At 40.1% G+C, this 112,310-nt stretch overlaps 1 protein-coding gene across 2 annotated transcripts; it reads left to right on the forward strand.

Annotated features, from left to right (window-relative positions):
- Positions 1-2,331: 2,331 nt before the first annotated feature.
- Positions 2,332-107,104, forward strand: SMPD3 (sphingomyelin phosphodiesterase 3). Of its 2 annotated transcripts, none has more exons than XM_058033975.1 (8): positions 2,332-2,489; positions 70,912-72,535; positions 84,310-84,385; positions 90,642-90,797; positions 95,173-95,262; positions 96,211-96,274; positions 101,574-101,736; positions 102,551-107,104. In XM_058033975.1, exons 2-8 carry the CDS (start codon positions 71,204-71,206, stop codon positions 102,650-102,652), a joined length of 1,983 nt encoding a protein of 660 aa, XP_057889958.1. In that variant the 5' UTR covers positions 2,332-2,489; positions 70,912-71,203; the 3' UTR covers positions 102,653-107,104. The 2 variants fall into 2 exon arrangements, with proteins under 2 accessions (XP_057889958.1, XP_057889959.1); XM_058033976.1 differs by lacking the exon at positions 2,332-2,489 and adding an exon at positions 44,885-44,917.
- The last annotated feature ends 5,206 nt before the right edge of the window (positions 107,105-112,310 follow it).

Below are 112,310 nucleotides of genomic sequence, written 5' to 3' on the forward strand. Positions count from 1 at the left end.
CTCCTCCAAGCACTGACTCTTTCTTCTTCACAAAGCAGCCACTGACTCCCATTCCCTTCTCACCCAGCCACCCCACTCTTTTATGGCACTCTTCTTCTCATTAGTTACAGCTGTGGCCTGGTAAAGTCAGGCCTGTTCCTAATCTTTGATAGCTGGCCCAGCTGTAACTCCTTAGGGGTGAGATTACTTTCTGCACTATCTTTATTTTCTTATATTCTATCCCCCTACACTTTCTAATGCTGAAAAGTTCAGCAAGGTAGGGAACAGCATACATAATTCTGAGCTGAGTGAGTCTTGTGGAAACACTGGGGAAGGTACTTCAGGAAGCAATTTAGCAGTCAGCATGTAGCAAAGATGAGAATAATTATCATACAGCTGTATATATTCCAAAGACTTATGCTGTGATCAAGTTAGCATGCTGGTGGCATAGAATGTTGTATCATATCAGGCATCCATTACAACAAATCTGGCAGTACTTTAAATCCATGAACCACTGTGCAAAATGTAACATCAGTGTCAACTTCTCACCCTTTCAGGATGGCTGCACAAGAGACCTTGCTCAGTAGGGTGTGACTGTGTGGTCCAGTTGCTGTCTGGGAAACCTACTACATTTAAGAACTGCCCAAAAAAGCATCCAAACGTGGGCAAGAAATCATTATAATATCTACCCATTGAATAAAAAGAAGCTGTAAACCGAACTCCTACATCACTGATTTAGAAAAAAAACACATAGGAATGAAGACGACCCAAAGGGAGGTTTTGCTAACACAGTGCAAATAAAACATATTTCTCAGTTTATTTGGCTGCCCCAGATTTCTGTCATATTTCTTGCAAGTTGGCAGTACAGTAGCTAAAACCTTCTCCTAGATGAGGGCAATGCTTGGAAAACAGGATTTCACAGCATCAAAAGCAGGGACCTTCATGCAGCTCAAACATACTGGATCCTCCACACAAGCCTTCAGGATCTTTCAGCACCACATTATTCAGGGTGAGGTGGGAGCTCAAACATCTAAATTTACTTGTTAACTAATTTTTTAAAATAATACTTGAAAGATTCTTCTATTGTAGTCATTAGCAAAGGAATAAATGAACTTCTAATTTAAAACTACACTAAATAATGATTTTTCTTTTGATGTCCAAGTAAATAGAAAATGCTTGGAAGTACTGTACCATTTCATTTGTAGTTAACTAATAAAACATCCTGCTTCAGAAAATTCTTCATAACTACATGAAAAGCCCTGTATAAACAAAGATATCAGAGATAGCTTTCTAAAAACCATCTGCAATTGGATTACAGGCTTTTTTGCTACATTTTCTGCAGTGTTTTGCTTTTGATGACACAGGCACTGTTTAGCTGCTCTGAACAGCTACACATGTATCATACAACACACAATACGTATCTTCTATCTTCTGAATCTTGGTGGGAGGAAGGGAGGCAGTACAGCTTTCAGGACTCTCTCAAAGACCATAAGAACTATACTATCACTTCTTTTTCTCCCCCCAAAAAACTGACAAAAATGGACGTTATGGAAATGCTCCCCATATTAAACCAGAAAGGCAATAGCTGGGAGCAGTAAAGCAAGTTTAAAATCAAGTTAATGTGACTTGCAGCAATTCTGATGTTATTAGAGCTTCTCCACTCCGAACAGAAAGATTGTACTTCTTATATTCAGCAACTTGGCTTTTATTATTATTTTTTTTTTAACTTCTGCTTCAGGTTCAGATACGTGATTTATTTTTAAGATAGCATACATTCAATTTGTCTCATATAGGCTGCAGATAGCAGATTATGTGCTTTCCTGTACTAAAAAGAAGTTTTTTCTGCCCCCACCAAAAAAGGGCAGAATCAAACATTTTGGAAAATCTCCATACAAAGCGCAGCGCCGCAGTGCCAACACCCCGGCGCGGGGCAGCCGCGGGCTCCGGGCGGGCGGAGCTCGCCGCTCGGGGGGCGGCGGCCCCAGGCGTTCTCCCGGGGGGGCTCCCGCCCGGGCAGCGGCGCTGCGGCCCCCGGCACCGCCCGAGCGAGCCGGCGCTCTCGGCGCTCCGCAAGCCAGGACTACACCTCCCGGCTGTCCCCGGAGCGAAGCCGCCTCCTCTCCGCGGGGCGGCTGGGAAGCGCGGTCACCGCCGCCCGTTCCGCTCGGGCGCCGCCCGGGCCGGGGCCCCGCGGAGCGCAGCGGGGCGGGGCGGGGCGGCCGCAGCGCGGCGGGCGGCGGGCGGAGCGCGGCCCCCCCGCGCCCAGGGGCGGGAGCGCGGCGCCGGCCCCGCCCGTGGCGCTCCGTGGAGCTGTTCAGCGCCCAGGTGCTGAGTCTCCCCGCGGCTTACGGAGGCTCCGGCGGCGCTCCCTTCTCACCGCTCCCCAGCGCGGCCATGGCCCCGGCGCTCAGCCGCCTCCGCCAGGCGTTCTGAGCGCCCGCCCGCCCGCCGCGCCCCGGCGTGGATGCAGCAGCTCCAGGCGCCCCTGGCTCCGCGGGGGAAGGCGGCAGGTAAAGATTTCCCTCCCCGCCCATCCGCATTGCATCTCCGCCCGCCCTCCGCTCGGAGCTGCCGGCTCGGGGGGCTCTTGCCGAGCCGAGAGCCGGAGGCTGCCGGAGGCGCGAGTTGTGTGCAGGGAGCGAGCTCCGCGAGGCGGACCGCGGGGAACAAAGCGGTGCGGTCCAGATGCCTTTTGAGTAGTTTGGCTATTTTAGTTTCCGGGGAGTGGGGAAGGGAAGAGCGGGATGGCTGGTTAACTGCAAATATCTGTACTTAGATGTAGGGGGAAAATACCCCTACGTATATTAATGGAATCATGGAATCACATTGCTATTCTCATGCTTCTGCAGGGGAAAAGATGTGTTTGTCATACAGGTAAGATAGTGCTACAGTCAAGCCTGCAAAATGGTTTCCTTGAGTACCCTCCTTAACTGTAATGCTTGAATAGATTTTGCACTGCAATGATTTCTTACTTCTTTTCGTGTGGATTACCAGCCCCACTGAAGAGCTAGGACAAGCAGCAGAAGGTCAGAGTGGCAGCCACTGTGTTTCTGTGACAAGGTGTCAGAAGAAGAGAGGAAAAAAATCCACTGTATTTAAGGCCAAATGGCAAGTTGCATCCTACATGAAGTCATTTAGAGCCAAGCATTGTGCTGTTATGCCTGATGCTTCAGGCTTCCTCTTAGTGCTGGCTGATGAATAGGGAATTGAGCAAGCGTATTAACCATGCATAATCAAGCAGCAAGTGTTCTTCAGTGCTTGTATGTGTAGCACCTTCTGTCACAGGATCAGTGAGTATTCCTGAGCTATCAAAAGACTGTTTCACCCTAAATTGAGTAGGATGCAACTGCACCCTTTTTGTGTTGTGGGTAAGACAGGTTACCTTACCCTTCTGAGAGTGGCAGGGGAAGGGGAAGCCTGGCAAAACAGAAACTCAGCACTTTTCTCAGGTGTACATGGTGAGAAAAGTTTAACCCAGGAGACTGCATGGAGTCAGAGCAGGAACTTGTACAGTTTATGTGCTGATTTTCAAAAGAAACTGAAGAACCAAACTAAGATTAAAAAATTGCTTCCTTTAGAAAATCAAATGCAATCTAATTGGGATACTCTTAGCATTTTGTCTTAGCTTACTTCTGCCCTGTATCTAGAATTTCTTTGTGAATTAAGTATCTCCTCTCCCTATGTTACTGTATCATGGTCAGAAGAAAAGAGCCAGAAAAAAAATTGCAGGCAGCAGTAAGGTAAGTGTTAAAAGGCAAAATCGTGAGACTCACATAAATTCCTATAATATTAAAGATTCTCCAGTCTGGACAGAAACATAGTCCTTCTCATTTTCATTATTTTCATTGACTTGGCTTTCTTTTTTTTTTTTTTTTTTTGTACTAATTATTATGGTTCAGGTATGTAATTAATTTTTAAGATAGTGTGCATTCAGTTTGTTTTACAGAAGCTGCAGATTAACAGATTTTCTTCTTTACTGTAATAAAAAGAAGTTGAATAGATTGAATGCAGTCTAACAGTCATCTCACATCCAAAAGCTCTCCTTCCAATATGCACCTTGGAAATGCAGGGGCATAACATCTGGCTTTTAACAGTAGCCTTTTAGGGATCAATTGAGTTAATAATTAAAATAGTGCTTTACTGTAAAATTAAAAATCAATTTGTGCACATGACTGTGTGCAAGGCAAGCTTCCCCTCACAGCAGCAGAATTAGATTTCCTGACACAGCTCCTCCCCACCTCTGCCTTTCAGTCTAAGAACCATCGAAGCCTCGGAGCACGTGACCACTATGTGTGATTTAAGCGATGCTATTGAATTTTTTCCACAGGGAACAATTACTATGGAGTGACAAGTCAACCATTTTGATCTTAACAGATCTAGCTCTGTTTAGTGATGGTAACCACAGCATACTCTGCCTAACCCAGGCTGAATGTCTCACTGTAGCAGTTTGCTTCTCATTTAAAAGGACACTGTTAAACCTTAACATAGGTTCTCATTTTTGGGTAGGATTAGGAGGCTTTATAACAGAAGGATGTTGTAGATGTTTCAGCTCTATGTTTGCAGTTGCTGCTGCCTGCAAGAGCCCTCAAGAAGCTACTAAAATATGAGAAAAGCTAAGCAGCATGCTCTGACCACACCCCTACAATGCCATAATTCATAAACCCAGACTCTGTGCTTGCTGCCACATTCTTATTTCTACCTGGTCAGTTAGGACAAAGACAAAGCTGCTTTGTCCTAACGAAGCCACTGCAGCATGCTTTCAATAGAGCCAACAATCTGGGCTTCCCAAAATATATTAAAAAGGACTCTTGTGTTTCCCAACATTGTTTATGCTAAAGGCTATTGCAAATAGAATATTTCTGCTAATTACTTGTATGTCAGTTTGAGCAATGAACAATCAATATTTTACTGATGTAGCATTCATTGCAACTTTCTGTGTCCAGTTATCATGCCTTCAGCACAGTAAATTAAATCTCAAGTTGCAATTTCTTTGTGGAAACGTTTATTTTAACTTCCAAAGGAGACTGCTGAAGTCATGGAAATGTTTCCATTACAGTTCAGTAAAAGTCTATTTTTCAAAAAGACTTGCCCAGAAACCTGACCTGGATATATTTTAATGTCAGAGCCACTGTTGTGATCACACTATACAGCAACACATTAAGGGTAGGGGCTTTTTAAGGATTAAAAAATTTTTATAAGGACAATCTGTACAAAAATGCTATAGTTAATAATCAACATGTGCTCTAGAAAAGCAGAGACTTTTAAACTGCTGTCTGTATGAGGAAGAATGACAGGACACACACCTTCATATGGTATGGGGAATTAAAGTACTCTGTATTACCAAACCATCTTTTTAATATTGTCCCCTAGGTATGGCTGAGATGGCTTATGTAATTTCTACAATTCTAAAAACAGAAAAAATAATTTCATGTATTGTGTAGTGCCAATTTTCTACTTGAATTCTAGCAATTCTTGGCATTAAACATAACTAGATTTTACTTATCCCCATAAATGCCTGTAAATTGTTATAAGATACTCCCAAGTCTACTCTTTAAAAAAGGCATTTAAATGCACACTGCAATCAGCAATAATGTACTGCTTCCTTTTAGAGGAAAGGGCCTGCTAACTAAAAAGGAACAATCCCAGTGACTTGCTTCAAGTATTAAGTAATGTTTTCAATGACTTTTGAAGGTATAGCTTCTAAGTATTTGACTGTAATGTTTAAGCATTTGTTTTAAGTTCTCCACAGCACTCCCTAACAGAAGAAAATTGTAGCTGCACTCTAGGCATATTGCTATAATCATGTACTTTCATGTCTCATAGGTCAAAGCCACTCTAAAATCTGGGAAAATGTTAGACTATGATTGAATTGTGACATTGTTGTAAAAGGGACAATCCATAATTTGAGGTGACAGCATAATGCTGACAAGATTTGCAGAAATATCCACTTCCATTTTATTTTGTCTTGAACAAGTAGTTTCTGAGAAATGGGCAGTTTGGAGACAGTATTTATGTAGATCACAGTGAATACAAGATTTTCCTCCTTGTGTAAGTTCTGCTCAGCTTTGTTTTTAGTGCTTGGGATGGGGGCAAGAAGAGGAAAACTATGGGACAGAGGGCAAGCCCTGCACATACACTTGTACTTATCCACTGGGAAGTCACCAGATTTTGGTGATTCCTGACTTGGTCATGCACATACTGCCCTTTGAGGGCTCTGCTGTCAGCACTCAGCTTTTACTCTAAAGGAGACAGAACACTGTCACACCTTAAAGAGGTGACCAGCAAACACCCTCTTGAGTTAAAGCAGGAGCAAGCAATTTCATGATTATAGAAAATGTGACTGAATGTGAGGGAGACTGAGAAATCTCTCAGTCTTGAATCTTGTGCTGCAAGTTTGAGGTTTAACAAGCATATTTAAAGAACAGCTCAGTGTGAGCTGACCCCAGTCTCCTCAGTGGGAGTAAGTGCCTGGGCAGAATGCCTGCTTCTCTGTCAGGGATGATTATTCTCTCTGGCCTAATACTTGATAGTTTGCATTCTTCACTCACCTGCTATTTTACAGAGCAGAGGTGATAGGCCTGGACTAGCACCTGTTTGCAAGAAGTGCACAAAACAATTTGTTCTGTTATTTTTCAGATTTCTTGTTTTGCTTTTTTTTGAGATGTGTCTGAGGCTGTGTCTGCTATCAAAAAATTACACTTGGGTTTTTTTAGATCTCTTGCTGCTTGTTCTCAAAAATACAACTTGACAAAATTTGCAAATACAGACATTTGAGGTATTCCACATGAGGCACACAGGACCAAATTATTGAAAATTTCTGAAATAAACAGAATTTCCATTAGTTTCCATTTAAGATGGTTATACAGTCTTCTTTAAATTTGGAACCAAGATGTCTCAGAAATTATAAAAGAATAATCTATATACAACCAATATTCCACTCACAAGAAGTTTAACCTCTGCCTGTCCACTTATCTTTGTGCCAGCATAAAAGGATTATTCTTGCTACATTTGCAGTAGAGAGTTGCTCTGGTGACATGGTTTGCTATTTTTGCTTTGGAAGTGCATTAAAACTTCAGCATCACTAACAAAAAGCAGAAAAACTGGCGTCCTAAAAGTATGGGAAATTAATTTTAAAGCTGCCCTTTGTTAACATGATTCACACAGCATCTGTTGAAACTTGCACTTTGGAAAGTTGTGTGTGACCTATGACACAGCTCAACTACAGAATAAAAACAAGATTTAACAATTCAATTCAGTTTTGAGATAATTAAAAATGCATATTCTTCAAATAATAAGAGGCTGTTTACTCTAGAAATATGTTACCAGGGAACAGGTAACAATTAAACAACATAGGCTGAGAAATTCTGATTTAGAAAATTAATTACATCCATGCTTAGACATATATCACTGTCTTATGGGGAAAAAACCCACAAGATGTACTCTGAGTTCAGAGCAAACTGCAGAGAGCACGTTCTGGGCTCTGTTCTGGGTAGCTGATTGCTGTCTCAAGGAGCACAGTTAAGGAAAAACGTTTAACGTGGGTTTACTGTACAATCACATCCCCACCCCCACTCCCTTGACTTCTAAAAGGCATCAACTTGAACAGCATTCTATTACTGTTACATAATTGCAAAGTTTAACCACATATAGCTGCTTAAATCTGAAAGCTGAGATAATAAATGCAAGACAAGTATTTTCTCTGAGGTACTTAAGACTTCTGTTAACTGCTGTTCCTCAATCTATTTCAGTATTAACAATAGCAAAAATACCCTTTAAAGTGACAAGCCATATCTGCCACTCAAAAGTACACAAGCTTCAATATATTTTAAAACTGACTCAAGTAAAAGAGAGATAATAACTGGATTCCATCTGTCCCTCTTGACTATTTCTAAACGAGTTAACATTGATTAACAGTTTTGCTTTAAGAACAGGGGTTTGGTGATTTTTTTAGCTCTTTCCCACCTATACTGTGCTTCAAGCACAGTGGAAGCTTTTCACTTTTAAGCAGGATGTCTTGCTTCAATCTTTTCTCTGCCAAAAGAAGAGTTAAGTGGTCATTTTATTCCTTTCACTTACTCCAAACATTGATACAGCCATGTTGGAAAAAAGGGTAAAATTCCATCGATTTCTTTTGGGTAACTGCATTGCAAAGAGGCTATCAGGAAAATTCATGATCAGCAAGCTGTGAAACTTTGTTTTCCTACTTTACCAAGAAATTACTGTCTGTAGAAAAAGTAGAGTTTAACCCTTTCTGAGAGGAGATAATATCTAAGGAATGTAAGCAGCTATCTGTTGAGGGGCCATAGTTTTCTGTACAGGCTACTCCATCCTTCCCATATGGCTAAGCAGAACTGCCTGTCATTGAAAACAATGAGAAATTCTGTCTCAGTGAGAAATGACAAGTGAAAATACATCAGAATTATAAGTGTGCCCTGAAACACTTCAAATATCACAGACTAGAAGAAAAAATACTCAGTTCCTGACTCCTTCATCACAGTTAATTCTGTGGAATCAGCACTGCCATACAGATGAGAGATCAGAAATTTATAGCTTTTCCTCTAGGAGTCCTTCACTGAGCTCTAAGCTGAACTCCATGCATGACCCTACCTGCAGAAAGAAAAGACAGGGAGAGTAGAAAACCCTTCATGGACAGGAGTCTCTTATCCAAGCTAAGGAACTGGCAGTGAAAAATGAAGAAAGATAAGAATCTTGTTAAGTTTATTATTTCTCTGTGAATTAATATGTGTTAGTAGATCTAGTCAGAGGATGGAGAGCAGTTGGTGTTCTCTTGTTGCCATGAGTGAGGGAAAAGGATAAAACCTCTTGGAATTCCTTAGTGCCTCTTTGAGAGAGGAAGAGAGGGAAGAAGAGACCCTGACAATATGAAATCCTGTGCAGGTGGATACAGACACTGCTGGCACAGGCTGGAGATGGGGATCCCTGCTAGTCCCAGGGGATGCACATACCACCCCTTTTTCATGATAGACCTTTAAGCTGTTGTTACTCTGCAAGCATGGCAAGACAGAGCAAGTAAAAATGACTCTATAGTAGAAAACCAGCCCTTCATTGATTCTAGTCCTGGGGAAACTTTCCTTACTCCCTCAGCAAAGCTGGAAAAATTACTGAAAGAATCTAGTCCTGATAAGGTGCAATTATGTAAATTACTCTGTTTACTGCCAGGGTATCAGCTATATCATAAACATTCCTTGGAAAGGACAATGTACAATGGAAATGAAGCACAGGAAGTTGGCTACCACAGTCTGGCAAACTTAATATGTTGCTGTAAACAAATGGGAATATCTTGGCTATAAAAGGATTTTTATTCACTGTGAATTTGCCATTTCACCTTTCATATTAAACTATTAGCTTTCAGATAACATGAGTGACAGAAGAAGGTATTTGCAACTTTTTAAAAAACAGTTTCCTGATAATTTCTTAGAACCTCAGCTGTAGCCCAATATCCTCTTCTTTATGTCTTCCAAAGCCAAACATAATGTAGCCTGTGGACATAGGGTGAAAAAGTACAGGCACAGCTAAATCTTTATTGAACATAGACACATTTGTTGAAAGTTTCTCTGATGCATAGCACAAACACTGCTGCTGCACATAGCTAATTGCAATAGTCCTGCAAGAAAAGGCTATGGAACACAGAAGAATCAATGTATAGATACAGAACCCTACCCTACCAGACCACTAGGTCAGCACAGAGTAAGTGTTTCTAATTTTGGCTCTTTGGACTTTCCAAGACAGCCTTCACAAGTAATTTACAGCAAATAAGTGATGTTCATCTCAGCCAGCTGATACAATGCTTGCTTTCATTATTTCCCAATGGCAAGGTCCTTCAAGTGTAGCTTATACATTAACCTTGCAGATTTTACACATTAAATTTTAGTCAGTTAAGCCCAGTCCTAAAGGAAAGAACAAAACAAAAAAATTCCCCAATGTCAGTGTCTCATTCTCCTCATGACTTAATGCTTTTGACTATTACTTCTCACACTGCTTTTTCTTGCACAAGCAAGTTTCAAATGTCACACCCAAGAGGAGGAAAAGGAAATTGTGTTTTGTTTAGTTACTGTAAATAAATACATCCATTATGCTCATTCACTCCTTCCCCTGGTGGTGTGCCAGCAGCTACCTACAATTCCTCAAAAGGGCTCCCTAACACACCACAAAGAAAGTTTTCCTCCATGCAATCTCAGTTCCACATGAATGTATTTCCTTCCCATAGAAGGTAGTAAAATCCTGACAGATGGAAGAACCAGTAAACAGCTTCAGTCCTGGAATGGCTTCATATTAACTCTATGTCAGGCAGAGATTACAGCTCTAATTTCATAATCTGCCTCTGAAGAGCTTCTGACAACACTGCAAGGCCCAGCTCCAGATTTCTCCATTCAGAACTTACCTCTAGAGCCTTCAGATCTGTGCCACAGCTGCTTTTACAGAATATGTAAAGTCACTTAATTTAGCTTCTTACTGAACACATTATAGGTGAATGGAACAGCATGCCATGCCCTGTTTTAAAAAGTATGAAAAAGCATAGTAAACTCTACACAGTGATGCTCCTATTACTTTAGGATGTTACAATGAGCATTTCTGGCCAGCTGGGTGTGGCTTGCTCACATAGTTTTGATAAAATGTAAATCTATTTAACTATAATACAATGTAAAAACTATGATGAAACTAAAACCACGATGGAAAGATTTTATTAGTCTAATATAAAAATTGAGGTTTTTATTCACTTCACACTTCCTTAACTATATTGGTGGGAATTCCAGCTGGTGTGTTAGGAATTCTCTTTGGTAACTGAGATTATTTAAAGCATGAAATCCTGAAGTCTTGTGAGGCCTAACTTTTTTTTTTTTAAGAGGGAATTAATTGAGATTCCTTTTAGTTAATAGCGTGCTAAGTAGTAGCTAGCTCCTTCTAGCCTAGCGTGTAAGTAGATTTTGTTTGCTCTTAAAATACCCTTCCAATCACATTCTGGTGAATAGTTTTATTCTTCTGAAACCAGTTTACAAGTTATTTCAAGCAGAGTAAATTATCACAGGCAGTGTGTTCACCTAACAACAACGACATTCCTTAATGTTCATGGGGTAATGCTGGGCTTGAGCCCAGACCACAGAGCATATCCTGCTAACAAGAAGGGAAGATTTTGTAGCTCACCAGTTTCATCTGCAGCTTCCTTGGGTTTGGATGCTTGCTCTTCTTAGCATAAGACATCTGTAGCTTCACCTAATGAGAGAAAAATATATTAGTAACCAGTTCAGTGTTGAAGATTTCTGGACAGTTGCAAATTTCTTTGCTTCTGCTGATTATATTTAATCATATGACTTGCCATGATCACACCTGAGTACCTCACTTAATAGAGTTTTGGAGACAATCTCTGCTGTCACCTTCCTTCTGGAAGTCACACTCTGGAGTTAGGGAGTTGATTTACCTGGGACAATGCCAGAAAAGAAATGAATTTACTCTCACTGTTGTCTACTGCTGTTTTGAATGTTTTCACTTTCTGTGCACAAAGGAAAAAAAGGCCTGAGCAATGGCAGAAAAACACTGTGTAACTTAGTAAAACTTTTCTGTACCACTGGAATTACTCATTACACTGGCATAAATTCTGCTACCAATATAATAATACAGATTTAACTTTCTAGCCCAGAAGGGATGAATGTGTTATGAACACACTTCTACCAGCATGAGAGGACCTGTTTCAGTGGCAATGTTTAGTTTGGAAGCAAACCTTTCTCAGATGGACAGCCCCTCATAAGAGGCATTAAATGACAGGTCTAAATTTATCCTGGAGGTCATAAGTACAGTGGGGAAATAAAATCCATCTCACTAATTGTTAGTTATTACTGTAAGCACACTCAGATTTCTTTATCATTAAGAAACATTAAGTGTGGAAGAACTCCAGAAGATTACAAACAATGACATCTAACATGCAAATCAGCTGGGAGTTTTAATCTTCTGGGGCTTCCTCATTGTGGACAGCTGCCAGCTGCAGATGCTTGGCTGACTAATTGGCACTAGCAATAAACAATATTTGAGTTTGTCCAGGAAAGGAGCAGAAGGTCTGAGAAAGGATTACCAACATACATTAAAAAGAAGAAAAGCTGCTGTGTCTCTATTGAAATTATTATCTGTGTGGTTCATTTCTACAACTGAAAATTGCACTAAACCCAAGCAGTTGTTTATAAAGCTCTCAACACTATCTAACTGAATCTTAGCTATTGGAAGATTATAAAGCAAGTACAGTGTACAAAAATAAAGCAAACTGCTACTATAATAAGGAATACTGTACTCTCAGGGCTTCATAAAGTAATTTTGCATCCAGACCTGACTGGCTTACAAGCAAATAGAACTTTTCATCAAAAAGATTGCTAGATTGTTTAGCAATATGCCAGCCCCTGAGCTACAAGACAATCTATCCTATCTGTAACATTGATACCAGCACAGAGAAGTTATTATCTAACTTATTGACAAAAGGTAACAATCTTACACTTCTCAGGGGCTGTTACCTGACTCATATCTGAAACTGCTTAGATGCTTCTTGCAGTGATGGTGGAGTTACTGTGCCACAACAAACAGAACTGGATTAGGCCTTCCTTGCACTCAGACATGCAATCCCCCAGACAGAATTCAGGGACAAGCTGTCAAATTGAACAAAATTACTCTAAAATTTTCAGGAAAAAAGACTGAAGTGATAGACAAACAACTTGCAAAGGAACCTGTAAAAAGGAGGATGCAGAAGAAAGCAACAATTAAGAGCCAAGGATGGGAACGAGAGGATTGAAATGTAGGATATTCATGTGCAGCAACAATTGTTTTAAAAGCTTCTGAATAAAAAATTAACAGCTGATGGCATACTCACTAGGACTTACATCTAGTCTGAGAAAGAGAGCTGTTAAGATAGTGAGTGAGCCAGCAAGACAGATGGCTGGTGAAGGAACTGACACTGCAAGAGCTGGAACATTCAGTAGGGAGGAAAAACAACAGCTCTACCCATGAAGGGACTGCTGCCAAGCACGTAAGTGAAGTGAGCAGAATCTCACAATTTCTATAAAAATGTCCATGATGTGCTGAACTGCAGGCAGTGGATAGGGCCCCAAGCTGACAGTTCTGCATCAGCACAGAAGCAAATAGACAAAGGAAGAATTAAAAGGTCATTACCTGAAAAACCAGCAGCAAATAGCTGAGATGTGAAACTACACAAGTGAGTTAAAGGAGATTTTACAAGTGAGGAAATGCTCAATAGGCATAAGCACTTAAAAGATAAGCGTTCATTTGCAAAGACTACCTCTTGTATTCAACATGAAAAACAGTGTCAGAAGCAAAGGTTTATGACATCACCTCACCCTTCCTCCCCAGTTTAAATCTGTCTACTAGGAATAAAATAGTTTCCAAAAAGCTTGCATTTCTCACAGCTACAGATTTACTATCAGTAACATTTCAGACATTCGTAACAGTCAACTTCAACAGCTGCATCTTGAAACCCACTAAATATTTGCAGTCAGGTCTCCACATAATTTCAAATATTTTATAGTACAATCCACTTCTCTTTACACTGACAAAAGAACCCTTGAACAATCTGGCCATAACATATTGTTGAAAATTGAGTGAATTTGAGGCACAAGGTTTAGGGGTTGCAGGAAGAACAAGTTTGAGAACTGAACAGCTTTGTATGCACAAGGAGGTGTTGTGAGATCTCATGAAAACTGGTCTTGAATTTTGATACCAACACGAGGAGAGATAGTTCTTACAAAAAAGGAGGTTTAGAATAGGACCCCAAATGAGCACCTTATTTAAAAAAGTTTCTGCATTAGCTTCCAGTTACCAAGTTGCCCTTTCCTATTATTTTTCCTTATTACTTTTCCTGCCCATTACTCCTGCCAGTCATTGAAAACAAGAGGAGAAGTGCATCCTTCTTTTGAGTTCTGTGATGGTGTTTCTGTATTTAGCATTACCACACAGACATGCACTGAAATACACATTGTTTTCGTTAATTGTGCACTGTATAGTCAGTGTTTAAGCTGTACAGTTCAAGAAAAACAGCTCATTGCTGAGGACAGATCTCCCAAAATTCTTTAAGCACTGATGAATTTATTACCATTAGTGTAGTAGAAAAATGACTATAGCATGGACAAGTAGAATATTAAAAATCATTCCAAAATTCATCCAGAATATGATTATCTTTCTGGTATTTGGGAAATTGGATTACTTTTCAAGATGCAGAAAGATTTTAATACAGAGGCCAGGCAAACTAATTAAATAAACAGTATGGGACGGCTCCAAAACATTATAGATCACACATTAATGCAGAAAGCCAATATAATTATGAAGAACTCAAGTCAGCCATCAATAAAGGTAGTAGGGCTTATTCATTATTATCAGTAAAGGCATCTTTCCCTGGTTTAAGAACGGTGTTGTTGAAAGTTTGTGGCATAGCATTAGCAAGATACAGGTAAGGCAAAGCGAGGCTATTCCTCAAGAGGGCACTGACACTGTATTCTGAGGCCAACATTATCTTTGAACAAATACAACATTGAGATGAATACCATACAGATCCCACTTCATCTAGAGGAGAACACCAGCAAACGTTTCACATTTCACCCTTCACCAGAGCACCTGGCTCCCGGGAACAGCAGAATCTCTGACCAAAGCCCCTGAACCACCGCTGCCTCAGGGCCCTGAGCAACCCCACCTTCACACTGTGGCTCTTGCCTTCACCGTGAGGCCCCACCTTCACACTGTGGCCCATTCCCTCACCATGAGGCCCCACCTGCACACTGTGGCCCCTGCCTTCAGTGTGAGGCCCCACCTTCACACTGCGGCCTGTGCCCTCACCGTGAGGCCCCGCCTTCACATTGTGGCCCCTGCCTTCAGTGTGAGGCCGCACCTTCACACTGTGGCCCATGCCCTCACCCTGAGGCCCCACCTTCACACTGTGGCCCGTGCCCTCACCCTGAGGCCCCACCTTCACACTGTGGCCCCCGCCCTCACACCGCGTCCCTCACACCGCGTCCCTCACCCTCACACTGCGCTCCCCCGCCTCACACCGCGAGGCCCCACCCTCACACCATGGCCCCACCCTTACCATGAAGCCCCTCCCTCACATCCTGCATCCCGCCCTCACCGTGAGGCCCCGCCCTCACACCATGCTCCCCACCCTTACCATGAGGCCCCGCCCTCACACCATGGCCCCACCCTTACCATGAAGCCCCTCCCTCACCCTGAGGCCCCGCCCTCACACCATGGCCCCACCCTTACCATGAGGCCCCGCCCTCACACCATGCTCCCCGCCCTTACCATGAGGCCCCACCCTCTCACCTCAGCCCCCGCCTTCATACTGTGGCCCCGCCCTCACCATAAGGCCCCGCCCTCACACCATGAGGCCCCACCCCTACCGCGAGCAGCCAATCAGAGTGCCCTCATCTCCGCCCCCACTGTCGGGCAGCCAATGAGAGCGCACGCGGCGGGAAAGCAGGATCCGCATGGCAGCACATGCGGGTGGGAGGACGAGCGCGCTGCCCGCGGATCCCTCAGCGCGGGCGATGCCCCTCAGGAGCCCATGGCGGCCGCTGCTCCGCTCGGGCATGTCAAGCAGCCTTGCAGAAGGAGGAGGAATGAGGGAAAAGCCTGGAGGAGCACAGGAACAGCAGCAGCTGAGAGAGGCTGGTTAGCAAGAGGCGCGGCTGCCCTGTCCAGATGTCGGGGGTCATCTCCTCGGAGTGGGACTTCTGCTTCTCTTGGTTCACTTCTTCAGTGAAAGAGAAAGCTCTTGGTTGGCTTTCTTCTTAGTGTTGTGGAAATAAACCCTGCTAGGCAATATGAAGCAAAAAGGTGTTTCGATGGCAGTACTTTTGTTAAGTAATTAAATGTTTTAGTAAGTAATTTGTTATTAATAGATATGAAGCATTGTTATAGAATAGATTATTAAGCATTGTTTTAATAGATAATTTTTTTCCTGTCGGTGTGCAGATCCTTCCCCAGGCTGTACCGAGCTGAAATCAAAGCCTGGTTACAGTTTCTCTTGAAGGAGGTGAGGCTCAGGGCAGATGTGCCCATTTTCAGGGCGTCTCATGAGGGACCAGCCCAGCCCTCAAAATGGGGAGTTAGCCAAAACCAGCACCAAATGATAAATAAGTGTTGCAGGCTCTGTAATTACTGAGAAATGATGGAGGCACAGGAAGCACATGAATCTGCCATCCTCTCCCTCTTAAGTGAGTGAACCTGTAAATTGGGTAAGCACTCTTAATCCTCGAGGGTAGCCTGGGGTGGCTCTTCTGTAAGCCTCCATCAGCTTTTATTGAGGCTTTAGGATCTTGGGATCAAATTGATTAGCTATTCTGTGTTGTGTTTGCTCAAGGGACAGGAAGGAAGCATTAAATTATGCCCACCTGAGGTTACTTGCTAATGAATAATGTAATTATACCCCAGGGTATTAGAAGGGTTTTATATTTAATCCCATATGTTTTTGTTTTCTCTTAAGAGTCATCTACGTTTAGATAAGCTAGAATTAACATTGCCTCTTTGAGAAGTCTGTATTTGTGACCACAGTAAAAATAGTTTTGGTTAGAAAATAAGATGTTTAAATTATCAGGGCAGATGGCAGAAGTAAAAAGCAAGCACTTCATGCATATGTTTTAAAGGCAAGAGTTCCTTAACAGATGCACGGAGGCTTCTCCTTATAGCTCTGATCACAGCAGAAAAATGATGGTTCTTTTTCTATGTGGCAGTTCAGAGAACTAATGGAAAGTGACTTTCTAGAGAAACAACTATATGATGTGGACAAAACTGTCATTTCAGTTTTAAATTTGAACACAGAAACACAAACAACTACTATACTGCTAAATTCTGATATCCTCAAATAAACTCCAGTAGCAGAACAACTTTTATTGTGTCTTTGGGACAAAGCATTGTGTTGAAGGCAGAATTTTGGCCTTGGTATTTCACATTTTATATTAAAGTTCAAAGCTGTGAAAGCTTTAAAATATGTATTTCAATCTCATTTTGCACAACACTTTAGGAAGTGAATTCTGGGGTATGTGTTAAAGCTAAGTGATACCATTCTAGCCCACGTAAATAGCAAATGGTTACATTCTCCTTCACACCTGTATAAATTTACAGTTGGATGAATATTCTGGTTCTGTCTTTTTTTTCCCATGGTGTGTAAACTGGGATAATTTACAGACATTGAACCTGATTTGGTTGCAGGAAAGGTAAGGTGTGGGGGATTGCTATATTTTCCTTCAGGCCAGCTCATTGTTCTGGCTCTTTTTTACTCTGTAGCAACACCTCAGGCTGATATCAGTGAGGAATTGGCAAAAGGAAGATGTGCTCAGTGCTGGCGCAGAAAGACTAATATAGAAATAAAAACAAAGCTAAACCCAAAAGTGGATGGTGCCAGTAAATGTAGTAGTAAGCTTTGTGATTCCAAATAGACTTATTCAGTAGATTTACTCTGTATGTCCTAGGTTGCCTCTTACTTTGTTCCTCCCCTGACAGAAAAACATTGTCAGGACTCCCTTTAGTGACTGCAGTGTAGGTTTGGAACATATGAAAATTGATTTTTAAGAGCTTGGAGCCAGGTTTTCAAGTACTTGGCATCTATAATTGGGGCAGATTTTCTAAAGAGGTTAGCACTGACTGTTCTGAGCTCTTGTGAAGATTTGTCCATTTTGATTTTGTGCCTAACTGAACTGATTTGTTGAAAATCTGGTCTCTGTAGCAAAGCGTGACATTCTTAGAGTGCTGTCAGGGCAGTAATAACACTTCCAATGAGAAAAAAAAGCTGTACAGCACCCCCCCCTCAGTTCAGTACCCCAAAACTGCCACCCAGAACTCAGAGTATGAGTAAGGCAGGGTTGTAAGCTGGTATGTGTTGCCAAACAGTTTTCTAGGATTTCACAGTGTACAAGTATGGTTTTGCTACTTCTGTTCTGGATGTGTTTATTTAAAGTAAAAGCTGCTGTGAAAGGAAGCTATAAATGCTGGTTATAAGAGGGCAAAAATGTACTTGGGAAGCCACAAGAGGAAAATGCTTTAATTAAAATGAACTGTAGCTGTTGTTAATAATTTTGTGAGGTCTGAGATAACAGCACTGCTTCTAGAGTTGTGCTGCCTTCTGACCTGGGGCCTAGGATGAATATTTTGATTGTCCATTGCTGTAATCAATGGTATGAATCCTACTGAATTTGATTTAGCAGTGTTGAGTCCTATGTTAAAATAGTAGCAGTATGAACAAAATGAATGTTTTGTGTTGGAGAAAAAAATTTAAATCAGCCATGGGCCATCTTTTTTACTGGCAGAGCTGTAACAGGGTGATAATATTGATTTATGTGGTCTTTCTGGCTAGTTATGTCACTTACTGTTGCAGATTACTGCAGAAGATTTCTATTTCTGTTTTCAAATAATTCCTTTTATTTGAAATTAATTTAGTGTCAATTTCTACAATGTTTTGGCCTTGTTTTTGTCTCTTAATCACTGTCTGAAGAATGAATTATTAATTGTTGCAGCTGAAGAAACAAACCAATAATTTTCTGTGGCCTTTTGAGGGGAAAGACAAACCAAACCAAACCAGAGCTTTATTTTTGCACACATTGTACTACTTTTCCTACGGTGCTTGCATGGTTGAAATAAGGATCTTCAATAATCCAGGATAAGCAAACAATAATACTGTAATTTCCATGTAGGAAGTATGGGATACATGTCTACATGCTAGGGTTGCATTTATAGAACAGCTGAGTGAACCTCTGATAAACAAATGGAAATAAATTGGAAATTACTACATTTATGTTGATACCTCTTAGAGCAGTAAGATTCATTCACACAGAGGTGATAAGGGAAAAGAGATGAGCTATTCGTGAGATAGCTGCTTTCCAGACCTTTCATAAAACTGGAGATTAAGGCATCATGCTATTTCTAGCTTGCCAGTGCTAGCTGGAGTGAATTCTAGGCTTTAAAAACATTCATAAATTAAAATAAGATGGTGATTATAGAGATGGAAAAAACTTGCATGAAGGAGCTGCCCATAAACATCACTGCTCTGTGAGTTCCAGGTACAGTCCCATTTTTCTTCCATTTTGTCTGGGTGGTTGAATGGAGGTTGTATTTTACTTTTTACTTAACTGTCCTGTTGTGCCATTTTTCTGCTCTGTTGGTGTCAATTACAAGTAAGTTTTTTGTTAAAGGTTTTGACTTTTGGCTTTGGGAAGTGTTCTTGTGTTCCTTGTTAGCCATGGCCACAAAGTTCTGGATTTTGCTGTCCTTGTACTGTTGCATATGTACACACTAATAAACACATGTAATGGGTCTTCTGAAATCAGTGTGCCATACAGATTCTATATTTACTGATTTCAATTCCACATAGCAGTTGCTAATATTTCATCTCGTGGTTGGTTTATTTTTTAGAAGTAGAACTTGTACACTGAAATGGCAAAGCAGAGCCTGTCCTACTCTGCAGTTCCCAAAGCTATTTTCCCAGGCACAACTTGGTCACTGTGCTTTTTCTTGGTCCTTTATGGCATGTCACAGTGGTAAATAAACAGCTTGGGAAAGGGTATGTTTTAATTTTTTTTTCATTAATTATTTAGTGTGGTTAGTCTGTGTTGAAAAAATCTCAAGGCTAAAGAAGTCAAACAACAGTCACAAGCCTCATTTTAGACAAAGACTATTAGATAAGACTGAGCATCCTTTTGTCACACTTTTTGGAGTGGGTGGGTAACTTAGGTCTGTTTTACATCTGTATCCTTTGAATGACCTTCTGCAAATGAAAATTTCATTTGGGGAGGTTAGTACACTGAATTTGATTCAGCTTGCTCCTCACTGACTTTGTGAGCCCATTATGGCATCATTACTCTCCAATTACAGGCATGAAGGTGAGAAGTGACCTGTAATGAAGGGTACACACCCAGGATGGTGTAGTGAGAATTTTGCATGAGGCAAAAGGGGAAAAAAATCTGCTACACAGATACCTGCCAAAAGGCTGTTTGTCATAAATGACTGCTTTGAAGGAGACCCCAAGAAGGGCTTGTGCTGAGCATTGCTGTGCTGTTGCTGGGATGTGTCTGGGGTGCAGATATCTACAATTTCTATAGTTTTATGTACTGCATAAAGTTATTGCTACTTGTACAGAAACAAGGTCAAGCAGTTTGGTATATTTATATTTATTTAACTTGTGAGAGCAATGTCTAAGCTACAGTTTAAAATAATCCAATATGGACTGAAGCCTTCTGCTTTAGAGCTTAGTGTTCTTTCAGTTTTGAAAAAAATAGTTAGTGTCAAGTGTACTCTAGAAAACACAGATATTTAGTTTCATTGTAATTTAATCAATTTATTGTATTCTGTCATTTAAGATATTAAAAACCAACTTTGTCTGCCTTTCCAAAATGTCCTTTCTCTTGTGTGAGTAGAATTTTGTGACAGTAACTGTTATGAGATCCTACAGGATGCATTTTTAGAGAAACTGCACCTGCTGTAGGATGGCTTTATTGAGAGTGCTCTGAATATGCTGCAGTGAACTGAAGGCTTGAGAGGAAGCAGCAGGATAGCGAATGTCAATAGCAGGCAGAGTCCATGTAAGTTACATTGTATTGAATGGTTTAATGCTGCTTCACAGGGATGTGTATTTTCATTCTCAAGGAAGAACAGACCCACAGAGGACTTGTGGCCAGAGAAAATGGAATAAACCTGAGCAGCAGGGAAACAGCTTCTAGTACAGCAAAAAGTGAAATCTAAGAAAACTGATAAAAGCAGAGGCAAAAGCTGCACATTCTTTTCACAGGATATATTTGAAAGTTGAGGTCTCCTGACAGGAAATGATCAAGTGAAATATAAATAGTAAAGCTGTCAACTGGCAGAGCAGCAAGGAATAGTGATTTAGATTCTCTTTTTTTCCCTTTTACCAATTTATCTACAAGTAATCACATAAAGATACCAAAGTAGTCAGCTGCAGTGTGGTGTGCTGTGATGCTGTGTAGTACTTTGGGATTGCAGACCCATGCTCATGATGATGAAAATCAGTGCTGCTACACAGTTTTTAGCTGCATCAATGCCTTGGTTTAGTTAACTGCAGGGCTGCATGAGGTGCCAGTGACAAGTGCACAAAATACCATAAAAATACATACAGCAGACAGGAAAAAGTGCAAACCAATCCTTTCTGGTAAAGGTTCACAGTGGCCAAGTCAAAAGTTCTGTGAACATATGAAAAATGGTCTTGCACATAGTTTAGTTATTTCTTGCCATTTAGAATATTATTAAATTATGAAATGTCATCTTGCATTTAAATTTGTCCAGCTTTCTGCTCTGGTTTGCTTTCTGGAAAAAATCACTGAAGTTTTCTAGGTGCTATGGAGACAGTGCTGATGTCAGAAATGTTTTCAGTGGGGGCCTGGAGCAGGGAGCCAGATGGCTGCAGTTACTGGTGAGTGTGGCTGGCTGCTGGTGCATAAGTGAGCAGGGGAGTGCAGTGCAGAATTGCTGAGCTGGCTGTGGCTGGTGACTCACACTGGCAGCAAGGTGGGAGAGCCTGCAGGGCCTGGGAGCTTTCCCCTGGTGCTGCAGTCACACTGTGCCCCATGGTGTCCCCACCAGCACAGCCACACCACATGGCTGCCCTGGCTTCAATTCAGGCCAGCTCAGGTGCATCTCATTTGCAGCTCTGGGCCAGTTAACACTGCAGGTTTCTGTCCCAGGAAATGAAGTGTATTTCTGGTACTTATGTTGTCCTGACCTTTATAGACCTTTATTTTCTAGTTGACTTCACAACTTATGGGGCTTTTATAAGACCTGATGACCCAGGGGTGAAGAGAAGGTGTAGCATGAAGTGCCTCTGTTAATTAAATAAATTCTTGGGTTTTTAAAAGTATTGAGCTTTTGGGTAATGTTAAATGCTGTTGCCTTAAAAAACTTATCATCTTGCGTTTAACTGGAGCAAAACCAAGAACAGTAGCACCAAAATATCTTTCCAAATTCCAGACTTCTCCCACACTCTGAGAAGAGCCTCCTCCTCTGTGAACCTTGAATCCCATTTTGTGCAGTTGCCATCAGTGCAGAGCTGTGCTGCTGAGCTCACTGGCTTGGCTCTGGAGTCAGCCACGCTGTGTGCTTCTCCTGCTTGTGTCTCCAGCACACGAGTGAGGGGACCTTGCCAGCTGATTAACTCTGCTCTGCTCTGGCTTATCTATTGTGTCACTTGCTTTTAGTTTTTATTCTGAAGTACAGGTCAGCAAAGAGTTTTGGTGGTTTACTTATCCAGCTTTCTAACAAGCCTCTTTTGTTTGACCTTTCCTTGTGTTTAGAAGAGGCTGCTTCTAAATATTTCTTGGGGTCACCTTTCTTCCTTTGAAGTCCTTTGAAACTCTTATTTGCTGTGATACCTGGAAAGACTTTACGGTGGGTAAACAGTGCTTATCGTGATGTTCACTTGTATTTTCCAGTGCCTCTGTTCAGTTGTCTAAAAAGAAAATGAAATATTCTGTAAGCTCTTCAGAACAGAGACTGGCTATTTGTACAAGTGTTTAACACAGCAGGGCCTAGAAGTCCAGGCAATGGCCTATAATACCACCTCAAGAGAGAAGGAAAAAAATGTTTCTAGGTATAAATTTTTTTTCATAGGAAGGTAAGTGTGGGGTGCCTTCAGGAATCATTCCTTCATAAGGAAATATGCATTAATTCTAAGAATATGCAATGATTTCTAATCAGGCTGACATATCTACAATGAAGATCAAGATTTTTTTATCAATGGTATTTAAGGCACCAGTAGCATTTCTGTGAGCTCGAATGGTCTATGTGCCAAAAGTATTCTGCTGGAAACCTACAATTATTCTGTAAACTTCAAAATCTAGAATTCAAGATGAGAAAAGGCTGAGAATTTCTGCACTTGATGGGCTCAGGCTGAAAGCTGGAGAAAAAGCATTTTGCCTTTTATGCATTCTGTCAGCTACAACAATGCTAACCAAAGAAAGTGTCACCTCCCTAGAGTCTCTTTTCAGACAAATGTGCTACAGGGCAATAATGAATCTTAAAAGAAATTCATGATGGGAAAAAGCAGTGTTTTGCATATAAATGTTTCTAATGGAGCTATGAACATCAGTCTTTTGCTCTATTACTTTGAAAAATACCATGCGAATCCTTGTAGTTTTTAGTAATTCAAGACATGAAAGCTGCCATTTATTTTTATTTGTGTTATGTTCCCTATAAAATATTAAATACTCCTTTGGCCAAAATTACTACTAACTCTTTGAGATTGTACAAAAATATTATTCATAACTTCAAAAGCTTAAGTTGCTGATGGGTGACTTGGATAAACTGTGATTAGCAGAGAGCAATTCCTACTGATCTCCTAGACAGGAGTACTACAGGTAAGTAGATTAAAATTTGTAGGGAAATATATTTCTCCAGCATTGTTGACCTAATGAATTTTTTAAGAACATAGTTATACTTTAAAGCCCCAAATAAATCACTTGGATTTTGAACATTTTTCTTAGTTTTTCTCTTTGTATCATCTGTGCTTTTTTTAGGGCCTACACAGCACAGATTTCCAGCTCATCTCTTCAGCCATGGGGAGAAAACTCCCTCACTATATTTTATTTTAAGAGAATTAAGATCCCTGTAATTTACTGGAACCTTACAAGAAAAAAAAAAAAACAAAACTCCAACTATGTTAGGAGTTGTAAATCAAAAGAAAATTAGATCATCACTAAATTAAAAAGAATGTTAGAACTTTTTTTCTGTATTGCATGGGGAAATTGATCACTGTTTTAATTGTCCATCTTCATGCCACATCCATCCCAAACTCTGCCCACAGAATGTGTCATCAGGAAAATGCAACTGTGCTGAGATTCCACTGCCACACGTGATTGAAACAAATTTTGACAGTTCTTGGAAATTTCACAAGCACATATACAAGCTGAATTCCGCATAGATTTTTTTTGGACCAAGAAAATATTTTACTGTTTGTACAAGTTTTTCCCAATTCAGCTGTTGCAAAATGCTATTCTTAACACTTCTTTTTAGTAAAGCAGGAATAACTGGTTGGCTGCACATGGGTGTTCTTGTTTGTTGTTGTTCCTCCTCCTTGCAAAGCACATCTCCAGGGAATGACTATTACAGAATGATCTGACTGGAAAAATCTATGTTCCATTAAGACTTTGGTAGAAGCAGCAATCCAGCCTGTTTAGCAAATAAAGACTTCATCCCATTGTCTTGTCATTGTGTGCCAGTGGTGTTGCCTGAGTGAGTGATGATAAAATAAAGAGGATTTGAGTCCTAATAAGTGGACATAATGTTAATTCTGTAGTTCTGGAAAATATTGACAAGAAGTAGTTTCCTTTCTTCTTGGGTGTAACTGTGACCTGGTTGCATTGTGCATAATAGGTATTTTCACCAGTTACAGTTTTTCACTGGAAATAAAGTTGTAAAATTTAAGTAATTCATGAATCCCTGGAACTTCTTGCAACTTTGAAACTTAAATGATAAGCACTAATTGCTCGCAGTGTTATTTTTTCTTTGCCATTAGGAAGTAGTGTAGTGATGGCTGCATATTTTTAAGACTTGTATGCAGTGATTCTCTTTTCCTGACATAGCTGGGCTCCAGTGGGGACTGCAAATATTTTTGCCTGAAGACAGAGCCAATTATGATGTGGTTTGTGCTGATCAGTGCTTATTTTGCTTGTTTTGGCAGTAAACAGTGTTTGGTTACTGGCTACAAAAATAGTTTGGAATCCTTTGGGATGATAGTACTGATTAGAACTAAGAAGACTCTGATTTCAAGGTTTAATGCATGTCTGAAACTGGAGGAAGTGCACCTGGTGGATAACATGAGCAGCTGGTTCTGAGCTACTTGAGTGTGAAGGCATTATTTGCTTTGCCTTATGCAACTTGTTTATTACAGATCTGGATTCTAAAATAGTTTCTTTTAACTAGGTTTTTCTGTCTTAGACTATTTTGATGATTTTTTAATAAAAAGTTTTAAATAAAGGAAACAATAAATTAATGTCTGACCTAAATCTGCCTTTTGCTTTTGAAGTCAAATAGTTAGCCAGTAAAAACCTGCGGATAAGCTGGTATTGCACTCCAACTTTCAGAACCAGAGGAATTTCCAAAAAGTTAAAGGTTGCAAATACTTACACAAGTGTTTGTTGCTAGACTGTATATGTGGACTCTAAAGATTTTAGTGTTCTTTGAAATATCTGTGGAACTGCTCTTTGTAGGACAAATATTTTATGTTTTCTTTTAGAAATATTGTAAGAGAACAGCAAACACCCTAGAGAGGGGGAAGAGCATACATGGGAAAATAAGACATGTTCAGTTTGTAGTTGAGATTTTTTTATTCCTGAGTATTAGAAAACCACTTGTAATTGTATCAAAATCTACCAATATTTCACATTCTTAAATTTTTGCCTATTAAAAGTCACCAATTTATTCTTCATTCTTTACTGCTGGACACTGAAAAAATATAGACAACATTACAACAGTCCTTATTGATTCTAATATCTTCAGTGTTTTGTTTTAGAGGCAGAAATTCAAGGGTTTTCATGTGTCACATCACCAGAGAAACATTTTTCCTTAACATGTTATACCTTTTCTCACTTTAATAGAGACATCTCATAGAACTGACAGATTTATAGTTACTATTCAATCTCTACAGAAAAGTAGAATTTACATGAGTTTCCTATTTCTAATCCCTATTTGAGATAGCATTCTGTGTAGCATGCTTTCTTTTCCTTAGTAAATCCTGTTTAAAAGATTTGGCTGGTTTCAGAAATTATTCTGCTCCATTGTTAACTTCACAATTCTTCATTTTCTTTTGCTGTAAATCTGACTTCAGGAAAAATCTGTTGTTTTTTAGACAAAGGCAAAATTATTATTTATTTTTCTTTTTGTGCAGGGAACTCCATTCATACTATTACTCCTTCTTATAAAAATGGTGAAATTTGATTTTAATTAAGTTTTACGGGAGTGAAATGCATTTAATTTAGACTGCTTTTATGTTAAACTGTGGTTCTTCAAAAGCCCTGAAGTGGTTTAATGTACTGATTGTAAGATTTAGGGACTGGGAGATCTGGCTTCTTTCCCTGATGTTCCTTCATGTTTTCTCTGTGTGTCAAGTTGAAATCTTGCTTCCTTCTGCCTTTAGAAATGCTTACAAATTATTCCTGAAAAATGTGCTTATTTATAGATGATAGACAGTGCACACAATGTTTAGCTTTGGGTTTAGGTGTTTGAGTTTTGTGAGGCCTTGTGCTGTCCCCCTACAGGAAAACTGTTGTCTTTGAATATTCTTAACTGCCAGTACTTTATGAAAATATCAACATATTCTTTAGATAGCTACCCAGGTGTTTTTTTGTTATTGATTGTGTTTTTCTACAGTTTAATTAGAGCTGAATTTTTAAGTTGGCATGGATTTATCAGTATAAGTGACCTTTTCTGCTGATATCTTCAAGGGAACAAGGACGGAGAAACAGGTGTTCTGGCAGAAAGTTCAAAATAGCATAATTCAAAGTAGTTTCAAAGGCCAAGGGAAACACTGAGGTTACACTTCTGTGAGGAGTAATCAGCTTGTGTAGCAGCTTTGTGCAACTACAGCATAAGTGTTGTGTGCACTGCATCTCAGCTAATCCTCTGCCCTTTTTGGGTGGTTTGTTTTTTTTTTTTCCATTTTCAGTGGAAAGACATGAGCACTTCTGTGAGAAGTGCATTTCAACTTTGTAAGTATGAGTAAAAATAGTTGCTTTACAGAGGTCAGAGCAGTCTGCCCTGCTATGCCCAGAACCTTTCTTGGATATATTTGAAAGCAAAGAAGAGCACAACACTTGGGCTGTGTCTTTTATCACTTCAGATAATGTTTAAATGTAGTATGATAAAATGTGGAACAGTTTTGTTTGGAATAGGTTTTGTCCACACCTAATTGCTTATAAGAGATGCAGTTGCTAATTCACAGCACAGCTAAATGACAGCCAGCTCCTCACAGGGCCTTGTGGCACCAGAAAGACATGCTGAATTTATCACATGCATTTATATTACTTTCCTTTGAAAAGTGGAGCAGTCTATATTTACTGTCTATATTTACTCCTTCTTGATGTCAGGTGGATGTTGATGTGTTGTTACCTCTGATGCTTGTGCTAAAGGCAACAATTAATTTAAATAATCACAACTCAAAATAGGAAGAAACAACATATCTAGGGAAAGAGAGCATTGTAGTGTTACTTAAAAACTAAGAGCACGTCTGATAAAAATAAAAGTTGCAGTTTACAAAAGGTTCCTCCTGCCTTCTGCCTTGTTTGCTTAGGTGAACTGTAATAGAAGGTGTGAAATATTATAGAAATCAGTGTTTGTTCAATCCTTAAAGACCATTAGAATTATGAATACCAAGCTTTTGTGGAATTATGGTAAGGAATAATTAGTTTGCCATTCCTGTGTCCCGCTCATTAGTCTATGGTAAATGTCTTACCATGTCTTTCTTTAGCCTTAATCCAAGAGAAAGGAAACCAACTTCATAAATAACCAGTCTGGATAAGCACTGAAAATGTTACATACTTAGAAATTCCAATACTTAAAAAAAATTTAACTAATATTACTGTTGCTCTATAACAGAAGACACACTGAAGGGTAAGTGAAACTCAACATTTCACATTGGATAGGATGAAGAGAAAATAAACTGTAAAGGGTATTCGTTAGGGTATAATCTAGTTACATAGACTGGCAAAGCAGCACCATCCCATTGATACTAATGTGGTGTTGATGTGACTGTTTTGATGTAAAACTGGGGATTTCCCTTTGTAAACCTTCCTTTTTATAAGAATCAATAAGTAAGATGCTATGATTTCACAATTTGTTTTCTCTTTTCAGAGTTGTGAGAGATTTGCACATTCTGTCACAGTGTGTGTGAAAGACTGATTTATGTAGAGTTAGATGGATTTGGCATATGTAATTAAGTACATAACATAGATTTTAGATTTTTTGTTTGTTTGGGTTTTTATTTTAATTTTTCTGTTTTAATCTAAAACCAGTTTTAAGTAGCTCTTGTCAATAGGTAAATGTAACTTCCAGATGTGTTGGTAGACTGTGCTATCCAGTGCAACAAAACATGAAAAAGAAGTAAAAATCCACATTAGAAATTTGTATTTTAACACCATCTGAACATAGGTGACAATTTTTTTTCAGCAGGCCTGCAGCTGAAATGAACTGCATTGAAAAATTTTCAGAGTAGTTTACTAATTTCTGTTATTATTGCAATGCAAAGCAAGTACTGTCATATCAACTGCAATGAAGTAGTATCTCTCCAGTCTTTTTTGTTTAAATCTGCATAGTATTTATTCCCATGTCTTGTACTACTGTTCCTGGATATAATAAATTTTGCCTTTAGCATTGTTAGGAAGGCACATTTCAGAAGACAGTAGCTGTATCTATGCAGAATTACTCAATTAGGTATGACTAAGCCTAAACAAAGTATCAGCTATTTCTGTCAATGATATGGCTCAGAAGCTACTTCAGTGTAGGTTAAAAACAAACAAAAATGTGTAGTCTAGCTAAGGGTTTGGACTTGTGCTTTCATATTCCAAATGATGACTCAGTGATATTTTGTACTGTGGAAATGGGCTCTGACACATGGTCATCCATCACTATGAGTATGTGATCCCATAATGAGAAGTACAGAGATGAATGTTTTATTACTGCAGGGTAGCTTTTACAAGTACATATGTAATGAGAGAGGGAGCAGGGGGATTGCAAAGTCTCCATCTTTCTAGAATTAATATGGAACTCAAATGGCCTAAAAATGAAGAACATTATGATCCAGGAAAAATTAGCTGGCTTAAGTTTCATTCTTCCCCCCATCATGGCTCGTTACTGAGGAAAATCCTTTCCATTGCTATTTTGTACAAAATGATATTCAGCAAGAACAGAGAGTGCTCATATCTCCTAGATGACACTGAGCCCTCCCAACAGCCATACAGAATAATTTTATCTCTGCAGTGAAATCTCTGTAGTTCACACTATGGTTCTTTCACTATGGTTTGAAGTAGTGAGATAGCTCCTTTCAATAGTTGGTTCTTTGTGTTCTTCACCTTAGAAATTACTGATAAGATAGGAAGAACAGCACTATGTCTGCTTGATTCTGCTTTCTGTCCTGCTGTTGAGCTTTCTAAAATTCACAAGCATGATCTGGTATAGAAGGTAATTACTCCACAAGTCAATACTGTTTTCCTTAGTAATTTACAGTTATGAATGCTGGGAAAGTTTTTGATGTCATCTGTTCATTCTCTCAAATGGACTTGTACTGAGTAGTAAAACCAGCTTTGACTTGAATATGGGGAAAGAGCAAGGTAAGGAAATCTACCCACAGTGACCAGGGTCATTCTATTTTGTTGTTTTCTTCTAATTCAACACCAGTTCTGGATATGACACACAGAACAACTGCTGTGTAGCCTTTGAAATCTGGTAATGGTCACTGAAAGCTACAAGATGAGAATTTTATACCTGATTAGCCTCAATTTAGTCGGTAATAGACTCATCAATTTCTCAAGATGCAACAAGACAACTAACAGCCTGCTACACATTCTACTGCTGTCTCCTGAAATGTGAAGAGATCAATATGCCTGTAAAGGGTCAGGGAGTGGGGCAGTGTAAAAAAACCAGTCAAACCCAGGAACAACTCATAGTGAAGAAGGGTCATGGAAAGGAGAGAGAAGATGATTATCCAGCCAGCATCACAGCTTAGCAGGGACACAACATTAATGCAGCTAATCTGTATAAACCCATTATAGACAGCAACTAAAAATGGGGGGGAAGGCATGCTCCTGAAACCTGGGAGCAAGGAGAAATCCACCTCGAGTTTGATTAGCTATGCATGGTACTTGCCAGTGCCAGCATGTCACAGTCTCTGGGTAACTCAGCAGGTACCTTGCTGATTTTATAGCTGACATCTGGGAGCTGGCCACAGTGGCAGTAATGCTTCTCATATCTGTTGTGTGTCACTCTGTTGTCACTGTGCAGTGTAACAGGAATGTGATATAGGGAACAGCCTCAAACTTATTGAAATTGATGGATATTTTGTTTATCTGCAACTGTGCTCTCATGTTGAGTCCTTCAATGTCCCATTTTATAGAACATTCTTGAGCTGTCTTCAAGCTTGTTGCTTTCCCCCACTGATCTGCTGTCAGGAGAAAATCAAACATAGCATCTGTTTCTCATTGACAGAATTAATAAAATGGAAGCAGACAGGATACAGAGCAAGTACAATTTCAGATCTGCTGTTATGCATTATTCTTCCCCAGCAATGGAAGGGACAAGTTCAACTTGATATCCTGCAAGAGCTCTTGAGGTGAATTCCTTTAAGTAAAGCTGTCAATTTCATCATTACATCTCGAGTTTACATCAGAAGTTCTAATGGAAATATATGTAGCTTCTGTTATCTTTTCTCTCACTTTAAGGAGAAGGAAAGGAAAAAGAGTCTGATGGCAGAGTTGTTAGACTGATGTCAGAACTACCTGTTCCACCTCAGGGACTTGCATACTTGGTTGCCTGCCTGCTGTTAAACGTAACTGGGAACTTTAAAGGGCTGTTAAATTCTGTGGAGGTGCTTGCAGGGTTATATCCTCATTTTTCTTCTGCTCGCTGCTTTGCTCTATGGTGGTTAAAACATTTAAAACCCTAGTTTGAACCATCTGTTAGATAGATCTAATATTAAATTTTGGAACTGACTGGATGCTCAAATCAGCAGATAATGTTTTGAATGATATAGCAGCATGTTCAGACCAAGAAGGAAGAAGTACAGTAGAAAGTTAGAAGATTTTGAGAGTCTTTTAATTAAAAAAAACCCCTCCCAAAAACCATAATAGGGAGAGTGGAAAATTAAATCAGCTCACATTAGTTAGTGCCTTACCTCTAAATCAGTTTTTTTTGGCACCAGAATCAAGCACTGTGGGAGATGGATCTGAAGCAATTTACACTTGGAATTTTATTTGGGCAAAGAGTTTGAGATAATTATTACAAAATTACTGTGGATCTATAGGGGAATAAGTCCATAAAAACTTTGGATTTACTGTTTTTTTAATAATGTAATTACTGTTTTGCTATAATAAAACATATTAAAATATTGCTTAAAGTATATCTTGTTAACCTCTCAGCAATCCCAGACATTTTTAAGCAGTGAAATTAACATTTGTTTAGAGCAAATAAAATTTTCAAGTTAGAAAGAGCTTATAAAGAGTTCCAAGCTGTGCAGGATCATTTTTCATCCATTTTTCTTTTTTACCACAGTAATTAGGCAAGATGCCAGACAGCACAATGGAAAAGACATTTTCTTTAATAGAATATTTTTTTACAGGCACTGCTGGACACATGCAGACATCTCCTGTATTTTTGTTCCTGGTGATGCTTTCTCCCTGGTTGTACTTTCCATGGAAAAGACTTTAGGTCATTAATTAATTTTTTCTAAGTTATCTACAGGCTCTTTGGAGTTTGAGCCATGTCAGCTAATAAGACAATTGCTCACAATGGCCAGAGTGTTTCTGGGGTTTTTTTGTCTTTGAGGTACCATGAGGACACTTGATAGGGAGCAATGTTAACTAGGGTGCTGCACAAAGAATCTTCTGGAATAGCACATCAAGAACTGCCTTGCAGGTTTTACAGCAAAGCAAGAATTTGGATGAGTGTAGGAGCCCTCCTGCAGCTCAGCCACTCGCCTCTGTAGCCCCTCTGATCTCCAGCATGAGTCTGTGTCAAGAAAAAAGTACTTTACTACAGTAGCTCCCTAGTTCTTTGTTTTACATTGATTTTCTATTGTTGAACGACTGGCTGTGCTTTCAAGAATATTTTCTTTGGCTGAAATGCTGAGTGCTTTTTGCAGACAACCAAGCTGCAGAGAAGGCTTTTTGTATTCTATCTCATTTAAAAAAGGCTGTAACACCACTTAACTCCTGTTATTGACCCATGGTACCTGAGATTTCTAGAACCTTCAGTGTGATTTTATGGTATTTTTGATTTTATTGAAATCTAGTCTAAATTTTTTGTGGATTTGGTAGTGTCTGTTTTTCTTTCTGCTACTGTAGTTCAACTACTAGTGTATGGATAATCAAATCTGGAGTTGATTTTAAGAAAATCAGACTCTCAGCATTAGCAGTTCACTTAGTAGTTGGAGGTACATTTATTTTCCTTTAAATATTTTTGAAGCCTAAGTTTGAGCTTTCAGATAGAAAATTTGAGTTATTTGGAATTAAGCTGGTAGTAAACAGATAATTTGAGTTTAACCAGTTTTCATGGGTTTGAAATGCATGACCTTGAAAAGGTTTTGTATTGTAGGCTTTCATCAGCATTAATAGTCTATTTAGCAGAAACCAACCTCTTCTCTTCCAAAATCTATTGTGAATTCAAAAATCCTCTTCCCAGTGCTGTAAATCTTTTTATTTTACTATAGTTCAGTGAGTTACTTAGCAAAAATATACCTCTTCTATTGCAGAGGCAGCTGTCTTTTAATGTTTATTGTGCCTTTTAATTGAGACTCCAGTCCCAGTTTGTGTTAATGTAGCGTTTTCAGGAGGATAAAATACAGAATACAAAAATTTGTGTTAGGTTTTAAAACTTTAAAGGCTTTTTGTGGCTTGAGCAGATTTTGCATTAGTTTTTAAGACTTTACAGGCTTGTTTTGAATGGAGCAACTTCTGCAACTAATTGCATCCAAAGGATCTGTGATGCTGATTCCTGAGAGAGCTCCTTCTTTACTTCCCATTTCTAAAAGTGAAATGCAAACATTTTGTGTGATTGCTGCCACCTTCCAGAAAATCTGTGCTTCTTTTTGTTTGTGGGATGAGTGGCTTTGACCGTTTTATATAAACTTACAGCACTTGAAATCTTTTAGTCATAGTACAATAACAATGCCTGTGGTAGACTTGATTTCTGTACAGGGTCTGAATAATTGGAGTCTGAACAATGGATGTTGTGTGCATATGTGATTTGATGTACTAATACATAAAAAGTAATAATAATAATTATATGCAAGCTGGTGCAGAACTTGGTGCTGAACTAAAGGGAATTAACCTGAGGATATAGAGGAGCCATTTTCCTGTGACTTTTAATTGCATATTCAGTTGATACTTCAATTAATACACTTCCATTGCTTGACTGTGGGAGGGGCATGGCCTCATAAAGGATCCACAAAATTACAGTGACAAAATGGAGCCCCAGGGACAGGAATGCCTCCATTACAAAGGTTGTGCTTCTTCTTCTGCCCTGTGCCTGCAACATGACCTCAACCCTTCTGTGAGCTGCCCCTGAAAATGCTGCTGGGAGAGGATGGGGTCTGCAGTTCCAGACTGTTTTCACTCTCCATTTCTAGTTACAGGCCAATTTCACCTGGTACACTTAGAACTGGGAGACTACAGTTAAATACAGGTTTTGTCCAAAATTACTTTATTTCAAAATTTGCATTCTAGACATGGGGTTTTTTTTCATTTTTTAAAATATATATTATAATTCAAAGAAACTGAGTGGGGAATTGAGGACATTTTTCTATGCTAAAGAAAGTGATTTTAGTATTAATATTTCTAAGAGTAGGAAAAAATATCTACAGCTAAATTAATTGCATATAGAAAACTACGTTTGAAGTTGCAAGTAAGGATATTTAAGATTTTGTTCATGGAAAATATAGCACATCTTCCACTACTTAGCTTCATGTGTATAATATACTGTTTTACGTGAAGATCTCTGTTGGGGTGGAACAATTTCTCCTAGAATATACAAAGCTTAATATTATTGTCTGGCACACATCCTGCTGAGGGACCTGGGAAGTGTCAGAAGTTTGGTTACTCAAACTGAATTTTTTTAGTTTCTTGCTTAGTTTGTAAGATCATATAGCATGTCTGTGTATATATACCTGCTATATACCTGCTGACAATATTTTATTGCAGAGTCTCTACCTTCTTGATATAAAGTGATCATATTGACCACAGAAAAGTAAATAAATAGTTGTGAGTCATGTTACTGTATTGAAAGTATTGCTGTTGTGCAATCTAATCACAAAGGCTTTTCCTTACAAAAAATAGGACTAATACTTGGATATTTGTTCCATCTTCATTCCTCCATATCATTTTCCCATGTTTATAAATGTGTTGCAGACCAAGTGCTGATTTTTTTAATCAACTTATGTGACCCTTTAATGGGTGACCTTCTATTCCCTTAAACTGCAGCTGGCTACATGGGGAAAATGGGTCACCACCACAGAAAACTGTTCATAGGCCCCAGATATCTAACTTGTGTTTGTCTGGCTGGTAATTGGTTAGAAGCCAGTGTGGTACTAAATCTGAGCAGGACCTGCATCATTTTCTTCTGAAGGTTCCTTCTGAGGAGCAGTCTGAGAGCTGAGATACAACAGCAGCAGCAGCTGCTGTCCTTGTGGCCCTCAACACTGCTGGAAGGTGTTCGCTGCTCCCTTCAATCTAAAACAGATCAACTGATACACTCTGGTAACAACTTTTGAGCTGTAGTGACAGCATGTGTAGAGATATTTCATCTAAAAATTAATCCAAAATTGAAGTCCCTGTTAGGCAGCTGATGCTCTAAATCTTTGCTGTTTCTTCCCTCTTCTGCCCCTGGCTTTAAAGTGCTGCAGGGAAGCTCAGAAGCTTGGTAGTTTTCCAGCCAGCAGGATGAAGCTGTAGCTGCACTGGAGCAGCTCCTTAGCTGTAGTTTCTGAGCCCAGGGTTGGTGTATTCTCTTATTTTTCTGGAAGCTTTGTTCAGACTTAATACAAGCAGGAAGGACCTTCTCTATATAGAGAAGCTGTTTCATTATGTAACTTATAAAATAATTCTTCTATCTATGTGAAATGTAATCATTTCTCAAAATTGGCAGTCACCTTAAAAATAATATACAAAGGCATTTTTTAATTTAAACTACGAAGTACACAATTGGATTATTTCAAACACATGTGAACCAATTTAAAATAGAAAACTAATAAGTACTTTTCATTAAATCTGTTGATATTTATTGACTGATAGCTATGTGTGAATACTTACATTTTTAAGGGGAAAAAATTTCTTTCCCGCTTTCATTTATTAAAAAAAAAGTTTAATAATCTTCATTTGTTTGACTCAGAGGTGGTTCTTTTTATTAAAGATTTGCTGTCTCATTTTTGAAAAGTCCATTGTTTGCTTCTGAAAGGTCCTTAATAGAGCTTTAACAGGAGACTAAATTTGAACAGCCAGGAATATTTGAATAAAAAGTTTGCTCATTTTCACTCTAGATTGTTTAAATTTTGATCTTTAGAAATGCAGAAAGAAACTTGAAGACATCTTCACTCTGCCTCTGCTGCAACTTTAGCCTTTGAATTTTTTCTCTACCAGCAAAATCTTGTATGTGCTACTGATTATCCACATAATTGTTATTTGTTACTCTACACATCAGAATTTTACTTCTGAAATGAGATATTAAGAAATCTAATTTCTTTTGACTTGTGGGGAGAAAAAAGTTATATACTTAAATATTTTACACACAGACTATTCTAAAAATGTTGGAAGTACTGGATTGTTGTAATTCTTGTAATAATTTCGACTTGATCAAAGTGATGTTGAGTTATGCCTCAGTAACTTTGAGTTATATAAATCTAATTTCTGGTTAAGAAACAATAGTCTTATGCAGAAACAAGAGAAAAGTGAAAGACAGCACCAATCTTACATCTTGTTTAGTCAAGGGTTTTTTCACTCCTTTTCAAGGTCTTGTGTAACAATGCATGAAGAACCAGGCCCAAGAAATAGGCTGAGTTAACTGGATATTTTTTCCTGAGGAAACTGTAAAAATGGATTAGCACACCAGCCCTAGCTGATAGTTAAAGGAAGAGTTGCAAACACCCAAGTTCTACCCACGTGTTCTAGTTGGGGACCAGAAGTTTGTCACTGCTTAGTAAATTTAAGGGATGATATGAGGGAACTCATATGCAGTAAAACAAACTGTATGATTACATGTATAAATGTTACTAATTCCATGTACTAGAAGAATGGAATTGTGTGCCTGACTGGACATGGGAAGTATAAATTAAAACAAAGTCTACTGGTCCAAGTGTTTGATTGTTCACAGCTGATGCTGAGCAGGTGCTTTATAGGCAAATGTTCCCAGCCTCTGCACAGCTGAGAAAAGCAGCAGTTTCCATTTCCCACCTAGTCCAGTTCCTGCTGAAGATGTAGAAAAGGAAATAGACCTTCAAGATTTTTTACTTACATGGGTTATGTAGAAAATATGGGCTAACTGAAAGCAAAATAATTTGCTGAATAGAATTTTTTTCTGTTTATCTCCTGCCTTAAGAAAAACCAATTTTGAACCAAAATTATTGAATCATTATACTTTTTTATTTTCAAAATTAAATATTTAGAGCTTTCATTAAAAATTCCTTTTTTTCAGTTCTTTTCTGAAGAAAAGTTCTAAAATCAAAACACAATTATTCAAAATTACTGACTTTGAAATCAAATTGGGACAGAAGGGACACAGAGTCGAAAATTTTCTACTTCTGAGGAAATATTTCAGTATTTTAGACCTTTGGCTGTCCTGAGAAAACAATTCCATAGAGAGATTTTCCCAGGAGCTCACAGAATAGACACTTGCATATTTTGGACTTCTTTTAAAACCTAGACCCAAAAGAATTTTCAGATGACCGTGTAGACATGACAAAGGTGAGATCATGAGATCTTTTGAAATCTACAGTGGGGTGGGTTTTTTGGGGGGGAAGGATATGTGTGTTTGTTTTCTTTGGGAAATGCTGTCTTTTTACAAATTTTTAATCACTTCTTTGCATTTAATTTCTCCTACAGCTTTCTTCATTATGTATTGAGTACTTGTTTGTTTTGGGTTTTTTGTTATTGTTGTTGTTATATTTTGGCCTAATTAGTTTTCTTCCTGTTTGTTTTGCTCATAATTTTGCTGTTAAAGTTTTCCAAAGTTCTTTACAATAGGCTCCCAATTTTAAAGTATTTGGAAACCATAATGTTTGTGTATAGGGGATCTTTTAATCTCTCAAAAGCTCACAGACATTGTGGGCCTGGGTTATCAGTAATCAGCTCAGCCATACTCACAGTAAAATATTAAAATTGCATTTGCAGGTGTTGCTTGCATAAAGCCAAATGTAATTACTAGGGAAGTCAGCAGGAAATGGAATTCACTTGCACATGTACCAAGTTCTCAGCTGACTGCAGTGATGAGCAGCAGGACTCCTCTATGTCCAAGTGCTCCCCTGCAGAAAGTCTTAGAATGGTTCTAGAACCTGTCATCAAAAGTTTGTCCTGTTATTGCAAAGGCTGAACTTGTCCCATGTAGAAAAGTCTTTAAATCACAGCTGGTAGTCCCAAGCTTCCTACTTTCTTTAAAGTCAGATTTGACCAAAATGTTAGCAACCAGCATGGTTTTTTCCTTTGCCTAACCACAGGGTACAAATCTCAGGTTTTAACTGCTGCTAATCTGTTGCTGAATCCCACTGAAGAGAAAAGGTTGCTGCATAACGATTTCCTAATAGGTCTTTAAAATTAGAAAGCAATATTTTTATTGGGAAATTATACAAAGTTCTTCTCGTTGAATATTTGAAAGGTTTGCATTAAAAATATTTTGTGGAGCATTAGTTTGTCATGCTGTTGTAGTCTTCAGGCAGAAATTATGTTCAGGGACCATTAGCTTGCTCATGGTTTTGTGAGGAAACACTAAACTGTTGGGGGTGGGAAAGTCACTTAGTTTTGTTTTATTTTACAAATCTTCTCAAGAATTTAGTAATGGAATGCATTCTGGAATGTTTACACCAAGTAGCTGTGTAATCTTGATAGAAGTATTTTGCTGGGAGGATGTTTTTTCTTTTCAAGAAAGCTGTTTATAGCTCTTGAGTCTAGAAAGATTGGAAGATTGGTGCATAAAAATTGACTTGTGGAAGCAGAGATGGTTATTTATAGGACAAAATGTGTGCTAGTAGCATTGCAGAAGCTTTTCCTTCCTTAAAGTCTTATATAGTCACATTACTATTATGTGTTCATAATAATTTCTATTTAATCTTTCTTCCATTAATAGCTGAGTATAGAGCTATTCTCACCTCTGGTGTGCTAAAATCAGAAACCTGTGTGCTAGGACCTGCTGTGAATATTCACCTGTGTGATTCCTGTTGATGTTAACAGAATAACAGCAAACTTTTGTAGGACCCAGATCTTCAGTCCAGGGAGGTGAGGAATGTGTGTTCCTGACTGCAGGTCTAGGAAGGTGCTGTCCTCTGATGTGGCCAGCCCTGGTGGAGCCACAGGGGCTCTCTCCATGAGCACAGCAGGATGGGGCTGCAGTCAGGGTCTCTGCAAAGCTGCAGTAATTATCTGTCACTGGATGAGGGGATGTGCTGAAGTTTGCTGCTGAGAGAGGAGGGTGCTGAGCACAGTGCTGGAAATATCCACAGTTGGCGGCTGAATGGGGGAAAGAGAAATGGGTGGGGTTTTTTATATAAAAAAAAAGAGTCCCGAAAGTTCTGACATTAAAATTGTTTAGGAATATACATATTGAATAGCCTTTGTTTATTGGTGAGATACAAATATTGCAAAAAATAAAGATTTTAAGCCTTTGGAAAGTCAATGTGTTTAGATACCTGTGGATTTAAAACACACCTGCATGCCTGCCATTAACTTTTCTCTGTGTTGTACAAAATGTTGAATCAGTCAATGCCTCTGAAAACTGATATGGAGAACATGTCTTTCTTTCTGGCTAATTCAGAATGAGGTAGTTCAGAAGCACAATGAAATGCAGTCACTGTTTTGTCTTATCTCTTTTGTGCCATATGTTCCTTTGCTTAGCTGAAATGGTGACTGTATAAGACTCTCCATCTTCTCTCCAGGATTGTCTGAACTGTGTAAAGGGTTTCTGACAGGTGTTTGTAGTAACTGTTCAACTCAGAACTTGGCTGTGCATTTCATGTTGCTTTTGCCACTTTTTTGCAAGAAATTTCCAAAGTGATTGGAGCATGTTTTGCTTCAGAAATGTTGATTGTAAAGCCTTGATTACTGCAGGCAGTGCATGAGGTGCTCAGTAATTCCAAATGGGTTTTGTGGAACCTGATGGTAGAACAAAACCATAGAGCTAAATGTCAGGAATGAGGCACTGATATAAAGTAAAACCTTTCATTACCTGATTACCAAAACCAGCTCTAACAGCCATGTTTTGGCACATACCTTTCTCATGCTTTAATTAGCAGAGGTAAATATATACAACTCTGAAAATGCCATTGTTGCACAATATTTTTTCAAGAGAAATTTGCTGTGTATTCTTTGAAGTTTTCTCTGCAACAGGCATTGCTAAAATTTATGAGAGAATAATAAATATGCCTCTTGGGAATGATAGCAAGGCAAGCATACCGGTGGTAAAAATGTATTTTTTGGATGAGGTTTTTTATTTTTGTTATTTTGTGTGCTAGTTTTAAGTCTATTGTAACTGGAAAATGCTGAAGTGTGGAACATCTCAGTTGTGGCAGAAATTAGTGGCAAGGCTGAGTGAGGCAGTTGGAAGTACAAAACAAATGCAATGCAATTTATTTGTCTTTGGTGACTTGCACTTCTCAGGAAAATCTGAGGTGTCTATTATGTGTGACAAATGTGCTGGTGAATCCAGGCTTGGAAACATAACTTTTGATTACTACAGGGAATACTGTACTTGATTTGTTGGGCAAGATTTGCCAAGAGCATAATGAAAATTGCTTTGTCATTTAATAGATGCTTAAAAGATGCAGTGAGCTTGGATGAGATGTGAGGGATCTCCATTAAGGAAGTGGTTACTGTAAACCCCAGTGATGCTAGGCTGCTAATACCATCTGCTCCTTTGTCTTCTGATTTTCTTGTTTGCAAGATTTCTGTTTTGTGGAAGGGGCTAGCAGCGGGCCTGTTAGCTAAAGGAGCGAGAAGTAAGAAGAAGAAGAAGCTGATAAGGAGCTTTCTCCAAGGCCGTAACCAAGGAGATCGAGAGAAGGAAGATAAGAACATTCTTCAGCTGGATGAAGCATTTTTAGAAAGTTAGGTGGAGTTAGAGTAACTTTTCACCAATGGCATGGTATTGAATTATTGTGGCCAATAGCTAAGGTAGAGGAAGGGTAAACAACTGGAAAGTGTATAAAAGATCAGCCATTTTCATTAATAAACTGTTGCCAAGTGTTACTAACTGAGACTGCTTGTGGTCTCTGCTTTGTGTCGTGACCGCCTCGACTGCGACACTGTTTGTGCAGTTTTTATGCTTCAATGTGCAGGATCTTGTAGCTCTAACAGTGTTTTACAATATGGGTGGGGAAATTATTCATGTACCATTTGTCACCTGACTGTAAAGCATGATAAAAAGTGATTATTATATTTTTTTAGTGCAGATAGTAGTAGAACTGTCTTGTGGAACATTTGATATATATTTACCAACTGGTATGCTTAAATCAATGACAGAATTTCTGTTTATATGCATCCCTTCTGAAGGTTGTACAATTACAAAGCATTTGATGTTTGACCAGCTGGTGAGACGTATATGCAGAGGATATTTATTAACTTTTGTATGGAAAATTCTGAGGCTTGGTACAAGATTTTTTCAAACATTGTTGCTTGTTCTTATTTACAGCACACTCTATTGTGTGTGTGGCAGTTACCTGCATTTTTCCTAATAGCATCTGATACACTCTTGTGAAGATACTGCTGCTCAGGAGCCCAAATATTAACAGCCACTCCTAAAAGGTCACCTCTTATTCTTTTCTTTAACCTATGTAATTTTTGTTGGTTTCCTAGGAGGAAATTCTCTCATTGCAATTCCTAAATATATTAAGGTTTGGATATTGGTTTCAGTCTAAAAGGGAAGGGCAATAATAGAAGGGAGGAGGGAATTTTTCAAGTCTAAATAACTGTTTGTAAAAAGACTGTTGAATTTCCAAAAGAATGGCATGTAGAGAGGTCAAAAATAATAAATGACAGACCTAATAAAGGATGTAATTAAGCAACATTAAAGCAATAAAATATCTAATGCAAAGGACTAGTGATTTCTTTCAGTCATGTTGGCAGTAATAACAAATTTCTCATGGGAAGTTTTGGTCAGTTTTACACATTGACTAATGCCGCTGTTCTTTAGGCAGAATTTGCTGCGTACAGAGAACAAATTAGATTATTTCTGTAAGCTTAGAGGTTTACTAATATGTAAATCACTATACATATTCTGAGTGATTTCACATCTAAGGTTCTGTGAAGTGTTAGAATTCTCCAGTGTGAAGAATGAACAAATAAAGTCAGCACTTGTTCCTAAGTGAAAATCACTCTCTGTTCTCCAGGTGGCTAAGGGGCTGATTAAACTGGCATGGCCTATCTGCTCTCACAACAAATATTCTTCTTGGAGCAGAAAGGGGAAGACACCAGGAGCAGGAGAAAATAGGGCTTCTCTTCTTGCTGTGACCATTAAGTAATGAATGATGACAGACACAGAAACTCAGATACAGAACTGCCATTGCCCCTGTTGCTCTCCTGCTGTGGTATTTCGATGGTGGAAACACTTTCTGAAAAGTGTTTGAGAATAATTTTGGAACCATGTGTTTACCTTGCTATCTCAGGATCCCACTGTATTTATTGTGGCACTTTGTTGTCCATTTTCAGGGATGGACTTCCTGGGAATTCTATTTCAGTCAGTGAAGTAAATTCTGGAAAAGAGCAGCCCTTTGCAGCATCTTGCACCTGACCTTTCAGAAGCTGAGATTCCAATTTCCTGATCCAGATGGTTGAGGAAATAGAATAAGTCTCTACAGAATCTTTACAGATGCAAACAGTTCATTAATAATTCAAATTGCCTGAATTAAGACAGTCATTCCATTCTTTATTTGGTGTCTGAATTAGTGTAATCTTATTTCCTTTATTTCCTGTACTGCCTTTACCAAATCTTATTTTGATATAGCATATGATTAGGCCATGCTATGAAATAACATGCTGTAAAGGGTTCTATTGAATGACTTTGGTCATAATAATATGAACAGTGATGACTGGAATGTATTTGAAAAGAAATTTTTACATATAAGACCCAGAACAAATAGCCTGTAGCATTATATAATTATGTGCACTCATTTGCAGTTACATCTCAGGGTGACAATCTGGTCCAACAGTAATTTGGATAAGAACTTCCAGACATAACTGGGTCTTCTATTCAGTATAATCTACATATCTGGTTTTCTGTAATTTGGTGCTGTTTATATATTAGCTCTCTTAGCATTCAGTTTTAAAATTGTTCATAGTTGTTTTGTCTTAAAAATGGGGTAAAGTTGTTATTGTTGCAAATGAGCAGCTCTATCACTATTAGGTGTTTTGAAACTAATCTTGCACTTCTATTTTGGGCACTAAAGGTGTCTTCTCTCTCTCACACACAGAGGGGTGTGAGAATCCTTAAAAATGCTGAGTTACAAAAGGAAAGAGGTGCTCCTATGAACTTATTTTAAATAAAATTTAATAAAATAAAATTCAAAGGTGTTTCTGACCAAGGGGAACAATATGGAAATGAGTGGTAACAATTAAACTTTATGGGAAAAAAATTCTAATTTTTTAAATTGTCACTGTCCATATAAGAAATGTTATGTTTAGATGGCAAGTTCATTCCAAAGCTGGTGTACAGAACTTTGTCAGTCAGCCAGAAATGCTGGTTAGCCCATGCTGCCCAGCCTGGATTCTCACACTACAAGAAGCAGCAGAGCCCTGCAGAGTGAGGCTTATGGAGCTGAACTGAGCTCAAGTGGAGGTGAGATGCTCAATCAAGAGCAAAAGCTCTTAAATACTTATTTCAATTCCTGATTGGGTTTTGGCCCTACCTGCTTAAATTTTTTGTTGCCAATAACCTTTACTAGTGAAAACTGGACTCTCCAGAAAAGTAGGGATTGTAGGTACTAATCAGACCAGGTTTGCATTTTTTCCACCAATAGTAAAATTGTAAATGCACCAAGCTGCATCAGTTCTTCACCTTGTAAACATTTCTTTGGAACATACATAATTCCTCTCTCTTCTAGCTTTTTTTAATAAAGGGATTTTCTTTGAAAGAGAAAGAGTTGCCTGATTTAAATATTTACCTTTCTAATAGACAGGATCTGTAATGCTCAGCTGTAGAATTCACTTGCAGTGGGTTGCACGTTGGATTCTACAAAATGGAATGGTAAAGTAACAGCATGACATGAAAGGCCCAGATCCCCCCTTCTGACACCTGCAGCCATTAGAAATGCCATTTCTGCAAGCATCAGGCACAGCTCTGTGAGTGACAGGGCTTTGTGGCTCCTTTTGTCAGGTAGCAATTGTTAGGTTATGTGAACATGAACACAGAAGGATTCCCCATCCTGTAGTCCCACTGATGATGGCCAAAGCATTTTGAATGCTTTTGTGAAAGGTCAGCTTTGTTGGTGGGAAACAAGAAAGGGCAGTGGTTTTAGAGATCTAATGTTAGGGGAGGTGAAGTGGAAGAACTGAGACGTGGGAGGGATCTAACAAGCAGCCAAGACACTTCTGTTAATTATATTGCTTTTTAATTTTTTTTCTTCTAAAAGCTCTAAGGAACTGGAAAAGAATGAAGCTGAGATTTGATTAATGGTTGCCTAGACTGCAGCTTAAAAGAAATGGATGGAGTGCTTTTGAAATAGATTTGACTTTTAAAAAAGAAAGATAATCTGTTATTGCTCTATTTCTTACATCATTGTCTGGCAAATGAGATACACTTTGAAAGAACAAAACATAGCTGAGATGCCAGTGTGACAGCACAACTAATTCACAATCACAGAAACTTCCAGAAGGCATCAGAATCATGTTCTCTGTTGGTTTCTGCAAGAAGAGATCACACTACTCCTACATGTGTAGAGAGGCATCGTGTACTATAGGTGCCTGCAGTGCTTGGAGTGTTGTTCTGGTCAAAAATAAACATTTCCTAAGCACTGAGTAAACTCCTGCATATATAAGAGAAAGTTACATAAACCTTTAGATTAACCTTAGATTAATTCACTCAGGATTTGTCATGGGATATATCACAGTCCCTTAGCATGTCCACTACAAGCAGTGTCTAATAAATTCATAATTTATTTGTTATCTACGACGTGCCTTTGACTGGATCATGTCAGTCTGTGTTGTGCAATGGAATATAGAAAAGGAATATAGAAAAGGTCTGCACTAATAGGATATCATTCATTTGGTCATTGAGGCAATCCTGGGGACACTTACAGACAAGGTTAATCTGCATGCATTGGGATTTTGACTTTTTTCCTGATAGTCTTCTAATATCTAGTGTTTTGTTGCTCTGCAAGTTATTCTGCTGAGATAAAAGTAATGGAAGTATGAGGTGCTCTTTTCTTTGTTTTAAAATTTAAACTGCCATTTTTCCTGTATATAAAATTGGCTCTACAAAGATAATTACTGTTATTATGATGACTTATTTAAAGGCTTTTTCCAGTTCTGACCATTCTTCTGCTTTTCCACAGGAAATTATAATGAAGATATCAGAGTGAAAATTAAATTTAGCCTGTTCTGTCCTTAACATGACTCTAGTCTGATTGAAAAAGTTGTTGATATATATTTTTTCGTGACACTGTTTTGAGGAGTATAGACATGTATAACTTTTCTTTATGAGGCTTTTGGGTTTCTTTTTTGTTTGTTTGGTTGGTTTTTGCTGCTGTTGTTTTTGTTGGGTTTTGTTGTTGTTTGTTTGTTTGTTTTTTCAATCTAAGTTGTGCTTCTGCTCTTTCCCCATGTAGGATTGGTTGTATTTTCAGACAAACTCCCTCCTCTTTTTTTTCCCCCAAATCACTAGTGCTATCAGTCTAAATTTACCTGATCCTGAAGCTAACAAAAAACTCATATGACTGCTAATAGGAAAAAAAAGAAAGACATAGAGCCTGCAGTTACCATGCCAACACTGTTCCCTGGGGTGCAGCAACAGAGAGATGGATGCTGTGAAATTAAGATCTGTGTGATAGGTAGGAGGTACCTGTGCATGTGACTGTGCTGCACTTGGAGCTTTCATGTACATTTTATTTTATCATTTGTGTTTTTAATTTTATGTATTAATCTGGTCTTTATGTTGTTCCCTTCACTCTCTGTGTGCACATTGCAGTTTGCTATTTTTGTGGAATGAGAGAATTTGGTGTTTCAAAACATACAGTGTATATAGTAAGTTTCATGAAAAATGAATAAAAAATGGGTAAGATTTGATGAAGAAAGAATGGCTTCTGGCTTGAATTCTATCTAGGATTTAATTGTCTCTGTAAAGCAGTTGGAGTGCTACTCTACTCTCACCTCACAGGTGCACAGTCTGTTTGAGGGGGCAATATGGGGATAAGTAAAATGTTTCACAAGAGAACCACTAACAAAACTCACACATGAGACTGGTGCAGGACAAATTTTACTTTGTATTGCTCTGCTTATATGTGATTTTTCCATGTTTGCTTACAGCTGATCTTTAGGTATTTGTTAAATATCGAAGACAAACCTCCTTTTTCTTAATGCACTTGATGTGTTTACTTAAGGCTGCACGATTCTAGGAAGTTACAGCTTGTTCCTCACTGCATAAGTACTCCTTGCTTAGACTCAAGAAAAGGGCTCTGTTCCATATTCTCTCCCACTCTGTGCTTCGTAGGTTGATGGAATGACAAGGGATTAGGGAATATAATTCTTAGTCAATACTTAAGATGGTCATAAATCAATAGGACTTTAATTAGAATTGTATGTTACAATTCTACAAAATTGTCCCATTTGAATGTTTTGATCTAGTGACTGCTTTGAAAAGGTCTTTTTAAATACCTTCACACACTTACTTCCTGAAGCAAAACCTTTCTGAGTTAAACACCTCCATTTGTTTTCTTTTTTTTTCCTGCTGCTTTATTTGTTTCTCCATCCTCCAATCACAAACACATGCAAAGCAGAGGCAGAGCTGTTTATAACATGGTGAGCTTGCCAGGTTGGTTTACTTAAACTTTTTTTGAAGACTGTGGATTGGTTATGTAAGTAGAAATTCTGTGGGATATTTTACTGACACTTTTTCAAGTCTCTCAGAGGTTAGTTTGTGCACTAGAAATGCCAGTCTTGAAGACTGGGACTGAGAGCAGCAGAAATCTCATCAGCTCCTAAATTTAAAATCTGTTTAGATTTTTTTGTGGGTCATATTAAAGATAACAGTCTTTAACTCAATAGAAGCTAATTAAAAATATTTAAATTGCAATGTTTTTGCATACTGATTTTTGCTGAGGTCACAAAGCAGCAAAATGATATTCATGGTAACTGCACTTATATAATTTCCCAATGAGGTTTCCTTCATTCCAGGCCACAGCTACACCAGAAATGTTCAGCACAGCTGCAAGTGCACTTTGTCAGTGTTAATAATTAACATTCAAAAAGCAGCTAAAACAAGAACTCAGCCAGAAAGGTAACTAAATCTATTGCTGTTAGTTATGTGGAAGTATAAAAGGAATTAATATATGTTGCAGTGACATTTTAAAAGCTGGTCTGCTACTGGATAGAAACTTAGCAAACCAAAATATGTGGTTTGTGGTTTAGATCTTCTGGGTGCAGCTATGTATACTGGGGACTTAGAAATTAAAATTTGAAAGTAACTGAGAGAGTAACTAATGCATCTGAGTCTTGTCAAGCAGTGGTTTCTTCTGGGAGGGTTTTTTTGAGGTGGCAGCTAAAGCCATTTACCACTTACTGAAACCTTTCTATTGAACCAGGCTCAATGAAGCTGTTCTTGACATCTGCAAGCATCATGTTAATGAGGCTAAAGTGTAGAAAGGTGGATGAGAGCAGAAAATGTAATTAGGAGCTGCTGCATAACAGCTGTTACATCAAAACATAGCACAGATACAGGAAAAATACGCAGATGAGGGGCACTAGTTTTTTATGATAAATGTATATTTTGTGTGTGATGCATGTAATAGCCTGGCTTGGATATATGTCTGATACAGTCTGTCTTGGACTGCCTCATTTGCACAGTAAACTGCTTCCCTGTTACTATGAAGAAGGAATTCCTTGAGCAGTTGAGGCTAACTCCTTATTTGTCTATAAAATCTGACTGTGAAAGCCATGGGAACTGTAATTCTGACTTAACAAAGATTTTCATAGCATCAATCCTTTCCTGTAAAACCTTATGAGTTAATTAAGCTGAGGAGAAGGGTCTGGAATTATAAGTTACTAAAACTTACTCTTTTTCATGCTTTTAAAAAATTCTCTTGAACAGATTATATTTTTCAGGTTGTAGCCTGTAAGGGGTGATTATTAATCAATGTATAAAAGTGATGAACTTTTCCCTTGAAAATATCTATAATCATGTACCAACTTAGCAGAATTTTTCTTGTAAGCAAAAAAGCCTTTATCTCTAGTCTTACATCCTCAGTTTTGGATTTCTGTTGGTCTTTTAGCAACTGAATTGCATAATGCCAAATTCTCCAGTTGGAACTGGAGTGAGACTCCTGTTGCCACACAGAATGACCACTTGACACTATTCTTGAATGCCTGCTGATACTATATTAAAAAGAACTCTGTTATATTTGTGATCCAGCTGGAGGAAAACTGTTTTTTCAGAAAAACATTCACTTGCTCATATTAGCAAATGAACGAAGTAGGCCTCAAATGTAACACACTCGTAAAACAATATGTATAAATTAACTTTCTGTAGAGAGTAATGCCACTTTTGCAGCTATGCTAATGGGAAGAGCCAGGAAACAATGAGGCATGGCAGCTACATGAATCCTGAAATTAAACTGAAATTTTCAGCCCTAACTAGTGGTTAAAGCAAAGGGTTTTGATTGTAAATCACAGAAAATCAGCTCATAGAGGATACTTTAATCATGCATTGTCAGGCATAGCACCTGGGAGCATGATTTCAGTGGTGACTCTAAGTATGGCATCTCCCTACCTTGCACTGCACAGGAAATGAGTTTGGTTTGCTGATGCATAAGTGAGGCCATGCCTCTGCATTAACCCCACCAGCCTGTCTGAATGAGGAAGTTCCCCACCTGATTGAAAGTGTGCCTCATGAATATTAACTCACTGCATTGGGAAAACACAGATTACAACATCTGGTTAATAAACAGATGCCTTCTCTTTAGCTTGTGTTGCCCCTTATTCACTCCCTGTTTTTCAGGAACGTTTTCACAAGATTGGCACTTGACTTCTCCTGTGGTGGATTAGTTTGTCAAACAAAGAGCAGAAGCCTGGGGTTTGCAGCTTGGTGGAGGCTGTGCTCCTGTGCTGCTCTTCATCTGCAGCTTCAGTCCTGAAAGGTGCACTTCAAATGGAGCCTGCACATTCCCAAATGAGCCCTGATTTGCAGTGTGAAAGGGAAAATCACAGTCAGAGTTTGGGCTAAAAAGGAGCTGGGCACAGTTGATCCTAACCCAGGGCTGGCAGCAGGGATTATAGTAAAACTATTACCAGTTGTATGGCACTGGCAGTGAGGGTCTCTCCCAGGAATCTCTTTGAGTATTTAGTCAGTGCAGCAGAGTTGTGTGATTAGGACTTCCCAGGATGATATTGAAGTCTGTTGATTATCCCCATGCAATTCTAAAATCTGAGAATAAAATTGGCCTTGCTTAATTACTGCCCAAGCAAAAAAAAAAAGCTAGAGTTGAACTGTACAGCTGAGGAAAAAAATACTAATTAAGACCTCTATAATATGCTTGCAATTCTGATATCATGGGAAAGTGATTCTGAGTTTTGCTCTGATGCTGCCTGCCAGGGCTCAGTGCTGCTTCCTTCCTTGCTTTTGCTTTTAGGAAAGCTGTTTGGGTCATCCCTCCTAGCAGATCTTGACAAAAATTAAAAATCCCCAAACTGAATATCTTATGTTGGTGTTGGTACTGGTAAGGAGGTAACTGTACTTAATGAAGCACCAAAGTCTTTAATTATTTATTATTTCCTTTTGAGAAGCATTGTCTTAATGCCAGTGCTTAAGATTTCACTTTGTTAATGTTGGTTGTCAGAGTATTTGGAAATTTTATATAATTGTCACTCTGTAATGCTGTTGAATGTGTTTAGCTGTGAAGGGTGTAGCAACTGCATTAAAAAATTAAAATCATAGTAATGCAGCTCATCCTGTAAAAAGTAATATACAATAGTCTCAAAAGACTCTCTTTTACATTGACACGCTGAGTAGGCTTGTTCCCAACACACAAATATTTCAGCGTGTTTGATAGTGATAAAATTGTTTATAACATAAATTTATTAATCTGGAGCTTTATATAGCAACCTATCAAAATAGACATTGATAGCTAAATTAAATATTAATTATTGTAGTGGAGAAAGAGAGAAGAGAATAAATAATGAAAAAGTGACTGGAAAAGCAATGTTAAAGCAATGTTTGGATGGGAGAGCTGATTAGTTAAGAGGATGCACAACACAAAGTGATCAAGGTAAGGAGAGGAGCAGTTCAAGTGCAATCACATACAGTGTCTCTGCCATAAAAAGAATGACAAATAAATGTTTTCAGACATTCTCTGCTTTTTTTAGGGATTTTCTAAAACACTTTGGCATGAACGCACAGAAAGTGGAAGTGACCTTTGCAAAAAAAAAAAAAAAAAAAAGACCAACAGCATTTAATCTGGAAATTCTCAGAAGGTTTTTGTCAGTGTCTGTTATGGTGTGAACTACCAACGAGAGCTTCTGCTGAGGGGTTTTTCTCCTTTATGTTGCAGTTTTTTTCTTATATTCTTGTTTTCTTTTCCTTGAAGCTTGTGCTGTGCAAGTTTTTGCAGGCACAGATGGGCAGGAGGCATGCAGGGTTCAGTAATAACAAATAATAATAGCATTTGACCTCTTTTGTTTGTACTGTGATAGCAACTTGTATTCCATTAGCACTCTGATTGCAGTGCTCTTGTCAAGATTTCTGGTTTTTGCTGCTGGATTCTAAAAGCACTTGATCAATTGATCTTGGAAAGTGCTCAGCTTTTTCCCAAAGTCTTTCACACTTAGCTATCATCAGGTGAAATTTTCAGCAGTTTGATTCTGTCTGTAAGTAGAGGTGAATGAATCGATAAATTTTTAATGATGTTCATTGAACTAGAGAATCAGGAATACATATGTAAGAGAAATTTCCTCTTTCTGCAGTATTTTTTTGTAAAATTAGATTAATAATACAAGGATCTCAATAGGACACTGGGAGCTTTCCTTGCAGTCAGTAACTAAAACTATATTTTTTTACTTTCTGAAGAACTTCCTGTACTGCATGCCCTGCACTTACTCAATTTTTAAACTTATATGGATAGAAGGCTTGTACTATGTGAGTCACAGGTTGTTTATTTCTTTGTATTTTAACAGTGTGTATTTTAAATCTGTTTGTAATAGCACATTTTTTCATATATAACCATGTGCCTAATTCTACTTATAGCATTACCATAATATAAAATATTGAAAATATGATAGGAAAAGACAGTGAATTTTTGAAATTTCCAAAATGTGAAAGGCTATTAGTACATGGTGTGAGTTCCTAGTTCAAATCTAGAGTTGCAATGTGACAGTTCCAAACCTTGCAGCTGGTGCTTATCTGTGTGTCTGACAGAGCAAAGCCTGGACTTCAGCAACACACCCCCTGACAATTCCAGTGTTATTTAGTTTATAAATGCATTAACAAAGACCCTCTGCAGTTGGAGTCATTACTTTGCGATCCTTTTAAGGAGAACTGTGAGCTTGCTGGTTCTCTGATCTTTATCCTATCTCAGCCTAATAGGGTAAGAGTAGTTGGGTAAATGACAGCAAAATCCTGCTAGCGGCCTTAAATAAGAATCAGCCCAGATATGAACAAAGAAAAAAATTAGAGAAAAGCTGTGACGTGTATTTTGGAGAACCCTGTTGTTCCACCTTTGTTCAGTTTTCTATACTTTGGGGATAGGAAGCAGGGACCTCCCATCTCTCTCAGTGCCACTGTTTTAGGAAACTCCCCTATCCAAAATGGGGGATTTTGCTTCCTCCTTACCTATTTTTCTGAGTGTTTTTACTGTCTTCTGCTGCATTTTGGAATTGTTTAGACTAATATTCTCTGGGCAGTGCTGTATGCTGGAGAGGTTTTTGGGTTAAAATTTCCTTGATCCTCTAAAGGACAAAAAGCAAGCAGACCATGTTGATAGATCCGTGGGGAGAGTAGGGAAAGCAAACAAATCATTAAATAAATTACTGTTGTGGGCTGATACAAGAGGATTTAAATAAGAGATGCTTAGAAGAGATTGTTTGAAAAGACAATTATGGAAGCACTGTGAACCCTTCAAACCAAAGATGGAGATTTATTTAAACTACTGACTTCTAAGAAGATGAGAAAATCCCACCTTCAATGCTTTGTGTGGGGGGAATTCTTAATTACAAGAAACTTGTTGCTCTTTCTGTAGAGGAGAAACAAAGGACTGACTTGTGGTGTTGGAAAAGCCAGAGCTGTAACACTAACTCACTTCCCTGGTGGCTTTCTATCAAAGACATTTTTAAAGGCATTTGAGCACCAAACTGTTCTTTGTGCCTTTGAAAAATCCCTTGTGTGAAAGCAAGGGTAATTTAGAAAGGCTTATCATTTGGAAAACCTTTGATAACACCTCATACTGGTTTCACAAGTTCAGAACAAACAATCTTAATTAATTCTTAATAGGAACCTGCTTACAAACTCAATCCTGCTTTCTCAAATGCATTTTTAGCAAAGAGAAGGCCATAGTGGATGTTTGGATACCTGATGTGGATCCCTGAAAAGGATGAGTTGTGAGCAGTGGACCCTGAAAGAGGTGCCTGGCACAGATCAGTGCTTCAGATCCTTCTTGACTGTTACACAAATGTGTATTAAATGTTCCAGACTGCATCTCCGTATTTATTCCAAACCGGATTTGCTGGTGGTGCTTTCCTTTGTGTTTCCTTCCAAGCTTATTCCTGGCTTCTAAACCATGCTGCCCTGGATCCTTGCTGAAGTCATTTATTTCCTTGGCATCACATCTTAGGGTGGTTTGGTGTAGTCAAAGTTGTCTGTCAGGTTGAAAGTTCTTATCAGTCTTGGGTTGCACATCACCACAAAACTTCCATGAAGGTTATTCCATGGAATATGCACAGGAGCAAATGCTGCTCCTGGGCTACAAACTGGGTTTCCTAGTACAAAATCAGCTGTGGATCCATGAGGGGGTCCCTGTGAGGCCAGTCCCTGGCTGCCACCCTGGTGGGGCAGTAAAAGAGTTTCTGCAAAAAAAAGCTGTAAAGCCTTTGAAGACAAGACATTGATCATAACAGCAGTGATGGGAACTGCTCTTCATGTTCTTGTCAAATACCTATCTCCACAAAAAATTACATCTTGGTGACTATTTTTAGGATCATCATGTCCAATAAAATGCTAGGTTTTTCTGTATTTCATTTCTTTTCAATAATCATACTTCTGCTGCCACAGATCTGGGGGAGAGATGCTGTATTTATACCTTTGTTTAATGGTAAAAGTAGCTTAATCTTCTGATTTCAGAGCTTGTTAACACAAACTGCATTTGAAAATGGTAATTTTCCTTTAGTGAAATGGCATTAATGGGGCTAAAACTTGCTTGGTAGCTGCATGACATTTTAAAGAATTTTGTGATTTTTGTGTGCCATGTGGCATCAGTTTACAGTACTCAGTGTCCTTTTTAAGGAATGCAAGACTAGAAGGGACCATCTGGGTTATCAAATACAGAGCCTCACAATTTCAGGCAGAGAGAAACAGACCTGGTGCCGAAAGGCCCACAGAGTAGTTTTCTTTCAAGTATCCTCCCTTGCCAAATACAATAAAGTAATCCCCACAACCTTACAACAAAGTAAAAAATATTTTTAATTAAGGAGAAAGAAAACTACTGTGTCAGGTTTCATCAAGGCCAAGAAGAAAAGCTGAAGAGTAATGAATTGCATACAAGTTGGGAGAAAAGAAATAGCACTTACAATTAACTGAGGACAAGATTCAGAAGAGTTGCAAATTTTTCCAGTTTACTTATTGCCAAGTGCATTTCTAAAAGCAAAAATGAGCCCTGCTTGGCACACAGGTTGTGTATAAACCTCTTACCAATTTGGAAGGAACACCAAAGCTATTGAAGAATGTTTGTCCAAAGCACAAAGAACTATGAGTCTGAGATGCAAGGAACATTTCATTTTATTGTATAAATTATCTTTATCTTTGAGAGAAATATAAACTAACAATTATGAATAGATAGTCTAGTAATGCAGCTATTCATTGTAAGCAATTTTTAGTGGGTTGATTTGAAGTTAATTTTGAAAAACAGCATCTTTTGTTCAGAGAAAGGAACTGCATGTTACCATAACATTATGCAGATCAGCTGCCATTACAGGAGCATTTATTTTAATAGGAGGAGGTTTTCCTGCTGTGAGGGGGACAGGCAGTTGTTTAGTTCCTCTTGTGGGCAATTCTTTTTTCTGTCTTAGTGTCTCTTGGAAGAAATATCCTTTTTTCCATATCTGTGAGACAGTGAACAGGTGTATGTATACTTAATGTATCTGGAGTTTCTTAATCCACAGGGGCATGTACTATATTGAATTAATCTCCAGAAGAGAATTACACAAGGGAAATTCCTCTTCCCTTGCCCTTTCTCCTTCTCTGTACGAAGAAGAGAGAGATATTCCTACTGAGGATTGATTAAGTATTTTTTATGCTTTGCATATTATCTGTGATTACTTTAAATTCTTTTTTTGTTGCTTTTAGGAAGGTTTTGTACCATAAAATAACAATAATTTAATACTGTGAAGAAGCATGAACTGGCAATGTTGAACATATACCACAGTGATTCCACCAGTTCTTTCCTACAGCTTTAAAAAGGAGTGATTATAAAATAGCTTAACAGCTCTGCTTATCGATATTAATATATGCAAATACATCCAGGAGTGTTGCTGCAGACCTACATGCTCATCAGTTCTTAGAGAAGAAGTCTTGGGTGAGTAAAGTCAGGAGAGTGGTCAGCATGGTACAGAGTAATTTCCCTCTTGAGGATCAATTTTCCAGTGTTCCTGATTGGTTTTTGACAGGTGTCCCAGCTCCTGCCTGTGACCAGCTCCTCTAGCTCTTATTTAGATCTAGTTTAGGTAAAACTTTACTGATTTGATTAGAAATTTTGCCTGGCAGAGATTGAAAGATTTGTTTCTATATGTCGTGTTTAATTTATATAGTACCAATACTTATTCAATGTACAATATTAACAAATTACCTAAAGGCCTTAAAAATGCCTTTTTAAACATACTAATATAGAATTAGCGCAGTAGGAAGGAAAATTATTAAATAACTTTGTAGATGGCAACAGAAATTTTAATTAAAATAATTAGGGTTACTTCATGTTTCCATAAAGCAAGTGCACAATATAGGAAGTGCAGAACACTAAATAATACATTCCAGAATGCTAAGAGGTAGAAATGAAAAAATAAAGCAGAATAAATAACAAAAAAGCCAAAAAAAAAAAAAAATCCCTGTGTATTTCTCAAGTGTTTGTGCAGCTCTGATTTTTTTCTTAGTAATACAAAAGTTTTCTGTCAAAGCAGGTTCTTTCTAAAAGCATGTGAAGAAATAGATTCAGATTCTGTTTCATCTCTCATGCACTGTGTAACTTCAATACTGGTAGGGGGTTTTTGCCTGTTACTATCAATATCTGGTTTAAAAACTGTCCTGTTGGAGAAAAAGTTCTCGTTAGCATTTCCAGTGCAAACACATAAAACAAAAAATCTGACAAACAATGCACACTACTGAACATTTTAAAAATGCTGAAAAGAATTTAACACAGAATTTCTGAGTGATATTGTAACAGCCTTGTTCCTGTGAAAGGCAGCAATATCCTGCTGGTTAAATAAGCAGCATTACTGCTTTGTGGGGAGCTTCTTGCATTATTTGTATGAGTATAATATGGCTTGGGGTTTTTTTTCTTGTTTATCATTGTTTCATGTTGCTTTGCTATTTGCATGCAAAGGGTTATCTCTTGCTAAGTTCCCCTCTTCTGTCTGCAGGAGACAAGGAGCAGCTTTCAAGAATCTCTTTGACATCATTTAGTAGATTGTACTGAGTGCTAATGGTGCTTTAAATTTTATCTTCAGTGTCTCAGGGTGTGATACTAAATATGAGCTGAAGAGTTTCAGCACACTCAGACTGAACAAACCTTCTCTGGTTAAAAATGAAAACCCCAGAAGGGACTGAGAAGCACCTTTGAGCAGACAGAGCCCTCTGCCTAGCAGATAACAAGGATGGGATGAGTTGACTCTAACATTTATGTTTTCCCTCAGTAAGATAGAGAAAGAATTTGGAAGAATTAATTTCTTTTAATTCCTTCTTCTATTTACTATATTCCCACATGCAATTAGATAGAATTAATTTTGGAAGAGTCATTCTGGATCTCTGCTTTTGCACAATGGTCTGTGCTCTTTTGGTAGCTGAGCTGTCAGCTGCTGCCTTTGCTGGTGAATGAGGCTTCATTTTCCAGGGCCATTATCAATCAAGGGATGATGCAGTTCTGCCTCAAGGCTCTGATCTTTCTGGGAATGCATTTCTAAGAAGGCCTCAAAATTTTCAGGCTGAAAGGTGAAGATTGCCCTACAAGAGACAAAGCCTAGCTGAAGGAATATGAGAAATAATTGTAGCCCTTACACGGCAGCAGGTAGTGCTGCATGAATCTTTCTTTCCCTCAGCCCTTAGGTCATGGCAAGTGAATCTCTTCAATCTATTTCTAATGACAATTCACTGGAGGATTCCTGTGTGGGTCTTTGTAGTGAAAAATATGAATATGCTGAACGGTTCCAAGTGGTTCTTTGGGGTATGTGTATTTATTTGCTTTGTCAGAATTTATTTTGGGGGTTGGGAGTGGGAAGCTGAAATGAATGCAAAATAAAGTAGGTAACAGTGTATGTCTTTAATGTGAAACAGATATGGCTGCTGTGAGCTGCTGCTCTTGGTATGAGCCTTCTCTATGATCCAAGCATAGCATCTGTCTTCCCTGCATTCTGCATTTGCACTGACATAATGATTCTGAACTTAGGATCAATAAGCTGAGAGTATTAGTCATTATGTATGAGCACTGTGGTTTTTTCCCAGGGAATTTAATCAGTAACACCATACACAATTAATTTGGCCAAATCTCAGCAGGATACAATGGGATCAGGAGCAGGAATATATTCTTAACAGTCAGGCAACACCTACAATAACCGCTCAGATTAAAATTAGAATTTGAATTAAAATTCAAGTGATAGCCATTTGCCTTTAACGAATTTCTTGGAAATAATCACTGCTGAAGTACATATTAAGCCCTTTCATTAACCTCTAAAAGAATGCCTCTAAGTGTTGCTCCTTGGCTGAGATGTTAATATGCTAGTCATGCTGATGACCTGTTCACAAAAGCTGAATTACCAGCTGCATTTGCATTGATCTTCAGATGAAGAGTGCTATTTCAGAGCTGTGGTGTTCTCCAGCTACAACTGTACGCAATTATTTTAGTGATAATACAACCAACATTAATTATGTTGATGAAAATGCATCCATTTTTATTATCATAAGTATGAAATATATGATTTTATATATATAATGGGAAATCTTATACAATGAATAATAATTTTTTCATCAAAGGCACCAAAATAGACAGTTACTGCACTCATCAAAGGTTATAGTGAAGGGGTGAGACACAGGGCAAGAAACTGACTGATCTCAGTGGGGAGAGTGGCTTGAGTGGCACTGCACAGCTGATTGTTGCCTCAGAAAATAAAATTGCCAATTTTCAGAGGACAGCTTCTCTTCTGATATGCTGACTAGCTGGGGTTCAGAGCTCAAGGGGTCCTGACCAGGGAAGTGCCTCCCCAGCAAAGTGTGCCTAAACCTGAGATCTGCCACAGCAGGACTGGCAGAGGGGACAGTGACCGTGCAGGGGCACACAGAGGCTCACAAGCTCCTCTAGGGGCAGGTGGCAGATGCAGGAGCAGAACTTCCCTCTGCTCTGAGCCTTTCCCCAGCTCCTGCTGCTGGCTGGGAAGGTTCTGGATCACTGTGTGTGTTTGTGGTGTGCAGTGGGCAAGGGGGCAAGGGCAGGGTCAGAGCTGGGACCGTGGGTGCCACACATGTCACAAATGGTGAAGCACATCTCAAGGTCCCTGAATCAGTGCTTTGTCCTGTGCTGGCTGCCATAACCTGGTCATTACTCTGGTCATGACGTTTATCCTCCTGATACAATAGAAGAAAATAATACAAATTATGTAAAGTTACAGTGTTGGGTTACTGTGGAGAGGTCACCCTTTGTTCTGGCCTGGCAGTCCAATTAATTGCAATCATGGAATTAACTGTCTCTGAGAGATCAAAGCTAGTGATGAGACACATCTCTGGTTCCTTCCTGTAATATTCCTCTTTAATTTAGCATATTTTGAAGGTAGTTTGAAGCCTAAAAGCAGGTAGAAGTGCTGTGTTGAAAGCAGACATATGCAGTATAAAGACAAATAAGTAGAAACAAGGTGTATTAGCAGTACTCACGTTTATGTCCATTAAAAGAAAACCATGAAAGAAAATGCTAGGTAGAATTAAAAAGAAAGGCATGTTGTAAGATTTGGGCTTTCTTCTGCATGAATGGCAAAGTATTTGTTGGTGATTAGTTTTTCCTTGTGTAGTTATGCCTAATCTGTTTGGGGAATTTCCCTATAGTAATAGTAATAATAATAATTCACTTATATTCCCCAGATATGAAGAAATAGAAATAATTCAAAGAATTTTTATAATGAAGAAAAGATGTGGTCACAGCCCATAGGGAAAAAAAATGGGGGCAAATATGTTTAATATCTAGTAAATCACTAAAAACTAGGACCAATAGGTTTGCATCATAAAGCAAAACAGTAGAGCCACACATCTTGTGTCATGATTACTTTTGGTATTTGATAGGAAAGTTTCCTAGATTATCTATTTATAAATAAGATTTTTTTTTCCCATTGAATTACAGTGTAAAGTCTGTCCTAGCCTCACCATGAAACTGAAATGGCAGAAGTTAACCCTCATCAACTTCCATCCCCCTTGTATAAGGCACAGTATCAAATAATCCTCAACTGTTCCTCATTCAGTATTACTTTACTCCTTTACTCTGTGATTTATCTTAAAATACAGCACTGCTACTGATGAGTGTTAATCTGCTTTTTCAAACATGTTTCAAAACATATCCCAGGGTTACAGAAGAAGATTTCTCTGAGCCCCAGTGTGGAGGTTGCTCAGAAGGTCCATGCATGGGTAGAAAAAAATTTAGAAAAACTTAAAATTACTTTTATTAACTTCCCCTCAGAAAGCCAATAAACCTTTAGTTATTTCAACTTTTCAAATATTATACTTACTACAACATAGTAGAGAAAAGGTTCGGGCTGAGCTCTGTCCTATAAAATAATCACTGTCTGTGCTGCCTGGAGTATTTTGGAGTTTGAGGTTCCTGATCTTTTTTCCTATACCAAGTCACGTTTTCCTTTGAAGTACTTCTTTCACATGGCTGTTGCCACAAATAGATAGTTTGTGTTTCTTCAAAGACTGACACTGATTGTAGCTGATTTTGGCATTCTTCTACAATCTGAGGAAGGGTTAGGCCTGGCTGAATTGCTTGTGGCAAATCTGTTGTGTGGATTTGTGGGTATGAGCCATTGTAGGTGGACTTGGTGAAGAACTTTCAAAATAGGCTCCTAACTTAAATACACTGGGAACTGTGAAGTATTTTACATAAAAAGTCATGCATAAATATGTGTTACATAACCACAGCAAGCAGCTGCAATGGAGCAGGACAGGCAGCAGCCCCCAGCCTGCCTGGAGAGAGCAGTGTAAATTACAAAAGCAGTTGGTTCCTCAAAACTTGTTTGCCAGAGTTCTTGCAGTTGAAAAGAGGGATGAATGTGATAAAACAAGGCAGCTATTTGGTTTCCAGGAAATATTCACAAACATAGAATTAGTGCTTTTATTTGTTGTTGCTCTGCTTTGTTTTCAGATAATGCTGCAGCACGGAAAATACTGGGTTGTAGAAAATGGAAAATCATTTAAGATTTTATTTTATGTAGAAAATGGAAAATCATTTAAACCTGCATTTAAGTTACAGTTGACTTCAAAGAACACCTCTGATTCTGGAGGAGTAGGTTTGGAACTGAATTTGTTTTGAATTTACTTCTATTCATGCCTTCCTTTCTTCTGTTAGTTGCTTATAATTTCATTGATGTATCTACCAGTGGTGTACATAAAAACATGGTATGCTAATGGCATAATTAATATGCCAAGCAGCACATGAAGGCACCTTGACAGGTTTGTGGTTTACCAACACTGTTTTACAAGATTAGGCTGGAGCTCTGCAGCTGCCTGATGTGAGTTGTTTGCTCAGTCTCTCATAAAGCTGAAAATCAAGTTGTCATCAGCTGAGTGAGCAGCAAAGTGTTACCATCTTCTGTGCTTACCAGTTGGGCTTCTTTGCCTTAGCGAGCCAGCCATAATTTTCAATTAGTTTAAGGATAATAAATTCAGAGAGCAATTTTGATCTCAGCAACAAAATTACTTGTGTAAATGCTTAAGAGAGTTGGAGATACAAAGGAAAAATTATTCATATATAGGAAAAAAAAGAAAACGGAACACAAACTTTTAAAAATTTAGTAGAAGAGCTTTTTGTCTTTGGAAGACTGAAATGACTAGACCTTGCATGTAATGGCCTTACAGCTTTTGGCCAGCAGTCCAGTCCGTCCCAGCAGATCAATAATCCTTTGAAGCAGAGTGAGCAGAATAACCAGCTGGTGGTACCTGTGCTCAGTGTTCTGTGCCAGCTCAATGAGCTCAGCCCTGACCAGCCTGATAACCCTTCCTACAAAAGCAGCAGCAATATTTAGGGACTTTGTGGTGGTTTTGCTGTAGGGCCCGAGGGTGAATGAGTGTGGTTAGTAAATGAAAGCCCCTTGTTCCCTAGGAGAAGGAGATTCATGTCAGGGTGGATTGTGCTGCTCCCCAGGAGTCTCTGGGACAGCACAATCCCCTTCTCACAGCCAAGGCATTTCTGGCTGCTGATCACATTGCAACTTATTGTCCTTTGGTGTGAATGGTTTGCTGTTTAATTGCACAGACGTAAGTGATTTCTTGTCACCTGTAGCCAAGACACAGTGGAATTGGAAGTTCTGCTGTGTTTGCTGTATGATATAATTTTATGTCACTTACACAAGGTCTCAAGTCCCCTGATTTAGAAGCTTAACACCTGTCAGATTCATAGAACAAAGTCAGAATAAAAATCAATGTTCTCTTTTGTGAATTCTCCTCACTAGAGGTAATCCAAAGGCTTTATTTCTTCAGTTTTGCTGGTGCATTTACTGCACATAACAATAATTATCTGAGATAAAATTCTACTGTACTTTGACTCCCATTGATAGTGAAGCTCATTACACCCCCATTATAATTATTACCCTCTTTATGTATACCTTGTTAAACACTTCAAAAGCTGGCATCCAGGGGATGCTGTTTTAAGAATCTATTTAAGTGATCAGGATGAATTATGTAAGATATTAACAGTATGTTCCTTCTACATGACTTCAAATCTTACAAAATTTGGGGTGCATAATAATCAGAGTTATACCAATAATATTATTCTGTCCAACAGTTCTCTGAAACTTTCCCAATATTCATTTGGGAATTGCAAAAATGCAAATTTATCTCTGGGAGCAGTCCTACTAAAGACAATATAGGAGTAAAAGCCATGGCTAATAAACAAAGGGTATCTCTGCCTGCAATACTCAAGTAAATGTACGTCCTGAAAAGTGTAGCACAGGCTAGGAGCAGCCAGCAGAAATAGAAATGCAACTTATAGCTATTGAAGATAATTACAAAAACCCAAATCCTCAAACATTTGTGTTTTATCAGAACCATTCAAGACATGGACTCTTTGCTCTGGGTATGTGACAACTTCAGCTGAGTAGTGGGGATCATTTAACCCAAAGCCACAGAGATTACCACTATCAGAAATGTTGCTTTACAGAATTTGCACCTTTTTCCTTGGCATTTCTTTGACAACTGTTCTGTGACATGCAGGAGATAATGCAAACTTAGACTGAAATATGATTTTCATTTCAGTGCTGAAGAGCTTCACTTCCAAGAACACAGCATTCAATATATGAAAGCCTGCTTTTCTATTAAAGACAATTGAATTTTTAGAAATGTATTTCTGCTCTGCAAAATGACTCTTAAAAATTGAATTCTGAAGTGAATCATAGGGCAAAATGAGTTTATTTAATAGCAGGACAAGACTATGCTGGTTTGGAAAATCTAGCAAAAGTCTCTACAGTTTAGGCATTGCTATTGACAGTTCTGTGTGGATGCTGTATTGTTTAGCAGTTGCATTAACCTAATACTTTACACAGGTATTTAACATGCCTGAGGATGCTCTTTGTAAATAATGGACTGCACAGTAAGTCCAAAGAATGAAACAAACTTCACGAATACATCAATGCGGGTCTTGTAGAACCAAATCCCTATTTAACTCACTGTAATTACTTGTGCAGAGTTTACTAAAACTAACCTTTTAAAAATAGATTTTTTTGTACTGTGAATATGCATCAGAGGTACGGTTTAAAAAAAAGGCAATTTAAATTTTTTTCTGACCATATTTGGACCAAATTTTAATGTACTTCATTTTTTATGCCCTGGAATAGCTGTATATATCCTCAGTATATTTTTGCTGAACGATTGTGACAGTAAAGCTTACCTGAGTGAGTAAAAGCCGCAGTAAGATCCAGGATGTTTGCTTTGCATCCTAAAACTAATACTGAGATCAAGCTGTTTATACTGGAGGTAGGCCCAGATCTATTTTGGAATCATCACTTCTGATTCTCTACAGTTTTGTTACTTGGACTGAGATCTTATTTAACTTGTCATATATTCAAGTGTATGAAAAGATCATGCCTGGAATGCCATGCATGAAAATCTAATCTGCAAATGCCACACGTTCGTGCTCTCAGCTTCTGGTTATTTATTAAGGAGCAGCTGCTTCAATTAAACATTTTACTTTTGGTCACAATAAAAAACTAGTAATAGTTTGACTCAGTACTGACATTTTTAAAAGCATATTAAATATTTAAACAATTTTTTTTCTGCTGATGGCTAAGAGAAGCCTCTAGTTACTTCATTTGTTGGTGACCACGTAAGAACACTGCAGAAGGTATTTTTAGATGGAAGCAAACAGTGTCCCTCTTGCTTCTTCTGGATATAGGAAACTTTCTGATTTCATTCTAGTTCCAAGAGTAAATAAAAAATGGGGTGCAAAATGAAATATCTGTATATTGTCATGATCTTCAAAAATGCATTTAATAGCAGAAAAAACTACAAACATTTGCTGTATTTTTAAGGAAATAAAATTCCACAGAATAGTGAGGTGAACTTTGTATCCATATATGCATACCCCTCTAAAGTAGCTGCTCATTTGCACACATTCCTCGTTTTAGTTCTTTTAGATTTTTGCCAGATCTTACTGGGTTATGCTATTCTCTTGGTTTAGAAGTGGTAGAATGTGGGGTATTTAGCATAGCTTCTTCTGTTTCTTTTCTAAATATGGACCGCTTTGATTAACAGCAGTACAATTTTGATATTTCAGGTGTGTTATGGATTAAACCTACATTTTGTATAACACAAAAAATGAGATTAACCTTTATTCTTGTTTTTCCATAGAGATGCAAAAGCTTCTGGCTCAAAAATAGGATCTTCCTCTCCCTATCCCACCTCAAATTTTGTGTTCACTTTTCTCTACCAAGTCCTTTCCCAACTCATGCTAAAAAGCAGCGATGTCTGAAGAGTAGCAATCTCTGAAACCTGGAACCTGAAATGCTGAAAGTGTTGAGGCATGAGCCAGGATCTGTTCTGCCAGCAAAAAATATGGGAGACTCTTGGGCAATTTAATGTACAATGCCAGAAACCTGGTTCTTATCAGGCAATGTCACAAGACTTCAAAGGTTGCTTTGTGGCTGAACATTGCTTCCTGTGCTGTAACAGTGAGGCATCCAGAACAGACTGAGCATGTTCTCAGTTTGTCAGATGTCTTAGAAGGTGAAGAGGAAGGATCAGCCTTTTCTGTGTAATGCAATGGTTAATAAAAAGTGAAGGGAGTTTTAGGACAAGTGGGAAACATATTGCAGTCCTTCTGTTTTGCATTCTTGCGAGAGTCAAGAAGATTTTTTTTCAAGAATGCCATTTTGGTGGCAAACATATTTCCAAAAGACATTGCAGGGTTGTGGAAGGGAAGGGAAGCACCCCAGATTTGTATGTGCCCGTGGTTGAGAAGGAACCGCAAATGTCAGAGGCTTTCAAAAAGGCAGTTTTATTGGTAAATTATACACTTGGCATGGAAATTGGTATGTTAGTCCCTTATCTTCCCATGTAAACACAGGGGTGGATTTTGAATAAAGGGTAGAGTGAAAGAGAGAGGGAGAGACAGAAAGATCAGCAGTGCTGGCTCCAGCACTGATCCAGCAGCCTGGGATGTGCACACCGGGGCTTTGTGGAGGTAGGTTTTTATGGATGAGTTTTCCCTACTCTCAAGGTAACTTTCTCTCTTTCTATGAAAGCTGTTACAGTGTGCAGTTCATTCTTCTTGGCATGTCTGGAAAAGAGTCAGAGCCCTTTGGGGGTCAGAGCTGGTCTTGTTTTCCCCTTGCTGAGCTGGCCTTCCGTCCATGTCTGCTTCCTGACCTCAACCCCATGGCTGTGTTATGCTGTGCTTATTCCCAGGACCCAGAACAAGGACATTTGTCCCAGAAAAGTCCTGCCCTAGCTCCCCTGTGGCCCCTTCTCCAGCCCCATCCCACTGTTTCTCCCAGCATGTCCTTGCCAATGACCCTTGTTGGCTCCATGGCCGTCGGTGTTTGAGACCTGCAGTCAGCCCCTTGTCCCCAGCCCTCTGCAGGGGTGTCTGTACAGATGTGCAGCAGCAGAGTGTGAAGTGAGCCACAAGATTCCTTACATGGGTCATTTTAGATATCCCTGTTCCCCAGAGCTGCCCAGCCTAGCAAGGATGAGGGTGTTACTGCGGAGGAGCCAGTGAAGAACAAGCCGTGAGGCTCCCTGGAATAAACCTGCTCAGCAAATTCTCTCTGCTTTCTTAGGGGTGGTTTTAAGACAAGTCACCACACGGATCTTGTGGTTTTAAATAATTCATTCTTGAGTATTCGAGAGATTAGTAGCTTTGTAATATCTGAGCTAAATTTAGCTATGCTTTATGTGAAGATGGCAACAAGTGTTCTTTTAGAGTGTTAAGTGATTGGATGGGATAACTTAAAAAATCACATGTTGTTTTCTGTCTTCTTTTATGTGTTACTCTGTAAGAAGAAAATATGAGAGGATTGGCACACTTTAGTCTACCAGTGTATTGCAGTGACATGAATTTACAAATAAGTAAATGTAATATTTTTGCTTGAATTTCCTATAACTTTTGAAAAGCAGAAAGTGTCAAGTGCTCTGGGTTGGTTTTTATGCTGGTGGGTCTTTTTTTGGTTTTTTTGTAATGAGAGTTGAGAGTTTTAATAGATGTCTGTTTGGGTGTTTGAAAATATGCAACAAAAGTACTCAGCCTATCTTGGAGCAATTTGTAAAAAGCTTGAGCTTGAATTCTTGCATTTTTGTCAGAGTGGCTTGACATGGAAGCAAGTTTTGGGGGAAGGACTTGGTATTTATGTGTTGAGTTTTGAGCAATGTTGGGTTTTTTATGATTACCACCATACAATTAGATCTCAGGGTCCTGGGGAAATATGCCTTTGTCAGCAGAGCTAGAAACTGGGAGTTAAGGAGTCTAGTTTTGGGGTTTGCATGAAAACTTGTCCAAGTTAAAAAGGCTCTGTTTTCCAATTTTCTATAAGTAGAAAATGAATAAATGTACTTTAATTTTCTTTATAAGGGCAGCTGTGTTTTAATTCAGTAACATTGTATTTTAATTTCCTTTATAAAGTATTTTAAGAATTGTAGGTAAGCATTTTTTTTATAGAGGAACAGATATTTATTGGTAGGAATTTGTCTTGGATTTACTGTAGGTTAAGGTAACTTTTCTTTGGCACCTTTAAGAACAATTTCAACAGTATAAAAATATCCACTCTGGGGAAAAATGATTACTTTATACTTCTATTGAGCTGTCATGGAGTAACCAGAAGCCTGGGGGCTCAAAGTGCTGCTTGAGAAAGAACAGCTTTTCATTTTACAGGGAGCCTGTGCCCCTGCTAATTTATGGGCAAGGCATGGCTGTAGTCAGACCTCTGTAGGATTTAGATGGTGAAAGATGAGTAGGGAAAATTTTATCTCCACTTCTGTCTTGTGCACCTAAAGCCAATATTGTTCCATCTCACTGGGTTTTGTTAAACAAACCATCTACAAGGATCAGATTTATTTAGCCATTATTGAATTACTCCAGCTCCTGTAAAATACGAGGCTCAAGCACACTAAAAGGTGATTTTGTAAATAAAGCCCATTCTGTTTCTATTGTATAAACAGAGCTTAGTGTCACAGATTCATACTTTTGTGGGCTGCAGTTGTCTCACTACTGAAGTTCACCAAATAAGGTCTCAAAACAGAGAGTGTTTAGCTTTCCAGGTGCTGAGTGAGATCACCAAGTGGTCAGATTAACTTTTTTTTGTCTAAATCTTGCCTGATAGCAAAGCTTTTCTGAAAACCCATAGCTCTCTGTATTTGCAGATATTTTCATCTATCAATCTGCTATTGATCCTACTTCTTACCAGTTCCCAAGGCCATAAATAGGAATTGATAATTTGGAAATATGTAATTGTCCCCTGTACCAGAAGAGACAGTTCTGCTGATTAGGATTTTTTTGGTATTAATTCTGAAGTAGCTACTTTAACAATGCAGTCAAATTTGTGTTTTAAAGTAATGTCCTTGCAGATCAGAACTGACATTGGTTGCTGTTACTTAGTTTGCATAACCATGATATTTTTAGAGGCATTCATGGCATTGGCCCCTCTAAAATACAACAGAAACTGTCAGTCTGCTTCTATTTCCACTGAAATAAAAATAATTGAAGAAACTTTGTAGAGTCCAGATTTTCAGATGAGTCTTCATGCCCTCCAGTGAAGTAGAACTAAATGCCCTTGTAAAAAGTTCCCACATGGCTTGTATTTGATTATTTATCTGATGTTCACAGGCTGGTACTGGTGCACTCACAGAGTGCACAAGGCTTTGGAGGTGTATTTCAGAATTTGGAGCTGCACTGGTGAAGTTTTCTGGGTTTGGGTCAGGTCTCCAGGGAGCAATTAGTGAAGCTGGTGTGTAAACACAGCATTCATTGTTGGAGTGCAGTTTGTATGTGTGGAGTAAAGAATAAACCTGTCCTAGGCTTGAGAGATGTGATGTGTCCCTTCTGCATTTATAACTCTGCATGTAGGGTTTGAGCAAGTATAATCTCTTGTGTCAGGGTAGACTCAGCGTTGCTTGCCGGAATATGAAAGATGATTGTTTTGTGCAATAATGCATTCAGCTTCAATTTTTCATCCATTTTGAAAGAAAAAAGGGACCAAACTGACATTTTTTTAATGCTTTTCAATGGGTTATAATTGTAAAGATCTTTTTATAACCTGTGTTTCCATACATTAACATAATTGAATTTATATTTTTTAAATTAAGTTTAAACCCAATTTATTTAGGTAGCAGAAGGTGTGTGGGTATGGGTTTTGGCCTAGGAATATGATCTGGGACTACCAAACTCAGACGATTTGCTTTCGGAAATGAGAATCTGCTGCCATGGCCCACGTAACTGTAAAGCTCAGAGCAAGTTTTACAGTGTGATCACAAACAACTTTCCAGCACTTTGAGAGAAAAGCTCCCATTTGGGGTGAGGAGGTACACAGGGCACCAGGCCAGCCCAGTTTCTCTGCAGCTGCAGCCAATCTTTTGTCAGATGAAGGGGATGACTCCCACTCACACTGGTGCCCGCGGGTGCCTTGGGCACTGCTGATCCAGCTCCAGCACTGAGTGCCCAATGGGCTCCAGCCCTGGTCCACCTCCCTTCACCTGTGGTTAACAACAGCACCAAATCTCCTTCAGAGTACAGCTTTGGAGACATTCAGAGGCATCGCTGAGAGTCCAAGGACTCCTTAAGAAAATTTAGCACCTCCTTGCTTCAAATACAGATTGCATCACCACAAATCTACTCCCTGAGGCTTGAGCAGCTCCCTGGACTTGTGGGGGTGCTTTGGGGTTTTTAGACATGTGCTTAGCTGCTGACATCTCTTCTATTCAGGGAGACTTGTAAATTCACACTTCTTAGTATTTTATTTTTTACAGGTTAGCTCAATTGAGTTAGACATCTTGTTTATGCTGATTCTTGCCTGTTGGCTGCCTATGGACAAAGAGACAGCAGAGCAGCCTGGCAGTGTTTGAGGACCTTTTCTAGAGAGGAGGGAGAGAGTTTAGGCAGAAACTGGTAAATGAATGTTGCAATGGCAAGTCTGCAAAAACATTGTCCTCCTTCCCTCCTCCTCCTGCCAAATCCTTAGTTTAAATGGGTTCTGCTTTATTCATCAGTAGCAGTGATTCACCAAATTCAGCTTCTCATACCAAAGAGGATCCATGTTTTCCCTAAGTTTTTACAAAGATTTTCCTAAGCTGTAAATTGTTACTGATTTAAGTGGAAGTTAAGGTGAGCCAGTAAGTTCTACTTAAATTCCCTTAGCCTGCATGGTGAACTCCTTCATGGAATGAGTCCCAGCCAGGATGAAAGGATTTCAGTTAGAACATCAGGCTGTGAAGTGATCACAGGGGAACAAGGAAACATCTTCATTAGAGCCACTGACCCCTCAAGATGGCTGCATCTCTGTAATTACAGCCACGTAATCAAGCATGCAAAGCAGTTCACGTGGTTTTGGCCTTTTGGAGTGGGTTTCTTTTCCAGAAGGTTAGTTAGCTGTTGAACTAGACTCTAATTAAAAGCATGTATAAGAATAATCAGGGGAACAACACTGAATAAAGGAAGGAAGATTTTATGAATTGTGTCTGGGAGGAAAACCAGATGAGAACAATGAGGAAAGCAAAAATTAAGTTGTGGTTTGTCTAATAAGCCTGAATGATGTGAGAGCCTGAGTGAGAATTCCCTCAGTTACCTCAGATCTTCATTTCACCTGTGCTCAGTTACAAACACTAATTTTTGTGGTTTCACATGGTGTAGTGGGATCAATTTTGTAAAACTGTTTTCTTTGATTGAAATTACAATGACAATAAGTAAATCAAGGTAAAACCACAGCCTAAATAAACTGCTTTTCTAGAATTAATTTTTAGATATATATTGCTACAATCTTCCCTGGAAACCAACTGTCAGGATTCAAGAAACACTAGTTTTAATGAACATATGTAAATTATGATGTGAAATTACCCATAGGGTAATTTTCCAAATCAGTTAGCCACTTCAGTAGTTTTATTCTGTTTTTAAATAAATAACTGTTGTGCCAGTGATTTACTTATAGTTTTAAAAATACAGTTTACTGTATTTTTACTGTATATAGGTGATATTACTATCACTTTTGAAGAAAGTTTAGTTGTCTGAATTTGAAAGTGTATTTTAGTTTCTAAGCAAAAGGAAGTTAAAACTTTTCTGACCATTTCTAGACTGTTCTCATAACATGATTATTGTAAGATTTGTTGTTTTTCTTCTGTTTCTCCTATCACTTGTTGACTTGTATTGTCCTTTATTTAGTTTGCAAGCAATGCTGGAGCTAGAAACATCTCTTTTGATCTATGATGCCTCCATCATACTTCTGGGCATAATTATGATCATAAAAATCTTTGAAACCTTCCTGCCTGATGTCTTGTTATCACTAAAGTTGAGATGTTCCATACTGCCACCATAAAAAAAATTAAATAAAGTCTATTTTTAGCCTTCAAACACTCACAGAGTAATAAAAACCACCAAACAAGGCTGCCGTTTACGTCTTTGTAGCATACAAAAATATCTGTTTCATTGCAATATCTTAAATTCTCCCTTAATCTCCCAAACCCCTATGAATAAAGCATTGGATTACCAAGTAATACCCTTCATCACAAGGAATTAGGCACTTTAGCTTTAGGCTCCATCTAAAGCGCTGCATTAGGAGAGATGTGACTGACGTCATGTTTCCCAAGTTCCTGTTGACTCACATGGTGCCTTCCCTCACCCCTTAAGATCTTGTTGAGATAAAATCTGTCTCCCATGACCCTCTTAATTCTCTTTTTTGGGGTGGCTTTGAGGCACTAGAGTGCACAGGATTTTCTAGCAAGGAGTAGGAAACTTAGTTCCTGTTTGTGTGTATGCCAGTCTGTGACAGAACTTTGGCAAGTTTTGTGATTGCTTTCATCTGGAAGTTTAGTAAGTCAGGATAATAATTTCCTTGCTAGAAGAGGGTTTTTAATTAGGACCTTGACATGTCTATGTCTTCTGTCTGCAATATGCAAAAATTTAAAGGACATCCAGCTATTCTGTCCTTTATACCCTCTTCCCTTTTCCCCAGCTATTATATTTTAAAGCTTGCTGTGGTACCAGGGTTTTTGTGCTTCTGTGTCATGAGTTGTGGGAATTCTATTAGAATGCATGGAATAAAATGCATGGAATACAAGTGTGCACTCAAACCCCTATTGCCTCACTTCAGCACGCTGCTAGTGGGAAATGCAGCTGGCACCTGGTCAAAAACCCTCCTGATTTTGGAAGATACTCTCCCTTTTTAAGGCAGAGGAAGTGTAGGAGTCATAAATGTGGCCTTGAACCATCATACAGCCTTTAGTGTTTACAGAAAATCACGTTCTTGCTAGAAGTTGTTAAAACGAACCTCAGTCCAAACCAATCTGCTTCATGACTTGGGCTGTGCGATCTTATCCCATGGAAGGATTTGTGATTGCAATTATTTTTCTTCCATTTTTACAAATACCCAATAGTGTGTTGGATCTGCAGCAAGCATGAATTCCTTTTACACAGTGTGTCTCCACAATCTGGATAATGGCTTTTGTAAAGCTGTTTAGTTGGGTGTTTCATGGTTTGCTTGACAGCTTTATCTTGTAGATTTATCTTGTAGATTATCGATACTGCAGTCTGCAATAGAACTGGCAAGAGTTGTATTGAATTGATTCCTTTTTTTTTTTTTCCACTTCAGCACATCCCCAAGCAGGCATTGACTGCTCTATCTACAAAACTGTCCCTTGGTTTCATGTTCCCCAGGGAGTTGTAACATCCTGTCATCATATGCTCAAGGAAACACCTATTGGAGACCTAATTAGGCAATTTTTTTATGGATCTGTTGAGCTTTTGCACTTTCTTCTGGTCTGTTATTTTAACATAGTAAAAGTCAAATTGACCTGTATTCTGCAGCACTGCTGCACCTTTCACCAGGAAGGCTGTCAGCCTGAAAGTTGGAATATAGGGCTTGCAGTCTGTCCTCACTTCACAGATCCCAAACACAACGTTCTGTTTATCCTTGGCACTGCTGTAAACAGGAATCTTTCTGGTCTGCTGAGTGATTATGTAAATAGGGCTTTTATAAAGCATTTTAAGCACCCAGTAGAACAGAATAACTTCTTTAGAGATTTTTCTTTTCTAACGATAATTACATAATTGGATAGGTTTTAGGTTAATTTTTTCCTATCTGATGTGTGGATGCCAGAGTCGCTTTTGAGAATTTTTACTCAAGGATCCTAAAAATCATCCAGAAAAACAAATCTGCCAGGCTCCCCCCTATTATCAACATCCCAAAATGCCTTTGGCACTGTGTAAATGCCAAGCATTTGTTATTTGGCACTTGACTTGTCCCTTATTTCTTTGAACTCAAACATGTTGCATAAGATTGGTGAAGTTATGCTGAGCTAATAATTGAAACAAAACAAAAAACTCCCAAATTCTCCCTTGATCCAACCTTTCCAATTTCCATCTAAATACAATAAATATAGTAAGTCTTTAATTGTTGTGAGAAAAACTCGATCTGCTTTAAACTTCTAGTAAGTGTTACCTAAACTTCCAATATGTTTTGTCTTTTGTTTCTGCAGGTTTCTGTTTTGCCTCTGGAGAGTTTCATTATGGCAGCCCCCAGTGAACAATGACATCCTTCGACAAATACAGATGCCAAAAAGCCAGACAAAAACAGTGGCCTTGTTTCATTTTTACCCCAACACAGTGAAATGGTGCTCTTAAAGTTTTGTTATTGACTCTCACTGGAAAGAAACCCAACAATCTCCTGACCAGACCTTTTTTCCCCATCCCTCTCCCAGTGTTTTTATGGATGCTTGACACAGTGACATCATGTAGTAGGCCCTGAAGTGTTGTCATAACTGAGTTGCAATGGTTTTATACACTTCTCCATTTCCCAACAGCTTTCTGTCAGTTCTGCATTCTTTTTCCTGGGGCCTGATTTTCCCATGTTACTGGCTAGCAGACAGGCTCGTGGGCTCTTTTGTTCCAACCACCTATGAAAAACGTCAAAGAGCAGATGACCCATGCTATTTCCACGCACTCTGCATCATTATCACCACTCCCATCTATCTGGCACTCCTGGTGGCCTCTCTTCCTTTTGCTCTGATTGGCTTCTTGCTCTGGTCCCCTCTGCAGTCAGCCAGAAGGCCCTACATCTACTCCAGGCTGAAAGACAAGAACCACGCCAATGGAGCCACACTGCTCACTGAATGGAAGGCAGCAGGGAGTGGGAAAAGCTTCTGCTTTGGCAGCGCCAACGTTTGCCTGCTGCCCGATTCTCTGGCAAGATTTAATAACGTTTTCAATACACAGGCCAGGGCTAAGGAGATCGGCAGGAGGATCCGAAATGGGGCGAGCAGGCCACAGATTAAAATATACATAGATTCTCCTACCAACACATCCATCAGTGCAGCGAGTTTCAGCAGCCTGGTCTCCCCCCAGGCTGGAGATAACCGCACTGTGAATGCTGGCATCAAAAGGACAACATCAATGGAGTACAAAGGAGACAACTGTGGCTCAAACAACGGCGAGGAGAACAGAGAAGATAAAGGTGGGAGCGGAGAGCCACACGAGGGAGAAGAAAACACTTGCATTGTCCGTATCAACGGAGAGGAGAACGGCCACATGTCAGACACAGAAGCAGACACCGTCAACGGCCAGGCTCACGCCAGTGGCCCAGCTGAGCCCTCACTGGAAGGTGATGCAGAGGTGTCAAAAACACCAAACCACAAACAGAAGGAAGGAGATTCTGGGAGTCTAGACAGCTGCTCTGCCTCACGAGAGTCCCTAGTCAAAGTCCGTGTTGGAGACGGCACAGTGGACCAAAGCACTGTCAACAACAAGCTCCTCTACAAAGCTTCAATCATGAAGAAGACTTCAGTGCGGAAAAAGAAACACACAGATGAGACCTTTGATCATGAGATCTCTGCTTTCTTCCCTGCCAACCTGGACTTTCTGTGCTTGCAGGAAGTGTTTGACAAAAGAGCTGCGGAGAAATTGAAAGAGCAGCTCCATCACTATTTTGAATACATCGTCTATGATGTTGGGGTCTACAGCTGCCACAGCTGCTGTAGCTTTAAGTTTGTGAACAGTGGTCTACTTTTTGCCAGCCGCTATCCTGTTATGGATGCTGCCTATCACTGTTACCCCAATGGAAGAGGAATGGACTCCTTGGCTTCCAAGGGAGCCTTGTTTCTCAAGGTAAGAGCCTTTTTGAAGCTGTAAGTATTGACTCTGTGTAAGCGGCAAGTTATAAAATTACATTATTTTCGTATTTCTTTAGACAGCAACAGAGGCAATATTCAGATTTAGCTTTCCTGATATAACCTAATGGGCCATAGATGTAATCTTTATAGGATTTGTAGCCTGAATATTGTGTTAAATTGATGGATGTGTCTGAAACAATGAGGGACTTTTGGAGGTAGAACTCAAGTATAATTTCAAGACTCAAAATTTGAAGCGATTTTCATGATATTTTAATTTCTTTCTTTACGGAAATCTCTGTAAGATCTCTGCATAAATTGTATGCCTCATAACACGAGTACAGTACAGTGAGCATCACTGTTGGAAACCAGCTTGTGCTCGTTGTGTGTTTGTCTGGCAATCAAAAGACAACCAAATGTCTAAATGCCAGTATAATAAAACTGAAAGAATTGCAGTGAAAGGTATGGCTACTCTGCTCTCTTGCTTGCAAAAGAATTAATAAGGAGAGATATGAAGAGGAATAAACAAGACAAACATGCCTGGGACACTGGGGAGCGCAAAGCTTTTTTGTGTTATTAACACAGTTTACATAAATTAACTGATGGTAGAGAGAACAGGAAGCCTGGGGTTGTATGTCTATAAATCATGAAAAGCAGAAAGTCTGCATTTGCTTTTCCAAGACCTAGTGGCTGTTCATGCTTAACTCTTGAGAGTATCTGGCTGTGCTCTTTCTAAACTGGAAAGTGAGATTTTCTAATTTGTGAATTATCAAGAACCAAAAATTTCTGCCAGAGATCCAAGTCTGTAGACCCAAACATAGAAAGATCTGAAAATGTCCAAAATACTGAATTTCAGATTTTGTGATTTAGTCACAGTTTGGAATGAGTTTCACTAACTAAATCCTGAACTTCTTTTCTAACATTGACAAAGTACATCAGATGCTCAAATTATATGTACCTTCTAGTCACAAGTCTTCAACAAAAGACATTAATAGCCATTAAGAATATGGATTGTCAATAAGGATCAGTGAGAGGCTTTGTACTCCATTTGTGGTTTTTAACCAAATCAAAAACTTTTGGTACCATGGCTTGTGTAAGAAAACCCCCAAATATTAGAATTTTGGTTCTGATAATAGTTCAGTATTTCATGTACATTGACACAAACAAAAACCAATCCCTATTTGAATACAGGTTTCCAAAAACTGGGTCTAAGCTCTCTATGTTGCACTCTTATGTGTTTATAAACAGCAACAATTTATTTTTTCATCACAAATTGCTGCAAGAAAAAAATAAACATGGATCTTGGGCAGTATAAATATTTCTGGGGTCACAAAGACTACCCTTGAACATATGCATATATTGGGGATTAAGAGATTAAAACCAATCTGTTTGTAACTGCCCATTGCTGAGTCATTGATTTGCCACCCTGCTAGGCAGGCTGCAATGTCTCCATTTCTCTTGCAGAAAATTAAGCCTCTTTTCAAGATTCCACTGGGAAGATGAACTTAATTATGGAACCAAGTTGTTAAATAATGTTACAGTTGAGCAGGGAATAGAGCCAATTATTATAAAGTTCCAAAGATGACTCCATTCTTTTGAACATAACAGAGTTCTGCCCAGCCATAAGACTGTTTTTCCTCCTGTCTATGTCATTCTGATGTACTTTTTTCATACCTGAAATACTTTTCATTCTAAGTCTATTTTAACATGAATTTACTTTCTCTCTTAATTGTACATTAAATGACCAGTTGTACATATTTCATTTCTTTGATGACAGCAACGACATAGAGTAGGAATAATTGTTTAATTTTGTCTTTGAAATAAAGTAGGTTTAGAGGCTGTCTTTCTTGATGTGGTGCTTAGCGAGCAGCTGGATGGGTGCGGACTCCAGAGACAAAATCTACATGCAGGAAGTGAAAGCCTGGTTTGTTTTTGAAGTCAGCAGGAATCAGTGCAGTGAGTTCAGAAGCCTGGGGCTGTTCTGCTGGGCAGCAGAAGCTGGCAGAGGGTACCAGAGCTCTGGGTGCAGGCGCTGTTGTGGCCAGCACTCTGCCATCCCCAGGGACAGCTCATCTTCCATTCCAGGTGGGACCTTTACTGGCCCTTACAGATTTCTGAATGTCCATAATACCAGCCAGTCCTACACAGAGTTTCTCTGGTTTTAAAGAAAGAAAGAGAGCCTTGCAGAACAGGGGTGTCCTGACTGCTTCCCCCTCCACAGGGGCATGGAGCTGAGCCTCTGTCCTGTGCAAACCCTGCTTTTTAAATTCCTGACTCCTGTGGAATGCAGTGTCCCCATTTCTGATGTAGAAAAGGCATCAATTGAGTTTTGTTTTGGAAAGATATTTGTGAAGACTGTTCCCCTTGCACAGCTTCCATCTCTGAGTAAGGGAGCAGTTGCTCTCTGTGTTGATCAGAAGCCAAAAGTTGTGCAAAGCAATTGAAGGGAGAAGGCTCATATGTTTGAAAATATGGATAAAACCAGTTAATACTTCCATTCATGAGGAGGATGAAGCCTTTATTCCAATTATTTGGAACCTTAAGAAACACCCAATATCTTAATTCAGAAGAATGTTCAGAGAAAGAATCTGATTGGTTTTTAGTATGATTGTCTCCTTATTACAAATAGGACTGTTAGAGAGATAAATTAAAGGTCTCAGAACTAAATATTTAAAGAAAGTTGAAATAATTTGAAAATGACAAAACTGCTTTGAGGGACTCTGACACAAAACAGATCCCTACTGCCCTGGTTCAAGTGTTTTGCACATTTTTTCATTTTAGAATGGGTTCTGTTTCCCATGAATAAGAAATTATTTTCCATTGCCCTTGTCTTCCCTGCCCTGTCTTCACTATCTAGATTGTAAAGTTCAGGTGGAGATTTGGAAGGATTTGAGAGATTTGCTTAGTCATACGAAATTATTTTACCTGAGAGACTTACAGAGCTCAAGGATTATTATTAGTAGCTGTAATAACAATCAGCTCTTACCCACTGCTTTTCATTCCTATGTCTCAGGGTGCACAATGAAGAAAGGTCAATATCTGCTTAACAGAAGGAGAAACTAAAGTACAGGAAGGTAAAGTGATTTGATTGTGGCTTAACACCCAGGGTAGCACAACCAAGGAGCCAAGTTGGAAGTAAATTACAGAGGCTTTTAGCGCAGTTTCATGCTACCCAACAGCTACCTGGAGACCAGTGCGAAGGAAGTCTGCCTCTGCTCTCCTCCTAAGGAGTCTGCCACAAAAGGTGCTGCTGCTGGCATTTTCCCGACAGAGACCAGACTGGTTTTTCCATCTGCAGAGGCTTTCCAGGGCAGGATGAAGACACGAGGATGATGTGGTTGTGAGGAGCCATTGCGTGAAGTCCATTTTCTGCAAAGAGGACTGATTTGCATTTGGCACTTGGAGCTCTTCAAACTCTACCAGTGCTTTTGTGCTCCAATCTGAGGGTCTCATTGGCATGTAAGAAAAACACAAAAAAATAGCATATATGAAGGGGGGAAATGTCACAGCCAAATGACAGTTTCATGTCTGAAGTGTTAAACCATTGTTCCTAGTTGCCATAAAGACTCAGAGGAGAAGTTAGCAAATACATAAATCAGCCAATCCATTTTCATACTTTGACAGCCTGGACCCTTGGGAGACTCTGCTGAGACTCTCTGTTCCAGCCTGGCATTTCACATTCATTTAAAATGCTGAAGAGAAGAGCCCTGCAGTCACTTTGTAGTTTTATAACTTCCATTGTCTCTGCTGCTGCTCAGCTGCAGACAGAGGTGGGAAGGGGGCCTGGCACAGCCCCTGTGCTGGTGACTGGCACTGAAAAGCTGGCTTGGACAGGTCTGTCTGGAGCATGGTGCACATTTCAGCAGCCTCAGCTCCTCTGCAGCTGCAGCTTTGGCTCACACATGGTGGTAATGCACTGTAGTTTTGATGGATTTAAAAGGCAGTTATAAAATATACATAATTTTCAGAAACTGGATGTTGATTTTACAAATCAGCATTGTCAAATCAAGTTTAAAAGGTGTCAATGAGTGCTGAGCAGAAATTGTGTAATGCCTCACCTGTCTGCAATTTACTAGATGGTTTCAAAATGTCAACATCCCTCTTTAGACAGAGGATTTAGTGTGGAGCTTTGGTTACCCTGTGCCAGGGATGCTGTGTGAGTTTTGGACAGTAGTGGAACAAAACTGGAAAGCATCCTTAACTTGACCTGGTGAGCTTGTCCACATTTTTCCAGTGTAGCAATCTAATAAAAACTCACTTTTGGGGGCAAATTTCACCTCTCTTATCCTTAAATTGTAATATTTGTAACAATAATGTAAATCTAAGCTAACCAAGAGATGTAGATGCACAGCCTCAGTGAAAGAGGCAGCATTCTCAAAATGGCTGTTGACTGAGAGAGAGGTTTTGGAGCCTTCTTGCTCCCAATGGGACTGGGGGATACAGATGGTGTGTAGAAGGCTGTGCTTCCTACTGTTCCTAGCAGGAAACTATTCTGGGGTTTGGCATCTGCCAAAAGAGTCAATTTTAGCAAAAATAAGAATTCTAAGTTAAAACAGAGTATGTGAGCATAATGTAAAGACTCCTTTCTGATGTGGGAAGTTAGAACAGTTAATAGTATTCTTCAAAATCAAAAGGAAAAAGAATGTCTTGTGGATTTTGCTAGATTTCTGGAAGAAGTTGTGCTTAATTCATATTAATTCCTAAGGTTATTAACAGATTTACTTTTCAAATTCTCTGAAAATGAAGGCTGTTCTCAGGGAGTACAGTAATTGTGCAGAGAACATGTCATTATTCATTGCTTAAAGGAAACCTAGCAACCTTTGCTCTGTGTGCAAAACTCAACTTGTTTTCCAAAGAGCTGATATGGTGGTAACAGATGGTAGAAGGAGCAGCAGCTCTGATTGCAAAACTGTTTTGAAGCACAATTTTTACTGTTTTCTCCTCTCAAGGAGCCTGATTTGGGTGAGAAAATGAGAGTTCCCTGAATTCACCTCTGTGATTCTCCTTTTTGATATTTCTGATGCAGATGCATTTCACCTGGGTGATTTAAGCTGCCTTTGCATGTGAGCTGTGCCTGGAGTGTAGGGGCAGCTGCTGCAGTTCCACATGGAGTTGAGGGGAAGATTCTGGACCTCAGGATTCCCCAGGAAAGGGGAATGGCTCCTTTCTGCCCCCAGAGCTTCCAGTTGTTAGATTTCCTTGTCCTTGATCAGTTGGCCAGCACCTACAGTTATCCCAAGATGTATAAAAGAAACGTCTAGTGCTGCTCATGAATTTGTTTAGATGACTCTAAAGCTGTGCCATTTAAGGCAGGAGGGTAACCTAAACATTTTCCACATGCTGAGTTTCTGCTGTAAAATGTCAATGCAGGAATTGGATGGAGTCCAATAAACTGAGACTTTCTTAAAAAAAGAACAAAAAAAAGATTCTACCATGGCACTGTACCATGTTCCTTCACTTTGATGTAATTAATGTTATTAATCATGGTCCTTTCCCCCTTCATTAATGGGGATAAATAAAAACTGTTATGCAGAATGAAATACAGATTTGAGAAAATGTGAGTCGTGGGCTTTCTCCTCTTCAGAAGAGGACGAGCCCTTCATTAGTGGCACCAATTTACAGCCACTTTCCCTCATATATATGTTTAATGAAGCTTTGCCAAATAAATTCTCTGAGTTCATGGAACAGTAATTGTTGCACATGGCAGGTGGGAAAGAATAGGAAATAATCAAGTGAAAATGTAGCTAGAAAGAATTGCAGAGCACTAAACAATTTTGAGTTGACTCCTATAACATTTTAAACTTCTTTAATATACTTTAAAAAATGTTTAATATAATAATTAGGGATTTAACTAATGTGTCTTCTTTAGAAGCTGCTACATATTTCTGAAGGCAAAAGGCAGAGCTGCTAAAGGACAGAAAATAAGATAGATGTTTTTGCACCATGTCTCAGCTAACCAAAAATACACCTTTCTTGGGAGTTATGACTAATCTAAGTCATCTCTGTGGGACAGGAATGTTTGAAGTGGGAATGGGAGTAGCTGCAAGTTTTCTTTGGCATCTTCTCTTAACAGAAACAGGAATGAGGACTGGGACAGTTTGGCTGTCCCAGTTAAGCTCTTAATGCTGCCTCTCCTGCTTGTTTTGGAAATCTGCTGAAATGGGAAAAAAAGTCCAGGAGAGGTTGATACAATTTGGAAGATTACAGAAATGTTGTACTGGAAAGAAAACAAATTGTGTTTTCCATTTCTTTCTTTTCCCTTGCCCACTGCTAACTCATTATAATTGCACTGGGTTACATAATGGCATCCCCAGTGCAGGGGAAGAGGAGGCACAGAGCACAGGGCACCAGCCCGCAGTGGGTGTGGAAATGCCTCTCCTTGTGCACTGCACCTGCTGTATCCACAGCAATTCTCTGAATCTCAGCCTCTTTTTAAGGGAGCTTCCCTTGAACTTAAACAATATTGGCCACATATGGTAGGATGAATATTTCTGTGGGAGTCAGTCACTGTCACATCGACTGTAAATTCTGTTTCTGTGCCCTGCACTTACTCTCTCTCTGAGGTGTTTTATTTCCAACACAAAGAGTTACTCAAGGCCCCTGTTCAGACGATGTTCTTTACAAATGCCATGTTCATCCTTCTGTTTTTAGGGAGAGATGGTTTTGTTTTCCTTCCCCAGAGCATGCAGAGTTTCTTTCAGCCTGGTTAGTTTTTCTCCATGGCATGACCATCATTAGTGTGGCTCCTGCCATGACTGTGAATTCCTTTCCTGGAGAGTTCTGTGCTTTGGTGACTTATCCTCCTCAGAAGAGCAATGCAGGGAGCAGCACTATGGTTACATTTATTTCACTGGCAAAATTGACACCTCCATGGTCACCTGAGTGGATGAAATGGAAGGTTTTGCTCATTTACAGCCCTACATGAGATTAAGCTACACTGGTTGAGGCTGGAGCTGAGCTGTGCAGATCCAAATTCACCTGAAGGAGTCTCAGTGCTACAAACAGGTTATTTACCTTTCCCAGCTCTGGCTTTATTTGCCACATGGAGATTCTGGGGTAACAGACTTTGTGAAGAACTTTTGCCATGAGTATGCCAAAATTTTAGCTCTCATCTGGTTTGCATACCAGGATTTGCTTCCCCTGAAGGGAGAGGCAATCACATCTGCTTGGACTTTTATGTTAATAACTCCTTTGTTTTGGAGGGTAAACGTTTAAGAAACTATTTTATTTTGGATATTTTTTGAATGGCTCCCTCCTGGCAATGTGAAGCTTCTAGAAAATGTCACTAAAGATTAAGTTCTCCTCATAACAAATGTTTTGGGTTTTGTATATATTCTTGGTCAATATTTGGGACTCTAGATTGGTTCTTTAATCAAGTGAGATTTCTCATGCACAGTTCAAATTTTTAATCATTAAAGAGCATTTCCTTCAGAGCACCCGATGATTTGCTGACACAGCCATGTCCTGTCTGAAGCTGTTTTCCAAGGTGGTAGAGAAATGCCCCAGTACTGAAGTAGCATTCTCATGGGTTTTGTTCAAGAGTCTGTTGATGCTTTTCTTGACATCTATCATCCAGATGCGATAGAATTGTTTTGCACTGCTGGAACAGATGTGTGTAAATATAAACTCTTAAGAGACAAGGTATTTGTCAAGTTTGCAGCTTTGTATACTTACTGTGCCAGCATATGGGAAACATGAGATGTGCAAGATTTTCCAGTTAGCCTAGGAAATTCCCATGATGGCAAGCAGTGTGATTAAATTTCAAGTTATTTTCCCTTGCTGTAGCTCTAAAATTTCAGTTCTTGCTACTCATTAGGTTTTATTCCTGTGAACAAGAATCTTTCTGCCATAACCTTGCTGCCTTGATTTCTTCCACGAGCCATTTATTACCTGATCCCAGTCTCAGTGGAGGACAGAGCACTCCTCAGCCATGTAGGACAAGCTTTTGCAAAACAATTCTAGGAATATTCCCAGCCTTGCACAGCACAGCACAGTCCCAGCGTGGTGTCTCCAACAGATTGAACTAATGTGCTGTGGCATTGAGATGAAATCTTTTAATAAAATCTACTTGATGTCAAGTACTTTGGTGTGCTTGACACAGCCAGTACTTGGAAAACAAAAATTCAGAGAGGTCAGTTTTGCACTTTCTTATTTTGTTTGCAGGTAAGAGACAAATGTAAATATGCAGCAGCAGAAAATGGCATTTTGGAATCCAAACACACCCTTAGCAGGATTTCCCCCTTAAGGGAAAAAGTCTCTTTCCCATTAGTAATGAGATTTTTATAGCCCCCTCCCAAGAGCAAACAAAATGTAATGGTAAGAGGTGTAACAGGGATCTGAATCCACTCTTAGCTTCTCAATGTTTGACTAATTTGATTATTGCAAATCTAGTGAGAATTGGAATGAATAAATTTTATATATTTCAGCATAATTGTTAAAAAGGCTAATTTTTAATGTGAAAATTATATAACTGGATACTTTATTAAACCACAAATAGGTTCAGTCAGTTTTAATTTTACCTCTAGAGTTTAACAGGCTATCACATATCTTTTTCCTCCTGTGATCATTTAAAAATAAATATTTTAAAACATTGGGGCCTTATATAGAGATATTTTCTTCCTGTACATTTCCATACACAAAGAGGAATGGTTCATGGCACAATCAAGACTGTATGGGGATTTTTAGAAAGCAGTGCCTGAAGAAGGATGGTTCAGTAAATGTGTTATTGACATACAGCTACCAATGCAGAGCAGCTGAGGTGAGCTTAAGTCAGGCTTGTGGTGACAGAGCCACTCTGGCTTATTTGTTTACATCTATTTCCTTTGCAAATGTGGCTGTAGATGTCTCTTCTGTGTTAAGCAGCTAAAATTGTATTTGTGAAGTGCTGACTTGGTGTGGTGGAAGCAGAACCTCCTGCCAAGGTCCACGTTGGAGCCTCAGCCTGGTCCTCCTGCCACGTCAGCAGCATCCAGCACAGCCTGGAAAATGCAACATCTGAAATTGCTCCTTGGCCACACAAAAGAATGCTTTCATGTAGAATTACAGGGCTTGTAGTATTTCAGAGGTCAAGTAGGTTTCCTGTCTGCACAACCCACAGTCCTTGTCCATCTGTGAAATACCAAATTAGACTGAATAAACAGAGTTTTCTTGCTGTTTTACTTCAGATTGTATTTAATACAGTAATGTCTCTACTGTAGCTGGGAACTGACTAGGAGGATGCAAAGGTATTTATTTACTCTCCTAGTAGCTGTCACAAATATTTGCCTCCATTATGATTACACACCAAATATACTCAGTTTAGTGGTTGCCATCAGCACTGCCTCTCAAAAGAAACTACAAGCCCCTAAAAGTCAAAAAAGCTGGAGGAAATATGAAATCTGGGAGACAAGCTGCTTTGGATTCACTTCCACGCTGGCATTTTCCAAGGAAATTCTAATTATGCTAATGTCTTCAGCTCTTGCTTTTGAGCTTTATTTTTTAATCAGAGAGTGTTTATGAAAGCCCCTCTCCTCTCCTCATGGGACTGTGTGTTCCAGCAGAGCCCTGGGGCACCTTCCCCATGGGCATTTGCTGTGCTCAGCCCCTCCACAGAGCACAGCCAGGCTTCATCCTGGACTGTTTCTTATAATCCTTTGAGAGCAAAAGGTCCCGAGTCCATCTCAGCACAGATGAGCACACAGGCTCACTGAACAACACACATTTATTCCTGATCAATGGAAATCAGAATGATCCTGTGCGCAAGCTGGGTGAGGAGTACAGGGCCTTGTCAGGCACCCCATTAAGGCTGCACAGGAAATTCTAAAGCCAGTTTGAGCTGACTCTTTTTCTCAATCGGACTATAATTTATGTCTGGACGTTCAGCTTTTACAATTAAATCTTTTCTGCTTTTTGAATAGAAACACTGGGATGATTCCATCTGCTTTGGTCAATAAGGGGATTACAGGGAGCACATTCCTGCTCTAAGGCAGAACACTATGTGCAGTGTTCTCCTTCCAGAGTGGGGACATTGGAAGGTGTGTGACACCCACACCTCTGCTGCAGGAAACACAGCACATTTGCAAACAAGGGCAGTTTATAATTTAGGGGGTTTTGTTTTTTGATAGCATTGAAGAGAAACCCTGATTTTGAATCGCTAAGTTTGGAAGAGATGGTTCATTCACATGCCTGTCCTAGACAGCAGAGGAAATAAACTGTTTTCCACTTTTCTACTGGAATGGCTTATGCTGCATTAAAAAGTTGGAGAGGAAGCTCCTAATGGTTGAGCAGTGCCTCTGCTGAGGTGTCCAGGCAGGAGGGAGAGGTGTGAGCATTTTCCACCCTCTGAGGCTGCTGCAGCCCTGGGAGCTCAGGAGAATCCCCAGCTTTAGGGGTGGAAGCTCCAGTGATTGCCTGAGCTTGCCTTGGCTCCCTCTGCCTCCCTGGAGCAGGTGAGCTGAGAGGGAACAGCACTCAGAACACCATCAATATCCATTTGTAAAACTGTCTGGAAAAGGACTGAACAGGCTGAGGACAGAATAATGCCAGTTGTTTATTACCTACTCCCCTGGCTGGCACAAACCCTCAAAGTTAACAAGGCATTGTTAAGTACAAATGACTTCTAAATTCACTTACTGCAAAGCTGCCTTTTCAGTTATAAAATATATCAGCTGGTTCTTGAATAGCTGGAAAACAAGAAAACCAACCAAGCTGACAAAATTGTGGCCATATGAAATGGAGCTCTGCTTGTTATTTAGAGGTGTCAGATAAAATTTGAGCCCAGCCTTGTGAAGTAGAGTCATCTGTGCTGGTGTTTTCTGAGCCCTGGGTACAACTTTCCTCTGTGGGCATTTTCTTTAATTCATGCAGCGTTGCCACATAAACTGTCAACAGGAAAACCATAGACTCAAACTAGTTTCTTGCCACAATACAAAACTTATCCATTTTACATTTGGAATTTTGAATTGCAGCCAAATCCTGAACTGCCAAAATTACCAATAGAGTTGAAAACCTAGACCAGAACTTGATTTTAAAAAAATCAGAAATTTATTCTAAACCAGAAATTTATTTTAATTTGCTTGTGTGTCTATTTGCAAGTACATTTTTAAAGGATTGTAACTTAAGATATAGATGAGGAATTACATTCCATCTTCCTTGGAAGCCCTTCCTCTTCTGTGTGTAAGAACAGGATTCCAGAAAATGTTTTTTTTTGTCTGCTTGACAGGCATGGGGGCTGCTGCTGTGAGCTGAAGGATGCAAACACTGCTGAGGCGCACCAAGGCCCCCAACACCTTTGCAGAAGAATGTAAAAAATCCATCAAAATCCAAAACTTACTGTGGAATAGAGAAAACATGATCAAACCCAATATCTATTTAATATTTCATCCTTTTTCCTGGCATTTTTCCTTTTTCATTCTAGTCATACACAGGCAGCAAGAACCATGGTAATGCTGGTAATAATGGTTTATGAGGCTCTTGAGTGGTGGGCCTGAATTGTACATGGGAATGAGAGCAGGGCCAGGGAGCCTGTGGGACTGCAAAAACAGGATAAAGGAACATTTTTTAATGTGTGCAGATCAGAATCAAAATCCTGAACATGGTGATGAGCAAAGGGTCAATGTGCTGGCCACAAGCCCCAGTAAGATCAGGAAGCCTCAGTGTGTGTCTCTGGCAGCCTTTTCTGGTTTCAAAATGGAGTTGACTGGAAAGAATGGTAAAAAAGGCTGCACAGATGAGCTTGGAGGTGGAGTTGTATGAGCTCTTCCATTAATCACCTTTTTATTTCTTCCCTTCCAGGTGCAAGTGGGAAGTACACCTCAGGACCAAAGAATTGTGGGATACATTTCCTGCACTCACTTGCAAGCTATTGCAGGTACTGTCCTAAGATTCAAATCTTTGTTTGTCACTATTCCAGGCCTGGGGTGGTAATTTTGTGCACAAGAGCAATAGTGCAAAGAAGGGTAGACAGAAGGGTAGACAGGTATCCCCAACACTTCACATCTTCAGTCTCAGAGTAATTATTATGGGGCAAAACAAAAACTATCCCTTAGTAACTTCTCTTTGCTCCCTCTTAAGCAAATACTGGTATTTTAGAAATACATTACTATCACTGTTACTCAACAGCATTTAACAACCCATACTGTGAGTATCAGCATATAAACAAAAATTTATTTGTACATAACTGGGGTTAATCAGAAGTTACATGTTGGGACATTATATATATATATTGGGTAATTATAGCTGCTGATTTCTGGTGGGAAAAGCCACAATTTTCTGGCTTTTGACATGCAAATTTCATCCATAAATGACCAGCAAGTTAATATACTCACTGCAAAATTCTCTCGGTCGTATGTTTTAAAGCAGTTCTGTTCATGAGTAGATGTAGTTATAAAAACCAAATCTACAGATCTTTACTTGGAGTATGATCAGAGGGCTGGACACCCTTCCCTCATTAACCATGGCTGTGACCTGGTGCTGCTGGGAGCAGGACAGCCCTGGCAGGGTGGCTGCTGCCAGCCCATGTGCTGGGACCTGGGTGGGCCAGAGCTGCCAACCCGCGTGTGAGCATCTGGGGCTGCTCTGCTGCTCCCTCCTGCCTCAGCCACACACGGACCTGCCAGCAAAACCAACAGTCCCTCAAGTCCATTAGAGACACTGCATGGCTCTAAAAAAGATTAATGAATTTTTCAGCTCCTTTTTAACAATGTAACATCCTTCTCTGCTTTTCTATTTTTAACTTACGGTAATGTACTGTGAGATTGCTGAGATTTATTGCTGTTCCAGTTTGGTTTAGTTTTTTTGGGTTTTGTTTCTAGTTTTCAGTCCTGTTCCTTTTTACTACCTAGCCCTGTATTCTTAGTTAATCCTTCATAACCACATTGTAAAATTCCTAAGATATTAAAGAGGAAGAGAGGGGAGGGAAGAAGAAAGAGGCAGTAATGTTCTATTTTCAAAGTCAACCTAAAGTTTGTTCAAGGGTAAAACACAACCTTTTATTTTCCTGCTTTGTATTTTTAGACTTAGCTGGTTCAAACTACATTCAACTAGAGCAGACAATGATTTAAGAGTCTGTCTCTAGATATATTGTATTTGTTTATGAAATGAAATGGAAAACTAAAGTTCGTAAGTTCGGCAGAGCTGTATTTTCTGATTTGCATCATTTGATTCATAACATTCATGCATTAAACAAATTATCCAAAAACCCCAGTTTAATGATGTAAAGATGTTTATCTATAAAAACAAGCAGTGTTTAAAAGGTCAGCCATTTATATCATCTTGTCACACATGGCTGAGTGCAACTGGGTTTCCCTTCTAGGACATGTAAACTTACACTTGACAGTTCTGATACTTACACAAGTATAAAGTGAAATGATCCAACTGGCCATGATCAGGGTCCAGCTGCTAATCCTTTTCTCAAGGTATGTGCTGGCTCAGCTCTGTTCTGAGCAATTAGCATTTGTTCAGACCTGACCCTCAACTTTTTCAAGAAACATTAGAATTAGATGTAGCTTTTCCTCTCAGGTCTCTGCCTGGTACTGGTTGCTGCTCTGAAGAAGCTCTTTATTTCCATTGTGGAAATAGCTGCATTTCAGTGACAAATGAAGGGATCCTTTAATGAGATTTGATGTAATTATTTTGCAGGGCTGTTAATTTTACACAGTTCTTTTATGTCTGTTGATTAGTCAGTGATTAATGCTCTGGCCAGGTTTTGCTGCCTTGAATCCACCCCCATCCCGAGTGCTGTTGAGTCACGGCTCAGACACCCCTCCAAGGCATCAGTCCAGAGTTAACCTCAAGCTACTGCAGCCCCAGCTGAAGGGATGTGGCCTGCTGGATGCTCTCCTCACCTGCTCACATCCCTGTTCTGCATTTAGTGTGAATGCAGCCATTGGTAGCCCAGCTGATGGAACCCACCCTTCTCCAGCCCCAGTTTTATCTCCCAAGCCTGCACAGAGCTGGAGCAGAGCTGAGAAAGCTCTCTCACTGTTGGAAGCTGTGGTGGTGCAGTCAGGAGCAGCTCCAGTGCTGAGCAGTGATTGCACAGGTGTTCTGAAGGAGCAGAGCTGTGTGTCCAGCAGGGCAGTCTGTCCTTGCCCTCCTCTCTGCTGTGCCGCCCCAGCTGTGCTGCACCTGGCTGGGGACCTGACCCAGCTGAGCAGGAGCCCAGCAGAGTAAAAGGGGATTCTGCTCCTTTGGGGTTTAGGTGGTTTGTTCTTACTTTGGTTTATTTTATTTCCTCAGTCTACCCTGGATTAAGTGTTACAAGTGCAGCCTGTCTCACAGCTGAACCGAAGCCTTTGGTTTGTGACTTGGAAGGAATTTTTCCTTGTGATTAGGCTTCACATCCTACACTCTGCAAGGTTTTTTTGCTCTTCTTCCCCAGGTTCCCTGCCAATACATCCCATACTGCACTGCCTCCAGTAGATTTTTAAATTTCCTGTGACTAGGCCTGTCTGTGCTTTGTCCTACAACCACAGTGCTTCTTCCAGCATAATTCTTGCCTGAGTTCTGACTGAAGCCAGGGTTTCACTCAGGCGTTTTCAAAGTGAATGGAAAGGGCAAGTATGATTACTCCACAATGAACAGAGGTGAAGTATTTATTTATGCTGGCTGAAGTTTCCCATATTACCCTTTCATCCTTCTACAGAATTTGAAGCTGAAAGGAACTTTCACAGAATTCAGAAATGCTGACTGCAGGAATCCGTCAGGACACAATTATGTGCATTTTTCCAGGCCAGTTACTGAAGAAAAGAGTGCAGAGCAATTAGCACAAATCTATATTCTTTGGCTAATCCCTGGTGGCAGTCAGATCACTGATTCTATCTGAATGTTTAAGAAGTTGAGCCTTTGCTGGGAGTTACTACCCAGTTCTCTTCTGTCAGTATTTACTGAACTGTTTCCCTGACTGGGCTGGATGCAACTTTGGCTTCTCTTCTACTTGGGTGTCTGATGAGTTTTCTTATCTTCATCTCCAAAGTTATTGATCACTGGGAGCTGCTGAGACTGGGGTCTGGGTTGTAACTCTTGTATGTGGATATGTGCAGTACCTGCTGAGAGCTGCAGTGAGCTGGATAATATTAATCTTAGAAAACAATTACATTCAAGTCATTCATTAGAGGGATTCATTAGAGAGATCCCATCTTGTGTGCTGGAAATGGAGCTGTCTGTGTGCCCCTGCTCCCAGCAGTGCCCTGAAGAGCAATTACTGCTGTGACCTCTAGTGGGGACAGCCAGGGCTGCTGGGCTGTCACAAGTGCACATTGGCTAAAGACAGATGGAAGTCGTGTTCCCAGAGCTCCAAGGTTTACCTGTCAAGCCCTGAGGTTAAAAGCTGTGCAGGGCTGTTACCAAGGCTCAGCATCCTCAGAGAGAGGTGGATGTCACAATGCAGTTAATGCTTTCCTAGTAACAGCAATGCATCTTATCAGACCAACAGCATTTTTCCTCTGTGTCTCTCATTATTCTCAAGATTTTTCTGCTGGAGAATTTTACCTTTTTGTGCTTCAATTAAGTGGGTCTGCTGTATTTTTCATGCTGATGTGGGACAGGTTGCTGCCTGAGTTTTATGCCCATGTGGTAATGGGCCTGTTATTTTATTTCTCATTTGGTGAAGCCATGCCAGATGGATAATTCACAGAAAATGAGTGAAACATCCTTGGCCATTCAGGAATGGAAAAGCACTTCTTAGAAAATGAAGCAATTTATGAAATTGGGACTTTGTGGGGAATGAGATTTTACTGCTTTCTTGTCAACAAGCACCATGCCTAAAAGTTCCTTATGAGGAAAAAATGGCAGGTCAGAAAAAGTACAGCCTAAGGAGAGGAGACAGGAGAGGAAGATTCAGATGCTGCAAAAGGAGGACAGTCCATGAATTTGAATGAGCTTCAGCAGGAAAGAGAAAGCTGAGACAGCTGCAGGAGGAGAAAGCTCTTGGCCAAGTGTGAATATCTGATGGGAGGGTACAGGGAAGGTGGAGGCAGCCTCTCCTCACTGGGGTCCTGTAATGGGACAAGAGGCACTGGGCACAAACTGAAACACCATTTACACACAGGAAAATGGGTTTTATTGCAAGGAGGACAAAGTCCCAGAACAGGCTACCCAGAGGTTATGGAGTCTCCAACTACAGAGATTTTCAAGACCTGACTGGACATGGCCCTGACCAACCTGCTGTAGGTGATCCCTGCTTGGGCAGAAGGGCTGGGCTGGATGATCTGCAGAGGTCCCTTTCACATTCCCAGCTCACACATTCCATGGATCTGTGATTTCTGCCCTATCTTTAGCTCAGCAGGAAGGATCTGTTAGTCACGCACACCTTTTGTAGTGAGTGTCACCTGCTCCAGGCTCCATTTGTTCCATCTGACCTATTTCCTGTGCTTTTGTTTGGCTCCATCTTCACTGTGGGGCTTCCTTGTGCTGTCATTACAGGGGCTTTCCCAAGCTGTGTGAGCAGGGTACAATGGGAACCTGAGGGACAAGAAACTGTAGGTTAGGGAATAGATCTGGGAAACACATCTGCTTTTATATTACAGCCCAGCTGGTAAAGGTTTGTTAGGAGTAACACAAGCAGAAGAAAAAATCAGGTTTTTTGCTGTTGGAATTACCAGCCTGAAGAGATGAGTCAGTGTCAGAACCTACTTTAAACCTTCTTTCCCTAGTCATAGTTTTTTCAATATATCTTTTAATTATTTAGCACCGTATCAAATAATCATTGGTTGAACATTTCTGATTCTGTTTGTATTTAACTGTTGATTTAACGCCTTCCTGCTCACCCCTGCCCCGAGATGATGCTGAAATTCCAACCTCTCACAGGGCAGCAGTGGTAGGAGGGTGAAGCCCTAGTGGCTGGAGCCTGTGTGTGCTAATGCAGTGACAGTGCTAATGTTGCACAGCTCACTTTTTAAGAGTCTCTAAAGAGTGCTGGTGACAGCTGCAGTTGAGATGAGTGATTAATAGACTGTAAGGATGCAGAATTAAACATTCACCATCTCCACAGTGGCCTCTGAAAGAAGCTCTGGACATACATAACTAAGTAGGTTTTACAAAGTAGATTATGTCAAAGTAAAATTCTGCTCAGACTAAATAATTTTGGGCTTGCTGATTTTCCTTCTGATTCTGGCATTTGAAAACAAATTTTTTTTATTTTGAAGAAAAGAAATGTTGTCCTGACTTCAAATATCTATAAAAGTTTGAAACAAGCAAAATTATAGCTGTTAACTCTGGGGACTGAGAACAAAATAAAAGGAAAGACAATATGGTAAATAATTGTTTCTAGAATGCATCTTTCTGCTCCTTTGACCACATCAAAATGATTTGCTGTATCATTGTAAAAGAGAGACAGGAATAATTTTTTGTTAGACTTCATGTCACCTGATGTGCTTGAAGTTGAGTGTGGTTAGTTGCTGTAATTAAAGAGCTGGTTTGTGTGTCAGATGGTTCCATTGGCAACCAATCAATCTCAACCCTTCCATGCAGAGCAGGGCACACCCTGGTGTGCACCCCAGAAGTGGTGAAAAAGAATCCTGTTCTCTGTTTTTGGATTTCTGCCTACCTAAACCTGTTTCCAACACGTACCTTTGAAAATATGAAAAAATACTTCCAGTTTAGGCATCCTCTTCTTGACCATAAAGAGAATCCTTCCTCAGATGGACTACTGCAGTATAAGCTGAATGTACCACCGATGTATATTTACAATTTACACTTGAAAGCTAAACTTTTCCTTTTTAAAAATTAGAAAGCAAAGCAAGGTAAGTGATTTGCCCCAGAGCATACTGTCTAGTTCTGTCTGAAGTAGGATTTTAACTCTGAATTCCTGATTATAAACATGGTGCATCAGATTCTCCTATGACAAGAAACATCATTGTTTTGGGAGTTGTCTGCAGCACAGGGAACTCATCCTCTCATTTCTTCAGCTGTGCCTGCCTCCAGAAGGAGACACCTCAAATCACCAAAAAGTGAGTCCTGATGGAGCTCCCAACAGGCTCAGCACTGTGAGTGCCCTTCTGGCCACACCATTTCTTATCTTGCAGCCTTTATCTCAGGATGTCTCCAACAGCTCAGCAACTCATATCTGGCTGAGTAACATTCTAACAGGAGGTCTTACTCCTTGATTTGTTGTTTGTTTGCTACAGGAGACACAACTGTTCGATGTGAGCAACTGGATATGCTTCAAGATTGGCTGTCTGAATTCAGAAAATCTACCTCCTCCTCCAGTACAGCCAATCCAGAGGAGCTGGTGGCGTTTGATGTACTCTGTGGAGATCTCAACTTTGATAACTGCTCCTCTGGTAAGACAAGGTTTGCCTTTTCCTGGTGTCTGCCAGTCCTGAAAATGAATAGGAATGTTCTTGATCCCTGTGGGTTACACAGTATATGACTATATACTGCATTATGACTGCCTTTTGCTAGGAGAAACTTAATTGCTGCAGACACTTCTAAAATAGGTATGAGCTTTGAGTGTGAGCTACTCCCTTGGCTTGTGCCATGAGGTCTGTGGAATTATTAACCATGATGGGTTTTAAGGCACAAAGCAATAATTTGTGACTTGTGGTAGCAATAATGAGGACAGATCCAGTGGTTTAGCTTTATTTGAATTAGGTAGACATTTACTGTTCAACAGTTTTAGTTACTGGGAGAGACATGTATGGGATTTTTGTGGGGAAAAAGTAGTAAATTCATGCAGTTAAAAATAATTTGGTAGTACATATATACAGACATAGGAGACTAATGCTGCAGAGAGAATTCAACTTTGCTGAATCAGTCTTGGAAAAAAATTAACTGATGCTAGGTACTTTTGAGGGTTTTTTTTTTAAGAAATTTTTTTTTTTCTTTTAATTGGATACTGAGGGTACTAGAAAAAGAAATCCACAAAACCATAATTAATGGGTGGTGAGCTCACAGATATGGAAGCTTTTCCCAAACATGAATATCATACTGTGTAACCAATGTGGAGTGCAGAGTGTTGGGTCTGCATCCTCTGTGCCTCCCTGCTCTGACCAGCTCAGGGATCCAGCAGAGCTCCCTGCTGGGCTGGAGCTGGCCCATGGATCAGAGGCTGGGGCTGAAATGCTGCACAGGGTCAGGCTCAGCACAGGGACAGGCTCAGCACAGGGACAGGCTCAGCACAGGGACAGGATCAGCACTGGGACAGGCTCAGCACAGGGACAGGCTCAGCACTGGGACAGGATCAGCACTGGGACAGGCTCAGCACAGGGACAGGCTCAGCACAGGGACAGGATCAGCACTGGGACAGGATCAGCACAGGGACAGGATCAGCACTGGGACAGACTCAGCACAGGGACAGGCTCAGCACAGGGACAGGCTCAGCAGTGGGACAGAATCAGCACAGGGACAGGATCAGCACAGGGACAGGATCATCAGCACAGGGACAGGATCAGCACTGGGACAGGCTCAGCAAAGGGACAGGATCAGCAAAGGGACAGGCTCAGCACAGGGCACTGCCCAGGCACATCAGACTGCAGCACCCACAGGGATTCAGCAGCTCAGAGCAGGGTTTGTGGATGAACAGGATGAACAGACCAACAGCACCCAGTGGATTCTGTGGTTTTTATAAGTAACATGTAACTGAGATAGAGAGCAACACCTATACCAGAAGCAATTTTAACAAAAAGCATTGTCTGAGCTAAAAACCTTCAGAGTGTAGTCTCTAATCTCATTACTTGTATCAGACACATGAAATGGTGGATTTTAGCAAAGTTTGGTAGAAAAGACCACCAGCCCAAACCCCAGCCCTCCTCTCACTCGTTTCTAGCACATATGTACAAACAGGGAATGCACAACTTTGGCTCCAAAGTGAACTCAGAATGGTCACTGCTGAGGGGAGCAGCGGGTGGCAGTGGCTGCACAAGGCTGCAGCCAGACAAACACATCTTAGGGGGAAGAACAGTGCAGCAGAGGTGGTGAGGTTTTGGGGGAATCCAGGAAGGAAATGGTCAATAGCAGCTCTCCATGTGCCCAAGGCTGAGGAGCTGCAGCAGGGCTGGGCAGGGCAGGCAGGGGCTGGGACACAGACAGACAGACAGACAGACAGACAGATCTGCTGTGGTCTGAACATTTCAGTTCATTTTCACTGTTGTCTGCATGGAGTGGCCTGGAGGCAAAGGTGTCCATCAAGGAAATGAACAAGCTGCTGCAAACCAAATGGGAGCCTGCCCAGTCCCATCACAAATGGAGAGTGAATGGGCTCTGCAGCACGAGGAGGGAGAGATTGGAGCGAGCTGTGAGGTAGAACATATGGTCAGGAGTCTCCACCTGAGAAGTGTTGGCACTCTACCCAAGATCTTTCACAAGATGCACAGAGCATAATTAATGCAATTCTGAGCTGTCTTTTTACTGACAAAGCAAAAATAACAATTTGCTTTTGCAAATAATAGCTGTAAACATTGCAACTCCTGCTACAGAGGATTGAAAAATGGGTTATAAAAATTAATTTTATCTTTGCTATCTCTGATGCTGATTTACATCACCCTCCCCATTAAAATGCACCCAGCCTGGAAACTGGAATTAAGCTGGCTATTCATTTGTTTTATTTTCAAATTGCTTTCTTGTCATATGTACTAAGCAAGATTAATGCAATGTTTTAAAGTTCTCTCCTCCTTTTTTACATTACTCATTGTTTTAGGGACATTTGCTAGCATTATAGGTTAATTGAGTATCTTAAGTTTTTTTTAAGCAATAATTAGCTTCCTGTAATTCTCTTTGTGATTTTCTGCATCTTTCCCCAATCCACAGACTGATACAACAGCTAATTAATGTTTCAGTGAATACCAAGCTTCTATTCTTAGTTATATTGACAGTACAATTTTCAAAGATCTTTAGGTCCATGAGTGACCTTATGCTTATGACAAATTTTCTGCAACTCAGTTTTACAGAACATTATGGCAACATTTGTATAGGGAATTCACACTTAGTGGGAATGTTATCAGAAAGTTCCTTACTGTTATCAGAAAGTTCCTTAAGTTGCTTTCAACTGACTTGTGTAAAGGTCTATGATGTTTTTAAACCTTTTAGAATAAGAAAAAAAGCCTTCCAATCAGATGGGCAAAGTTTTGTGTCACCAGCTGTGACTTGCCATGGTCAGTCCCACCGTTGTAAATTATTATTTTTTAATCTATCTTGGTTTTGAGGAAGATTCTGTAGACATATGATACAACAAGGGAAAACCTGGAGAAATTAAAATTGGCAAAGACTTCATCTTCTACTTTTTCATAAACATTAAACAAACCAATTGGCTGCTCAGACAGAAAGAACAATTCTCTGTGTTGCCCACGCGGCAGAACTTAGGGAAGGTCAATCTTCCAATCATCTGCTACAAATCCAGGATTCACTGAAAAATTAGTTTTCATCTCCTTGCAGTTCTGAGGTTGTTGTCAAGACTGAGAGCTGGCTGGGAAGATGTAACAAGCCAGATGAACTGTCAGTCAGCTGAACTAAAGACTGAATAACAAAATGGCAAACGAGCCAACAGCTGTGAGCACAGCACTGCTTCACTCCAGCTTTTTGTTCAGCAAGAGATCAGCAGCTCCTTCCTTGGCAAGAGCAGCATTTTACACAAGGAGATTTCATGTGATCCTTGGTGTGTGAGCTGGGCTCTGTCTAAGAGACACAGCTCACATTCAGAGTTTTGTTTTGGACTTTATTTCCCATTTTCACAACAGCAGCAGCAGCAGCTCCAAATTTAGGTGAATATTCTCCCAAGAGAGAGCCTTCAAGTGTTGCTAAGATGTTTTAGCCTTGTAAAAGCTGTAAGTGCTGTGAGAAGTTTTCAGGAGCTGGTTGCAGTTTCTTTGCCATTTAAGAGTGGGATTGTAGCCATTGGCACTTTCAGGTTCCAGTTTCTTGCCCAGATATGGTGATTGTGTTGATAAGCAGCACTCACAGAACTGGAACGTGCTGGTTTGCTCCGGCTCTGAAATGCTGGTGTGTGCAGTTTTGTGGGATTTCTTACCAAGTGATCCCAGGAGCTTGATGTGCTTTCAATGCTTTCAAAGGAGCACAGTAGCAGCTAGGAAGAATTTAATTTAAAGTTTGATAGTCATGCTGATTATGTTTAGAATGGCTTTAATGCTGCAGATAACATCCCAAGCAAATTATCAATTGCCTGTCCTTTCTCTGATCTGCTACAGTTTGGAAAACATTCAGTCAGTGAATTCTTCTGGAGCAAAGAAAAAATAAGGTTTTATCTTCAAACGTTCTGAGATGTGTGAATATGCCCCCAAACAGGCATTTCCTTTGCCATTGGGAAGCCAGCCCAGCTCTCCTCTGGGTGTTCCATCTCAACAAGAGTTTTGTACTGTGTAAGCAAACAATGGCAGTGGCACAGGGGGGAGAATCACTGAAAAACTCTCACTTCAGCTTAGAGCTGAAAACTCCAAAAATACCTTCCACTGAAAAGACTTTGTAAGAAAGCACAGGAAAGCACTGTTAATGGCAAGCATTTGCTGGAATTTCTGACAGAGGCAAGACCCTGCTGTGCAGCAAAGCTGCGGCTGAAGTGACTCAAATCAAACCTTTGTATTTAGGATTCTCCTACTGAGGAAAAACGAGGGCTTGGTGCTGCTCTTGTGTCAGAACACAGAGCTGCGCACAGGTTCACAACCAGGAGCTGATGTGCCTTTTCCTGAGCTTGTTCTTTCCCTGCAGAGGACAAGCTGGAGCAACAGCACTCTCTGTTTACACACTACAAAGACCCGTGTCGAGTTGGTCCTGGGGAGGACAAGCCTTGGGCAATCGGTAAGAGTTCTCCAGCTCTCAGTGTGGGAATGAATGCCTCCCTTCTGCCACCCACAGCCTGCCCCGAGCAGCTGCTGCTGCTTCAGCTGACCAGCAGCAAGGGTTTGGTGGAGGACAAATACTTATAACAATATAATATGATATGATATGATATACAATATAATACATATAATACAATATAATATAATACATAATATATATAACAATACAATATCTATTTATAATATTTATATTTATTATGGTATTTCTATACCATAAATTTTACAGACTTTAACAATATCTCGTGGAATGATAATTAAGCACCAAACAGAGGTCTGGAACTGCATTCCACATTCTACAGGTGCATCAAGCCACTGAATGCATCAAGCTAGCTGAATGCCTTCCCCAAATATTCTACCCTTAAAATATTCTCTAGATTACTTGGAGGGGAAGGTCGCCAATTTATTGTTTCTGTGCTTTGTACATGCAGTGAAAGCCTGCAGGTTCTGCTCAGTGTTCCATTTGGTGCTCAATAAATAGTGAGGATGTAACAAAGCAAACCAACTCCATGAATTTGTAAGGTTTGCATTACAAAAGATTTCCTGGAACTCTGAGTTATTAATACCTGGTGAGACTCAGTTGAACTCACTGAAGTTTTAGAGCAGGAATTATTACTTTCCCCAGAGGAGCTTTAATAACTGTGAAGGTACTAAAGTTAAGTAGAACTTTTTAATAATGGGGTTTTACTCTGTGGTAGGAGAAAAACAAATTAGAGTCATGGGGGCTGAGAAAGTGGGAGTGTGGAGACATCTGCAAGGTGTCAGGCAGTAGGGAGGTCTGGAGGGAGAAGTGAACACACTGCTCTCAGAGCAGTCCCCTCTGTCCCACACACCTGTGCCTCTGCAAGCTGCCCAAGAGGCACATCCAGGAGCTGTGCTGGGACACTCACATCTCCCTTTCTGTTCACAGGTACCCTGCTGGATCCTGAAGGATTATATGATGAAGAAGTGTGCACCCCAGATAACCTACAGAAGTATGCAATTCCTAACCTTTCCACATGTTTTAGACAGTTCTGAAAAAAAGCAAGTTCATTGCTTGCTGTTTAACATTTCAGATGTTCAGACTGAGAGGTATTTTATGGACTGAAAACAAAACAAATAATCCAATTTTTACCCAGGGGTGTTTGGGGAAGAGGATAAATGGGGCAGGGAAAGGGGCTGATGCTCTAACTCAAATGGGCTTGGCTTCAGTGGGTGGAAAGATGAGAGAACTGCAGGCAGTGTCTGTTTGTCTCCAGAGCTGGTCCTACCTGGGCAGGCCCATGGCACAAGGAACTCCAAGCACTCCCAAAAAGAGAGCATGAACAGCTTGTCTGAAAGTGTCTGCAGGCAGCCAGTTCTGAGGTCACAGCACTGCAAAGGGCAGCAAAAAGGAAATGTGGTTTTCCTCAAATAAAAACCCCACAAAGTTTAAAACACCACCCCCAGTTCAACAACTACTGAGTTCCCATTCACTGCAGAGTTCAATACACCTGAAACACCAGCTCACAAGTACAGACAGGAATCAAACTGCACAGCAGACAGAGCTACAAATGTGGCTCAGGATCTTCCAGTGATACTAGTGCAGCATCACCTCTAAGGAATGTTTGATATTGAGAAACAGGTGTCTGTAGTTTGAGCTTGGGGAGTTATGAGAAATACAAAAAAATATTAATTAACAGAAGTCTTAAAATAAAAATCTTGAATACTTGTTTGTTAAATAATATGCCAGTGGAGAGAAATTAATAAGCTTTGTACATTTTAGAGCAGCACTTAATTAATGTGGCAATCCTTTTATCACCTCTACCATGAAGGCAAATTTACTGTGCTAAATAAATACCTCAGCATCATGACTAACTATAAAAGATGTTCTAACTATGCATTACCAAAATATGCTACAGAGGTAAAGTTATTTAAATTAATAAGTCAGTCCAGATGTTTCTGTTGACACACATAATGGAAAAGATAGATTATAGGAGGTTGATGTAATTACTCACCAAGCACAGTACACTTCAGGGCATAGATGGACACTTCATTGAATGCATTAAGTGAAGCCACACCCTGAAGTTTTCTTTCAGTTTTGAACAAAGAAATTGAATTCTAGGCATCAAGTCTGGCTTTAGTTTACATCCAAAATAAATTTTTTGTACAGTGAATCCTGCTTCGCACATTTGAGACATTACAAATTTTCCAGAAATTTCTATTCACACATTAAAAACATAACTTTAGTACATGTGAAAGAGATTTCTGGAAAGCAAAAATAAGGTAATTTGGCTCTACAATCAAGTTTGCTAATGTAAATATATATGGATATAATATTATATCTTATGCCTCCAAGAGCAGGTTTGGAGCATTTAAAAACACCAAAACACCAAAACAAAACCTAACCCACTTCATCTCCTAAGAAAACCAAACCAAACCAAAGCCCAAACAAACCCTGTGTTTCAAAGTGGCCTTTTCAGACAATGTGTCACAAAACTCCTTTTGAGTTATTATGTTTTATTCCCTGAAGAGTTCTGGTGTTCAGCAGTTCTGTTCCACTGACAAATACATGACTGATTAAACAGGGAGCCATCAAATAATCAATAACAAATTAAGAATATTACTTCTGCTGCCTCTGGGCATGCACAGCACCTCTGGCTGTGACAACTGAAAAATAGCCTTGAGTGCTGGGAGCAGAATACACATAAGGCTTCCTGCCTGCTAAGTTGGCTTTCAATTTCCTGCAATGTGTTATGGTTCTCTTGCACTGATGGAATAACCTCTGTGAGACTGTAAATCCCCCTGGCTCTTTCTGCAGCTCTGCAGGGACACAGGGCTCTGCATGGGTGCAATCTGTGGAGGGTTCATCTATTGCAAAGCCATGGTTTCCATGAGAGGCTGAGGGAGCCTGTCCTGCTGCCTCTGCAATGGATTGGCAAACAGGGAATTTGCAAGGAAATTCCAGGAAATGTAAAGCAATTCATGGAATCTGGGCTTTAAAGACATTTAAATGTTAAATAGCACAGTGGCTGGGGTGCACTATCTAGCTAACAAATATTGTTCATATACACAGCAAAGCAGGGTACTGCCTAGAATTGATCCATTCTCAAATTTTTCCATAATAAACCTTGATAAAGCTTTACAGACATTTAAATTGGCAATGTCAGCTACCCAGAGAATAATTTCTTCATCAGCACTCTTCTCTGGTTTATAAATAAAATTAGCTATTTCACATTACTAAAATAAATAGGCCATAAAAGCAGCAGAACTCATTCTTAACTATGTCTTTTGAGTTAAGCACAGTGTATGTAAAACATCAAACTAGAACAAAAGACTTGGTACAAGTAATAAGCAAGTAGTTTATAATTATCAAACAATTAATTAGTTAGATATAATAATAACGGGGCCCTGCCACAGTCCTGGATGCCACACAAGCTTCTGCTCAGAAAGGCTTCAAGAAATGCACACAAATAATCCCATCTCACAGAGATGATTGTCATCTTTAAGTCCTGGAATAAAGCCAGTTTTATCTCTGAATCCTGACCAGAGGCAGATCTAAGAGAACACATTCCAGCACAGCTGAGGAAAAATTTAAATGCAATTTTTCCCAGTCTCCTCTGCTGGTCAGGGGCTCCCTGGGCTAAAGGCTTCAATACCAGTGAGAAAATTCTTCCTTAGCTCAGGTGCCTCTGGCCAGAATGGGAGCTGGTCCCTCGAGGTCTGGGATGGGGAGTTTTGCTTGTGGCTCCCTTGCAGTCGCTGCTCCTGGTGCTCCTTGGCTGCAGCTGGACCAGCACCACACAAGGAACCAACAGAGGGATGGGGCTTTCTCTCTCCAGCTCTGGGGTACCTGGGACTGAAACCCTGCCAGGGGAAAACAAAGTTACAATTATTTCATTCTGCCTTGCTTTGTATCCTATGAATCAAGACAGTTATTCTGGTAAAATTGAGGTTTAGGTGTGCTCAGTCATGATTAGAAATGTTCCCTCAGATTGTCAGGGTTTAAGTGCCAGCATGGCTGAGCCAGCTGTCCTAGAGAGACAAACAGCAAACCCCTGTGCACAGAGAGGAGCAAGTTCTCAGCAGCAGCACATGCATGCACATTCACAATTTGCCTCCCTCGTGTATTTGAAATTAATATTTCCCTTCAACCAGCACATGTGCAGTTAAGTGAATACCCAGCACTCAGAGACTTTTCAAATTCATGTCTTAAACTAATGCAAATAAGATTTTTTTTTTGCAGTAGTGCTGCAGAGCTAATCAGCAGTTTCTTCTAGTTTGTTACTTAATTATCTTTGCCAAATATAAATACAATTTTTGAAACAGGTCAGTACCATCAAAGAACTTGCTTCCTTGAACCTAGAAAAACAACCTAAGGAAGTGAATCATTTGCAAGAGCTCTTTGGAGAATCAAAATGGGGTGCAGACAATAAGCTAATTTAATGTGAGTTATTATTAAAACAAAGCAACACACAAAAGAAAGTTTACTTTCATAAACTGATTACCATAGGCTCTAAGAACCTTCAATGCCTCCCTAAGTCCGAAGAGGAGTTAAGAAAAGTTCTGAGCAGATGACTATATGATCAGTTTTGTCATTGTTATCTGCTGCAGCACAAAAAAATGCACCTTTAAATGTACCAATTCACCCAGACTTAGAGATTATAACACTACTGAGACCTGATCAGCTGTAGCCAGTGCTGGGTCCCCTCTGCCGCCATTCAGGTCCTTCCAATATCCCAAAATCTGACAAACCAACCATCTGAATCTCACACATTAAAACATACCACAAGTGCTTGTCCCTTGTTTTTCCTCCATTCTGTACTCCCACGTGTCTGCATTAGAAAAATTCCTGAACCCAGCCCCACAGAACCCATCCAAATCAAGTCTTAAGAACTGGGTGATCAAAAAGATCTTATTTTTCTCCAAGGTGAAATTAGAGGCTTTGTGCCTGCAAGGAGCCAAGCTCATGGCTCAGTGTTTCTCCTGCAGCAGGTGATGATGCTGTTTAATGGCCAAATCAACCCTTGCAAGGGAAAGCACAGAGCTCTGAGCTCAGGTCTGGGCAGGTGAGTAAAGAAGGAGATTTTTGAGGAGTTGCTTTTGAAAGTTTATGTTTTAAGGCAGATACAGCAAAACCAGAGCAGCCCTGTCTGTGTGGGCTGTGCACTCACCTGTGCTGGACTTGATGTCACACTTGATGTCACCTGGGCACAATCCCCAGCATTGGTGGGTCCCATTCCAGCTTGGCTCACATGGTTGGGGCTGTTCCTCTCAGTGCTCCTTTGGCAGAGCTCTGAAATAGAACACAGGAGGGTGAAACAAGTTTCCCTCAAAGTCCAACACAACAGCAAAACAGCCCAGAACAGCACAGGATTACTGTAAGAACAGAGTGCCAGGAACCTTTCTGGGGTACGTGGTCCAAGGTCATGTTTGAAGCTGGGCTCAGTTCAAAGTTAGATTGAGCTGCTCAGGGCCTTGATAGTCTTCTGTTTAAAGCCTACAGGTAATGTTTAAACACCCAAAATAAGTATTTTAATGGAACAGCAGCATCTTATTTCCTGGAACACAAGACTGGTACCTCAAAAACCAATTCTCAGTTTTGAGTGCTTCTGTATGTGGCCTTGGGCTGGGAAATCTCCTTGCAAGGTGGGAGGGCAGTGCTAGCACACCTGCTGAGTAACTCCTCCATGTGGAGGAGTCTGCAGTGTCACAGACAGGAATCAAGCAAATTAGGCTGTTATTTCTAGTGAAGGAAGGGCTTGGGGTTCCAGACACTGCAATCTGATGCTGAAACCTGCTCAAAATCACCCACCATGTACCCAGATGGGGGTTCCTGCAAACCAGTCCTCACCCATCCCCTGTCTGTAAGGCTGGATGCTGTAATTTCAGGAGTTGGTCTGATCAGAATGGAGAAGTTTGTATCAAAGTGCTCAGGTTTGTACTAAAACAATCTAGGAAACAACTTCCTCCTCTGGCAGTGTCAGCAACACTGGAAATCAACAGAGGGGTTCTGAGCAGCTTTATAGCACTGATAGCAGGCTCCTCTCTCAGTGTTTGCTCTCCTGGCTTCAAGGGAGCTCTAGGGCAGCACCAGTGATACCAAGCCTGCCATGAGCACTGTCAGCAGTTAGAGCAGCCTCACACTGGAAATCACATTTGGAAAAAGATGTGCTTTACAGCTTTAACAGTCCTTTGGGACTCGGATTATCCTTACCAGGGATTTGGAGAGAGCCCTGGGTAAGGCGTAAATGGCCAGGATGAGCAAACATTTAAACATTAAAACTTGCTTTGTTTGTTTTCTTAATGAAACAGGGCGCTGGAAAGTGAAGAAGGAAGGAAAGGATACTTAGTCTATCCCACCAGCAAGAACCATGGTTCCAGTCAGAAGGGGAGGAAGGCATCACTGAAGGGGAATGGGAGGAGGATTGACTATATGCTCTACACAGAGGAAGGTCTCTACCTGGAGTGGAAAGTGGTGAGTCTCAGAGTTGCCAAAAAGGCTGTAACTTGAACAACACACTTCTCTGAATGGCACTGCAGCCTGTTCTGCTTGGATTAACACCCATACTCCTGGGAGGACCTGCTGCTTTGCTATTTTCCACTTCTGCATGTAGGTACCGTTTTTGTAAAGCTACTACATAACAAAGTTGAGTTTGAGGATTCCAGCAGCAGCACTGGTAGATGTACTGCTCTTCTAAAACAGCCAACCAACCTTGATTTCCACTCCTTTTAAGCTTTTGCCTAATGCCTGATGCTTTTCCTGTGCCTGCAATCTGAACATTTTTTAAAGTTTTCAAGTGTTTGGATGTTCTTTTATGCCTATGTAAACCTGCCTAAGTTACAACTCTGCAGTATGTAGGGAGAAGCTAACATGAGGGAGTACCCAGAGGGAGAACTTGCAGGATGCAGTCTGCTTCCTAGTGTGGGGCCTTGCCTTGTACAGAGTTCCATGATGAAAACAAGGAGCTCATGCACATCTATATTTACCATACCCTGTACGTGGATCACCTACGGCAGCACTGCAGAGAAGTCTGGAACAACAGAGATGTTACTGTAAATGGAAAGAAAAGGCCCCACAGATTTCATCCAGAGCAGCTCAGCTGCATGAGTGGTTCCCTCACCCTCTGCAGCACTGCCATGCCCTGAGAGGCAGCTCCCCACAAACCCAGCCAAACCAGGCTGCTCCCACACCTCTATAATACACCAAGGTAGTTCAAAGAGGCTGAGCTCTGATGTGTGGAATGACAGACTGATTTTTCAGCTCCTAATCTTTTGTTCTCCTTCTGCAGGAAGTGGAAGAGTTCAGCTTTATCACCCAGCTGGCAGGCCTGACTGACCACCTTCCAGTAGCAATGCGTCTCATGGTGTCTACAGGAGAGGATGACCCCTAAAACCAACCAGCTCAGAGAGATTAAAGAGGGAAACATGAATGATATTTCAAAAATATCAGAGGATAAGAATGAACTATTCTGGTGCCACGTTAGGAAAGATGACCAGACCTGACCTGGGCAACTCCCAGAAAGTACCAACAATGTGGATCTAAAAAGGGAAGAAATGGAAGGGGCTGTGGCCAAAAGCCACTGTCACAGGTGGCTCAGGCAACAGGGCAGGCCTGTACTACAAAGCTTTCACTGTGGACCGAACAGAACCGAGATGGAAGTCCTAATTCCTTCTGAACCAGTGCCATTCTTACTAAAACATGTTTTTATACTAATATATAGCACAATTTAGTTTGTACTTAGTCTGTGAGTTAGTGCTGCTCAATGGTTTTTTGCATCATTTCTTTGTCTAACTACGAAGCTGCAGCTTTTTCTCTTTCTTTAGCCTGTGACAGTCGTAGTTCGTGCTCGCAGCAGCCGCATGCGCCCGCACTGCATGCACGGGAGGAACCGGGCAGAGGAACCTGGCAGCAGGCAAGGGAGGGCACAAAGCAGGCCCAGCCAGAGCCTCCTGGGACTGGAAACCCTTCTGTCAGTACAGGTAGACCTTAAACCAAACAACTCTCTTCAATTTGCAGTCCGGTGTCTCCCTGTCTGATTGAAGGATAATTAAAAGATTTGGAATCGAGACTTCAAGAACACAGTCCCACCCTTATTCCAGCTGTGTTCCCACTGAAATTATGAACTCTTTTGTCTGAATGATGACTCCAGAATCAGGCCTTCAGCTTTCTAAATGCAACCTATTCCCTTAAGAAGAAATAGTTTCCCTGTAATGTCTTTCTTTCCCATGTGTGGGACAGTTCTGAATTATGGTATGGGATATGTATGTTACAGTAGAGTGAATAGATTCCTGTAGTACCATTGGTAACACCAGAGCCAACATTCTGCCTTAGCTAGAAAGGGTAAGTGGGAAATGAATTGTAAAATGCATGCTAGATATAGAGTAAAAATAAACATAAGTGACATTTGGGGAGAGAAAAGGTGTAGAACAGGGTATGATTGATAAGGCAGAATAACCTGACCATTTTCTAAAGGAATCAGTACACTTAAAGGGGAAGTGGAACGTGGCCAGAAGGAGAGTAGAGAATAGAACTGTGACTCTTGGCCTTAGGTAACTGCTTCCCAGGAACAGAGGCTGTTTTGATGTCTGTGAGACACGATTCTCCATTTGTAAGGTACCCACAGACTTGAATGGGGGTCTTGCCACCTGAATCATAGTTCTTTCCATTAAAGATCTTTAAATGTGGGGCTCCCCTCTGCCATCTTGTCCCCATGACCTGACCACCCAGCCTCTGTAACCTTAAAAATAATGAAAACCTGAGAATCAGGTCCATAATGAGACTTGGCATTTTTTAGGGATTTAATTTCAGAGGGTTTGTGTTGTTGGGAGAACAATGAAACCCCTTCTCTTTTAACCCTCACTTAGTTTGTTCTGCCTATTTCCTGTTCTAGTTTAGTTTTATTTCCTCTTGCATTACAAATCCCCTGTGTTAAGAAGAGTTAACCCGATATTAGATGTACTCCATTAAGTAACCTGTTTTAGTTATGCTGCCCACAAACTCCTGAGGACGCTCTTGTTTTGGTTTAGTTTACACTTGCTGTGAATCAGCTTGAGCTAAATCAGAATAGATCTAAATTAGAAATCTCAATCTGCACAGCTTCTGGTACTTGCTTAGTTAGCTACAGTAACCAACAGAACTTGTACTTAGATCTGATTTTGCAAATAGAGAAACTCGTAGTAGTCGTAAGAGTACAGGACTAAGAGTATTGGCTCATTCCAAGGAGGCAGCAAGGCCACTGCTCACACTCTCCCTCTGCACCCGGTCTTGACTCATTTTATGCCTCGTTTTCCAGTCCTGGGGTTCCTTCAGCAGAGACTGCCTCTTAAAAGTGTACTGTGCCAAACCATGGGGTAGTCTGAAGTGTAACCCATGGGGACCCAAAAATGGAACCAGACTCAGCTCCCCTTTTTATAAAATTAGGAATTCAAGTTTACAGAATCAGAGACATTTCGTGTACTACCCCAGTGCACCACCAGTTTCCCACTTTGTATGTCTGTCTTTATACAGAGGGTGCACATATGTGCAATGTGTTTTTCGGGTTTCTTATTGCTCCAGCCAATTCAGAAAAACTTGTACCCAAACCAATGCTTTTTAATCCTGTTTTCTACCTTGCTTGTATTTTATTAATCTTTTTTAAAAAACCCAAACAGTACCAGTAGCAATTTGTGTGCTGTCCAGCAGATATTTCTCAGTAGTAAGACTAACTACAAGGTACAGTGTTTTTAATAGTTTTCCTAACAATGTAAATTAAAATTTGATATCAATTTCACCAAGTATCAGTTGCAGGAGCTGAATTTGACACTGTGTGGGATACAAACATAAAACTACTGCCAAACAATGTTACATTATTTACAGTAAAACTATCATGGTCTAAATTACTTTAAAATGTGTTCTGTGGCTTTGTGCTGACTAAAAATCAGCCACTTTCATCAACTTTTTGAGACATGCTGAGAAATGGTTTTTTTTCAAATTTGAAGCAAACTGTTTTAGATTTTGATGTTCCTAGTTCCTCAGTGCTTAAGAACTGGCTAGTTGGTAAAATGCTCTCTTACACAATACACACACATTTAACCAGTGTGAGTAGCTCTGATTTGCTGTCTTGGGGATGTGGCTTTGCAAGGGAGGGATGCTGGGGGGTTCAGCATTGTGGCACCACTGTGCAGATGCTCCTTGGTTTTTGCATGGATCCTGTGCCTTCTGCTGCCTTGGCAGTGCTTGCAGGGGTCAGAGAGTGTCTGTAGCAGTGAGCTGGAATGAGCAGGCTTCCCCTTCCATGACAGTGACCTCCAGGAGAAAAATGAGTTTTGCCTACACCACTCCAGCCACCACAGCTCCATCCAACAGCCCACAGAGAATCCACCCAGACAATGCCTGTACTGGCACAATAGCAACCATCACAGGCCTTAGGCAGACACTATAGAATAAAATATTTGCATTTTAAAAAAAATTTTGGGGACAGGGCTGGGGGTAAAAAGACCACACCCAGGAGAACAAACCCTGGAAAGCTTTTTCAGATGTCAATCCTACTTTGCTTATGGGTAGCATGACCCAATTTATAAGTAGACTATTATAAGAAATCAAGTTAAGCTTACTCTACTGTGCTTATCCCACTTTGTACTGGGATTTCAGGCATCTTCAAGAAGTGACTGATAAGACTATGCTTGGTTAATACCTGCCCCTCACCAGGGATACTGCAGATGAAATCTTTTTATAAAAGCTAGATAACATTTTTTGTTTCTCATGTTCAGTTTGCATTTTACAACAGCACTTCTAGAACAAGCGAACAAAAGGCCCAAGGAGGACTGTAGAAAACCAAGCATTTCCAGGAGTTTTGAAGGTGTCAGGTCCTGACAAAGTTGGCAACTTTAGATCACTTCAAAAATGCACCCTAGAGATGGAGGCACTGAGCCCAGGGAGGCACCCCCAGCCTCATGCTGGGGAAAGGCATTTGACTCATCCCAGTCGGGCCCAGTTTTACTCCATGCCAGCCTGGACACTTGGAGAAGCTGCCTAGAGCCCCCAAACAGAAACCACCAGAGCCTGGCTCCAGGAGAAGCCTGAGCCCCAAAGGTGTGTCCTGCTGGCTGCAGAGGGAGCTCACCTGCCTTGTGCCAGTATCATGACAGTTTTATCCCAAAAACACCCTCAATTAGTCTGGCCAGACCCTCAGGCCTACTTGTTGGGTGAGACAGTAAGATTTAAGGAACATACAATTCCAATGAGGATTTTCTTTTTTTAATGGCCTTTGTTTGGTGGTCAGGTGAAGCCAATGTGACTGTCCCCAGTTTGGTGTGTGAGCTACCCTGGCTCACACAGCAGCACAGCAGTGTCACCACATATCATCAGCTCAGAAATGAAACAGTTTTGCCTCCTCCTGGCACTACAGGATGAGGACAGAAATACAATTCAAGCACTTTGAAAACCTCCCAATTTTATCCATTATGAGGGTCAAATTGTTACTGAAGGTCTCACTTTTCCATGGCATTTTTTTTTTAATATAATCTTGATGCTTTTAAAGACTTGTATTATTGCTGAGGTTTAGAAGTCCTGTAATAAGAATAACCTTTTTTTATTTCAATGATTTTTCGGTATTGTATCCTTCTGGAACCTAATGTTTTTATATGGTAAGCACACACCTTCTGACATTTTGTTATAAATGTATTAAAAAAAAAAGGAAAAATTTAAATATTTTCATTGGTTTCTTTACCTGCAAGAAAACCACAATCACAGACCTGATAAAAACAAGGTATTTTAAACAATATGGAGGGGTTTTTGTCTTTTATTGGTGCTGAAAGGAATAACTGGTTGATGCAAACAAGATAATAAAATTTCAAGGCTCAAATGATTCTGTGCTGTCACTTTCTCTGGTTTTGTGATGTGGAGTCTGATGTCACCAACACAGATCTGACTCCAGATCACAGTCTGGTGGGTGGGTCAAGTGCAGCTCACTGTGCCACACCTGTTGGAGGTGAACTTGCAGAAAACACAGGGTGAAAAAATGAGTCCTTTTAACTCCCCCCACTGCCCCAAGAGCCCCTGAGCAGTTTTGCAGGGGTGCAGCCTTCCTGCAGAGCATTCCCTGTGCATCCTGTGCACACCATGTCCCTGCTCTAGGGACAAGCCCTGCCCTGGAGCCTGGCAGACCATGCAGGGTGCAGGAGCACAGCTGGGCACCACAACAGGCCCTTGAGCTCAGGGAGAGCAGCTTTTCATCTCCAAAAGAGAAAAACCACACATCACAGATTTAACAGAACAATGTCAAGAGAAAAGAATCCAGACTAAACTGGTTTAGTCTTCCCAAACGGTCCCATAAAAACCAGTAGGGAGCCCCTCATTGAAGAATTTATTTTTTCTACAGGCAGAAAGGATGAAATCAGTGGATTTCATGCAAATGAGTAAGAAAAAGGACAGTGCACAAGTCTCTTGTCATTGCCTCAGGAAGGCACCACCCCATCCTGTCAGACAGGACATTGGAGATGGTTTTCTGCAGCTTTCTCCATTGCTGCAAGGTGATTTTTGTCTGCATTCTGATGCTACCACTGCATTGTACTTTGACAGACTTGATTTTCCAGTGGTAGATTCCTAGACTGCCTCTCTTGCAATGCCTGACCTATTTTCCCATTGCTGCAGTTGGTTATTATGTGAGCAGCTCATGAGTGGGTTCCCTTCTATGAAGTGCTAAGGAACTGCAAGTTAAAAGCACAGTAATTTCTTGGATATTTGCATATTGCAGACAGTTACAAGAACAAGTACAGAAGACTGCAGCTCCTTCCTGCTGCCTGTGCCAGGAGCTGCAGTGATGAACAGCTGCCTGTGGGTCAGCACTGGAACAGCATTGCCATCTGCCCCCTTGGCTATTTTACAGACTCTCTTGGCCAAGCACAATTATTGAAACACAAACCTCCCTATCCCACTGAAATTCCTGCTCAGGATGCTGGTAAAACCATCATTCTTGTCGCCCTTTTCTTTGACTATTTAATACTTTGGTGTAGCAATTCTCCTTGCTGCAGCAAATTGAAGAGGCTCATCTACATTTTCGTGACCTTTCAGAAGATTATTCCAGATTTCCCATCTACCACTCCTGAACCTGTATGTCCATTTTCTTCCAGACTTTCCCTGACATTCAGGGAAGCCTCCAGAAGCCACTTGTGAAATCAGTGTGTGGGCCTGCTAGGAAGACTGGCAGGAGAACAACAGTTCTCATATTTTACACAATGGTAGATTCAACCACTGCTTCTTACAACCATTAAATGTGGACAGGAAGAAATATGCACTAATTGGAGGAAAGATTAGAAGAAAATGGGGGGAGGAAAAAAAATTTCTGAGAATAGTTACACAAAAGGATGGAATCTCCATCTACATTCAACTCAGGATGCAAATTCCTTCTTCCCAAACACCCTCAAAACTCCTTCCTGAGTTTCACACATTTCATACTATTGCAGATCACATGAGCTCCTGAAGTTGTGCTCAGCCATTGGTACCTCCCCTGTGTTACCAAGAATCACATCTGAATAGACAATTGATCAGAAAAGGACTTTAACTATAGTAGAGTAGAAAAATGCTACAGCTTTCCTGTGTGCTTTAAAGGATGAGATAATTGAATATAACCACAAAATAAAGGGGCATTTTCCACATGCTCCTATTAACACAGCAGCTTTCAGCTGGCTCCCCTGTCTGCAAATGGAATTCCTAGAAAACAGCACCTGCTTGCTCTGCCCCTCTGGAAGTGTCTGTAAGCTGATGCTTCACCTTCTGCTGCTCCCACAGGAGCATCTCATCAACCCACAGAATGCCCACCACTGCCAAACCCTCTTTTCCCCTTTTTTAAGTAAACCTTTGATGTCTCTGAAGCCAAACCAAGCAGAATAACTTCAAAGTGCTTCAAGTGCCCTGTATTTGGTAGGCAGGTGTGTCAGAATATCCTCTGTAAACACTGCAACAAAAGCCTAGAACTCCATACAGCTTTCACTGTTACACTACAGCTGATCACCAGGGCTTGTGCCAGGCTCTGCTGAAGCTCCTCAAGCCACAGCAGTTTTCGTCCAAAGCAACCAAAAGCCTTAGAAGTCCCATTCCTATTTGCAAATGATTTCAGCCTTCCAAATCCCAGCAATAAGATGTGTCAGTCTGCAGAGCTCAATAGGGACCTCAGTGTGATCCTGAACACAGGGCTGCCATTAGGACACGGAATATTGATGTCCCTGACTGCTCCCCACCCAGCTGAAATGGAATTTGCCTCCCAGACACACACATTGAACTCTATCAGCTACCAACTGGTAAATCCTTCTGCCTCAGTGAGACCAAACACAGGAGGGTGGCCAAGACACTGCAGTGTCAGCCCAGGGAGCCAGAGCTGCCTGCAGACCACAGAGGCTGCAGGACAGGGGGGACAGACCCACAGATGTGACCTGGGACCCACAGATGCTGAGCAGGGTGATTCACACAGAGCTCAGGATGCAGCTGTGCTAGGAACTGCTTCGTTCCACAACAATACCACTGCAATTTTAAGATTTTGGATTCAGGGATGTTCCATCCCTGGCAGTGTTCCAGGCTATGTTGGATGAGCACCCTGATCCAGGGAATGACAGCCTGCCCATGACAGAGGGGCTGGAACTTAATGGTCTCTCACATTCCAACCAAATTCCATTTCTGGGATTCTGTGGATTCAAACAACTGAAGGATTTTCCAGTGCTGCCACAGCATCACATGGTGCAGTGTCTGCTCAGAAGCCTCTGAACACCTTGGTAATGTGATGTGGGAGTTCAGAACCTGAAATTCCCCAGTGTATCTGATCCCACCACAGTGAACAGAAAGAGATGAGCATGATGAGGGGAAGATGACATCTTTCCACATCAAAAGTAATTAGGAATCTTTCTTCTCATTAAAGAGGTTTGTGAACTCCTAACTGAGCAGAGGATTCTGAGTTTGAACACCCAGCCCTGCTACACTTTGGGAAATGCCCTCACTACCTTTTCAGACCCACCTAGGTATACTTGTTACCTTCTTTGTAACAGGCTCTTAAATACCTTCTAAATGCCAATTCATAGTTTTGAATACCCAGCAAAATCCAGCTGGATCTTTATATTTAAATCACTTCTGAGGTCAATTGCCACACTTCTACCAGCTCCAGCAAAGCCAACACAGAATGTTTTATATTGCTTAGTAAGGACATCAGGGTATCAAGGAACAAAAGGCAGCTGCAATGTCTGCAGGACACCAACCAAACAAAAATCCTGGGCCTAGCATGTTGCTAAGCACTATGCTAAATATATTGCTAATGAAAGGTGTATCACACAAGACAAACTAATTCTCAGCATGCAACCTGGTCCGTTATCTCAGCCACAAAATCAGACTGTTATGAAACAGGTATTTAAAACTCTATTTTCTGTTTTTCCTTGGTTACATTTAATTCCTCTCCTCCACATTTGCCAACGAAGTTTTTTATAGCCACAGCAAACTCAGACTTTTAACCAAACTTGTCTTGTGTCCACAATAAGCACATAAGAAGGTCTTCATGCTGCAGCCTCTTCATTACAAGTGTTCCTGAAACTCTGTGCCACTTTTGAACCCACAGTGCTTACCTGGTGAGATCCTTTTGCCCACAGCTGACCTTGAGTGTCCTCTCACCTCACTGCAGAAACCTCACCATGCTGCAGCTCTGTTCCACAGCCTGAGCAAATTAGAAGCTGTAAATGCAGCATTTATTATACACTGGCAGAAAGAAACACAGGATCTGGTCAAGGGCTGGGCAGTGGCTCCACACCCAGTATAACAGGTCCTTGTCCAGGCCTGGATGCCTGGGCTGACAATTAGAAAGTTTCTCACCACAAGACCGGGAAAGTTCAAAACTAGCTTCCAAATGACCACAATGGAATGCAAAATAAACAAAAAAAAATCCTCTCTGAAACCCCAATGCTTTTAAAACAGAGCTGAATGTATATTTACAGAGAGTCTGTGCTTGAGCCAAGCTGCAGGAAAGGATGGTACAGAACAACCCAAAGGCCCCACTCAGTCCTGGCTTTGGTTTGAGGACAGGGGGAAAATACAGAATTTCTTCTGCTTCTGGGTTATGCTTATTTATAAGGGAAGCAAAATTATCTGTTTGAGACTGTCAGTTTATTATTTAAAAAACCTCAACAGTGCTATTTTTACTCATGTTTTAAACGTGGACAGAACTGGAGCTTACAAGCAGAAACTCTTGAAGTATGAATAGGTGCCTGTCAAGGCTCTGTGTGAGAAGGCTGAAAGCAAAGGGGGCAGAAGGAATGGAAGGAGAAGGAATGGGAGGTCATACTGGATCTGCAGACATACTGCAAGGATAGGAGAACATCTAAAAATATTTTTAAAATGCAACAAATAAAGTTAAGTACATTAAGAAAGATTAAGTACATTAAGGAAGATTAAATGGCCCTTAATTGCTCAGGAAACATTCCCCAGAACACACACTGCTGACTAGTTCTGCTGGTGACAAGCATGACTACACCTTGCCTTTATTTTTAGACATGCTTTTTTTTTTTTTGTTAAATCTTATTTTAAATGTAATTATTTGATTAGCTGTTGCCCAGCCAACCCAGGGAATGCAAATACAGACTGTCTCATAAAGAGAGCCACAGCTCTCAGCTTCTAGGGAGGTAAACAATGGAGCAGTGTATCTCATTGCCAGCAAGAGGCAGGGACACAAGTGGAATATTCTCCCTGCAAGCAAAAGGATATGGGCAGCAGCATCCAAGAAAGCAGCAGGAAGCTGGCACTGGATGTAAGGCACTGCATCAATCTGAACAGATGATCTCCTGTGAGAAAATCCCAGTATTCATTCAGGGCCTGCCTGGCTGGCACAGGGACACAACAGAAATGGCACCAATCTAAATGGGGACACATCTGCCACCGAGGGTGCCCTCCAAGAGAGTGGGATAAACAGCACCTGAAAGGGGAACAGCACATCCTCACCAAAACCTCCCAGTGCCACTCTGGAACAAGGAACGCACTGCCAGCCATGTCTCTACGTGAGCACACCCACAGTGGGGCACCAACCTGCTCAGGTGGTCTGA

The sequence above is a fragment of the Melospiza georgiana genome, chromosome 14 (assembly GCF_028018845.1).
Source record: "Melospiza georgiana isolate bMelGeo1 chromosome 14, bMelGeo1.pri, whole genome shotgun sequence".
NCBI classification, from domain to species: Eukaryota; Metazoa; Chordata; class Aves; order Passeriformes; family Passerellidae; genus Melospiza; species Melospiza georgiana.

Excerpts from the sequence above, each read along its gene's own strand:
- SMPD3 (XM_058033975.1), top strand. The coding sequence starts at position 71,204 with ATGGTTTTATACACTTCTCCATTTCCCAACAGCTTTCTGTCAGTTCTG. Across the intron at positions 95,263-96,210 it reads GGACAAGCCTTGGGCAATCG|GTACCCTGCTGGATCCTGAA; the intron begins GTAAGAGTTCTC and ends TTCTGTTCACAG. Across the intron at positions 101,737-102,550 it reads TCTACCTGGAGTGGAAAGTG|GAAGTGGAAGAGTTCAGCTT; the intron begins GTGAGTCTCAGA and ends CTCCTTCTGCAG.